This window comes from Coturnix japonica, chromosome 7 (assembly GCF_054131305.1).
Source record: "Coturnix japonica strain WE chromosome 7, WE-NBRP24, whole genome shotgun sequence".
Classification (NCBI taxonomy): domain Eukaryota; kingdom Metazoa; phylum Chordata; class Aves; order Galliformes; family Phasianidae; genus Coturnix; species Coturnix japonica.
The window spans coordinates 12009683-12150514 of NC_140669.1; the positions used below are offsets into that span (position 1 = coordinate 12009683).

The 140832-nt window shown below is 43.7% G+C and overlaps 5 protein-coding genes and 3 long non-coding RNA genes across 18 annotated transcripts; 7 read left to right on the forward strand and 1 right to left on the reverse strand.

Annotated features, from left to right (window-relative positions):
* The first annotated feature begins 444 nt into the window (after positions 1-444).
* On the forward strand, positions 445-41422 carry EPB41L5 (erythrocyte membrane protein band 4.1 like 5). 5 transcript variants are annotated; one of them, XR_014948289.1, is made up of 26 exons: positions 445-509; positions 786-970; positions 5995-6099; positions 10239-10281; positions 11375-11453; positions 13836-13880; positions 14182-14234; positions 16329-16449; positions 16860-16947; positions 17559-17647; positions 18510-18579; positions 19295-19464; positions 20069-20175; positions 20662-20689; positions 22467-22509; positions 23346-23464; positions 24479-24547; positions 27088-30230; positions 30523-30617; positions 32954-33082; positions 33700-33761; positions 34224-34322; positions 34722-34815; positions 36263-36304; positions 36716-36849; positions 37288-41422. XR_014948289.1 is itself a non-coding variant. In XM_015868631.3 (26 exons), the coding sequence occupies exons 2-26, from the start codon at positions 791-793 to the stop codon at positions 37343-37345; spliced, it is 2298 nt and encodes a 765-aa protein (XP_015724117.1). In that variant the 5' UTR covers positions 445-509; positions 786-790; the 3' UTR covers positions 37346-41422. The 5 variants fall into 5 exon arrangements, 4 of the variants coding, with proteins under 4 accessions (XP_015724117.1, XP_015724118.1, XP_015724116.1 ...); XM_015868631.3 differs by lacking the exon at positions 24479-24547 and adding an exon at positions 35718-35795 and having other exon boundaries at positions 30064-30230; XM_015868632.3 differs by lacking the exon at positions 24479-24547 and having other exon boundaries at positions 30064-30230.
* On the reverse strand, positions 36511-57321 carry LOC107316772 (kelch domain-containing protein 3-like). Of its 2 annotated transcripts, none has more exons than XM_085553230.1 (8): positions 49737-49899; positions 48796-48875; positions 47929-48007; positions 46861-46907; positions 46088-46208; positions 45001-45187; positions 43130-44662; positions 36511-40716 (listed from the first exon to the last, which is right to left on the reverse strand). In XM_085553230.1, exons 1-7 carry the CDS (start codon positions 49897-49899, stop codon positions 43990-43992), a joined length of 1350 nt encoding a protein of 449 aa, XP_085409356.1. In that variant the 3' UTR covers positions 36511-40716; positions 43130-43989. The 2 variants fall into 2 exon arrangements, with proteins under 2 accessions (XP_085409356.1, XP_085409357.1); XM_085553231.1 differs by lacking the exon at positions 46861-46907 and adding an exon at positions 57289-57321 and having other exon boundaries at positions 39568-40716; positions 49737-49983.
* On the forward strand, positions 50159-51686 carry LOC146760072 (uncharacterized). Its single transcript, XR_014948295.1, has 3 exons — positions 50159-50296; positions 51154-51244; positions 51548-51686. It is a non-coding gene; the product is annotated as an uncharacterized LOC146760072 (long non-coding RNA).
* On the forward strand, positions 52540-58044 carry LOC146760073 (uncharacterized). 3 transcript variants are annotated; one of them, XR_014948290.1, is made up of 6 exons: positions 52540-52675; positions 54015-54127; positions 54506-54600; positions 55024-55163; positions 55240-55449; positions 55543-56628. XR_014948290.1 is itself a non-coding variant. In XM_085553232.1 (3 exons), exon 3 carries the CDS (start codon positions 56922-56924, stop codon positions 57915-57917), a length of 996 nt encoding a protein of 331 aa, XP_085409358.1. In that variant the 5' UTR covers positions 54683-55163; positions 55240-55449; positions 55543-56921; the 3' UTR covers positions 57918-58044. The 3 variants fall into 3 exon arrangements, 1 of the variants encoding a protein (XP_085409358.1); XM_085553232.1 differs by lacking the exons at positions 52540-52675; positions 54015-54127; positions 54506-54600 and having other exon boundaries at positions 54683-55163; positions 55543-58044; XR_014948291.1 differs by lacking the exons at positions 52540-52675; positions 54506-54600; positions 55240-55449; positions 55543-56628 and having other exon boundaries at positions 55024-55165.
* A 1921-nt stretch (positions 58045-59965) lies between these two features.
* Positions 59966-65734, forward strand: LOC146760074 (uncharacterized). The gene is made up of 4 exons (XR_014948294.1): positions 59966-60124; positions 61991-62042; positions 62803-62865; positions 65605-65734. It is a non-coding gene; the product is annotated as an uncharacterized LOC146760074 (long non-coding RNA).
* Positions 65735-66371: 637 nt separating this feature from the next.
* RALB (RAS like proto-oncogene B) lies at positions 66372-105767 on the forward strand. Of its 4 annotated transcripts, XM_015868637.3 has the most exons (6): positions 66372-66465; positions 69750-69880; positions 98692-98848; positions 100088-100296; positions 102375-102552; positions 103906-105767. In XM_015868637.3, exons 3-6 carry the CDS (start codon positions 98735-98737, stop codon positions 104023-104025), a joined length of 621 nt encoding a protein of 206 aa, XP_015724123.1. In that variant the 5' UTR covers positions 66372-66465; positions 69750-69880; positions 98692-98734; the 3' UTR covers positions 104026-105767. The 4 variants fall into 4 exon arrangements, with proteins under 4 accessions (XP_015724123.1, XP_085409364.1, XP_015724122.1 ...); XM_085553238.1 differs by lacking the exon at positions 66372-66465 and having other exon boundaries at positions 69774-69880; positions 98689-98848; XM_015868636.2 differs by lacking the exons at positions 66372-66465; positions 69750-69880 and adding an exon at positions 86335-86447 and having other exon boundaries at positions 98689-98848.
* A 15143-nt stretch (positions 105768-120910) lies between these two features.
* LOC146760075 (uncharacterized) lies at positions 120911-121823 on the forward strand. Its single transcript, XR_014948293.1, has 2 exons — positions 120911-121148; positions 121500-121823. It is a non-coding gene; the product is annotated as an uncharacterized LOC146760075 (long non-coding RNA).
* A 1029-nt stretch (positions 121824-122852) lies between these two features.
* Positions 122853-126490, forward strand: INHBB (inhibin subunit beta B). Its single transcript, XM_015868841.3, has 2 exons — positions 122853-123259; positions 125559-126490. The coding sequence occupies exons 1-2, from the start codon at positions 122857-122859 to the stop codon at positions 126332-126334; spliced, it is 1179 nt and encodes a 392-aa protein (XP_015724327.1). The 5' UTR covers positions 122853-122856; the 3' UTR covers positions 126335-126490.
* Positions 126491-140832: the final 14342 nt, after the last annotated feature.

Below are 140832 nucleotides of genomic sequence, written 5' to 3' on the forward strand. Positions count from 1 at the left end.
GATTCAGCTTTTGTCACTGCAGCTGCTGTGTGCTTTAAGGGCATTTGTCCTCAGACAGTGACGTCCTACTGAAAACCAGCAGTTCCCAGCATCGATATGTGAGTTAACATTAACAGCTCTTATTTCAGTCTTAAGTAAAATCTCATTATGTGAAGAAAACAAACAAACACAACAAACCTGTTATACATATTTTGTGGATATATTTAATTTGATAAATATTCGTCTGGGTACAGACTTGAAAATATATATATATATAGTTTACTTGTGGATCTTAATTAATTGCAAAATAAAGATGTGCTTTAGTAATCCCACTCTCCGCCCCTTTTCTCGTCCCCGACCCACCCAGCCGCCTCTCGGCCGCTACCACCTGGCGGCTGGGGGCGGGGGCGGCCCCGGCTCCACCCCGACAAGGGGCGGTGGCCGCGTCCGTCCTCACGGCGCGTCGCTTCCCGCCGTGCTCGTCGCATCGTCGGTTCCTCGGCCCCGAGCCGCCGCCGGGAGCCCCGCAGGTGAGTGAGTGAGTGAGTGCGGAACGCGGCCGGCTCGGATGGCGTCTGCCCTGCGGAGCTACAACCGCAGCGCTCCGCCATGTTGCAGGGCCCGGGCCGCGATCAGCCGCCGCCGCCAGTGTGAGGGGTCACCTAGCACAGCTTCCTACAGCCAGCAGGGAAATCTCAGTCCTTAACGCCTCTTTATTTCCAATGCTTTCTAAGCAGTTCGAGTCACGGTAATTAAGTCTTTTTTCCCACGACAAACTAACCCGAGTCTCTTCTCGCATTTCCCAGCCGAGATGCTGAGCTTCTTCCGCCGGACTCTGGGGCGCCGCTCCATGCGCAGACATGCGGAGCGGGAGCGGCTGCGGGAGGCCCAGAGAGCGGCCACACACATCCCGGCGGCCGGAGACGCCAGGTCGGTCATCACCTGCCGGGTGGCTCTGCTGGACGGCACCGATGTCAGCGTGGACCTGCCGGTACGGCCCCGAGACCGCTGTGCTGATAACAGCGATGGGATGGGAGGGGATCGCCTCACGTTGTGACTGAGAGGTGCAGGTTTTAGGAGGCGTTTCTTCTCAGGAGGGTTAGTGAGGTGTTGGCTGCACAGGGAGATGGTGGAGTCACCGTCCCTGGAGGTGTTCAGGAGGAGCCGTGGAGATGTGGCACTGAGGATGATGGTTGGTGAGCACTGATGGTTGAATGCGATGATCATAGAGGACATATCCAACCATAATGATTCTATGATCTTAGAAGGCATTCAGTAGTTACCTTGACTGGATGTGTCTTGGTAGCCAGCCACTGTTGATACACGGCAGAGTATCAGGAATTATTTGCTGGGCTGTTTTTGTGTCTGCAGTTCTTATCTTTAGCATGGGAGGGGACAAGAAGAATTCTATTCCCTTCTCCTCCCCGGGGCAGATTGCTATGAGACAGCCCTTGCTGTATGTAGTGCTTTGTTGGGAGTGAGGTGTTAGCCGCTGGTTTGCATTTCTAAGGCTCCTTTAATGTGCACGTGCCTGTGTTTAATGATACACCTGGGTGCAGCCCACAGGACGAGCAGTAGCAACAGGAGCCTTGTGCTCAGGTTTTCCATTTCCATGTTGGTTACTTGTGCAGAGCTCAGCACAGTTAAGAAGCTGTGTGTCTGCGAGGCCTTCTGAGCAGTTCTGTAGGATTTTGGCTTTAACAGCAGTGGAGCTGGTGTTGGAAATGCTGGCTGGAAAGAGCAGCCATTCTTAACGTGATTTTTCTTTCCTTTCTCCCTTACTTCAAGCATGTTGCTAGAATTGAGAGCAAGGCAGCCTAAGGAAAGCCCAGAGGGGCGCTGAGCAGTGTTGTGGGCTCCTGCCCTATCCAAAAACCTGAGCAACACATCATGCAAGGATAGTTGGGCATCTCTGCTTGCCAAGTGGCCGTATGGACAGGCGTTTAGAGGGAAATAAAACTAATTTGTGCATCTCTGGAACAGCGCAATGGACATGTCCAGTGCTGCTTAGTGCCTAGGATGTTTGATTTGAGGCCAGGAATGCCCACAAACACTTTATAGCAAGAGTTGCACTTAAAAAGTACTCGGGTTTAAATGAGCGCTGCCACATAACCAGAACAGGAATCTTTGGGGCTGAAGTTGGCTCTGTTAGGCGCCTGTAACAACATTTCTGAGGCTTCAAGGAGTATAAATTGAGCCTAAAGAGGAGTCATGACCTCCCATCTGGGCTATAAACTAAGGTCAGGGTGTAGTGGTAACTATTCTTTTTTGCAGGAAACAGTCACTGTTTTTGCACTGTCCTTTGTAAGCCAACAGAAAGCCTTGTCCAGGAACATCTCGGTTCATGAGTAACAGTAAGCAAACAAGCTAAATCTGCATAGTCAGGTGCCGTAATTACAGCGTGTTGTCAGTGGCTGACACGCCAGTTCCTTTGGTGATTAAAATACAATAAATTAGAAGTCAGTGTTTCATTTCAGACCGTGTGTCACATTGTTCGTATTTGGGAGCAGGAGAGGGAGGAGTGGAGGGTACAAAATCTTAAAGAAATGGTATTTCTTTCTAAAATCTAAAGCTAAATGGGAAGCCCACATGTACATATGGAGGTGTTTGGGTTCTTTTTTCCCCTTTTACGAGAACTTTCTGTGAGAATAATCGGCCCCTTTGAGCTGAGGCATTTTCCAGGACTGGTTGTGTTACTTTGGCAGTAGGTTTGGTTTAGAATGGGCTCTTGTTTACTCAGGCTCCCTGGGATCTGCCAGTTCAGTCGTGCGTAGTGCTATTGTCTACCTCAGTTCTGCAAAACCATCTTACCCCAAAAAATAAATAACAGAAAGTGTTTCTTAAGACTGAATCATTCAGCAAACAAGTTAGTTCACAGCTGGAGAAGGAGCTGGCTTGGAAAGAGCCAGTGCTTCACCTTTGTTAACCCACGGTACAGAAACACTTGATGCTGGCATGGCTGGCTGCTGCCAGAAATGTTGCTTTCTGCAATGAAAGATGTTGCTTTCTATATTGCGTTTGTCCTTGTTTCCCTTGTGCCCCTTTGGCAGAACAAACGTGTGGTTCTTTAACAGCCAGGCAGTAAGTTCAGGCAAGAAAACGCTGTGAAAAATAATCAATGTGATTTTGTTCTGCTTCCAGCTGGAGCCGTTCTCCAATCTGGTTCCCCGTGTGCCTCCCCAAATGTGGTGAAGAAGCACTTAGAGACGGTGTAAGATTTATGCTGGCTTAACGTGCTCGTTAAGCTTTAGCTTTGTGAAGAATGTGCCACTGAAAGAACAGTGTTCTGGAGCTGTGGCCGTTCTTAGGGCTGACTGCATTGGTGATTGCTGAATTCCTGTTTCACTAATGTTCCCTGTGGCCTCTTGTGTAAGCCAGGCATGTTTCAGAGCCTTTTTAAGGAGCAGTGGCTGATGTTTTGGCAAATACTGACAATGAAACAGAAGGGTCGTGTTGTAAATGAAGCAGTTGAGCTTAATTTATTAAACAGAGCCAGGACTGGAGCAGTAACCCTGCTTTATGTCCGCTCATCTTATCTGTGGTGCCTGTCAAGCCCCTTCATCTGTCTGCTTTTCTATTTCTTCTGTCCTTTCTAATTACAAAGTTGCCCAACTTGAACTATTTCTCAAAGCTACAGCCCTGTGCAGTACGTAGACTGAATTCTTTGTGAAGAATTTATGCATTTCTCAGCTGTGTCGATGATTTAGGAGTCTCAGTGCTATGTGTGCTATTTCCTGTCACCTCAGTGCGTTCAGCACGGGGATGGTCCTTGTCCTTGTTATCATGAAGTATGGTTGAAACAAGGTCTTACATGAACCAGCTGCAGAGTGCGGTAGAGTGGTAGGAATTAGCCGAGCTGTTCATGGCTTTGGAGTAATACTCACAAAATAAAAGGGCTGTGCTTGTGGTGATCGTTTAAAATTAAGGAATCATAGAATCACAGAATGGCCTGGGTTGAAAAGGACCACAGTGATCACTCAGTTCCAACCCTCTGCTGTGTGCAGGGTCACCAACCACCAGACCAGGCTGCCCAGAGCTACATCCAGCTACATCTCAGTAAGCGTGAGCATGGTGCATTAAAACCCTTCTGTATGGTATTCTAATGGATTTAGGGTTATGCTGGGTGTTGAAATCAGCTCCCCTGGCTGCACTGCCTGTTAGTGGTTAGTAGTAGCTCATTGGCAACCATTAAGTGGGCTGAAAATATTTGTCCTGCGAGAGCAACCCGAGCCCTGCTGGAAGGAGGGGAGAAAAGGGAAGAGCAGAAGGTAACAGCCAGGTGAAAATGTCATTTACATTGAGAATTAGGGGAACTTCCCACCGGAGCACACAGTGGAAGTGTATCTTCGCTGCCTCTTTGAAAATGAAATAAGGAAGGAGGACTTCAATAAGCCTTGCAGAATTTGAACTTAACGCTGGAGAGCGTGTGAAACTTCTGCTGACCTACACCGAATACACGGCTGAGGGTTTCAGTCACATGCAAAGTGCTGCATAATTAATTCCGTGCTGACAACTGGGTGATTTAAGTCAGAAGGCAGCCAGCGGCCCTGGAAACCTCCCCCCGCTGCTTGGGAGCCGCTCTCCTGCATTATTCACCCCCAATGAACCTTCTGTGCACTGCTGAGACTGGCACCTTGGGGAGCTGCAGCAGGGAATCCACCTGCGTTTTGCTTGTTGCTTCCTGAGGTGATGTGTGCCCTAAGTCCGGCTCTGAGTTAAGCTGCTCCATTGCCTGTCCCCAGGAGGGATATCAGCCTCGGCATTTGGCTGGGATAAGTGGTTAACGACAGTCCTAAGGAGTGACTTAATGCAGAATTGAGAAGAATCTAAAATATTCTGCAAAATAAGGTGAAAATGTCCTTTCAGTTTTAAATCAGGTGCAGAATGCTTGGTGCAAGATTAAGCCTTCTTCTTGTTTTGCTGTTGCAAACGATGATTTAATTTTACTTCCATCTATTTATTTTGAGCTTAAGAAGAGAATATAACGTGCATGTCAATAGTCCAATACCTTGCCCTTTGCAGATGGGCATCACTGACTCAAATCATGAATGAGATGTTTGTACACACAGGTGATTTGCCTTAAGGCTGCTGTCTAGTAAATCTGCTGCTGTCCAAAAAGCACTTTATTTCACATCTAGAAAACACTTTATTTCACATCAGCAGATAAACTTGCCCTGAGTGAGCTGGATGAGGTGTACGTCTCAGCATAGTCATTGTACTTTTTTTCTCAGGGCATGGTTATGAAGGAGTTCTTAGCATGAAAAATGCACGTGGTATCAGAGCTGCATAGTGCTTATTTATGTGCTTTCTCTTTAAAAAGAATTAATTTTTGATTTTTGTAGATCATCACTTTCAAAGCGGTGTTTACTTGGGACTAGAGCTAAGGGTTTTGCATAAATTATGTATGAGCATATGCAGTGGCTTTTTGCAGCTACAAGTTGAGCTTTATGTAAATGCTTTATCTTAAGTGCTGTTTGTTGAAGTTCCTCGCCCCAGACTGTTTCCTGGCAGTCATTAGAAGCACTTGCTAATGGAATGCTATATCCTAATTCAGCCTGCTTTTCTATCCGCTTCAACACTTGGGAGTTGCCTAAACAGCAAACTGGTAGTTTCTTCAGCAACTTCTCCTACACTTCACTCTGAAAATGTCCCACTGTGTTAGGTATCGTCAGTGATACTGGTTGTGTTTCCCATTCCTTATCAATGGATAAGGAAAGCCTGAAAGGGATGGTGATTAAATGATCTAATGCTGTCAGCCTTATCGAGTCCATGTGAATACTTCCCAAAGAAGGATGTTATTCATGGCACGTGGGGATATTATGGATGCTTCTCCTGGGGTCTGCGTTTGGCATTCAGAAAAATAGGCATCACAAAATGGGAGAGAAAAATCTCTTCCAGATGATACTGTGGGAAGCTTAATTTTTGAGTCACCTTACTTTCGTGATTATGATGTAAAGCATCCTTAGATCAGAGGGTAGATTCTGCAGTAGGTATTAAATCCTTCTGTCTTTTCAGAAAAAAGCCAAAGGCCAGCTCCTGTTTGAGCAGATCATGTATCATCTGGACCTCATAGAAAGCGACTATTTTGGATTAAGGTTCATGGATTCTGCACAAGTGGCGGTGAGTAGCAGCCGATCTCAATGTTAAACTGTAATATTGACAAAAAAGCCAGAAGAGAACCAAAGCTGTGTGTTGTCTGTAGGTGGATATGGTTGTATACGTACCACATAGTTTGCACAGAGACCTCCTGGAAGCTCAAGCTTGTAAAAATGCAACTTCTTTTGACAACAGCAGCAGAACGTTGCTTGTCGTGAGCACCCACCATTCTTTCACGTGCACTTGCATAGTTTTATGTAGGTGCTTCTCATAGCTTAGCCCTGCCTACAAGGATAGCTCCTGGTGTACTTCCTTATTGTTGTTTTCTTTTGTGTGTAAGTGGAATGTTAGAACATCTTAGTGCACCTGTGTGTGTTTGTAAGCCTGATGGCTTCTCTTCAGAATTACTGGATCGAGTTTTGTGTTCAACGTGTAATTGTGTGCTGCTCTTTTGAGGGAAGCATTTGACTCTTCAGCACCCAAAGCAAACTCCATGACCAGAGGGATTGGCTGCTGCTGGGTGTCAGCCTCCCACAGAGCAGGGACGTGTAGCTCTAAGGTGGAAAAGACTGTTGTGCTGAGGAGGGGGATGTTATTGAGAACCATGCATACCTCCTGTCTACAGAAATTAGAAGGCAGTCCACTGCACACCACTTTATATTTATAAAAGTGTGTTAGCTGTATTAAGCATGCACAGTCAGAGGTGATGATAGTAGGTACTGTTAGTGAATGTCTCCACTGTGTCTATTTGTCTGCTTCAGAAAAGATGTAATTTACTTATAGATATTCTGTCTTGTGGCACTGAAGTTTTGCTGTGAGCCCCTCGGATCCTGTGGGGCTTTGCAGTGGGTTAGTTGTAACTGATGGTACAACTTGTGCGCTGAGCTGTTGGCCTGCACTGTTTTATTGTCACATAATGTCAGTTCATCCTGAAGCTGCAAACCTTGTGAAGGTTTTCTGTCCGAGGACTGGCTTATGGCTCACTTTTGTCCAGCAAATCGTTGCTTCCTGTCCAGACAGCCCCGATGAGTATCTGATAGCTCGCCCTGTACCAGGTACAAAGTGGTTTGAAGTTTTGTTTACTTTTCTTAGCTATGTATGAGGCACGGTAGGAGCTATGGTCTGTTTAAACTGAGCACGGAGGGTGCTTTCTTTGTATCAAAGCAGGAAGGATTGCTTTGTGCCAGAAGAGCTGAGCACCACCACCGGGACAACTGCTTTCTTGCAAGGAGGAGCTGGCACACTCTGGTAGAAACACGGTTGGTGCACAAAGAAAACCCCCTGGAAACAAAGGCAGGGTCTGCAGAGTGACTTGGCAGCAGTTATTTAGCAGACCTGCTAAATCAACAGCGCAAGAGTCCAGTCTCATAGTGAACAAGGTTATCCGCTAGCTCGAAAGGAAGAAATCATTTCTGCTACCCAATTTAAGTCTAATTGTATTGCTTCACTGGCTGGTTGCACATGAAGATGTAAAAAAAGAAACAACAGTAAAAACCCTGAAAAGCTCATGACAAAAAAACAATCAGAAAATTGGAGAGAAACTGCTTGTTTTGATTAGAAATGAACGTTCAGTAAATCACTTCTATACAAAGGATACCATTCTAAATACGTAGATGCTTCTTATTCTTTTGAACTGCTTCAGTGACTAGTAGTAGGTCAGTGTTCAAGTTTGTGATGTGTTGAGGAAAACAAAACCAAATGTAAGACAAACTCTTCCTGATGTTTTGTACTTGACCATTCAAATCGTTGTTGAAAGAATTTGTGAAGTGAAAGAATTGCCTTCTTCATGTGATCTCTGTGTTAATTGCTGCTCTGGTGGTTAAGGGCAGTCACAGTAAGAGGCAAAGGAGGTATTTGCAAGTTTGTTCATAGCGTGCCAGGCTTGATCTGAGCCCTGCTTGAAGCCAAGGGAACGGGCTATTGTGAATTCGAGCAGCTTTGGTTCAGGCTGACGCTGAGCAGCACAGTATGCCCAGTGATGGGACATAAAAAGGTTGGGGGTAACTTGTTGGGCTTTTGGCTTTCTCCTTAACCATATGGAAAAGAAGTTTCTTGTAAGGAAGTGCTGACTGCTGAACTTAGCAATCTACCAGCTGTTTAAGTTGCACGCATCAAAGTCTTGCTGTTCCTAATGGAGCGATAGTGCACAGCTCTGTTCCTTCAGCAGCTGTGTTGCATTCTGTAGCATTCCGTGCTGGAAATGGCTGTATGGCATTGCCCCAGGTATGCAGCCATGAGGTCCACAAACAGGGACAGGTTTTAGCCTTACCACCTTAATCAAGAACAAAACAGCAACACAAACTTATTTGCCCTACCTGCTTGAACTGCTGCCGTGGTGTATTTCTAATTATTATTTCTGAAGGAACGGACTGTTTCAGTAATGACTCCCAGTACTTTGTTCCACATGCTGCCAGTTGTTTGGGGAGCTTTATCTCTGGATTTTAGCAGGAGGCTGTTTTGAACAAACTCTCGTTGGAGTGTGAACTTGAAAAGTCTTTTCACCAGGTCCACTTGAATTCCATTTTAATCACTTGGAGTAAATCTTGTTTGCTGATGTCTGTGTGTGTCCATGCACACGGTGAGTTTTTTCCTTCCTTCCCCTCCACTGGAAAGCAGTTGTTTCCCTTCTGTCGTGCACCCCCATCCCAAGCAGGCTCTGCAGGCAGCAGAATTGGACGCTCAGTGCCTGTCTTGGGCCTCCCAGAGCCTGCGCTGGAATGTGGAGGAGATGAGAGAAAGCAGAAGGGCAATGAGGCAGGCACAGAGCTGCTCCGGTGGTCTGCAGAGGCTCTCTCAGCTCATCCTGTGTCTAAAATCACCTGCAAGCCTCAGGTGGAGAGTGTGTGTTGTTATGGGATCGTGGTTGGACTCGATGATCTTTAAGGTCTTCTCCAACCTGATTCTATGGTGGAGGGAAGGAGTCAGTTCTCTCACAGCAAGTGTGTTTGTGGAATAGGAAGAGAGATCATAGCATTTTCTTTAAAAAAAAAGCAAAACAAAACTTGGTTTTACTGGCTCTATAAGCAGAGCTGACATAAATATTTACTTCATTCCTCTTTAATGTTCCTGCTCTATTTTAGAAATTCTAGATAACGTTTTAAATAACTTTCTGTAGCTACTCTGTTTAAATGACTATTAAGGGCATTTGCAGCTGTTGTTGTTCTGATCTGCACCTGATCCATCAGTCCCTGCATCCTGGCTGCGTGACAGCCCTGCTCCGAGTGCAGGAACAGGTTTGCACTTGGCATCACAACCTGGCAGTACCGGTTCTGTCTCATAGCCCTGTTGCTTTCCTGCCCTCCTTGGGGCCCACTCTGAACTTCACAGCACAAAGCTGAACCGAAGGCATGCTGCTAGTTAAGGAGTTCGACTGTATGAGTTGTGAGGTAACACTCGGGTTGGTGTGGTGATGCAGTGTTACCTGGGCAGTGTGAGGCACTGTGGACACAGGGTGCAGGGCAGCTTGTTCAGCCCATGCCATTACATTGCATGGTGTGCTAGAATTCCTGTTGCATTGAGTCGCCTGTTAGGTGCTGCGAGCTGCCCAGGTGCTGATAGCCCACCAAAGCAGGTCTCTTCCACTAGTGGGGTGCTGGTTTCCTAACTTTTAATTTCTGGTGTAAATACTTCAGCAGTGGGAGCTTATGCAGCTATGTTAAGAAGCATGGCATATACGTGTAGGAGTTCCTCTCGGCCTGTCATCTACAGCTTACTTTTCACATGCTCTTATGTGCAGTATAAACCAAACCATTGTTTTGGCTTCGGATAGTCAGCCTTCATGTCTAGGATAGAGCTTAGAATTAGCATTAGTAAATGAGGCACTAACTTCTTTCCTCCATGTGGCAATTGCTAAAATGTCAGCTGCAAATAGACCGGAGAATCATGTGGAGCTGACCATTTTGTTCAGACTTCCACAGCTCTGCTGATCCAAACAAAGAAGGACCAAAGGAATAATAAGGTACATCAAGATGTTTCTGTTACTAACATTTGCATTATAAACTTGACTGAAAGTGACTTCAGAAGGCATTGGGAGCTGTAAAAGATTTGGATTAGACTGTTTTAATAGACTAGTTGTTATTACAACATGGTCTTCACTAAAATACAGGGTTATTTTGTTTGTTTTCTGTGAGATCTCGTTATTGATGAGCGCGTTTATTTTTCAGCACTGGTTGGACAACACAAAAAGCATCAAAAAACAAGTGAAAAGTAAGTGTCCTTCCTATCTTCTCTTTGAACCACACACTGAGCAGGAGGTACAGAGTTGAACTGTGTGAGGTGGGAAAGGGGCCGGGGGGAAAACACAGCGACAAAACCCAGTGTGTAGCTGCTCACTGCTTAATGACCTCTTCCCTCTATAGCTCATATTACTTTCATCTAATGCCCTTAATTAAACATGTTAGAGGCTCATTAATTATAGTTTAAATAGAGACAAGGCAGCTGAAGGTGCTTTAGCACCACAGATCTTTATCCTGTCTATAGGAAAGCTTGTCTTGGAGCCTCCGTCCCTTGCAGCAGCCCTGAATGCCTCAGTCTGAGTCCATCTCTCCAGTCATTACCTACTGTACAGCTCTCATTGTGGCCTGTTTGGGTAATCTGGAACATCAGCTGATTTCAGCTGATATAGTCCAGCAGCTTCCTTGCTGTCTGATGCAGGAAGTCTCTGCGGATTTGTGGTGCTCTTATTAGTAAAACAAACATTTTGGAAGCACCAGCAGAAAATTCCTACTGTCAGATACGGGGATCTACAGAGGGCTGTACGTTTTTAAAGAACTCTTAAGCCTTCCTTCTGCTGGATTAACTCTTCAGTTTCCAGAGATGATGATTCTTCCATGGAAGGGTCTGTTACATCTCCCCCTCAAATATGTCCAGAATTCATTAGAATTCACAGATCAAAGTTGTCAATAGTGTTTACTTCCTTGAGCTATGGTAATTCACTGGGGAGGCTCACAGTGTACAGTGTAGGGGTTGGATTGACCACAGAGCCAACATCCACAGATTTCTGTGCGGTGTATGGAGCCCCTAAACGTGGGGATTAACCCAGATTTTCATGTGCTTGGCAGGACACATCAGCTTAATGTGATATGACTGCTGGATTGACATGTAACACATACAGCTATTTTGTGTGTATATTTAAGTGTATTTTCACCCTGCCCTTCCCTGTCACAGAGAAATTCCTGCCTTAAGACCTTGTGGTAGGACAGGGCTGATTTCAGTCAGTGTTTGAGATGCGATTCTTTGTAGTAAGCAAAATCTCATCCAATACACATTAACTTTGTCTTGAATGAATTCTCCTTTGCAGTCGGCCCTCCATATTGTCTGCATTTTCGTGTCAAGTTTTACTCATCAGAACCCAACAATCTGCGTGAGGAGCTAACAAGGTGAGATGGGTTTTGTGGAGGGGACAGCCGTGAGCCTAAAAAAGGCCAGGAAAGTGTGGCTTGTATTTCTTTGAGCAGCTGTGCAGCGCTTGGGAGAGCTGCTTAGAGCTGATGGCTTACCTGGCTGTTGGTAAATGTATCAGTATTTGCTGTATTAGTTTATGCACCGTTTTTCATTACGCATCTCCAGCAACCAGTGTGTTTATATGGAGTGGACAGAAGTTTTTAGTGACGTGCTGTCATTTGTCTGTATTCTACTGAATGCATTTAGTTGTAGCTGCATGCAGACATCCTGAAAAGCACCAAACTGTGAGTTTGGGCTTTTCTTCGGTAGAAATAAGGTTGGTTATGTTTCATTGCATCTGTAATCTTTGCAGTGGTCACACAGAGAGAAAATGCTGTTTTACTCTGTTTTGAGGTGGGCTGACAGTACTGATACTGTCTATGGAGGATTGTACTGTCAGGTGAGCAGATAATTCTCTTGTTGAAAGCTCATTTACCTGCTCATTCACAGTGCTGCAGTTAATGTTGGACTGGGACGTGTTTGGGGTGCTGTGAAAGGGAGCACAACTTACCATCTGTCAGCTGTATAAATCTGTTGTGTTAAACATCGTTACTTCACACTGTTGTCACCACAGCTGATAATCCATTTTGGAAAGAAAACAAAGTTGTTATGTTTTCTTGACAGCTGCAGACACTTCATACCCCCAGCCATTTTTTAGAGCGTGAAGTGGGTGTGCTTGGTGTTGGTGTTTATCTCTGTGTGAATCTTCGATCTGCGCTCCAGCCAAATCCCTCGGAGTGCCACCAGGAAGATTACAGTAGCATTACCCTTTGCAGCCATATGTACACTGTGCAGCTTCTTACTCACGTCGGATGACTTCATGTTAGAATTGTTTAAATTTCTTCTTGGTAACCTGGGAGGAACATTTTACTTCCTCAGTTATGCTCCCAAATCAACAGATAGTTATCTTTACGAATCAATAGTAATAGGAAAAGTTCAGACCAGTATCTGTCTACCAGCCTGAAACATTTTCATCTGTCTTGACTGAGTTCTGCCAGTCAGACCTCGCTGTACAGGTTTTAGTGTGACAGAACTGAAACCTGACGCCTTTTAAACCCTGTCTGTCTGTGTAGCTAATCCCCCAGACCAGGAGTGCAGAGTGCCTGTCTTCTGTCTTGATTCTGTTTCACAAAGCAGCAGTGGGAAGAGGAGCTCTGCTCTGGGTTACAGGTGGCACTATGGCTTTCCAGAGGTTCCACTTTATCTTGTGATAGGACACACAGCTGGAGACTGTCGTCATGAGCTTCCACAGGTGCAGCTTGGTCACATTTTCTGCTGGTTTCCTGCCAGATGCCACCAGCCAGAGGTCACGTAACACAGCCTGAGCACGGGAAGTGTGCTTGAATTGTTTGCAAGTGTTGTGTGGCGGATAAGCACAGATTGGTCACACCCACTGCACACTGGGAGTCTGTGCTCATTCTTTGGATAACCAGGGTCACTACTAAACAAATGCATTCCTTATGTAGAGGCCAGCTTTGGATAACGAGTGCCCTGTCAAAGTAGTTGCAGATTTCCAAGGGACCTGCAGAAAAACTGCCTGCATCAATTTCACATCCATGTCTGTGGGTATGGGCAGATGTAAGACACACGTGGTCTTAGTGAATGTCACGGCTGAATCAGAAGCATCATCTTTGGCTTTGTACGAGGCTTCTGTTTAACTGCAGTGGAATTCAAGCTGGATGCCATTGCTGAAGTCATCCTTTCAGTCGGTGAGGCTGCTTCTGTTGTTAGTGTAAAGCTGTGCCGTAATACAGAAAGAAGGCTGTGGGTGCTGGATTGGCAGATGGGTGCTGCACACCGGAAGGTGTAAGTGCTTTTAATGTAATGCTTGCCCAGTTTACACAAGTAGGAGAATACTACATAAGCAGGGCAGTGATATAAAATCTACCAACACTAAATATTGCGGGAAAATCACCTCTTTTGATCATCTGGTTGTGATGTATTGAATGAACACACCCCAAAATGCAGTTTTGGCTGACAGGACACACTGCTCACTCAAGCTGAGCCTGCTGTCACCTGCATCCCCATCCTTTTCTGCTGAGCTGCCCAAGTAGGATCCTGAAGAGACTGATTTAGATGCTCCTTTTTGTTTTTCCATACAGGTGTAGATTTCAGCTTCTGACAACTTCCAGTTTGGGGTTTATGTCATTTGAAACGTGTGCCACGCTAACCCAGTTGGTGAAGCACATTTAGTGCAGTTTCTACTGTCTTGAAGAGCTATGTAGAGTAGAAAACTTAAATTTTTCAGGCTCCAACTTTCTCTTGACTGAGTGACATGTTAGAACTGTTAGTTAATGACTTCTTCTTTAATCCCGCAGGTATTTATTTGTTCTGCAGCTAAAACTGGATATTCTAAGTGGAAAGTAAGTATTCCCAGCAAACAGTCTTTTAGCCAACTATACTGTGCTTAGCATAGGATTTATTAAACTTCCTTATTTGGATAACTAGAAAGTTTTGCTAAGTAATGAATTTTGCTTTGCACACTACTTCTGTTGCATGAGTAGGGCTCATTTAGTTTAGTGCTTGTCTCATTCATTTGGTGAAAATCTACTAATCCTTTTTCACTTTCATACCGAATGTTTGTAGTTTCTCACTGTCAGGTGTATGAGTTGTCTGCTAAATATTGCCAGAAGAGGTTTTAATGAGGCATTTCTCTTCTGGCAGATTGGAATGTCCTTTTGACACAGCCGTCCAGTTGGCAGCTTATAATATGCAAGGTGAGTAGGTGTGAGGGGGGGAAGGACGAAGTTGCCTGAACAGCTTTGTATCTACTCTTATTACCTCTTTTAGTCTGCATACTTCTGGTACGCAGTGAACAGGTTCTGTGCAAAATGTTAGCAATCCAATGTGAAACAGAGCCTCTCTCGAGTGTAATTTTGCTGATAGTGTGTATAGAAAGTTACTGATTCCTTAGAAAACAGAACAAGGAGGTTCTGAACGTAAACAGCTTTATCCTCAATTTGTTTTCTAATGTCCTTTTGTGCTAACCATATTAGTGAGTTGCCTTTGACTTCTGATTCCAGCCGGGAACTCCCTAATCCATGGTTTCCCTAAGAGCTGTGGCTTGTCCTTCACCTGCTCATGTAGGGTGTACATCATTGATCTTCGTGGCTGATGTTTTGTGTTATTTGGGGATGTGATCTTAACAAACGTGTTTTCAGAGAAACCCACAAGAAAGGGGTGGCTTGAATTGCCAGTTCTATCTAGGTTATATCCTTTTTGGAGCATATAGCATATGTGGCCTCATTCAGCCCGATTTGAGTCTACAAAAACATCCCAGAATCTGTACGGAAAAGGGAATTTGGAGGTGTGCCATGTGTTTGTGCAGCATTCATCCTGCAAAGCAGCGTACTGTTGCACTTAGTGAACAGGAGTTTGGTAACAGGGCCAGGTCACTGAAATTCTTCCTCTTATGGATATTTTCCAAAACATGTTTTGCCCTCGAAGGGAGGAGCTACTAATAGCCCTGATCACGTGTAGGTGTAGAGAGCTGGTGTTAAGCTGTAAAGAAACCTGTCTTTTTCCCCTGTTCTTTTGAATGGAAGAAAAACAGTTAGAATACAATCCGTAGTTAAAGATATTAGCATTGTTAGAGCCTAAAGATACAGGTTCAGTGCGTAACTTTTTGGAAGATCTAAGTGATCTAATTGGGCCGTGTACACATTTCTTTCTGTGCTGGTCTGTTCTTTCCTCCCTCCGCAGCCAGGCCTGCAGCAGGGCTTTCATCTTGCTGTCTGACAGCTGTGCACTTTTATTTAAATCAGCTGGAACCCGAGCTGGCTTTGACAGCATTCCTTTCAACAGAGGCAGGCGTTTTAGTGGGAGTAAATGATTATAGAACTACAGACTTCCTCTGTCAGCATTTAAAAATAATAGTCAAAAAGGAAAGAAGAGAGAAGGAGGGAAGCGAAAAGGCTGTGACTATACCCACAGTGTTCAGAAATCCAAGAAGCACATCACTGTATTGTGTGTAGTTTGTGCACCTGTAAAATACTTTGTAGGTTTATTTGACTTTTTCTGTGTCTTTTCAAAAGGTTCCTTTTTTTCTTTTCTTTTTCCTGTCTAACATACATAGTTTCTTCTTGCTGACAGAACAATTACTCGCATTTACTGAAAGCTCGAGTTCCAAGTTAGAATTACTTGTGATTTTTTTTGATAGAAGTTGAATGTCAAGAAGCCACTTGGAATCAGTGGGAGGGGTGAATACATAGTGACTCTGAAAATCAGGACTTCCTTGTCAAAGTTTCTTAACTGGATGTCAGCATTTTAGACATGCATCAATCTTTCCAGCAGGACTCGTTAGCATCTATGGAAAAAGAGGGTTGCACTTTGGCATAGTGCACCCACTGACCAGTATGTTCTAAGGAGCATCACTTCTTGCCCTGCTGAGCGTGCACTAGATGAGCCAATTGGTCTTGACGTTGTGTTCCTGTATGGCGAGACCCTGACACAGAGTAACATTATAACTTGAGTCTGCTGTTGTCTCATTGGAGGCATCAGTGACAGAAAGGCTGAAGATTTTCTACAAGAAGAGTAGTTTCAAGGACGTTGATGACTTCAACTTACAAGAAGTTTTTATACTGGTTTATCAACATGTTGTAAAGTTAATGCAAGACTTTTGTGTAGACAGTAAAATCTTATTTTCTTGTGTTCCTAACTACCTTGTCAGAAAAGGTGACACTGCAATTACAGGGGGGACTGAGGAGTGCAGAAAGAAGCACAGTGTCTGAACTAGAAAAGGACACAGAAGTTCGTGTTCGTATTTTCTGTCTTTATGGTGGATGCTGTTTGACGATGCTGTTCTGTTACAGCTGAACTTGGAGACTACGATCCAGCTGAGCACGTCCCTGAGCTGGTATCTGAGTTCAGATTTGTTCCTACTCAGACCGAGGAGATGGAGCTGGCCATCTTCGACAAGTGGAAGGAATGCAGGTACAAGTTTTATCCAGTGCATGCCATCCAAGTGTTCGCACTCATTTTTCTATGAAGTGAACGTATTAAGAACACACTGCTGATGTTTTTCTTGTTCTTACAGAGAAATGTAATCCTAATGTGTTTCTGTCATATTTTATAAAAGGATGCAGTATGAAAAGTGAAGCTTTCCAAAGGTCTGAGTAAAGCAATGAGGCTGAAGAACCTTGATATGCAGCAATATTTGCTGCAATGATTTCAAGTTAAAACTTTCAAAAGTGGCCTTCATGTTGGTGAAAGTGAAGGAGAGTCAGCAGTGTTTATGTTTTTCACAGCCTCTCACTCTTCCTTCTCCTCTTTCCTCATATGCCAGTTTTTTTTCTTTCTGTGCTTCTTCAGGCATCAACCTAACGGCAAAAAATGTGTTTCAGGGGGCAAACACCAGCACAGGCTGAAACTAACTACTTAAACAAAGCTAAGTGGCTGGAAATGTATGGTGTAGACATGCACATAGTCAAGGTATGTGTAACCACAGCATGGTAACCTTTAGAAATGATAATGTTAGCTTTGTCCAGCGTTTAAACACAGGTTTTGCTCTGAGGGGGAAAAACGGAGCACAGTACTAATCTAAAGTATGTAACAAGTGATGTGACTTTCCAGCGTTCCACCTTGTATTTTGAGTTTCTAGAAGATAGAGATATTTGCTCTGTATTAAACATGTGATTGGCATGGCATCCTGGACTGTTGATTGTGTTCTGAGTGAGAGTTAAGTGCAAATCATAGTACTTAAATTAAAAATGGCCAGGGCCCAGTCAGTTACCTCTTGAAAAGATGCAAGTAAAAATCAATCTCCTGTGGAGAAGGGCTGCACAAAGGCAATCCTCATTACAAAGGCAAATCAAGAAACTTGGGTTTTCCACTTTATTTTGTCTTATTGAAGTGATGGCATCTAGTAAAATCCATCGCATAAGATCATTGAATGCAGAAACACTTTGGATATCTCTGTTGCACTAAATAACCAGATATGTGTTTAATTGTAACACTGGGCAGATAAGCTATATTAATCATGGATAACGTGGATATGTAGTCAAACACTGAGATGAGCACTATTTTTATTTTATGGCACTTAGGCAAGAGATGGCAATGATTACAGCCTGGGACTGACCCCTACAGGAGTTCTTGTCTTTGAAGGAGACACAAAGATTGGTTTGTTTTTCTGGTAAGCTTTCCAATTGTGCGCTGAGATACAAGTTATACCTTCACTCTCCCATTTCTTTTGCACTACCTAATTTTTGTTCTATTTTTCATTTTAATATAAGTGGGAATACTGGGTACCTGCAAAAATGATCAGAGGCCTGTGGAGTATTTTTATAGTATCCAAAAACAACCTTTTTTATTGTGTACAGAGAATGTGCAGGCAGGTGGTGAGTGGAATTTCATCATATGAATAGTTACTTTTAGTTTAGTCCAGTCCTATAAATTCTGCAGAGAAACACTCACTTCGTGACAGAAACACTACCTGTGTGTCTTGCCAACTCAGTGCAAGAGTCTCTTCATCATTGTGGAGGTATTTTTTTGCTGCTTGGGTAGGAAAGTGGTTACATTTATGTCGTGCTGCATTGTCTGCATTTGGATTTTTCTGAAGCAGAGGCAGCGTTGGAAATGATCTCTGATACACTCTACAGGCTGTTTGGATTTATTCAGTAAATGCATAAGAAGGTTTGGTCTGCCTTTGTGTCCTTGTGAGTTCAGTTTTGTGTGCTTGAAGACAAGGCATGCAGAGTGCAGAGGTATTTGGGGGAAGTTTGATTTCCACTCAGGTAATTATTATTTTAATTCTGATAGATCAAACTGTTTGGAAGTTGCTTTTTACTTTAGAGTTTCTACTGAAGTGTTGAATTTGAAAGTAATATATTACCGTCCATAGTATAATGAAGCTCAGCTGCCTAAACTTAAACCACCTTCAAAAAAGGGAGTGGGGAGGGAGGTACGAGCACTCAGACCGGCATGTCTAACGCAACTCTCAGTGAGCTGCTATTGAGAGAGCTGAACATAACCTGTTTTTTCTGTTCATCTTGCAGGCCAAAGATAACAAGACTTGACTTCAAGAAGAACAAACTCACTCTTGTTGTTGTTGAGGATGATGAACAGGTAGATAACGATCTGTTTAGTTACATCTCGGTCTTGATTATACAGTACTAGTTTATATGCTCCTGATCTTTAAGTTTTGAGAACTAACATGGATGTCTTTGGAGATATTTGGTTGTGACTTTTTGTGGGCAATAAAGGGAATTAAATGTGAAATACAAAAGCTAAGTCACTTTTTTTTTCTCACCCTGTTTTTAAAACCTCATTAAACTAATGAAGATCAGATAATTTGGAAATCGTGTACTGGTTTTGATGCATTGTGCAAGAAGGTTTTTTAAAAGGCCAGGTAGCACTTGTAGTGGATTGAATTATTTGGACAGATGCCAGAGTTGTTCCCATGGGAAGAAAGTGCTCAGAGCTGAGAAGATAAAAATGTGAGCATTGTTAATTCAAAGAGATCAGATTTGGAGGTGAAACCAAGTTATCCTCATAGACATGAACCTTTCTATAATAATAATAATAGTGTCTCTAATTTGTAGCTACTCAGGATTTGCTTTGTGAAATTTATGGGTGCTAACCATTCCCAGCTTAAGACATTGGAACAATTGTTCATTAAATCTTCCTAAAGGGTTAATTTTTCTGCCTTAAATATTTTTCTTTCACCACAAATTTTAGTATCTATTAAAAAAAAAAAGTATTTTACTTGACCTGCATGCAATTGTATCTTCAGTTTGTCCAAGCCTCTTACAAATCACAAGCATACTTTGTGTGTTCTAAGGGGAAGGAGCAGGAGCATACTTTTGTCTTCAGACTGGATCACCCCAAGGCTTGCAAACACTTATGGAAATGTGCAGTGGAGCATCACGCCTTCTTCCGGCTCCGAGGTCCTGTCCAAAAAAGCTCGAGCAGATCAGGCTTCATTCGGCTGGGGTCCCGGTTCCGCTACAGGTCTGTTGGGGCCATCAGTTTTCACTGTGAACTTGGTGGGTGATGTGAGGCCAGCAAGAATAATGAAGTAACTGCAACTAGCAATCAACCTGCTAACACATACTGCAGGGAAATAACAAAGCCAGACCCTTTTCTTACAGAAGCCTGAGGAAATCAATGTACTGAAAATGCTTATGGAAAATAATCCTTGAGGAAAGAATGAGAATTAGAATACCTGGATGTGATCATTTTAGCTTTGTTACCATCTTTCTCTGTGAACTTTGGCAAGCTGCCTTAAGTTTTATTTTCTCCTAGAATTTTCATCCTCTGTGTGTGTACTATCACCGAGAAATGAGCAAAGGAAAATGTGCTTTCTCAGCAGCTTCATTTTTAAGGAGTCTTTCCTTCAGCTTTTTTGGGGGGAAAATGGTTGAAGGGTAGGATGTAGTAAACTTCCTTTTTTTGTGACTTTCTGAAGTGTTAAATTGGGGACTTTTAAAATAGAACAGAGATCTGATTATTAAAGTATGAATTTAAATTAGAAATGTCATGTTTTTGTGAACAGCGTCTCTTTTCTATCATAAAAAGTGATTGAACATATTGATTTTTTACTTGGTGCTGTTAGTGGGAAAACAGAATACCAAACCACCAAGACCAACAAAGCCAGGAGATCAGCATCCTTTGAAAGGAGGCCCAGCAAAAGATACTCAAGACGGACACTACAAATGAAAGGTAAACTAGTGACGTTTCTTTTTGAGATGTACAATCCGCTGCCATGACCTCCTCTGGGGATGACCATATCCTTAAAAGGCTCCATGGAGGTATTTTCTTGTAGCTTCCCTTGAATTATCAGGGTTAGGTTTCTTTTTACTTATTCAGGAAGTTAAGGTCCATTTGTCTGGAAAAGTTTGTGTCCAAAGTGCAACGTGCTGCCTGGCAGCGTGTGGTGCTCACCTTGTCTCTTATTCTGCCCCTCTTGCAAAGTGACTTCTGGGCAGATCTTTGCTTAAATCCACATCTTTGGTTTACTCCTGAGATTGTTTATTTTTGCAATTCAAAACTTTGCTTTTCACACGTTTTACATGGGATACACGCAACACCTGGTCTTTAGTTTTCTACTTTTAGTCAGTGTTTGACTACGTTAATAATATGCTTCAGTATTTAACTGACAGGCTAATTACAAATTCTTTAATTAACACTTTATGTCTACTTTTGCAGCACATGTTGCTAAACTAGAAGAAACAAGGTAAGATGCATTCTAAGCCTTTCTCTTTGATGTTGTCAGCTATATTTGAATGCATGTCTGCAGGTAGTTATAAGATTAATTCAATGTAAATAGCATTAACCTCTTAACTGTAGTTTTGCTGTGGATTTTCTGTTTGTTTGCTTTAAACAAAGCCTACTATTTGAAGCAGAGCTGCTGTATTGCTGTCGCATTGAAGATTTTGCTTACTGGAGGGCAACGCTTTGTTTATGACTAGCTATGATTATAAGCTGCTGATAACTTGCTGGTTATAAGTAGTTCCTTGTGCTGCCATGTAAAAAGACCAGGTGAAAACATGAGGTTCTTGCTGAGATCTGCCCATTCTGGCTATGTGGTTAAGACATGTAAGTGTTTGAAGTGTTTTTATCTTCTGTGCTGTACTTACATTTATTTGCTCATTCTTTGCGAACGTTCTTATATACTGATGGTTATGTATTAGTCGTAACCAGCACTGAGAAGCCTTTAGGTGCTTCCATTTCTATGCCTGGAGTCTTTCTGAATGTGGAAGTTCATACTATAGTTGCAATATAAAATGAAACCAATGCTGCAGTTGCTTTATAGTGGAGGTCTCTTTGACTTTGGGACCTCACCAGCAGGTCCCCTTGTTTGCTGGCTTTCCTTTTCATTACATTGGAAAGACCTCTTTAACACTGGTTATCATTAGAGTGCTGGAATATACTCTACACAAAACGTGTGACAGCCTGATTAATTAGTGCTCTCGTCATGCTGTTGTTGTTATGCCCTCCCATGAGTTTCATGCTGCTTAGGTCATTGTGAGAGTGGGAGGAGAAACTCCGTATGCAGTTTTGCTTCTGATAAGAGCAGCCTTCTGATCTTCATGTAGGTGTGGCATTGTTATGTCGGTCTCCAGAGGAATCAATGCCATTGCTGAAACTCTACACTCCAGTGTTGCTAATTGAAATGCATCATGAAAGATGTATGTTGTTTCAGTCTTTGGCATTACCTCAGCACTGGGGAATGTGCTGCCCAGAAGGCATTCTTAAATATTTCTGCTAAAGGTGCTCTATTCTGTGCTAACTTCCACCTTCTCTCAGCATAGAAGGTGCGAAGTTGGGAAGCAGGCAAGGAATAGGTTAGGCAGGGATCTATTTAAATTGTCAGTTTGCCAGGTTGGTTTGCTGTTGTCCAGATCATCGATCCAAAGAACAATTTAGTGGTAAGATCCTGGAACCATTAAGGGAAAAAAAATGGCCTCAGATCTTTTTTTTGAACACGTCGGTTTGCATAAGATTTACACACAGAGTTATTGTACAGGATGTTGGTGCTCTTAAATCACTCAAAAACATGGACATTTGAATACGTAGAAAAACAAAAAGCATAAAATTGTTGATGCTTTGCTGAGCTTTTGTGCATATAACTTTGAATAGCTGCTTTTAAGGCTTAAGTATTAATTCAGTCTATTAGGGCCTGTATACAGAAGAAGCTCATGCCCCACCTCAGTGCTGAATCAGAAGGGCTTGAAAGAGTCAGGAAGGGAAGAGGAAATAACAAAACAAAGATGAATTACAGATGAAACAAAAACAACAAACCAAAGGAAACTCCCACCAATGTGGTACCCTTACTCTTCTAAAATGAGGCAGCTGACCCAGAACATAAGATTTCAAACTTTGGTTGAGAATGTTTAAGTCGTGTTGGAAGATCTTCATTAAATCTTGTTTCTTCTTGAGAATTCTTATTGCCTGGCTTCAAGAAGAATTTGTTGTTCTGATTCTCATGTAAATTCTTTTTTATCTTTCAGTTTTCCAAACAACGCTGTTATTACCCAAACCAATGGATCACAAGTAAGGCCTATCTCATTCATTCTTCTAAAGACAGTTTTCATGCATTTCAGTAGATCTGAGGATGTCATTATTTCCTTCTCTGACCAGCTGTACCAGAAGTTACATGCAGTTAAATAAACTGCATGCGAAGAAGTAGTTACTTAATTAAAGCAAGATATCTGGTAAACTTATCTAGAGTGAGGAGGATATACCTTATCTCTGTGCTCTATAAATTAATCTACTTATAGATGCAGGTTTTCATAGGTACAGAAGGTACTTCTGTGTACAACATTTTAGTATCTAAAGCACATTATTCCCGCGTGCTAAGTAATACAAAAGGTAGGGAATAATCCATCAGTACCAGTGTTGATTCCTGGTTACAGTACCTCTCCTTAGCATAGAAGGCCTTGTTTCACTGAAATCAGCCAGGTGACTCTCATTCCTGGTACCAAAAAGTAGGACTTGGAGTTTGGAAAGACCCTGTCATGCCTTCTTGAAATGGAGCATTTCAGTCACTGCGGGGTCACAGATTGGTGGGAATTAGAAATCCGGTTTATTTGAATGTTGAACACAGTCTCAGCTGGAAGCAAACAGATAATTGGTGCTCTGCCCAGCTTTTGCTTTTATGCAAACTGAGCTTTTTGAGCAGCCTTCAATCCAGTGGAATCCTGGTGTTTTGTGTACTGCTGGAGAAGATTGGGCATAGGCGTCCAGTGCTGCGGAAGTAATGCAAGAAAACATCCTTGTTTTAGCTTTGTGCTTAAGGAAAAATGGTCTTGTGTTTTCTTATGTAAAACATATCATTGCCTAATTGAAGTGTGTATAGCAACTTACTTGTTTACGTTCTGTCTCCAAAGAGTTGGAATGTGAAGCCAAACCTACCTGTCCTAACAGCAGCAGTTCCTTCTGCTCCAGTCCTGGTGGAAATAGAGAACCTCCCAAGGAGCCCAGGATCCAGCCAGCAGGACAAGAAGTGGTATGTCCAGCTTTGCTGGGAACTGAGTTTTGCTTGCTTAGGAACAATCCAAGTGCCCGTTTCTTTATCAGTGCTTAAGTGAATTGCCTATTTTGTATCTTTACCATAATTTGAGGGTCACACTAGTGGCGATGCAGCTGATTTGTTGCTGTGAGTGTAGTCTGGGGAGCTGAAGGCAACGTGCATAATCATTGCCAACCAAAAGACTGTTTCTCCAGGGCTCCAATGACTGCATCCAGAGCAGCATTTTCAAGTCACGGAAAGAGCTGGACTCTTCTGTTTTGTCCTAATATTTCTTTTAATGCTTCGCTTGTTATTAAGGACTTTTCAATGTCCTTAATAAAATGCAGAATCTTGTAAATCGTTACCTTTGTTGAATCTCTTAGAAAAACCTTATTAAATGGACAAAATGATTTTTTCTTTGTCTTGGGGAGAATGGGAGCTTGAGGAAAATGACACAAGCTAAAGATAAGCGCTTTGATTTTATGTAACCTGAGCATCTGTTTAAAGGAATTGATGCATCTCAAAACCAGCTTGATTTTGTTTGAAGGTGAACTCCTGTATCATTCATTATTTTAAAAGAAATTTTATACTGCAGTGGTATTTCAAAACCAAAACTGATGTGTGCTGATGCACACTGCTGACCTCCTTCAGCCCATTGCGGCTGATCCTAGAAGGGTGGTTCTGATTTCTGTGAGGCTTCTGAGGAGCAGCTGTGGTGGAGTGGATGGACATAAAGCTCTTATCCTAAGCTGTTCCTGCCTCAAGAGAAAAGATCCTTCTCCCATTGTCTGGCGTATGAATCTGATTTGCTTCAGCACCTCTTAGGAATAAATCATGCAGTGACAAATGTGCTTGAGTTCTGCAATCATACTGGTGGAAGACTTTCAGTACGATGGATTTTGTATTATATGAGGGAGGATAATTTTGCTTTATCTGTTGCATTATATTGACGATTCAATGAGAATACATGATCAATGCTGTTTTTCTTTCTTTTGCCCTTGATTTATCTAGTAGCTGAAATCTGTGCTTGTGCAGAGATCCTGTTGATCACTCGATTCCCTCCGTGGTGGTGGGTGAAAGGTGGTGGTTTCTTTGTTCTTCGGCCTTCTCAAAATGTTTTTTTAATATCATTTGTTGGTCCGACTGCAAGCTGTGTGCTACAGCCAGTATTTCTGTGGGTGAAAATGTTTGACTCCTGCTCCAAACGACTCTTCCTGGGTATCTGATTCAGCTTCAGCTTCTCTTTGAGATCCTGCTGCTTTTGTTCAGAAGCAGAGAGGACTCCAGCCAGTCTGCTTCAGATTTGGTCTTGGTATGCCCTTTCTAGGATTTAGAACCCGAGTTTGTCACTCTTTAATGCTGTCTAAGGATCTCAACTTCTGTCCCAGCTGCTGCACTGCGTAGCCTTTCTGTGGAAGAGTACAAACTGTATCTGCGTGCAACCGAAAGCAATATGCCATAAAGAAAAGATGCTGCCTGGCAATTAACGTGTTTTAATTGGGAGTATAATACTGTACTGTGTGCGTGTTAGGTTTCTAAGAGCCATAGCACGATTATTGGAGGCAGTTCTGCCTGTAATGAAGGACAAATCCAGCTGTGAGAAGAAGAGAACAGTTTGGAGCTGAGTCAGCAGATGAGCTACATGCTGGTTTCATGGCTGGGCAGTGGGGTTAGGTTTGCAGTGTCTGGAGCGTAGCTACCTGGTGTGGGGGCTGCAGCTTGTGTACTGCCTTCAAGCCTTGCTGTCTGCTACTAACGAGTTCTCTTGTCAGCTGCCCGCTGTCTTTAATTGGCCTGTTTCTGCACGGATTATCTTTGCTTCCTGTCAGAAAAATAGTCTTCTTTTAGAGAGAGCTTGCCAACGACTGGTGAGAGCACTGAAATATTTCGGACTGGGGATTTTGTTGATGGGTGGATTGAAGGGGTTTAGAAGTGAGGTCTCGACCCTGTGCATTTCCGTACTTTTCTTGGCAGATGCCCACGCTGGCTGCGTTGCAGATTAGATCCCTTCCTAATGGCAACGTTTCCTTTAATTTAGAATGTTAATGCTGCAGCTGCCAACAGCACTTGTGCCAGATTAGAGAAAGTACTCAGCCAGACAGGAAAGATTCTGATGTTTTTATTTCCTTTGCTCCATTCATATAAAATTGTCAGTACAGGAAAATGATGCTGGTCTGAATTGCCTTAAGATGGCCTGAAATGTTGGCTGTGAGGCTGCAAAGCCTAAAGCATAATTTGTATCTTTCCAACTTTGAATCAAGAATCTATCTTGGAGGTAGGACAGAAGACAAGTGGTTACTGACTGCTTATGTATGGTGAATACACCAGGGATTTTTTCCTTCCTAGTGGATGGAGTTTTCTGGTAACTGCATAAGCTGGAGAAAGTGGGAGATAATTGAATGAGCTGTTGAGGAGTGGTGGGTTTGATGGTCATGGGTCATTTCTTCAGAATGTTTTACAAAAACTGAAACTCTTGAGTTTTCCCCATGGCTGAGCTTTACCCAAATCCTCTCTCTTTTCAAAAGGAGGACTATTGCTGCACGTTAATCATTTATCGCTTGTGAATCCCACATGCTTTTCTGCTTCCCTGCCTTAGTACATGTGATCTCCCAACACGTGCACTGGCTGCTTGGCTGGGCTGGCAGGGCTGGGAACAGAAGGTGGAATCTGAAACAAGGGCTGTGTTGGATGCCCTCGAAATGAACAGCAGCAAAGTTTGGGTCGCTAAATAGAGAATTCTACATAAAAATGAAGGAGAAACATTTGTTTCAGGAATTTCTTGAGTAGTTTGAGAGCTCACTTTTTTCCGAGCTCTTTTTTGGTATCTGATCGTAACCCTCAGCAGCGTGTTTTGAAACACTGCAATGAATCCTACTACAAGACAGACACTGCTTAGCAGATCTGTTCTTTAAAACGTTCTGAAATTCAACAGTTTGAGTAAATTCTTTATCCCTGCTGCTTTGGAAATGCTTGTGCCCAAAGCCTTATTGCTCCTATCTATTGGCACCTGCATAATATATATAGCATTCAAAGCGCTGAGCGTTCTCTCCTGCTCCTCTAACCAGCTTTTGCACCAACTGGAGCAGGCATGGCGCTGCTGTGGGTTTGATTTTATGAATCCAGCATTTAACATTTCTGTACCATTGTGATTTCACGTGCAAAGCTGGAAAGCAGAGTCTCGGTGCTGGTCTCTGCCGTGCAGTGAGAGCTGCCACCTGAGCCCTGTCAGCTCCTGAAGTGCACTGTGCTGTACGCCCAGGAGGCCTCTGTCACATCTGCAGTGCTTGGTTCTTGCTCAGCTTTGTGAAGTGCTGTTAAATATGAAGTTCTTTTCCTTCTACTAAGCGTAGGCAGAACATACAGGAGGTAGCTTAACTTCTCGCTTCAGGCTTCTGCAAAAACACGCATGATGCTGAGCAGTAAAAGGCTTTATTTGACACTGCCTTAATACGCACATATTCTTGCATGCCTTTGTCCTTCAGTATTTACCTTGCAGCAATACCATTTTTCTTTGGCTTTTTCTGTCAGCCTCCTTCGCTTTACTCCTGCTGTGCTCTGTTCCCCCCTTCCCCTCCATACCCAGTGACTAATTGTGCCCCTCCCGCTCCCCAACGATCCAGGCCCTTTGACGCTGCCGACCGCTGCCAACGTGGTGGAAGCCTGTGGGACACGCGGGCCCCGCCGAGGACCCACCCTGTGGATGGACAGTACTCTGCTTTTGTTCATGAGCACAATGTGAAGAATGCAGGAATGCATAGCAGTGCTGTCACCTATGCTGTCCAAGCCACCATGACCAGTCTGTGAGATGTCGGCCCTTCAAGAGCTTGAGGCTGCTTGGTAGCGGAGGCTGGAAGGTTGCATTCAGAGCTGTCTGTGATACAAGGACACCGGTCCCAAAGATGGCTAGGAAAGGAAAAAAGCATTTTCTGACGAAGGCTCTGCATATTGGGCTGTTGGTGTTTATTCTTTACAGAAAAATAACACGTAGGCTGCAGGTCGCCCATCACTCTTACATCAATTAGAGAATATGTATCTCTTTAATTGTGCTAAGGTTTTTCTTAACGATAGAAAGAATTGGAGCTGTTTTTAACCCCAGGGAGCTGCACACATTGGTAATACCTGCAAGTGCGACCAGTGGCTTTTAATGTGGTTTCAAACATCTTGAAGTAATTGTTGCGACTGCCCCTTCGTTTGTACCCTGACTACTTAAACGTATCTACGATGGGTGGCTGCTCTGAAAACTAACTGGGTTTTTTTTCTAAACAAGTCCATGTCTGAAACACATTGTTTGAAAACGGCATCGGATTAATTGATTATTTTAAGGTTTTAAGAATAAAATGCGCAGAACTCCTGAAAAGGCAAAGAGTGATGTGTCTGGGGAGGGGTTCCCCTTTAGGGAATGTCTTTATTGCTTTCCAGGAAACGTTCTGTCATTCTTGCTGCTGTGCTGTGCTTAAAGAAAACACAACTGTTTCCTGCCACGCACACCAGCAATGCTGGGTGCTTCATTGGCTTTGTTGGGAAGTCAGAGACTCCACTCTGCTCTTGTGGCTCTTTAACAGCACGGGCTTCTTTACCCTTGAACTCCCTGTGTTCTCATCTGTCTTCTGAAATTGCTCTTAAATTGCAGTGAAAATTATGTTGAAGGGCTTTTCAAATCCACTTCTGTTGGTCTTTTAGGATGAAGAAGGTGTTCGAATAAGTTTTAAATTGCCTGTTGTTCAGAGTCCCCGCTTGCATGGAGTTCGTAGGAGCTTCTGTATACATTGTTCTTTTAACCCATCGTGTCCTCAGCACCTCTGAGTCTGCTGCTGGCAAAATCTGAGCACCCTATGCTGGTTTTCCTATAGAACATGTGGGTGACTATTTACAAAGATCTGTCAGAAAACGGGAAGATACGTGTTAGAAAACATTCTCGCTTCCAGGTGTAGGTATGCTCTCTGATGGTGAAGTGCAGGGTTTGGTCTTGCTTCCTTTGCTGCCCTAATTGGAAGAACATCTACTCCTGCCTTTTAGCTCAGTTCTAATAAGTTCCTTCTATCTGTCATTCTACCCTTGGAAAACAACTTTGCTTCTTCCCATCAGTGGTGCACATAGAGGCTGTACATTTTCCTGTCCAAATGGATGCTTTCCTACTGTGTCCTTTGCTAGCAGCTTTTCATTCCAGTGCTCAGGGAATCAAGCAAGTGACCTCATTTTGCCTTGCAGCGATTAATTGCCTTAAGGTGATTCAGGCATATTGAGCACCAAAATGGTGGTATCCTACAATCTGTTCCAGAGGTGTGTGATTAACACTGGGGGGATTCCTTTGGGTGCTGAAGGGGAGTTTTTTTTTCCTGGAGCCTCTAGTAACAGCACTGGGCTGCTTCCAGATTCCAGGGGCTGGAGGGAGGAAAGGGGCATAAACCCATTAGCAAGAAGCTGATCTGAGCAGTCCTATAGGAGTGTGTGTCCCTGCTCATGGTAAGTTCTGTGGTGGGTACTTGCCTGGTTTCATTATTCTCCTCTTTGGAGCTGCTCCATCAAAAATGATCCATTTTCTTATATCATCCTTAGAGCCGCGTTGTTTGTAAGTGTGATTGTTGGCTGAAAGGACTGACAATCAAACTGCTGTTGTATCCACAGGTTGTCTGGTTAACTATTACATTCTGCAGCAGCTGCTGTGTCTGTATGTGTCAGTTTGCTGTTAAAATAGATTTCCTCAACTTCCAAGAGATGGATGGGATTCCTGGCTGTTGGCACAGCATAAGCATCAAAACACAGTTTCTGTTCTTTTTGGTGGGGTTTTTTGTTTGTTTTGGACTTTGCTGTTTGCACTGTAAATACAGATGGTAGGACAAAATGAAAAGGAGCCATTTCCTTTAGAAAGCAGAGGAGGTGGAAGCCAGCAAGAGTGCTGTGGTTCCCTTTGGTTCCCTTACATAGGTTGACTGCTGAGGTTTCATTCATGTCTCTGCTGAAATCAGTGAAACTGAAGCTAGCTCTAGGTGTGTGTGACCGTAGCACAGCGGTGGTGCAGCCCTGTGCAGTGGACCCTTCTGCCCTCAGTCCTTTCTACGACTGTTGGAGGAAGCACTGCTCCAAGAAACAGCTTGTTGTGAAGAATATCAGCTGTCTTCCACTGCAGTTTCCTTCTACTTGTATAAAAATACTAAAATACGCTTTGAGTCTGCTAGAAAATCTGCAGATACTTGTTTCAAACATTTACTAGGTAAGAACTTCCCTGTTTCTTATAACAACTGGAGTCACTTGCAGTAGGAGAACTGACATGGTATGTTGTGGTGCATCTTTGCCTCCGGAAGGAGTGAGTATATGCTCTGGGTAGGGCTCAGCCCAGTCTGCTGGGCGATTCGCTTTCTCACAATTAATTGCTGTGTTTATACATTGTGGAGAGGTTTTCACTGCAGCTTCTTCATTTAAAATCCCCACAGAGCTGCTATGTTTACTTCAGACACTTTTATTTCTGGCATGTGTCTGGTTTTCCAAAAGGATCAAGGAGAAAAAAAGAACTGCATGTTAAAGCCTTTTGTTTTTTTAACATAGAAAGAGTGGTAATGGAATTGTGCCCATCTCTGCCCACCTTTGTGCCTTCGCAGCCTGCCCCTTGTTGATCTCCTCGACAGTGTGGATTTGCCAGAGACCTGTGTGGATGATGCTGTAGGCCGCCCAGTTGTTGCCCTGTTGACAGGAGACTCGGGAGAGGCTGTTGGTTGCCCTCATCCTGGCACTAAGGAAGCTGCTGCTGAAAAAGCAGACTCTGACCGTAAGCAAACTTAAGAGATTTCTTCCTATTGTTGTGCAGTGCGGGGTCACAGTTAACTGCTGAAATACTCACGAGGCTGTTTCCTTACAAGAACCCAGAGCTGCCCTAGAGAGCTCTCTCAGATCACAGGCACAAGGACAGCTTTGCCCACCAGTGGAATGCAGCCCCCCTACAATATGGAGCAGTGCATTTAGGAGTTGAGCTGAAGTCCTGTAACAAACGTTAAACCTTACAATGAGTGCGAGTTAGCTCCACAGTGACATTAATAAAGCTGTTCATTTCTCTTTTTCAGCTTTTGAAGATGCATTATTAAAACTGAAGCAGCTGGAGGCGGAGTGCAGCAGCCCTACGCCTGCTGAGCGTCCCAACATCAACATAAACGTGCAGGTAGGTGGGCACTGTGCCTCGTGGCAGAGCTGCTCTGTTCTGTTCAGATAATGCTGTGCAGCACGGTCTGCTTGCAAGATGTTCTTAAGAATAGGCACGAGTGGTATGTGGGAATAGGAAAGCAGATAGAAATATCTTATGTTTAAACCTGTGCTTGGTAGGAAGCGAGGTACATATGGTGGGGCAGAGGTGAAGCTGTGTGTATTCACACTGCAGCCTACTGGAGTTTTCTGCTGTCTGCAGGAGCATAAAGTTTAAACACTTGCAGTGTTCCTCTGTTGCCTTTATCTCTATGTTGCCAGCTGTGCAGCGTTGTGTCGTTCACTCTCTTGTTCGGAGGTGAGCTTTTCCCTTAGCATTTTCCAGTCACATTCCATAACCCTCCCAGCAGTTTGTTTGGACGTTCTGGTGATCGGTCCCTCCTGTCAGTAACTGGTTCTCACCAGCTCTGTGGGCCTGGTGGGAGCAGAGGTTTCCATGTGTGTTTACACAGAGGGGAGAGGTGGAGTTTGATTTATTTAGTACTTTGCTCTTTTGGAACAAGTCAGGCTGCATTTCTGCAGGCAGCTGAGCTGAAGCAATAGCTTCAGTGCCCTGACCAGGGAGAAGGCTCTCATCTCTCTTGCTCCTTGTTGCTTTTCCTACTCTGATCTCCCTCATTCATCTGTCACCTCCAGCTACTGTTGGATGGTGCAGTCAACCAATGTATTCTACCAAGTGACAAAAAGCAAAACTTCCTAAACCTTTTCCAGTTTTAAACTTTTTTACTAGTACTTTTGTGTGGACGAGTGAGGTAAATAGGCTCATGAGGGGATCACAGGAATGCAAGAGCCGTAGTGAAAACAAGTGGTATTACAAGCAATGTAAAATAATCTGCAGCATTCGAACTGTTGGCGCTGCCCTGCGCTGTGGGGAGGCCCCAAAGGCCTTTGTGCTGCTCAGTGAAGCTGGTCAGATTCTCTTGCAGGGAGGCTGCTGTGTGTGTGTGCTGCTGCTCTGTGCTCTTGTTGCTGCAGGCTGCTGTGCTCTGTCCCCTTTAAGGGCTGTTGCAGGGATGCCTTGTGTACCTTTCTGCTGGGTGACTGCATTACAAAGATTAGCGAGCCTTTAAGAAGATTAGCCTGTAGCCTGTGGGTCTTGTTATGCCGAAATGCTGCCTCTGCATAAACTAAAGGAAAGAATACAGCTTCATGCAGAATACTTTTGCCTGTTGAGCTCTGTGTTAGTTCAAACAGAGAGGAAAGACCATCTGGTTGGTTAAATCGAGAGAACAGAGCAAAACTGTATTAGTGCTTCTTAAATCATGACTGACATATAGTAAGGAAGATAAGGTTCCTGTGACAGGCTGATCTTACAGATACCAGTATAGGACAGCCACAGCTCTCCAGTTGTGTGAGTTGCTGAGGGGTTGGGTAATCCCAATGTGGGGGGGGGGGGGGATATATGGTCCTGAGGAGAACACATAAAGTAGCTACAAGCACTTCACGTATTCCAATAGCTTCCATAAAATAAAAATACTCGCGTTCAGTAAAGGATTGTTCTGATGGTCTTAGTGAATGAGGTGAATGTGCAGCCTTTAATATTTGCTAGCAGGAGTGGTTTTTAATGCAGTTCGTGCAGGTCAGAGTGCAGCAGGGTTGTTGCTGCTCCACTGAGCGTTGCAGGAGCATGGCGCTGTGTGGCATATGGGGGAAGGCCGGGCTCTGTCTCCCCCTGCTGAGTCCTACCCTGAGAATAGAGGTCACCAGGTTTAGTTTCCACTCAGTTAATTAACTTCTGTCACTAATGAAATAGCAGTCAGTAGCTGGAATAGTTAATGAATTAATGTTTTATAATTAAGAATTAGGCAGTTCACAGAATGAAGTATACTGTGTTGAAAAGGTGTTTTTAATTGTCCCCATCAAGTATCTGGCTGCCAGTTTCTTCTGATATAATTAGTGATGAGAGTGGGAGAGGAAATACATTAAACTTATATTTATAAGCATTTTTAGGGCAAAGATCTTCCCATGTTAGTTTTGGGTGTGAACTTTTAACTTACACACTGTATTAATACTATATGATAGTTGCTGTGTTAATCTCATATCAGTAAGCTCAACTACATATATAGAGTCCACTGCTGTTTATGTCTTGCACACTGCTTTCAGCACAGCTCTTTGCTTCTCTACTTTTAAGCTTTGTGCTTTTTTTCTGTATTATTATTAACTTCTGTGATTTTAGAACCGAGTTCCAAAGCGAAGAGATTGCTTTCTCTTTTTGCAAAGCTTTGTTGCTCTTTGGAAATGTGAATAGATCTCATTGTGTGGGAACTGCTTCTGATGAGAACTTTTCATGTCTAGGATGAAGTGGTGAAGCTCACGGATAAATGTCTTAACAATGCAATTGAGAGCCCAATAGCAGCAGCAGGGTGGCTTCCAGCAGACATGAAAAGCAATATCCTGAAGGCCCAGGCAGAAGCAGGGCACAAGGTAAATATTCAGTTGATGAGGACTGCAGTGTTCTCAGATGGCTTTTTAGAACCCACCTTCAGGTGTCCTTATTCCCTATTTGACTCTGTAATTGTGTGCTGTTGGAGAAGGGGCTCTGGAAATAGGGGTACTTCAGGAGCTGAGATCCAAAGAGTGGCAGAATAAGGAAGCCTGCAGCCTTTCACTGTCACAGGGGTGCAGTTTGCCCCGGGGGGGGGAATTGTCATCCCTTTTTGGTGCTGGAGAAAGCCCTGAACAATCTAATGACCTCTGCGCTTGGCCATGATTTGAGTGGTGATTGAATCAGGTAACCCCCAAAGGGTCCCTACTAACCAAATATTTGTTCCACAGTTCTGTCACCGAGGCCACATTTCTAGCATGTTCTGCTAAATTCTGTAGCAAATAAGGGTATCTTATCTGGCTACGTTAGCAAGTTATTTGCACTGAAATTTTCACACGGGGTTTGGTGGTTGAAGGCCTTGAGCAGTAAATGGGCGGCTCAGTTCCATGCTGGGAGGGAGATGCTCAGCTTTTCCGTCAATCTCTGAACTGATACAAAAGGGAAACAGAAATCAGACGTGCGTGTTTTTCTTGTTTGTTTATTCGTTTTCTCACAGGTTGTAAGAGAAGACAGCCTGACAGGTGGCAAGAATTCCAACGTTCAGGATGCTGCTGCCAGGTACTGTCTTGATTTGGAAGAAAAGCACGATGTATCTTCCTAAGTACAGCACTGAGAACTTGGAGTTCTGGGGTCCCAGTGCTCCATGTCAGTGATCGTTGCATTTTACCTTGTAGTAGTGTTGTTTAACATGGTAAGCAAGATGTGTTTGTAGAATGAAAAACACTAAAAACTCTGTTTACTTTCTATGTATCAAAACTTTGTAATTCAGATACTGTTTCTCCCATACTGGCAGCTGATTGATGTCCTGTGAGTTACTGAATCTCATGTAAGTGTTAAATCTGAGTTCTGGGCACTGGCAAAGCTACAATTACGTGTTTTAACTGTTTGGTATTTTGAAGGAGATGAGCACGTGGTAAAATATGGAACAAAAAGTATATGGAGCCATTTGAGAAACATGCTGGAACAGGTGGTTTGTGGGGAGCTTTCAGTGTTTGCTTTTGTTTTGTTGTCATTGCACAGGAACATTCTCCCATCGGGGAAAACCCCGAGCAGTCCCTCTGCAAGCAGTCCAGTGTTACAGAACAACCTGAAAGCAACCTCTGCCTCCAACTTCATTCCGTAAGTGGTTCAGGAGAAAAGTGTTTCTGGGATAATAGAGCCAGGCAGAGATTACCATGAAACCAACTTGAAAAGATGAGGGAGAATTGCTGGGCAGTTAGGCTGTGTCTAACTAAACAGGTTCACGGATGCTTCTTTAATTAGCATTGCAATGGTTAATCAGTGTAGCCCATGCCTCAGGGTGAGTATCTTATCAAGTAGTAAGTAAATCTCTCTCATCTTTTGAACTGACTGAAGTATTTGACATCCTGCTGCCCCTGGCCCTGCCTGGGGAGATCAGAAGTTTGCAGGGAAGACTTCAGTTCTGGGTTAGAAATAAGTGCTGAAAATGCTGCTGATTCTGTCGGGTCTTTTTGGACAGTGGCTGTATCCACTGATGAGAATGTTTTCTCCTTCCAGTAATTCATTAAATGAGGATAATGCTGCCTCTAACCGCGAAGAGTTGCTGATTCCAGCTAATCTGGCTCCAGCTGAGGAGGCTGCTGTTTCAAAGGTATCACCACCACCTGTCAGACTGGAAGGTTTCTGTGTCACACTACCGATGCCTTCAGGCAACCACAGCAGACCACAGACCTTACTGCGTGCCTGTCATAACGCTGTGGATGCCACAGGCTGCTTTCTGGAGCAGAGGCCTGTTTCATGCACCGCTCTTGAAGCACATTTCTGACTCTGCTGTCAGGGTCTGTGCCTGACGCTTATTTTTCTAAACCGGTTGGTCATTTTTCACACGTTAAAGATGGTGTAAAGATGAAATTCTGACACGTGCAGTTTCCATCAAAGTAATGACAGAGGAAGAAGTTCGAATGATAATGTTTAATTGTTGTATTTTGGTTGCCTGAAGGTTAAGGTAGTTTTTTTATTGGACTCTGTGAGATGCACAAAGCTGCCTTTGTGAAGCACTCGGGGGTCACTTTTCCTTTGTCCCTCTCCGAAACAAAACTCGAGTCCAATGTTGTACTTGGCTGTTGTTTCAGCAGGCTGAGGGGTTAAGCTGGATTACTAAAGCAACACGCCCTTTATCTGTCATCCCTCTAAACCAGTATTAAATAGTTCATTCCACTGAATAATTATCACCTCCATCTTCTGAGTTCAGACACTCAGCTTGCAGACCTTGCTGACCTTCTTGTCATATGGTGCAATACCTCAGCTTTGCACTGGAGAACAGGGCAGTTCTGCTGTTACGTGGCAATGACATTCTTTCCAGTTTGCTACTGGGAAACGGTGGAATGAAAAGGCTGTTGTAAAAGACGATATGAAAAGATTTGAGAAAACAGGCCTAATGTATGGCGGTGTTTGTCATGGACACTGGTCTGTAATGTGGGCAGCCACTCTGGTGTTCAGCAAATCTGTCTGTTTACTATTGGGAATTCAATTCAAAACTGATTTATTCCATAGAGCGCTCCAGATGACCAGGACGTTTCCCTAACATCATTGACAGAGAATCTAATTGACTTTACAGAAGCTACACCTCGGGTAAATGTATTTCAAAACCAAACTTCTTCCTTCCCAAGTACAATGGTTTTTACTCACAAACTCTGCTCTGGCTTCGGTATCCATCCACCATGCTTGGATCTGCTGCAGCGGAGTGAACTGGTGGTACATCTGGGGCACCTTGAAACTACTCACAGCAGAGTACGCTCAGTTAACCTCGTCTGCAAGGCAGAAGATAGCTGTGGGTTTGGGCACCTTTTGGAGGGGAAAGCTATGCTGAAACTGTTGCCATTGAGTTTCTGTGAGTGAGCATGTGTGAGCTGTGAGTTACCTGCTTGTGTGAAGTCGCTTCATCTGTAGCTGTTCACTGCTGTGGTTCAAAGGCTTCTTATATTGTGAGGCAGATTCTGAGTAGCAGATACCTGGTATTGTTTGAGGCGGGCAGTATTATGTCAGATCTGTTTGTTTCTTCCAACCGTTTCTAATCAGCTTTTCTTTGCTTTTTGTAGGTGTCTTCCCAGCCCACAATAACACCGAGGTGGTTAGTGCCAGTGAGTTACTGAACCATTACTTAGCAGTTTGTGATGGAGTGTGTAAAAGGCAACTTCAGGGGAGAAAAGGGGTGCAGGGGGAGGAGGAAGAGAGCTTTGGTCATGATTAACAAACAAGAACATGAGTAAAAGATAATAATTTATATTCACTTGAAAGCACATAGAGCAGTGCATCAGACCAAAACTAAATTCAAGCTGAGATAAACTAGAGGTGGTATATTAAAATATTTATTTGAATCTCTTTCTTTTGCTGTGGTGCATTGCAGGTAAATGCTGTGAAGTTTGGGAACTTACATTTAGTTCAAACTTGAAGGATCTTAATTCCCTGTTGTAAATAACCACATTATTATTAGTGTGTCTAGTACTGGCAGGTTTCTATTTCAGTTTCCTTTTTCTTTCTCCCCAATTCAGAGCAGACTAATGTCCAACGGGCCTTTGGGAAATGATGTTGCCTTATCTCTGAAAGCAGTGAAAGGCAGCACAGAGGCTCTGTTGTCATCAGCTGGATTGCCACCGTGCCAGCAGACAGCTGAAGTCCTTGCAAGGTAAATTCTTGGTACACATTCCATATGGGATGGAGAGGAAGCGTGTGCCCTCTTCCTCCTTCTCTTTTTCTTCCAAGCTTTATGGGAATCAGAGTTGGTAGCAGTTTCCTCTTGCTATTCCATTCTGCTGTACTGGTGAGGCACAATTTGCTGCCGTGACCAGTTCTGTTATTGAACCTCTTAAGAAAAGGAAAGCAGAAAGTGGGTGGCAGTGATGTGTTATTGGAAGTTAGTTCTGTTTGCCCTTCTGCAGGTTGTCCACTGGAAAGGTTTGTTCCTGGGGCTTGTTAGATTGAAGCAGCAGCTATTGCTACTCTTGGGAATGATACTTAATTCTTAGTTTGCTCCCATCAACACCTCTCACTTTATAAGTCCCTCATGGCAGATCTATCTGTTTGTAGAAGTGCATTCACGGGGCGTTACTTTTTCCCCTTCCAGCCCAGTCGCTGAGGATGCTGCAGTGAAAACGAAATGTTTACTCACCACTGAACTCTAGAAGATGGAGCTTCTGTACTTCACACCCAGTAAAAACTCAAATCTTCCGACATCTACAAGGGATCCTTCTGAAAGACTTTTGCATGGGATGAAACTCTTGCTGAATGGGAGCAAAACAGCCAGCTGGTTTGCTAGAATCCGGGAAGAGACTTTCACATGAATTGCAATCTAACTGGAATTACAGTCTGAGCCGAAATGTAAAAACCATGTGAAAGTTTGATCTTCTCCCTCAAGAGAAATGAAGTATCACACTGGAGGAACAAAATGTAGTTGTGTTCCACTCACACTTGGTTTAGTCTTACGTACCCTGTGCTGCCTCTCCAATGTTACGGGAGGGTGATCACTGAGATGTTAGCTCTGTTTGAACACCGTATCCCTGTGCTTTGTAAAGAAATAGTGGGAAGATTAGGAGAACTTGTAGGGCCACCTTGTGGCCGCGCTGTGTGTGGTGGCTCACAGTAGCGATGACTGTTTCACGTGGCCAAGATCATTTTCTTCTGTGTCGTTAGTCACCCTGGGTTTCCTTTGTTGTACTGCCACACATGCTCCTTTTGGCCTTAAAGCTCTTGGTAATCTTTGCACCTCTTCTTACAGGACAAACTACTTTGACTGGATCTGAGCTGTTCATTGCCACCAGGAAAAGGAAAGTTAACCTGCCAAACTTCTTTTAGCGTTAGCAGATTGCAGCAGAGGTCTCACGTTTCAACACCGGTTCTTTCATTTCCTCTGTGACTCAAATACAGTTGTGTATTTAGGCTACAGATGTATGTTTTTTGTTTTCAGCATTGAAGTAGTGAAGTTGTGAGCGTAACTTACTTCAGGAACTGCTTTTTGGTTATTTCTGTAGTCATTCAGGGCTAGGAAGGACAAGATTTCCCTTGTTTCTGGTCATGTTGTTGCTAGGTATTGGTTTGAGGTCCTGTGCTTTGGAGAATACTTCACACGCAGGATAAGGTGTGAGGGTACAACTAGGTCAGTTCTTAACACCACCTTGAACCCTGTTCTGCTGTTCTGGTTGTGTATGGGACAAAATACAGAGTAAGATGAGAATGGGGGAGAGAGATGAAACATTCCCAAGAGCAGTTTGCCTGCTTCTACAAGAAAGGTAGGAGCACTTGCAAGAGTGTGCTCCACAGTGCTGGAAAAGGCCTTTTGGTGCTCAGGTGAAATACAGGATAACACACACAGAGTGAAGCCTGTCCTGGGCTTCAGGATCCCTGTGTAGAGGTAGAATGTGGAGCCTGGGAATATATCCTGTGAAAATACCAGTGCAGAGTCAGAGGAAGGAGAAGTGTGGAAGGCCGGGGATGAATTCCACATCTCTAAACAGGGAAGCACAGTTGAAGCAACTGGGATCCTTCTCAGGAAGAGGTTTGTACATATGACTGGGTTTGGAGGATGTTTTCTGCACAGTGCTGCTCTTTATAACTGTTTATATACACGGGGTTCTTAGGAACGATTTTAAATGTGAAAGTGAGTTAGAAACCTGTATGCACAACTTTCTTTGTGCGTGCCTGCTGCATGAACGTAACTGTGTGGGCAAACAGTTGGACCAAAGCACTGTGCGCTGTGCAGGTAAGCTGGTGTCCTGCTGGGCTGCTGCTTGCAGATTAGGGGATGTCGTGGGTGTTCTTATGGCTCTTCTCATGAATTTATCCAAGATGCTGATTGAGAGTCAGCATTTACACAGCCCAATGCCACTCCTCAAAACCTCAGAGGCCTTAATAGAAAACCATAAGGACCATTGGGAGCAATTGTGGCTGACATACGTTACAGGGAGTGATGAGCAGCCTTTGCCTGTGTAACCTAGAGTCAGAATTGATGGCAGGAGCTTCAGGCACACTTCCCCACTCACAGCACTGCCAGCTAAAGGGGAGCTGCTCTTTGGGTCCAAGTGCTGTGCTTCTGGTAGCCAGTGCTTACCTCCTATCATTGCTTCCAGCAGAGTACTGGCTTTTCATATTTGAACCCTGAGCCTTATTACATATTAAAACATAAAAGATGCCCGATTCAAATATCAAATGTCTTAGTGTGGATTAACGGAGTTGCCAGAAAAGTTCCTGCAGCAAAAAAGGGAAGCTATGGCTGCGACAGTCTGCTGCCTGCACAAAGCCAGCACTGTGTGGGGAAACTTGGCACTCACTATCGATCTGTTTGCTCAGCAGCTGAGCTGGCATTCACCAACTACATGTGTTGGTTTTGTAAATAGACAGAACGCAGAAGCATTTTCTTTAAGGCATGTTTGATATTTGACTCTTCCCATTGGGTTCAGGAGCTCTGTGAACTGTTAGCTTGAATTTCTCCCAGAAGTATAATAACAGAAGTTTACAGTTTTAAAGTACTGAGTGCTAAATACCGTCATTAGTTTCCTTCTGGGCAATCACATATAGCAAAAAAAGAACCCAAAGCCTAAAAACCAAGTAAGTAACGCACGGTTAATGTGGCCTCCTAAGTCCCCATTGTTACACTGTCAGCGTGGCTGGAGTGATGGTGATGGAGGGAATGTTGAATTTAAATTCCCACATGGGACAATTTCATCGAGGCAAGGTTTTCCTCCACTTCCAATAGCCAAATACTTGACGTTTTACTTAAAAATTCAACATTTTCAGCTTTTAAGTTCAAGAGCTGCAATTTCCAGTAGAATTGAGGCTGCAAACCCAGCTCTTCCCAGCAGTGTCCTGGTAGCTGAAGGAAATAGGCAGATCTGTTTAACTCAATGTAGCTTATTTAGCCATTCCATTTGTTTGTATGGGGAGCCTGAAGAGACTGAGACACCACAGCTGTGTGATCTGAACAGGCACGTAATATCTGAACGTCCTGTAGCTTAGCATCACTTGTTTTGTTTTAAAGCTACAGGCCTCGTGTTGTGACTGACCATCAGGTAACGTAGCATCACTTACCACTTGTACTTAATCAAATGGGAGTGGACAAGAGGTTCCTGCAGCTAATGCTATAGAGTGTCAGTGAGTCCCAGTGTGCTACTGAGGAGTTTTCCTACCATGGCTATTTATTGGTTGATGGGCTGGAAGGTTCAGTCACCCCCAGAAAGCTTATTTTATCTGTATATGTTTAAAGAGACTGATACATGAAACCTCAGTGTTAATCTGATGCTGGGATGCTGGCAGGCCTGCTGACCACTTAAAAGCTTTGAGGGCTGGAAGGAATGAAGAAATACAGCTACGTGCTGCGCTGTGGTCATTTGGAAAAAGCCAGATCCCTTAAAAAGTTATATATATGTTCCTATATATATATCTACAGATATCATTTTTCTAAGGACTTTATGAGCTGCTGACTGACCTCCAGCCTGTACTCACCAACTTGTACCCTTGTGCTGTGCCTGTAGTGCAGGTGAGAGATGGATGCATAGGAACTCTGTTAAAAAAGCAATCAGAAAACAAAAGAGGGGTGATTCACCGTAAAAGATAGTTAGAAAGCAGCAGTAAAACCATGTAGCTAATTAGATGCATTAATGTCACGGCTAGACAGACAATCGTAGCTTTGATACCAAAAACCAGAACTCCGTGCTAATGGCCTTCTGTGATGCAGGTGTCATCCACGTGTGTTTGGTCCGAGTGTCAGCACCACAGAAGGAACGGGCTGTGCCCATGTGCTGGGATGAGGGGTGGGCACTGCTGTGTGTGCTGTGTCACAGCAGGGAGCCACGGGGCTTCTGCTGAGTGCACCTCCTTAGTGTTGTTGGGCTTGAGCACTTTGCTTCCTAAACACACACCCACCCCCCTCCCTGTAACTGGAGAAACCTATTTTTGAAGTACGTGAGAGTATTTTTTTAGCTAGATTTTGTTAAAGCCACACTAACTGCTGTATTTGTACCTTTTTATATGTAAAGCTCGGCGGCAGCTCTCGGTGTATAATTTATTTGGATTTTTTTTTTATAAAACAAAGTGCACCCTCTTGCTCCTGTTTCACAGTGGTGATGTATGACCGGCTTTGGGCGCTGCACTGCCATCCGTGTAGAAACTGTACACGGGAACGAGAAACTGTGATCTGTGTAGTCCACAACCCGACCTGGAAATGTTTGTGCTGTAGTTGTGTCTGAAATACACCACGTCCCTGCGAATGTCTGGGGGAGTCGTTCTTAAGCACTTCTGTGCTGCGCTGTGGCAGGTAGAGGTGGCTGAGACCTGGGTCAGTGGGGCTGGCAGTGCTGCTCCCTGAGCTCACAGCCCACAGGTACGTGGCTGACAGATGCTTTGCCACTGAGCCTGCCAGTTAAAGTGTAAGATTCTCAGTTTCTCAGTGGCGTATCACAAGGAAGTGATTTCACACAGGGTGGAACATGTTGCCCAAGGAGGCTGTGGATGCCCCATCCCTGCAGGCATTTAAGGCCAGGCTGGATGTGGCTCTGGGCAGCCCGGTCTGGTGGCTGGTGACCCTGCACACAGCAGGGGGTTGAAACCAGGTGATCATTGTGGTTCCTTTCAACCCAGGCCATTCTGAGATTCCATTGAGTGCAGTAGTTCCAGCTTAATAGCGGAGCTCCTATAAAGTCATTTCCCTTGTGGCATGTTTTCTGTGTAGGTCAAACTAAGATCCCACTGGTGAGTGCCTCAATTGTTCTTCTAATGCATTTATAAGAAAATATATTGAAAATAGATTGGCTTTTCTTTCTTTTTCTTTTTTTTTTTTTTTAAAGCCACCCTCTGTGTGAAGTGTCTGTATTTTAAAAAAAAAATCCTCCTACTATTCAGGCATTTTGACATTCAGAAAGCAAGTAGTAATTAAAGACAGTGAGTTGGAGATGCTTAAGGCTGATAGCTTTGTTCTCATGATATGTGATTTATGATCCAATAGTACATCTCACATCTTACATGAGATTACAGAACGTTGCAGCCTTTTGCTTTTATTCTATGGATCGAATCAGGCTGTGGGCTTAGCGAATAAATGCAAACTTCCCTTTTTCAGAGACACTTTAAATCATCACTTCAGTGACAGCCCTTCTGCTCCGTGTCCAGCCAAAAAGCAGTGCTGGTTTGTTACTAAGTAGCTGCCATCAGCTGGACTAATTCCATTCATTATTTCACACAGGCTGCCTCAGAGCATTCAGATGGCTGCAGCTTTTAGTCACTGGCTTGGGCCCAGGATGAATTCTCACGAACTGCTGCAGGCATGGAGAAATAACAGAAGCACATTGACAGAGCTTCTGCTGTTCCTCTATATCAGATAACAAATGTACTGCTCCAGGAAAGCAGGAGCGGAACTACCTGGGTATAGTTGGTGGCACCGACTTCTGAAGCAGGACAGCTCAGGGAGTATCAGACCATGGTATGAGCAAGGATTACACGTGTAGGTCTTGGATATCAGAAGTGTTAATGCAGCCCCAGCTCAGCTCACCTTCTGGGAGGGGAGGACGTGGAGGAGATGGGCACGTCCTGCAAGCTGCTTTTTGCTCCCTATGCCAGGCCTTCTCCTTAGAGCTGGCTCGTGTCCTGCCTGCACTGGCTCCAAGTAAATGCTGCGCCCTCTGTGGGGCTGCCAAAGGGAAGGGAGGCTGGGGGAGCACAAAAGGAATGGCAGAGGCTGGATGGCATTTTCCTGGGCTGCTGGGCATCCCCAGGATACACGGATATGCCAGGAGACCTTCTCATTCCTTGGCAAATCACTGCTTTATTGTTAAGCTTTCCAGATAAATTTTATTCCCTCATCAATCCTAGATAAAAGTCTGTATATTACAGCAGCTCTCGGGATAATGCCAGAACAGACATGACAGCCAGAGAAAGAAATGCTTGCTGCTGAGTTAAGGCTGCAGCGCCCTGCATGTGCTCACCTGGTTGCTGTAAGAAGCTCTAAACGTGTCTCCTCCATGTGGGCAATTCATGATCCTGGAGAAGGAATCCAAAGCCTGAGCAGCAATAAGGCCTGCAGGATTGCTGTGAGTTGGCTGGTGCTTGCGGGAGTGCTCTCTTTGTTCCTAAAGGTAAGATCTTTGTTGTTTGGAAAATGGAAATGTGTTTTTTAAGCTCGTGAAACCTGAAATGCTGGACAATGTTCTCTCTCCAGAAAACCCCTTTCTTGGTGAATCATGAAGTTTTACACAAAGGAAAACAAACCTGACAAAGGCTCAGGATTTCCCTGGTGCAGAGGGGAAATGTGTAACACACTTGGTGCTGTGCACTCAATGCACGTGCTCTCTGCTGTTGCAGACACACTATGCAAGGAAGGTTCTTTGAAGAAAAAGCCATTAGGATTCATCAGCTCCCTCACAGCCAAACGTGACAGTAACATTCCCAAACTGCATTACACTGCAGTCGTAGAGGTGTGTGTCTTCTGGCACACTGCAAGATGAGCAAACACTTGAAATGGCAGTTCTGGAGCCAGTAGGGGGTGCTGCAGATCTGATTTTCAATGCAGCATCAGCCACAGCAACTTAAGGCTGTAAGGTGATCAGAAGGGAAAAGTAACAATGGCAGCAGAGCTCCAACAAGCTCCTCCCGGGAACTGTAATTTTTATGTCAGTTGTGGCTTACACATATAGAGAGGTTTTTGTTCATGTAAAAAGAAAAACCTGTGCATAGCATGTGTGAGAAGGGTTTGTTCTTTTCACAGCAAACTGACAGAAAACTGAAAACACTGTTTGGTTCATTGCCTCCCAGCAGGTTGGTGGGGATTTGTCCTCTTGCTTTGCGTTCAAAGGGATGAGAAGCTATCAAAGCCCATTTGCCAGAATGAGATTTCAGAGAAGCTGGACAAAGGTTTGCCTCCAATGACCAGCAGCACATTGGCATCGCTGCTGACTTCATCTCCTGCAGCTGCAGGCTGACAGCTGGTTCCCTCTTGTTCCACAAGTGCAGTAGCAGCAAAAGTCTCCTTTTCTGAAGAGATAAACAAAGGGGCAGACCCGTCCTTCACCAAAACTCTTGTTGCTCTCTTTGGGTCTTGTTCCACATCTGAAGTGGTTTGAAATGCACAGAAGCCCACTGGCTCCAGAGGGAAGCTAAAGGTTTTCATTTCAATGGCACCACTGTCCTGGTTGCTGAACGCTCGGTATGCGAGCTGCTGGCGGAAGTAGCTGCAGAAGTGGGAGTGCTGGTGGTGCTTCTTATTCTTCCAGGGACTGGGGATTGTATTAGTGAAATCTGAGGTAGTTTGAAAGCCAGCGCCAATTCCCAGCATGCAGTGATACGTTTTAGGAGAAAAGCTTGCCTTTGTAATGCCACTCAGCTTCTTCCATGTCTGTGTATGGAAATGGTACTTCCAGAGGTCTTCGTTAGGACTGGAGTTGGAAATCCCTCCACCAAGAACCAGCATTGAGTCTTTGAAGACTACTGAAGCATGACCTACGGCTGGAGGAGGTCCTTGGCTAAATACAAGAGAAAACAGCAATTGCAGGGACACCAACAAAAGAATCTAACAATGATTTTAGCCTCTGTTTTTCTTCTGACTCAAGAGAATGACCACTGAACAGCTGCATTGTGGCATCAAAATGATATTGCTGACACCTGCACCAATGTGTTACCAACAGCCCTCCCTAGCAAAGCCAAGTGGAGCCTCAGGGATGGCAGTGGTACCAGGTCTTAATCTGAGTAATTCCTTTCAAGGAAGATAGGAATCTATTTTCCCTCTGCTTGCATGCAGTATCGTATGGTAAGAACCATTCTCTTTCTCTGTCAATGCAGATTAACAAACAATATTCTGTACCTCGTTCTGATGTTATGCCAGCTGCTGTTTCCAAAGTCCCACTTCCATAAATCTTTCTGTTCATTCAGCCCCACCAGTCCTCCAAAGAGGTACATGGCTGCACGATAAACCACTGCTGAATGACCATGGCGAGGTCCTGGGCCGGTGCTGTGAGGTGGGGTGGAAACATACAACCATGTTCTTGTATCTGAAAGGAGAGTATTGATTCATAAATTTACCAAATTTATCTTATTATTTGAAAATGGATTTATTTCAATAACAAAGTAACCACTTTATTGGAAAACAGGGACGTTCTGCTCTAACCTTACTATGGTAGAAGTTAACAGTTTAATTTCTGACGCTGAAGAAGTGCAAAAACGTAGAATGAAAATATCAGATGCTGCACGGCAGATGCTATGGAGATTTTATTTACAGAGCAGTTTTTCCTGTGGCTTAGGTAATTCATCGGCTCTGTCATGGAAAGATAATTTCCCAGGTAGAAGAGGGAAATCAGTCAACAAAAACATCCTTTCATTAATGTCGGTGTTCATTCTTCCTGAGAGGGAATGAAGGATGAGATAAACCATCATGCATTTCAACACAGCTCCCAAATGGCCACCAGATAACAAAAGCTTTCCATTTTAGAAAGTCTCTGGGAATCATCGGGTTTGCAGCCACAAGACTGATGTTGAATATGCCAACGAAACCATCTCCTGCCAGGTTTATATCCCTGTGTTCTGTTCTAGATTGGAGATTCTGGAGATGGCGTCAGCAGGCTGAACTCATGGAAGGTCTCTGCTGCAACTGGAAGATTTTGGTAAACCCTGAAGAATTCAGTGAACAGAACCAGGCTCCCTGATTTCTCAGCTCCAAAACTGGCAAATATTGCAGAACTTCTTCCAGTGTAATTCAGTCCAACCGATTTCAGCTGGGGATTAGTTTAATTGACAGAATTCGTAATTAAATGCTGCTGAACAGAAGCCAAATCTAACTTGTAACATTACTGCCAATAGGAATTTTCTTCACACAGTGAACCACGCTATTCCACAGCAGCCATAATTTCCCACTGATTGTACTGCATCAAAATGTAACGAACTTTTAAACTTACCAAAATGGAAAGTCCAGAATTCCTGTGAAATGCCTCTGATGCCAACGTATCCCCCATAGATGTACATGCTGGCGTGGTGAACTACTGCACTGTGGCCTTTTCTGTTAGTAGGTGCCAAACTCTGAAACAGTTTAGTAATAAAGCAAAAAGAAATGTTAACAGACCAAGTCATATCAATCCGGCTTGGCAATATTTCCAAGTAACAAAAGCCATTCCTTTGGGTTGTGCTAAAATTCTTTGAAACTACAGGATAAAGCCACAACTGAAGCAACCCCGCGAGTCATTCTTTACATGCAGTGATACAAAACCAATCCATTAGACCATTGCCTCAGTGCTTAATGTAAGGTTTCATTTAAAAGCGGCAGTATCTCTATGTGCTCAGACTACAGAAATACAAAATGCTGCAGCACTTTGCATTTTAAAATGTATTAATGGGGCTGCCCATCCGTACTCAGAGCCCCGTTTTAAAAGCATTGGTGGTTGCAATGAATCATCTAAAATTGGTTTTCTTTATAAGGATTTTAGAAAAAACAGAAAAAGTAGTAAGAAGAGAGAGGGCTTAAAATTTCAGTGCTATATAGAAAGTTAAGAGCAGCAATTTTAAAGAAGGAAAAAGCCTTAATTATTGCAAGTGCAAAGAAATAAAGTGTGGCCACATGTCTCCGAAGAGATTAGTTTGGAACTGTTTGGCGGAACATATTTCAAAGCAATCTGTTTAATCAACAAAGCAACAGGCATTTGATTCACACATTCGCCACTTCCTGGCTCCTTACCTCCATCTCTGCTGGTACGTGGCGGCCCTCTGTCCATCCTGCAGAATCTGGGGGGTTATTTTAATAAAGCGCAGTTTATATCCCGGACCACAAGAGGACACTCCTCCGACATCAGTGCTTCAACTTACAAATCCAGTTCTCCAGTAAATCTCATCTTGGTGTTTTCTACTGACAAGGATGCAGAAATCTGCTTCCCCTAACGCAGCAGCACCGGGGAGCTGACAGTTTGATAGTTTTCCTGTATCCTTATCTGCTATCAAAGCACTGAGATGCCATATTGGATTTTCTGTTTCCTAAAGCTAAATTCTCACTGTAAAAAATAACCTGTGGCTTTCTGGACTTGAAGAATCAACATCTTTCCAGTGCAGGTACGGCTCCTGTTATTTATTATGTAACCCTTACAACCACAGCCTCATTTTTCTCATTCCTTTTCACAGATTGCTTAAGACCAGTCCTTGGGTAACAGTCAAAAACCACTGATCTGAAGGACCAGAGGTACCAGATACTCAGCAGCTGGTAAGAATAAGGAAGAATTACAAGTCCGTGTTATTAAAAGCTACACTTGCAAGGAAAATACTGAAATAATGACCACGAATAAAAGGCACAGAACTTCCGAATAACTCGTTCACAATTTTCACTGGTAAGTACCGTGAGTGACCTTCTCCTATTACGTGTATGGTACACAGAAGCTTCTATCTGAGAATCTCTGCTGTAGCAGCAGGTATTTCCATGTTGGGAAATAAAGGCTAAAACAAACCCGCTGACTTGGGGTTACGCAGTGAAGTAGCAAAGAGGCCATAATGTGGCCGAGCAGAAAATGTGGGGCAGGGAGGAGGAAAGCAAAAAGAGACATGAAAGTGCATTAAGCTTTCCTAAGTAATAATAATAATAACACTAATAACCTTGCAATTAAAGGAAGAGCTGATTCCTTTGAAAGCTTTAACAGCCTAATTTTAGAGGAAAATCGTGTCCTCAGTTTTGCACACATTTCTTCTTGGAAAGCAGGTTGGTTCTTACTGCTTCTTAGTACCTATGGCCATGGAATGTCCTGGCTATTGTGTATCATACCTGTGTCATACATCCAGAGAGGGGTTTTTGCTTGTGTGAAAGCAGAATCCACCATTCCACCAAAAATATACAGGGTGCCCTGCAAAATGGAATGATATTTACCATGTACAGGTAGGCACGTAGCATGTAAATAATTGCAAAAATAACTGTGTGAATAAAAGGCTGACAGCATCACAATATAATTAACAATAATGCAAGCGATAACCTGGTAAGAATTCTTGAGGTGTTGCAAGCCACCAACTTTTAATTGTGTTTTTATCCTCCCCAGCAGGAAGCCCCGCTGAACATTGTGCTGTTTGAACAGGGACGGCATCCCAGAAGCACACACTTCATCACTGTGTGGGAAAACGTGAGGGATGCACACCTGGAGCTCTCTGAGACATTGCTCAGGTAGTAATATTAGGTTACGTGTGACTGTAGGAGGATTGCATTGCACTGCAGCTCCTGATATCCTAAATTCTGATTCCCCTTCACAAGTGAAGCTGTAATTCTTATTTGTCTTCACTCCCCCGTTCCTTTTCTATGCAAGTTCCTAAATGAATGTTTTCATGCTGTTGCTTATCATGCAAATGAATTCAGAGCAACTGTTACAACTGTACAGCTAAGTCAAAGAATGTGCTGCCAAGGTCTGTATTTTGTATTACTATTATGTACTGAGTGTTAAGTGAGGAAATCAGGGAGCTGCACACGGCTGCTAAACTGAAATGCTGGGACTTGATATGGAAACATGCTAGGACCCTGTGCAGCTACACTCAGAATGGCACTGACACAGAGGCCTTAGTACATAATAACAGATAGAGTTTTATTTTACTGCACATTAGGAAAATAGGTGTTAGGATACAGACAACGTAAATTTTCCTTTACTACCTTATAAGCCACCATTGAATGTTCTTCCAGTTCTCCTGGGCCATCTCCCGAGCAGTCCAGCATTTCCCATTCATTCCTCGCTAGAAGCCAAAGCTCAAGTTAAGTTAAGACAGCAGTGAACTCAACATAAAGACAAAAAGAAAAAGGATCAGCTTTGGATGTGGCTGCACACCCAGAGTCAATGAGGCACGAAGGTTAACAAACACTTCTTCATTTACCTTCTTCTACTATTGAGGAGAGTGAAAAAATGCCACTCTGATGCAGGCAATCTTAAAATAAATCTGCCTTGGGTCATCTTGCCTCTGTTAGTTCAGAAGACTGAGGCACCTCCCCCACAATTCCACAATTAAGTGCATTTTTCTATATAGCAAACGTATGTGGAATGGCAGTTTGGTTTTTACTTTAATGCTATATGGTTAGCTACACCAAAACCCAGCTATTCCATGAGCACAGTTCTGAGTTTTATCTACTAACAACAATTGAACAGGAAACACTATACATTAAATCTCAGAAAATGTCATATTTGATGGTGCATTACTAATGCAGTCTTACAAGGTATTGTATTCATGCGCTCCTTTTGTGCGCTCTTCCATGAATAAACTATTCCCATGTTAAAGATTCAATAAATCTCTGTCACATCCTTAGCTAGAAATAGGATGTTGTAAATGAATCAGTATTTTTGGCCAAACAAAGGATCTCAAAGCTCAGCCTTCTGGGACACCTACGATGGGAACAATCCCACCATTTGCCCAATGATCATAATGTAGTTCGTGCATCCTTTGATCTCTGAAAGCGTTTATGAAGCTTAGGTAGCTGCTTGAAGTAGAAGATTATTTTGATGGAGGAACCAGAGCTGTTAGCTCTGGGGTGTCCCCAGTTTCACGATGACTGGATGCATTTTCCTCTTTTCTATTGACCAGTAAGTGAAGGGGCAAACTTACCTATATTGTACCGCCAAAAGTCTCTGAGACTGGTGGTGTTCCGCCCTCCGTAGAGATAAACAAACCCCCTGCAGATAACACAGGCGTGTTTGTATCGGTCGCAGGGAGAGGGCTGCCTCTGGGCTGCAGATTTCCAGTCGCGGTGTGCAGCTTTTCCTTTCATGCTGACAATTAGGATCCTATCCAAGTATCAAATGCCAGGGGAGGGTCCCACAGCATCACAGACAGGGCTTAGACACTCCTTGGTCTGTAAAAAGACAAAAAAAAGTTTAAAAAACAACCCCACTAGATTTAAAAATAAACAAAACAAAAAAGCTTCTGCTTTACGATAAAAGATTCCAATGTTTTCTTTTCATTCCCATCAATCACAACCTGACCATTTTTGCTGTCTGTGATAACCAGAGAAAAGCACGTACAGTGCTGATTCAGAGCCCGGGACAGGTGTGTTCTTGGAGCTGTTTTTCAAAGCATGTTGGTGAGCTGAAGCCACAAACTACAACGTCCTGCACCTGCAGTAGGATAGAAACCAAGGGCCCGCCTGCTTTCTCTGTGAGTTCCAGGTAAGCAGCACTTGAAACAGAACTGGGAAAGAGCAAATACCAGGATAAGAGCAATTCATCAGCGCTTGTCCAGAATTTTCTTAGACTTTCATCCCCAAAACAGCTGAAATTAGGATCTATCTGGCAAAAAAAAAAAAAGGCACTATCCCTTAGTTTGCCACAAGATGTCACTGTGCTCTGTGGAGATGGGAACACTGGGATTCTACGCTTATCTCTCAGCCCCTTCAAAATACACCATGCCCAATGTTTTAAAATACATCTTATGAAGCATTACAAATCAACACTAGGTCAAATTCAGGGGTTTGAGTCGGTGCCATCATCGAATGAGATGACAAAGACTCCTGATTTCAAGACTGTGTCAGTGAGAGCTGGATTCCCCTTCAGGATCCAGGACTGGAAAGGGACAGATCCGGTTCTGTTGGTACAGACACACCCTGTGCACAGCATCCTCCTGCATAAATTCTGAGCTCAGTGCGGTGCTCAAAGGCTCTCCCTTTGTGGGGAGAGGCCTTGAATTAAAGCTCGTTTCCCAGGTTAATTCAACAGGAAATGGCAAAAAAAAGCAGCAATGCATCTTGTCCGATCACAAACCACACCCAGGTACAGCTTCCTGCAAACAGTAACTCCAACTTTCTTTTGGCCTTCTACCTCCCGCTCCCTCAGAGGAATCTGTAGCAAGTTGAAGCTGTTTGTATTTTATTAAGCCTTTGTCCGAACTGTCACAGTGACTCCTGAAACCACAATGCCAAAATGAGACAGTGTGCTACAACGAGAAGCTTCAGCTATTAACTATTCCATTCGCAAAAGCTGTATTTTCACTGCTGATGAAATCTGCACTTAACAATTCTTATTCTCAGTGTCAATGACAGGAAGGTGCTCAGGAACTGCTTACAGCACAGATCCCTGCAGGCCGGGCCGTATGGAAGCAGAGGAAAAACAAAGATTACGGTAAGACAAGCCATAGAAAATAGCTACAGCATATTAATAAGGAACGCATCCAATCCTGTCTAATTTGGTTTTGTTTATTATAAAGATTATCTCTAGGATTTACTGTTTGTAAGACTGGGATAGACTTGGTGACAAAAGCACTGCAAGACAATCCGTTGCAGCCCTTCTGTTAAGGCGAGCTCTTCAAGTTGGGCTTAATTCATTTTATGACTTTGTTTTTATTCTTCCTTTTAGCATTTTGTCTGAAAGAAGATGACATTGGCAGCATTTACAATAGTGTGTGGCTCTACCTTTTTTCCCCAGGCAAATTAGCAGTTGTGAACCATTGATGCGTTATATGTGCCCAAGTCCATAATGCTTTATGGCACGCCACGGAGAAGGGAAAAGGCTGCAGCCATAAAATACAGCTCCTCTCTGACTCTACCAAACCTGGGCAGCCACACTCAGCTCATCTGTTTTTCAGCTACTTCCACAGAGAAATGGGGACAGAGACACCTCAGAGGTAAAGCACTGTCAGTTTGCTGATGTGGTGCTGCGTGAGGGCTCAAAGCTGTTACTGCTACCGCTGATATATAGCTTAATGGGAAAGAAAAAGATGATAGGTCTCTGCTGTTAATACTTAACAACAGTAAAAAGGGCTTGTCCCCTTCACTTTTATTTGTTCCCGGTTAAAACTGGTTATTCTTCTTTCTAAATATTTCTCATTATTGTTCTTCCTACACAATCCTTGACTCCCCTCATATAAGCATCCACAAAAGATGCTCCTGGTTTTGTGCAGCAGATCAGCAACAAAATGCAATCCGTGTGTTTGCCTACCCTGGCTGAACTCCGTGTAGGGCATGTGAGCAGGATGCAGGACAGGAGGCCAGCCTGGGCTTCCGGGTCTCCTCCCATTCGTACCTGCTGAGCATCAGCACGTGGAGGTAGACCTGCAGTCACCCAACACATCAGTTAATACATTGCTTCCTTCCACCATTTGGATAAGTTAACCAGCTCGAATCTTATCCTTCATCAATGGTGTCTTTAATTATAAATTTAACTCCTAGATTGCCTTTGTAAAGAGCCAGACTCAAAGAGTTCACCAACTGCCTCCCTTGCAAGTCCTGCTTCCACAGAAAATCTGCTGTTCTTTTGAAACTGATGCCACTGAGCTGCACCCTCTGCTTCAGCTCTGTAAAAGCAAGATTAATTATCCAATAGGAAGCTCTAATTTCAGCAGGATTAAAAAAAAAACAAACCACCAAACCAAACAACCCAAAAAGACAACTCGGGACATTTGTGTGCAACTTCTCCCCAGCCAGCTGTAATGTACAAGAAATGGCTGCTGCTCTCCAAACTCTTCTGCCGTTTCCTCCTAAAAATAAACCCCGTGCAATCAATCCCGATTGTTTGACGGCGCAGACGAGGACGTCGAGAGCTGCAATTAGCACAGTAAGTACAGCACAGAGCGCTCATCAATTAATGGTGCCACATTACTGCTTCATAATGAAAATAATTCAGGAAATGTGGAAAGACAGAAAATGACTCCAGGAAATGTAGTTTATACGCTCATTAGATAATTATTTATATTTCTATTAGATGTGGTTTCTCAGACGAATGATTTAGTGAAGTATTTCTTAAATACACGCTCATTAAAGCTTTTCTTCTACCTGGGTCCCCCGGTTCATTTCCATCTGTTTTCAATAGATGGAAAAGTTTCAGATTTAAGAGGATTGAGCCTTTTGGAACGCAATGAGAAATGGAATCACTTGCTGTGGGAAAAAAGGAATTCCTGCTCTTGTTAATGGCTCAGCCCTCAGCACCTTTCTGTGCAGAGTACTTCATTTTCTTCTGGATGCCTCAGTGCTCTTAAAGAGTCATTACATTTGAACAGGTCTTCCTGGATCCTACCTATCGTCCACCCCTCGCTTTAGTCCTGGCTTTATTCTAACAGCTGCTCCGACATGACTGCACGAATAAGAAAAAACTTGGAGCAGAAACCTGTAAGAAAGTTATGATGGCCTGATTTGAACAAAAGCACTTGTTTTATTTGTTTGGGATAGTTTAGAATGAAGGGTCTGTGTTTTTTTTTCAGCGTCTCACGCATACTGCCATTGCCTTAACATGTGTCTTAGTACCTCGAGGTTCACTGTTTCGTTATTTCCTAAATTCAAGTCGTTAGGAACTGTCTCCAGGTTAAAAATAAAACAAAAATAATACAGAAACTACTTGGCAGCGACGCTTAGCTTCAGGATTTCAACTTTTCAACAAGCGCAGGGTGGCTGTGGCAATACAGAATAACAGTAACGTTCCCGTGTTAGTTAGAATTCTGAGCCGAAACGAGGGCCTTGCTTTGTGCTGTAAATGTGCAGTTCCTGCGTGACTGAGCAAGCAGCTGGAGGAGCCGGGGTGCAGGGAAGGAGATGGAAGCCGGCGGCTGAAGGATGGGGGCAACGCAAGACACACAGTGGGTCTGCTGTGATGCAGAGGCTGGGAGGAAGGCCGGCACTTTGGGGTAGAACAGTAACATCCCTGTTCTCCTCATAAAGCTGACTGCACGGATCTGAAAATTTAGAGAACATCCGAAGGGCTTTCATGTTAAACAGCTCTTATTTGAATTTTTACAAGAAGTGAATTCAGGGTGGCATTCTTAAATGTTATCAATGTCACGTTTCAGTGCTCTTGAATGTGTTCTGCAGTGAAGAGGTATTCTGAATGAAGCGACTACTCCAAAGCAGCCACGTGTAATTAGCAATTCTATATGACATATCTTCTGTTCTCTGGCACGTAGCTACCATTCCCGGAGTGTACCTGGAGCACCGAGGGCAATGCACCCTTACTGCAAAGCAGATGAGATTGAAGTATCCGTCCCTGTGAACAGCAGCTGCTTCTGGAGCACTGCGGGTAAGCCATTGTCTTCCTTAACTCAGATCACAGTCATGTTAAAGCTCTGCACTGAAGATTTATTATTATTATTATTATTGTTATTATTATTGTGGTGTTTTTCTTTTGTTAACTGACCTTTTTGTTATCTTCTCCCTGTGCTCTTTTCCAGAAGTAATCTGTTGTCCTCATTAGCATGTAGCACTATTGCCTGTTATAAAGCAAGTCCTTAAGTAGTAACAAATATAATAACGTAAAACAAAGAAGTATAAATATATTTATAATAAATTCTAAATATATAAATGCATTTTCTGCAAGCTAGGTATATTGCTTGCTTTTAATTAAACAATCACAAGTGGGTTTGGGATAATGCAGTAAATGTTTCACCTCTTTCCCAAGCGCTGTGGAGGGAGAGCTGTCTGGAAACAAGAATTCACTGAATCTTCGTATGTCGAAGAAATCGCCTTCTTCACTCCACCAAAATAAGTCTTATGGTACAGATGAAACATATGTTTATTTCTCCTTATTTTCTGTTTATTTTCCTTAGTAAATTAGAATCTGTGTTGTTGCCTTTTTTTTTTTTTTTTTTAATAATTGGAAAAAATAATAGAAGATGTAACTTTGAGCAGTAGATCTCCCCAGGTGTAAGCTGTTAAATCTGTTTCCCCACAACTGCAATTAACCACTTGACAGCAATCCAATTTTTGAGTTAAGTTTCTGGGAAGGAGCTTCCAGAAATAGGTATCAGTAGGTGACGCAGGTTCAGCACTTAATGGAAATATAAATGCAATGCCCCAACCATCCCCGATCAAAAGTTTATGCTGGTAATGGATGTGAGTACATGTGGGTTGTATTTACTTCTGGACCTAAACAGGATGCTAACTTTAGAAGTCTGATCTTTTTGGTTTTCATTTAAGGTGACGCTGGTGACTCCATCCGCAGGGATGGCAAGTGCTCGTTCTCTCTTGTGGTCTAACTGTGTATCCAGGATACCTGGCCTGGTTATAAAGTGTCACACCAGCAAGATGGTCCTTTGAACATCGGCTGAGACAAACAGGTAATTCATGTTCTAGACATGGCACAGGAAGAAAATGCAATTTCTGGTTCTCATGCAGTTCCTTTCATCCACACAGATGAAACTCTCACCACATTCTAAGGGCAGTCTAATATGGACTTGGCCTTTTACCCTTTCCTTGGAAGCAACTTGCACTCTCACCAGAGGAAATAGGCCATTCCAGTGCACAGGTCATCACCCCTGCCACTCAGAAACAGCAGTTTTCAACATTCCTAGAAAGCGTCTTTTGGGGATTTTACAATAACTTTACTAGCTGGATTCCTTCAAGGTAGATTTCTGGAGGTTCAATATAATACATCTGTATTCAGGTGTAACTGAATCATCTTGATAACTCGTGAACTGCCATTAAAACAACTTCCAGGTAATTAATCTCCTACGGGCGACTCTACTTGTACTGAACAAGTTTCCAGGTTAGGAAGAAAGGATGCAGTTGAGATGAGTCAGTGGCTGCCCTGTCTGCTTACCATCCTCAGGTATGAATTACAGTATTATGGTATTTAATGCACAGCTGAGAGTACATCAGTTAATACTGTTTAACTTTAGTAATACAATGTATGCTCGTAATTTTACTTGCTTATTGTTTATAGTCTCTGATGGAAGAAAAGAAACATCTACGGTTACACTTGATTATGAACTCAGCGTACCACCACACTTTATGGAAGACAGACAATGTACTTTTCCTATCCCAGAAACATTTTGCCCTTAAGACAAGCACAGAACAATGGGGTAGGGACAGTATACAAGGCTGCAAGAACTGCAGAAGCTGTAGCTCGAGGAAAGCAGAAAGAGAGTGTATTTGACAATGAGAATAATAAAATATTCCAGCTGGTAAATATTAAAACATTCAGATATGATGGTAAAATTGCAATGAATTTAGATGATACACTGTAGTAGGATTTATAAAAGACATCATGACTTCTTTGTTGAAAAAGAATCAGATGGCACAACTGGAAAGACTGTCAGTACAAAAAGGATCTTTTATAGAGAAAATGATTTTAAGCACTCACATGAAAGATGGTTGCATAAAAACAAGATATGATTGCATAGCTGGAATAGATCACATACAAAGGAGTAGTCAGCTTGTAGTTTGGCAAGGAAAGAAAAGGTGTCAGGCATGCAAAGTCAAAATAGCTGTGCTGCCTCACAATAACCTCGATGCCAACAGCTACTGGGCTGCACCAGGAAATGGAAGAAATACAAACCCACATAACTTCAATACATAAAGAAGACAGAAAGCATATAAGTAACTTTACACATGCACGTTGTCGGTCCAAATTCAAATAGAATTACTCATGTGAATAAAACCAGTGATAGGCGTGAGCTTGCACAATGTAGCCTAGATACCAAAGCAAAAGAAAGACCAACTCTTTTGTTACAAAGCCTGGAAAAATGTTTTGCAAGCTGTTTTCATATTCAGGCTCAGAATGACAGGGTTCATTTTTGCCTGGCTCCTGGCTTTCTGAGAAATCCCCACTCCCAGCTACTGTAGTCCAGCATTCATCCCAGGCCAGACATACTCTGGCTTGGGATTTGGATGGGTGCATTTCTTTGTCTTTTGCTGGATGGAAGGCATTCTGTCACTTTACGCTCTTTGAGCATGGAAAAGGGAATGGGCAAAATGAGGGATGTACGGGGAATGTCCCCGAGTGGAGCACAGCGCCGGCCCCACTGCTGGCCTCATGTGCTGGAATCCGCTTCCTTCCTCACACACTCAACCTTTCGTTTCATACCTTCTGGGTGATGGCTGTGTGCACTGAGGTGTCTGCTGAGCATTGCTGCCCTTGCCGCCAGGCCTGTGCCTGCAGCCCCTCTGGGCACTGCCCCTCACCATGTCGTCTGGATTTGGGCACAAAACAAAAACAAAACCCCAGCATAACCACCCTGCTTTGGCTCCAGAGCGAATCTTGCCCGGCTGGCCCTGGGTCACCCGTCCCTCAGCCCCCCGGCCCAGCTGCCACACGTCGCCCCTGGCGCAGCATCAGGAGGGGAGCGCTGGGTCGGGCCCGCCCGCAGCTGGAAGGGCTCCGCGCAGCCGCCCAGCCCCGTCCCACCCGGCCGCGAGCCCCCTGCCACCACCACCCCCTTCCTCACCCCACCTCCTTCTCACCTCCCGAACTGCGGCCCGGCCCGGCCCGAGCCTGCGTGGATGCGGCCGGGGCGGTGCGGAGCGGAGCGGGTGGCTCGGCCCGACGGGCGCGGCCTGGTGGTGGCTCGGGGCGGGCGGTGAGGGGTTGTGGCCGGAGCGCAGCGGGGAGCTCAGTTCTTGGGTGGGAAGGGGGAAGAGTGGAGAGCGGCTGCTTTGTTCTGTTCTCAGCTCACTGCCCTTTAAGGCAGCGTTTATCTCAGAGCCTCTGCACGAGCTTCAGACTGCAGTTCTGCTGCTCGCTTGGGCTCCCGCCCTTGGCTTTCTATCTATGTGCTGTAGCCTCTGTAGTATCTTTTTTGTTCTCTCTCCACTTCTCCTTCACAGCTACACGAGGTTTCATAACACCACCAGCAGTGAAACTCCCCACCCACACGGCTTCTCCTTGCCGTGTTGACGTGTTTTCCTGCCCTGGGGTGGAGGTCGCTGCTGCTTTGTTTGTATGGTGCCTGGAAAGTAGAAGTGTAATTGCTTTTTCGAGTTATGGTAAGTGGACACCAATAGGGACACCCAGCTCAGAGCGATGCAAAGCGTACGGTCTGGACTGGGTGAATAATACAAGCATCTTCAACTACAATTTCATAGAATCATAAAAGCGTTTGAATTGGAAGGAACATTTGAAGGGCATCCAGTCCAGCTCCTCTGAACTGAACAGGATACCTACAGCTGAGTCAGGGTGCTCAGAGCCCATGTATGGCAGTGTTGGAGTATTATGCTTCTCAGCTTTTCATGCTAGAGGGCTGTAGGAGCTGTGGAGAGGCTGATCCGGGGCTTCAGTACGTAACTTTCCCCGTAGCCTCTTAATTGCCTCCTGCTAGGGACTAAGAACAAGAAAAAAAGAAAGAAAAAAACAAAAAAACCAACAAAAACAAACTCCAAAACATACCCACACATCTTTCATAAAAAGAAGCCTGAGATCATTAGCTAACATTTGGAAGTCCCTCAAATTAACATGCGTGAAGGACTGTGGCCAAACTCCCACTGGCTCTCATAAAAGCAGCAATCAGTCCTTCAAGCAAGATTCTCTACAGAATAACACCCAGAAGCCCCTGCAGAAGGGATTTGCCAATCTCACCATCTGACTAGATTAAAAACAGCAGTAACAATGTGATAATTGACAGGAGAAACTTCCCTGACAAGGAATGAATCAGTGTTTATTTTTAGCCCTTTCCCCCAATGCTTTATTTAAACTAAAGATTAACTAATTATTTCCGTCATTATAGCGTCCTCACTAGCAACAGAAGGTGGCGGATCCTTCTGTGTCTGCTGGTTTGCTGTAGTTCTGTTACTTCACATGGGCTCATCCCTTGAGGTCTGCACGAACCCGGAATGATGCTCTTGTGCCAGCATTGAGTTTTCGCTCGGCTTTGCCCCTAGATGTAGTGCCCCCACAGTCACCGGTTCTGTTTCCTAAACAGTAAGTTTCAAAAAGGGTGTCTGAAAAAGGAAGCTGATCTTCCGTATCTCCCACCTTTGCTCCTAAGCTTTTCATGAAAAGCGAGTCAGTGCTAATCCTGTCACCGCATCTGCCCACTGCAGCCTTTTGCAACAGCAGAGCACTCCCATCCCAAACAGATGAAGTGCACAGGAGCCAGCTGTAAAACCTTATCTAAGGGAGGGCAGCTCACCTGAGAAAAGAGCAGCAAGAGATTTGTCATAGGATAAATACAGGGAAGCTGGTCACGCTACCAGTGACACCGCCTTGTGCCTGGTTCTGCTCAGAGGCTTTTAGCTCCTGCTTTGTTTCAAAGCCGTGGGCTTGATGTATTTCTCTTAAAAGTTAAATTGCCCATATTGGATTCACTATCAGAAAATGAATCGCGTTTTGAATATAGCTGAGGGTTATCTCGCTTTTATCTGTTGTGGAACAAAGAAATGTAAGTGGCACTATTTAGTTTTTCTGCATATCTGTAGTGTGAGGATCACATCAAAAACATTTATGTTTTACTGGTCTCTCTCAGTCCCAGAGCAATTGCACTACACTAAATTCTTAGATAAACTTGGATCAGTTTTAAACCTAAAGGATGAATATGATTGTCAGCATTCAAGTGCTTGTTCTCCAGTGGGAACTGATCACAGATATTAGTGCAAGAGATGCTTCAGGATGGATCCATACTCAGAAGTAAAATATCTTTCCTCTTATTTTTGCATCTCCTGAGAAGGCCGTTGTAGAAATGGCTGCTTGTTGGGATGAGCTCTCTGTCTTGCAGGTATTACTTGCAATGGTGACCACAGATCCCCACATAATGTAATTTCTGTTTAGAGGCAAGATGAATGCAGAAGACCAACAGGAACACACAATGATTTAATCTGTGGGCCATCAGGCCAATCAAATCTATGAATCATTCACAATCTTTCATTTGCATCTGCATTGCAAGAAATACAACTAACTATACAGGGAAACATTGCAGATGGGGTTAGATGAGATGGGCAATAAGGTAGGTCAGTAAAATCTGCATCAAATGCATGTTTGTTAAACCAGAATTTATTTTACTGGCTACAGGCCAAGCCCATAAAGTAAGGGTTCAGGGCAGAACTTGAGCTCCTAAATCTAAACCAGAGATGGTGGAAAAACCCAGTGAGCTGAGCTTGACCTTGCACCAGGCCTCAATTCCCAAGCCAGCTGACATTTTTTTTTCAGGTAAACTATTCAGCCAGAGGGAGCCTCTCTGCAAGTGCCCGGATCTGCTCTGGTTCAGCAGGGCCAGGCAGCTTGGCACTGACGTGGATCTCAATTCAATCAGGAACTAAAAGGATGTGTCACTCCGCGCAGGTCCCCAGAGCAGCTCAGTTCAAGAAGGTAATCTTCAAACCGCTCTACTGTATGCCAGTGGGACCAGGTATTCACAAAGGCAGCTGTGCCTGTTTCCTCTAGAAAGAGTTTTTCTGTGACATAGTACAGTGGATGAAGCATTTATCTGGGAGGTGGAAGGTCTGAGTTCAGGGCCCCTTCTTTGCAGATCAGAAATCTGTTGTCACATTCATGTCTGGGTGCATAAGTATTCGCCTGAAACCAGCTTCAAAGCTCCATCACTCTCATTTGTGATCCTACAGCGGTGGTGAGGCTCTGTACAAGAATGCTCACATTAGCACTGTTCACAACAGGGTAATGCCATGCCTTCAGAGAGGGCTGACAAGCAGCAGGTTATTGGCTGCAGTCAGCACGCGTTGCGATGGTGGCGGTACCTCTGAGCCCAGCAGCTCACCTTCAGCACGTTCCTGCTTTGAAGCAGGGAACTCTCCATGAAGTTACTAATTTTTAACAGAGGTGCTCATCACAGGCCAGCAATACTACTCGGCAGTTGGGATGAGCAGCCATCAGAGCAGTACGTACAACCCATACTAGTCGCTTGTCTACTCACTGAGGATTTCACCTATGCATACACATGTAGGAATATCCGCTGGATGGCACTCTTGCGCCATCGAGTACGTAAGCACTTGTGATTTTATTTGGCTGCAAATACAGACGTCTTTCAAAGACAAAGAACCGAGTTCAGTTCTGTATGCTGTCATAAATTTGGAGTGACTTCACGTGAAGCATTCAGTTTAATTTAGAATTGCAGCGTAGCTGAGGGAAGAATCCGAACCAGATGTTGAGAGGCAGTATTGTGGTTATTGGTTCTGCCAGTAAAGTTTTGAACAATTTATGAAACTTAAATTCAAAGAGCAGGCAAAGAGGCTGTGGTCAGAAAAGACCAAGGGCACACAGCTTCAGTTCTTCTGTGCTGCTGGAGGCTGCACTGAATTCTAATAATTGACCCGGACGGCTTTACGTGCCAGTGGTTTTTACTCTTAAATCTGCTGTATCATACATACCATTCCATAAAGATAGAAGAAAGATCTTTTATGGCTGGCTGTAAAACAAGAAGCTATCTTAATTCCAGAAGTCAACATTTGAAGTCGTTGTTTAAACAGTTGCCAGTTTCTGTTTGGAGAATGTTTCAGTATTTTCTAACCCTAAATACTAGGGCTTTATTTTGAAACATTTTTAAAAGATCTATTTTCACATGATTTTTATTTATTTTTTTAAAAATAAATTCTAGTTTTATAAAAAGTATTCATATTTTGGATTAAATCTGCATTTTTTAGATGCTGTGATTATCGCAGAGCTCTGGTGAAATAGATTCACATCCACAAGAACCCTTTAACAAGGATAGCGCATTTGGCTTAGCTTACTGTACATGTGTTGTGTATGAATGCAGGGCGTGGAAGAATACCAGGCATTTTGATGATCAGCGAAATGTCTTCATGAAATTTGTGCTTCTGCTTCCTCTCTTTCCCCTGTAAAGATCTCTGGTTCTCCCAGATCCGAATCTGTGCACCACTCTGAATACCAGGGATTCTGCTAAGTTCAAGTGCGCTTTCAAGTGCACTTTCTCTACATCCGCTTCCTCTAGAACCAGTGAAAGAGTAGTACTTAGCATAAGTTGAACAGCTTTCTATTTTGGAACCGGTAACATATCTCTGGTTTTGGTAAGGGAAGGAAGTACCAGGGAGGTGGTTGAGTCACCATCCCTGAACATGTTTAAAAACCGTTTGGATGCGGTGCTCGGGGACATGATTTAGCGGAAGGTTGTTAGAGTTAGGGTAGCACGGTTAGGTTGTGGTTAGACTCGATGATCTTGAAGGTCTTTTCCAACCTGAGCAATTCTGTGATTCTTGGCAGATTTCCCTTACCCGTGCTGAGTGTACTCAGAGGCGAATATGACAGGATTCAGGTAAGCATGTTGAAGGACACCTATCCTGCCCTCCCTAGTTTTGGCTTGTTCTGGGAGTCTCCATGGCCTTAGCAGAATTTGGTCAGGCTGGGAAGATACTATGAATTAAGGAATGGCTCTTACGGCTGAACAACTCAGCAACTTGAATCTGTTCAGAGAACATGATGGAAACTTCCCACACTTCTGCCCCTCCATCTCTCCACTTAATGCTGGGACTTGCAGCATCCACAGTTGATAGGGTGATCTGCAGTTACCCCATAAAGAATGTGCATCTCCCCTCTGCACTAGATATCGTGCAGCTGGTAGCTGAGAGAGATTCTCTGTCACAGAGAGCTTACAAGCTCCAGGTAGCACAAGTGGAGGACTGGGGGCCAGAGAAATCAAGTGGTTTGCCCAAGGTCACATGCTAAATCCGTGGCAGCGTTAATCTACCCAATCTGATTATCTAATGCATGTAGGCACCAAGGCATGTTCTGGTGTATGTGTGAACCACAGGAATGCTAAAACTGGGGAAGTTCATTTCAGGTTAAAAAAAAAACAACAACAACAAAAACAAAACAAAGAGAGAATTACAAAGAAATAAGGGATAAAAGTGGGATGCTTGGCACTACTGGAAGAATAGCAAGAAATTTTCACTTTTCCATTCTTTGAATGCTTTGGAAATGCATAAACTCATGGGATCTGCATTTTAAAATGTTGTTGCAAACTGGAATAACATCTGTTAAATGCAGCCAAGAAACATCTGGTTTTCCCTTCCCAGAACCCTATGCCGAGGCAGCCGTTTTCCTGTCAGCTATGACGAGGAGTGAAATCAGTTCAACAGGTCAGTTCTCTCTATTGCTGAGTGCTACGTTTCCTAATAAAACAGTGGCCAATAATGAGAGTAGTAAGGGGGAAAAAAGATTCTCTGTAATGTACATGTTAGTCTAAAAACCAAACTACAAATAAACCAAAATAATGTTTTGCTTCAGACCAAGTTAAATAACTGGTAAGAGCAGAGCTATCGAGAATTAGAAAGAGCACCAAGGACTGTATGGAACTGTAAGGTTTATTAATCCACGAATGGTCTATCATCCATCAGTGGGAATAACAGTTCCACTCAAAACAGTGTGAAAATCTCACATTGGTGGTCACTGGGCTTTGGGTTTGTCTATCTCTGAAACGGTGGCCTAGAGGAAGCTGGTGACTTTCTGCTATGAGCATTTTGGTGAGGCAAAATGGCAATGCTTTTGGTCACTGGAGCCATATTTCTTATAACGTGTTAAAACTCACTTGCCTGAAGAGCAAAACTAGTTGGGAGTAGAATTTCTTCTTTTTCTCAGTTGTGACCTTTTTCCTTCATTGTCTCTGAAATTATAACACTAAGGAAATGAGTCCTAATCTGAGTTTCCAAAATGGAATTAGAGATGCGGTCCTTTCTGTGGCAGGGCCTTGCAAAGTGCTGATGGTGTGAATTAGCTCCTGGGGTCAGGCTTGTGTGCACAGAGGAAACTTGCTAAAGGCTGATAGAGTGCAGGAAGGGAAAAGGGAGTTGTACAGCCTGTGGGCAGTTGCTAGCAGCTTCCTGACACTATTTACTCGGTAAAACCTTTTGTTTCCTTTAGTGCATTGTTTGTCTTTGCTCTCTCCATCACCAGGGTTGAGTGTCTGCATTGTTCTTGTGTCTGTTGTACATTGCCCTACGCTCTGATTCAGACTGATACTGAAGTGACTGTTCCCCAGCCAGTCTGTTGTTATCTAAAACCACATAGTGATATGGCCCACTCATACCCCAACTGAACTACAGCCAAATGCATTCTTTAATTAAATTAAAATCTGGTCTGACTGCCAAGATTGTGCTGTTTTACTTCATGAATAGCAAGAAAAGGCTACAATACATGCATACGGAAAATGCTGTTGACAATGAATAGTTGGAATGTACCAGTTTACTCCGTGATCCATGGGTTTGTAGCCTATTTTGCTCAATGTTGTCTCCATCTGTTCTCTTCAGCCTCACCTGACTTTTGTATTTTGTATTCAGCATAGATGAATGTATCTAACCACAGTGCTCGGAACTGCTGTGTTTTATAGAATCGTGCTCAACGGTTTTTGAAGAACCAGCATTAATTACAGAAGAAATCTCACATGCTGTGAATGTTTCTGCACAGCTTGTGCTCCAACTTAGTCACTGGTTAATTTTGGATTTTCTCCTATCTGCAGCTTTATGTAGGAACGAGGGACATCTAGTGGCTCCATGGAATATAGCAAATGTAGATAAGCTCATGAAGGTGTGTTGTCAAAGCAGTCAGTACAGTGAATATCAAAGATCTTCCCACTGCTTGAGTGCAATTTGAATATATTAAATGACTTTATCTTCGATGACAATACTATAGGATTTGTTTTATTTTTGTGTTTCTGCCTGCTTGTGAAAAGGTGAGCAGATTCTGAAATGTATGTAGGTTAAAATGTATTTGCCACCTATTTTGAGGAGGACATACTTTCATTCACTAGAAGAAGCTGGGTAATGGGATGGATGGACAACAAAGAACAACTTAATCATTTTATGCACAGTAATTCAGGATGTGATTAATGAGACCAGGTGATAACTGATTGCTTACAATGACTAAGAATAACTGCAAAAAAAGACTAGCTAAATGGATTATTTCTCTTCTTCTGAAATGATTTGCCTGTTTTATCTGTCTCACCTGAAATGCTGATAAAACCTGGAAGCCATAGGAGTGTGATCAGACTAAAAAAACCAAAACTAATCACTTGCTATTTTGCAAAGATGTGTAACTTGAGGTTTTTTCTAAGGACACAAATTGATGACTAAGAAAGTCTGTTGCTAAACAAGTGTTTTTTGTTTTTTTCCTCTCTTTTTGCTCTGAACAGGCAAGGTAGAAGCTTGTAGGCCATGGTAAAACTAAGAAAATCAGCATGAAGCAAGCAGAGAGTTCTCCCACTCTGATACATCAGTAGCCCACATCTTACAGTGAGGTTCAGAGGATTCCCAACCCATCTATATGTCTTTAAAATGATACAGGAGCATTTATTGAAGCAGTGCTCAGGATTGTGTCAGGACTTGGGGACTCAGAGACAAATCCAGTGGTTCAGGCTAATGTGGAGCAGGGTTGAGTTTATGGAGTTCGTTGGTTCATCAAGACTCACTGGAAGTGAGGACTTTATACAGTTTTTGGGATTAACAAGTAGTGAACACATCAAGAAACTGATAGCTCCTGCGTTATTAAGATTAATGAAGGCTTTTCTTTGGTCAGAGAAGCAAGCAGCCTTTATAATTGTGATACAAATCCCAGTGTAAACTCCCGAGGCATTATGCACTAGAATGTGCAAGGTTATATTGCTGGGGTCCCACTTGTCTCCAAATTTTTCAACCATACTTAATTGTGCAGGGACACTACAATGAAAAGAGCTTCCAGAAAGATTTTACTGTTTGGGCCTTTAGCAACAGCTGTATTTTGGATGTGAGTATAGCTATAGCAAAACCCATCTGTTGACAATATTCAGACTACACTTAGCAGTACTAGGGAAAAATTGACCAAATAATCCAGTCTTTCTTCTCCAGACATTTCTGGGAAAGAATGGCAACACTGACGTATTCCTGACCCTGTGAAATACCTGATGCAAGTGGGATCTACTACCGGAGTCAAGAAAAAGAAGTGGGCTGGCATTTTAATGAATGTTTGTTGAATGGGAAGGTAACAGCTTCTTAAATCTCTACTTATCTTTGCCACTGCAAGGTTGTGGTTACAATCTTACCGCTTTGTAGATTGATAGGGCACTACAAAAGAAATGAATCTGAAGTTACATCAGATTCTGCCTGGGTAGAAGAGATCTAGGAAAGTTTAACGATCCTGTACTGGCCCAAGCATGGGTGAAAAGAGAGTGTACTTTCAGGAAAGGTTGGAGTCCTTGCATGGACTGTGAGTGAAAATGGTAGATGGGAGAGCTGAGATCCAAGACCTGACGTCCCTCAGGCATAAGGTCTCTTACTGTGCTGGAAATCAGCCTGGAATTCCTTTGCTTTTGCTTCTGCTTTTGTTAGAGTGCCAACAGCAAAAAAGCTGTGACTGCTAAACTCAGAAGACACACAGGATTTCCCCTCCTGCTGCCCTACTGCTTTGACTTAGGCAGTGATGGGTACATATTTCTAACTAGTGCAGACAGATACAAATTTCCTTTAACTAATCTTCCTCTGGCAAGGTGAGTCATCATATAGAAAAAGTTGTTTCTGCTTGTTCTGTGTTCAGATCGTGGTCCAGTCCAAGCTCCAAAAAAGACCAAGCCAGTAGCATTAACAACTCTGACCCTCGTAGTTCTTTCATAGTACCTGAGGGAAAGCTGGAGAGATGTCTGTAGCTGCAAGCTTTCTGCAGGGAATGATCTTCCTTGGAAAATACTTTGAAAGAAGCTGGCAAGAATCCTGGTAAGAACTTAGCCTTTTCTGTCCATGTTTCCTCATCTGTCAAAACACGGCATAAGCTTTCCCTCATTCACAACGTTATTGTGAGGATTCATCAGTTAACATGTTTACATCACTGAATAGGATTTCCTATTCTAAATCACCTAGACTTTAGTGCCTAGGAACACAAATGCATCTCAGCATTCCTAAAGACCTTTTCCCTCTTTTCTCGTACCCAAATTCTTTTTTGCTTTCTGCTACTGCAAAATGCAGTTGATGCTAGAGTTGAACTCAGACACCTGAAAGCAATTTCTACAGTCAGACTGAATTTTCCTGAGCAATGAAGTAATAAGCAAAGGAAAAGTAATTCTTCGGTTTCTGATTTTCCTTTTCATTTCTGTTAGAAATGATTTACTCATCGTTGTGCTTGTGACTAAAATTTCTCAGGACTTCTCTGACTGCTCAGTGTTATCATGAGAAACAATCTTAATGTATGCAATGAAGAACAATCTTATCATACACTAATGAAACACCTTTTGTTTGAGAGATCTCTGAGAGGATTAATTGTGACCTAAAGTGGAGTTATCTATGAATATAGCTCCAGTTCAAGTACCAAGTGTGTGTTTTGTATGCTACTGGAGTTGTACCACTTGCCACAGTAAGGCAACTTTCTCTGGAACAGAAAATAGCAGAAGACCAAAATGTTTCCAGTACCTCAGACACAAAGTGAACTATTCAACTGAAATCGCATATGCTACCTAAGAAAGCAAAATGATGTGCAAGCACCTTTAATCAACTTCATGACATAGCTATCAAGATATTTTTGGTAAATTTATTTGGGGATGTGAGCCACCCAAACCTGGAGGTGATGACCACAGTTGTAGTCTTGCTGCTTTCTGATCACCAGAGTTATCTTCCCACACACATCCTACCCTCGCCTGTGAAACATGCCATTATTTTCTCTTTCCCTGCCATGATCCCTCTGCATCTTTCTTGCTCTCTCACTGCCTTCTGTAAAACTACACTCCTGGATTTTTTTCCTCATTTCCACACATTGTAGTTTATTCCCATCTTTTCCCCCAAACTCTGAGCTACTTCTCCACCCAACTGTCAAGTACTGTATGCTAACAAAGGGGAAAATTCACAGCCTTACACTGGCAAAGAGGAACATGAATTACACTTTGTATGCACTTCACAGAGAAAGTGCTCAAACCCTTCAACAAGGTGCCCAGTGAAACTGGAAGTTTCTGCCTTAGAGAGATTCACATGCAGACTGAACAAGGCCCTGAGCAACCTGACCTAACTCTGAAGTTAGCCCCGTCCCAATTGGGAAATGAATAGATGATCTGCAAAGGTTCCTTCTCATCAAAATTAATTTCTGATTCCATAATTCTAACTAGAAGGAAAATAGGGAAAAGAAGTAAGAATTTAAGAGAAAGATGGATTTCTGGCAAGAGAAAAAAGGAACACCACAAAACAAAGCAGAGCCATGCAGAGCTGGTCTGCTTTTCATCTTCCTTGCTCTGGAGTAATTCAGGATGAAGTCAGATGAATGTTAAAATTAGCAGAGAACTGAGAAGAGAATCAATACCAACATACCTGCGGTTACTTTAGGTTTGCTTTATCTGCCTGAACCATGGTAGCAGAGCAGGGAACTTCTCAAACTCTGCAGAAGTAAATGTGTTTATTAGTGATTTTAATCCTCATTCCTCAGTCTCCTAAACAAGTCGTTATGACTGCAATTTTTGATGTAACCCTCTTCACTGCACAGGACAACAAAGGATGAGTAAACCCTAAATCAGAACTAGCACTAATTAGAAAATTTCCTCGAGTCTTGATGAAGAAAACAGTTTTGTGTTCCAGTTTATTTCCCTATTACTGTTTTTAAAAGGTTTATTTAAGAGACGCATCGCTACTGGATAAACTAACATTGATATTAACATCATCTGTTTAATAAATGTCATCATATAAAGTATTGTTCTCCCACTATCCTCTTAGACAGAACAAGCTCCTGACATTGGAAGTCCACTAAGAAAATGCACAAATAGAACAAGAAATCTGGCAGCAAAATATTTCTGTTCCAATGTAATACAATACAGCTGAAAGGGCAACACCCTGGTGTGCAGCTCCATAAAAGTGTTCACCCAACAAACACTGAAACACAGAACCCCCAAAGGTAGGCTGTTAAACCAAAAGTCAGTGCAGGAGCTTGAAAATGACAGTGACCTACGATGGATGATCTTAATGCTGAACTTGGAATTAACTGCATGAAAATATCACAGGATTTTTTTTAACACAAAAATGGAAATCTGAAAGGCAATTGCAACGGCCTAACAGAGTATTTAGCAATTCCAAATATGACGTAAAAATGTCGTGTGCTTGAAGAATGCAGTAAGTTTACCCCTCATAGTGTTTTGTGAGGCTGTAACAGAAACAAAAGTACCCTGGCAACCTGAGAAAATATTCTGTATTAGTCACTTGATAAAACCGGACAAAACCAATAAGCTTTCAGGCATGTGGGTGCTTCTTCAGATCTGAAATAGAAACTGCTGATTTCAAAGATAAATTCAGGTTAAGAACAATAGTGTCAAGGTAGGACATCTGCTTTGCTTTGAGTGTTTACTAATTTCTTTTCTTTAGGCTTGGGAAGTAAATGATGACCTGGGAAATAAATTAATAGCAATACAGCCCAGTAGATGGGTAATTATTTCTGAAGTAAGCTTGCAATTAGAAGGGGACCAAGGAGTAAAACTTATCCCAACACAAAATCACATTCACTTCCCATGAGATTTGCAAGCCTTTTTGCTTACATTCCCTTAGAAAATGTTAAATGGAGTCCTAAGTCACTTGGGTGTTTTAGGTGATATTACTTTCACTGGAAAAGACAATATAGAAGTCAGGGAAATGCCAAGGAGTGGATGCTCTTGAGTTTATGCTGGTTATGCACTCCCGGCAGTGGCTGTGGGAGCTGACAGTGTGCAAATCTGTGTTTAGCAAGGTCAAGGCTTGAGATGTCACATACACACAGACCATAGAGGGAACAGAGCAGCGCTCCAAGGTGGCTCATTTGTAATACATCTCTCAGGCTACTCCTAGCAATGAGGTAAATATTGTTTTCTAAATTTGTCATTTCTATTCATTGAAACTGTTTTGAGAGAGGGTTGGGAAGGCAAAGCAGGAATGTCATTCTCTGTTATTGGCCATTCAGGAGTTTTGAAGCTGTTACTTCTTCATTCACCTACAGCAGTTTCTTTGTTTTCACAATGAGCACATGATATCATATCCTGAGCCCTTCCCTTTTTGCACAGCTCTGCAAAGCAAGAGGAGGAGTCCGGCCCTGGCCAGCGTTACCCTGCTCAGAACACTGGATCTGCTCCTGCCATCCCCTGCCTGCTGCTCCCTGGGGAACCACGGCTCTGGGACAGGCTCCTTTGGCACGGTGAGTATCAGCTATGAAAGAAGATGGTCTAAATAGCTTGTGAGGTGGTGCTGGAGAAGGATCAGCTCTGTGTTTGTGTATGTGTGCAGTCAGTGACACAAACACACGTGAAACGAGAACTCGCATTTTCCAACACTGAGGTGAGAAGCACAAGCTGTTTCCTGGCCCAGCTGGAGTGAGAAAAGGAGAGCAGCAATGGGGAGGGCTCTTGGGGTACACGGACTGGCTCACAATAGGGGCAAGGTGCAGGAATAGGACAAGGTGCATGCACCCTGTGAGCCTACCTGCTGTGGGTAAGACAGGAAAAAACAGATGCTGAAATTTATGCAGAAGAAGCTTCAGAGTGAGCACGTGGCATTGTGTTAAGGCTGGATGACAAGCACCTCTTGTTTATTCTTAGTCTGGTTTGCCTTAATGAATGCAGTAGAGCTAGCTAGTAATAAGCAATATACGAAGAGAATAAAAGAACCAGTCTTCTATGCTGGTTCCCACTCATCCTTGGGGCATACAGGCCAAGTAAACACATGAATAGTGAGTCATTGATTTCTTTTAATAAAACTTCATAACCTTTGCTCTGCAATGCAGAGAGAATGGAGGATTTAATGGAAAGGTTCTGCCACTCCCGGTGGAGGGACCAAAGTTTTGTCTGGATGTCTCTGCCATGCTGAGTAGAGATGTATTAGCTATATTAAATATATATTTATGATCAATTAGTGTACGAGTAGGTTAGTATGTTCTGGAATTTACATTGTAGAAATGTTACAATAAAAGTAAATGATCCACTTACATTCCTATTTACCAAATTATGTCATAGAATTTATTTCTTAATCTGAAAGGTTGCTTTTAAAAGAATGGAAACCCCAGGGGGCACTTGTCCATACTAAAGTAACAAACCACATCATATCAGAGCTTGGTGAGAGGTTTAAGATACTGGTTTACCTACTGGCCTCACTCTGTTTTGAGTGGAACCTACAGAAAGCAGCAGTGATGTTTAGGAATATAAAAATAACAACAACTGGCTTTAGGAAAAGGCAAATAAACTGCATCCTTTCCCCAAACAGTGTTTGGTACAAGCAGCATTACAAGAAACATGTAACTTGTGAATATGTCGTTGATTGCTCTATACTATCCATTTCTCTTTGCACATTGTGGTTTTGATTGTTTCATTTCTGGGGTCACAGAACAACAGCAGTAGAAACTGTTGCCTTATATCACCTCAGCTGCATTCTCATAAGAGAAAAAGCCACCTTTGTCTTTAATTGAAGAGAGAATCATATATTTTTCTTATTAGTTGCAGTTTAGTCAGTGTCTAGTTTGTTTGTATGCTTTTTATTTTCAATTTATAAACTCTTCTCAAGGGCTCCACCCACAGTTTTTCCTGTTGTTAATTGTTTTGTTGTCATGCCTAAAAAATTCAGAGATGAAAGAAAAGTGAGCTTCCTTTATAGAAACCACCCAGCTCTGCTCCTGTATCCTGTTTATAAGTGTGTTTAATAATAAATTTTCCACCACTTTACATCCAAGAACTTTTAGGTATGCAGCAAACATTTAATTAATCTCAGAAAGAATGTGTGAGGTTGGTTCCCTCATTTTACAGGTGAGATGGAGAGTGAGGCAGTTAAATTAAGTGACTTGACTAATATCACACTTTGAGTCAGTGCTAATGCTGAAAATAGAATTTATGTCTTCAGGTTCCCTGCCCCGTGCTTTAATCATCATACCAGACCTGACTCTAAACTTGAGCAAATTCCTTGAATGATTGAAATAAATATTCTCAGTTGCACGTTGTATTATTATGTCTGGGGAGACCTCATTGTGGCCTTCCAATACTTGAAGGGAGCATATAAACAGGAGGGGGGACAGCTGTTTACGAGGGTGTACAGTGACATGACATGGGGAAATGGTTTAAAACTGAGACAGGAGATGTTTAGGTTACATATTAGGAGAAGGTTTTTCACCCAGAGGGTGGTGACGCACTGGAACAGGTTGCCCAAGGAGTTTGTGGATGTCCCAACCCTAGAGGCATTCAAGGCCAGGCTGGATGTGGCTCTGGGCAGCCTGGTCTGGTGTTTGGAGACCCTGCACATAGCATGGGGGGTGGAACTGGATGATCACTGTGGTCCTTTTCAATCCAGGCCATTCTGTGATTCTATCTTACTATGATTTTCCAAAGTCTTCCATGCTTAGGACTCTTTTAGTCTTTTTTTGTTCAGATGTAGCTTCAGATATCAGCTGCGTATATTTTGCCTATAGTAATCCTGAACTTTAAAAATATACTCAGAGATCTCTGAAAAAGAAAAAGGATAAGGAATGCACTTAGAACACACAGCAGTCTCACTGATGGGAATGCAGCAATGCTGTTGTTCATACTTTCAACAGCATTTCCACTTAATAATATCTATAGCTTCAGTAAATGGAGCATTGTAAAGGTACTGCCCCACAGAAAGAAGAGCGACTGCTAGTTATGTTGTCACGAGAGAATGAAAATGTAGCCTGAAGCACAAAAGAGCAACTGCATCTACAGAAAAACCTGCTTAGACATGCAATTCTGAACTGTATCCTCTCTGAATAAACTGGTGCATAAAGATGTACAATCCTTGAAAACCTGTTTAAACAAATAGTACCAATGTTCGGGCTAATCTCATGTCCAACAACTTTATAGCTTTTTGAGCATAGTCCTTTCTTCACAGAATCACAGAATTACCCGGGTTGGAAGGGACCTCAAGGATCATGTAGTTCCAACCCCCCTGCCTAGCAGGGCCACCAAACATACACATTTACTAGATCAGGTTGCCCAGGGCCCTGTCCAACCTGGTCTTGAACACCTCCAAGGACGGGGCATCCACAACCTCACTGGGCAGCCTGTTCCAGGACCTAACCACCCTTCTAGTAAAGAACTTTCCCCTAACATCCAACCTAACCTTTCTTCTGTTTGTGTTGATGGGACATAAAATATTTTTTTCCAGATCTCAGCTGTCTTACCCATTTGATAGTATTGTTCAGTACAGGGAAGAATAAACAGCCCAGGAATATGTACCTGGGCATATGGCAGAGGCGCAGGAGAGGTAACAGAGCAATACTGTCACCGTCCCTTGTTCCCTATTAAACCTGGCTATGGACACAGCTGTCTGTTACACAGACTTAGACAACGCTTTGCATCATGTAGTACTTTCGCTATATGTGAGACAAGCAGCACAAGGCTGTGGCCATCTCCTAGATTTCTGTAAGGACATTTGCTGCATGTAACAAGTGGGGCATTGCTGGGCAAAGAGCCTTCCATCTTAATTGCAGTTTAACAACAAAGTACCTTAAAAATTCAACCACTTAATTTTTGGATGCAAATCACACTCCTAGGTGTTAAATCAGCTTTGTCATGCTGTGTTTATAGAAACAACTCCAAAGTAGTGTGATGTATTGTAAAGAAGTGAGAGTCACTTCCTGACTACTTAGATGGAGTTAAGCAGAAGGTTCCAGGTAACAAGCCATGGGGATATGTTCCAGAAGGCCACCCTGTCTCCTCCCCAGGGTCATGTAAACCCCTTTGGGTTTACTCTCTCTTGTCATCTGGGCTCTGATAACAGTGGCCAGCTGTCACTAGTCAGTGTTGCTTCAGTTTTGCCTTCTGTTTCTGTTCGAAAAAATAAGGTGTTTTAATTGTAGACTATGTAAAACATCCTGATGCCAAGGGATGAGCAGTCTGTGAAAGTACTGTGCCCATCTACCAGGTCCCAGAGATGGTACCTTTCCATGGGGCTGTTGAAAACTAGGCATGGATTGCCTGAATTGTCTGGTAGAAGGTGGACAGGAGAAGAGATCTCTGACTTGGACAGAGTTTATCACCAATATCAAAATAATGGCAATAATGTCTGAGGAACTGCAAATGAAGCATTAGCTAATATTTAGGGAAAATGAGGCTTGCAGTTGCACCGTGCCTAGGTGTTCTCTTCCAGGTTGGGAATAGAAATAAGTCTTTGTGGTCTGTATGTCTGAGCACAACAAAACCAGCTGAAATTAAATACACGCTCATACAGTTCATGGGCAAAGAATAATTTTCTGTGGCAGCCAATGGGAGGGAAGGATGAGTCAGCTTGTGGCCAGTCTGAATGAGAATGGAGGGTGTGTACATATACTCCTTTGAGAAGATGGCAAAACACAGACCTTGAATTTTGCACAGGGAGTCACTGCTGAAGGCTTTAGACAACAAGGCAGCCTGTATGACTGAGTGGACACCCTGGCATTTTGCATGTTATGTTCATGAATCTGCTTTCAGAGAAAACCTTCATGTACCCTCCCTATCTCCGTCATCTCATCCCTGCTCTTTCATAGGCCCATCAGCCTCCTTATGCTAGAACAGAAAGGAATCACGTTCGTTCTTTGCAGTGGTGGGGATTATACACATGGCAACAGCCAATGTTTATGAAAAGTACATAACTTCTTTCTTCACTGCCCATAAGGCAGAGAGAAAGAAACTGAGGTACAGCCACATAGCTACTCTGAAGAGTTAATACCATAAATATATTACGTACACTTGCAGAACTGAGAAAGTGTTTGTGGCAGTATGATTCTTACACATTAGAACCAGCAAATGGCACTGAAAAGAAAGTGAAAAGAAATGTGTACTGAGGGAGTCAACCCATCTAATTGCATTATAGAAGTAGGATGAATGGTACAAGGCTAAAGAATGCCACAAGTGACGGAAAAAAATCCAGTATCAGTTATCTTAATTGGAATAATTATAAAAGGTGGAGTTAGCAATGCAGGCAAGGTACATTTTTCCAACATTCCTTACAATGTGTTAATCACGGCACTGTAAAGATCCAAATATCTTGGATCATGCAGCTTGCTAAATACCACTTGCATGTTTCTTGCTGGAGCTCAGTGCAGCGAGGCAAGTACAAGCTGAAACAGTACAAATGGGGAAGGAGTTCCTTCTTTGTTAAAATGAACAGTTTCTGCTGGAACTAGTATTGCTTGAGGACCAGCTTGTGGTTCCAAGTGTCTTTCAGTGCTGACAGCTGAAGACGGTAGCTCTGGGCCAGGAGTTAATGTTCACTCCTTGCTCTAATGGGCGGATGTGTTTAATTAACCTTTGTTTCTGCAGAAGCAGACTTTCTGGCAAGCTGTAGGAATGCTAAAGGAGGGAAATCTAAACAGCAGCAAACCCAGGCACATTCTATACATCTAGCGCTAGGTAAGGAATACTAATGCAGACAAGTACTTACTGTTTCCTAGGAGATAGGTTTGTACAAGCAATTTCTGCAAAATAAACTTAATATGGTGTTTCCTTTGGGACTTGCTTCTATTACATTCACAAGACCTGGCTATGGTGCAGTGCCTGTGGGACTTTTGTCTCCAGTGTCTGGTTAAAGACTGGGCACAGTTCTCCAACTGGGGGAGGAGGGGGTGTCACAAAAGCCTGTACTCAAGGAGGAAATATTCAGCTTAGTATCTTTTCCTGAGAGCACAGCTGCACAGCTTGTGCCATGTCCAGTGGTGACTTCTACTACAGCTCAAACATATCCTTCCCACAGTTTCCAGCAAAGTACACTTCTTTAGGTTTATAGCTAATTTTTCAGGAGATGTACGGTAAGTCTAATGCAAAGCAAGTACGCTTTGCATAAAGTTGCTGGAGGCACTGCTTTTCATTTGTAGAACTAAAACTACCACACTCCCTGGCCACAACATCCCTTGGCCCAACTCTTTGTTTTCCTAAAAATCCCCAACTTCGTTTGTTTTGCAACTGGGCAAAATAGAGCTTATCTTCTCTGACCTTCACTAGCACCACTGCCACAATAGCATCATTGTTTCCTACCTCCTCCCCTTCATAAGCAGTACCCTCCATTCTTCTCACTTCCTTTCTGGCCCAAAGCTTTCCCTCTGAGTGACTTTTTAAAGCTCTGCTTTGTCATCTATTCTTGTTACTACTGTGATCTAAATTCCAGCCTCCTTCAGTCCTGCTTGTCTCTGTGTCAGCAGCCAAGACTCTAGCTGGTTTTTCTCAAAAAGTGAAGTTGAATGATGGACATACTCTCCATTCTTGTGGACTTACAAACAAAGTACATATCCAGTTGACATAAATGTTTGGAAGACAGTATTTTTCTCACTAAAACTGAACTGTAGCATCACATTATCATTACAATCATGAAAGTTCTGCCTTCATTCCTTGCTCGTCATGGGAGGAGTAGGGAAGAAGAGCCAGTGGAGCTTCTCTCAAACTAAGCTTCCCCCAGGCTCCCACAAGGCCTATGAGTATAGATGTGTGCTTGGTGGGAGGGATAGAATTGTAGTCTTGAGCTGTTATTGTCATCTCAGTGGCCTGTCCTATCACTGGGATCTGACTCATGCAGCCTGTGGGGCTCAGCTGCCCCTACTAATATACTTTGCACTGCAAAGTATTAGAAGGTAGCACTCACTGAGATGGAATGTATGACAATACATGCCTTTGTATTTTTTGTATTTTATTTGTATTTTTCTTTTCTTTGGTCATCTGTGTGTGATGCGCGTACTCAACTTTTCTGTACAACAGCAGGAATTATAAGTTACTTGTAATTAAGGAAATAGTAACAGTAAGTGTGAATTCTGTATACATACACACTACAGGATCTGTGGATTCATCCTGCAGGCTTTTTATTCAAGTTAACGTACATATCCAACAGGTTCTGGGTCCTGTTTTCCTTCAGTGGAGGAGGCACAGAGATGAAGGGAGTTGCTGACCTTGGAGCTGATAGCAAAGCTCCTTCACTAGTGGGAACAGGCACCATTCTGAGATAATCTAAAGAATAAAAGCCAGTGGGAAGAATTATAAATCAGTTCAGTTTTAACATGACCAAAGTAGGAATTACAAAAACTAAAGCACTTAAATACAAGTTGAAACAGTTTGTCTTCAGGAAAATTCTCTAAGGAAGGGACAGGGATGTAGATCCCACCTTGAGGAAATTTCTGCTTGAGGAAAAGCACTACTGGATGTGTCCATGGCTCAGTTTCAGCACATGCAGCTGGTTAAGGTGCAGTGGAAAGGTACATTAACTTCAAGTCGTGCTAAACAGTTACCTCTCCTAATTTTGATGGATAGCAGTTAATTACATTTTTCCTCTTTGGAAGAAGTATGCATTTCTTTCTTTTGTTAACATGTCTGATAATGGCAGGGGATTTTTCCGAGGGTAGTTTTGCAACAAAACAGTAGCTTCAGGCACTCTGTAAGAAGCCAAATACAAGGGAAGGGTGGAGTGAAGTTGCCATTTGATAATGGGAATAATCTACCAGAAAGTTTCCTTATCTGTCCTGAGTACTTGTTTTTCTGAAAGTAACTGTGATGAAAAGGCAGGAGCTATTCTTCTCTCCTGTAAATTCTTTTCTGATAAGACTTCTGGATGAAATCACAATGCTATCTTCATTTAAATCCTTCGTAAGATGCATTTTTTCCATAAAGTGTTTCTATGCTAATCCACTAGGCGTTGCTATTTACAACTTTAAAAGAAACAAAGTACTTAACCTGAATTGATTGTAGATTAAGAACTACTGAGTGCATGTCACATAGAAAAGCATAGTCTATGGAAAAAAATCTGTTTCCTCCTGGCAGTCATTCTTTATACTGTGTTTTAATTTCCTACTGTTGATTATAATCTCTACAGGAAAGGGGCGGTTGTTTTTATGCACCTTTAAGGCATCGTATATGTCTAATTTTATGTAAATCAGTGAAAATCAAGAAGGAAACGAGAGCTAATTTTATAATACAAATTAGCCTTGCTTTGAATAGCAGTCAAACTGTACTGTCATTGCAGTGTAAGTCCAGATTTGATGCTGAAGTCACTGGAATGGAGTGTGATCATGGCTCTTCGTGCAAAGAAACAGCTAAAGCTGAAGGAGGTCAGTAATGTTGCCTCTAACAGATTAATTCCTCTTATCTTAGAACAAGCACATCTTAGAATATGCTGAGGTTAAATAACCCAGATCTTGTATTCAGGACATGCTGTAATAATATTATTCAGAAATACAGGTATGCTCTTTAACAGCATATAAAGCAGTGAAAGCCAAATCAGGCACTACTATAACTAGTGAGGACATGGCAAATTCAAACAGGGTCCCAAGTCAAATAGGATCCATTCTTACCATGTATTTATGTCAGTAATTGGGGTTGCATTAAATTCTTGCTTTACCATCTCTGCAATTTTCTGCTGTGAGAAATTTGGGGAACTACTGTTCTGTCAAAGACTGGGTGGGTGGAGACTCTATTTCCTCTGAGTCATCAGAGGGAAAAGTCCATTGCTGCAGGAGTGAAACTTGTGAACATGACAGCTAGAACTGAAAAAGTCCTCACAACTCAGAACACATTCAGTCTGTTGATACAACCTATTTCAAGTCCAAAGGTGTTAGCACCGCTGCCTTTCAAATTCGTAATTCATCTATATTCCCAAAATATCATGTTGCTGTAATAATTCTTATAACAAAACTATTTATACAGTACTCCACTGTAAGTAGAATACTCGCTGCTAGGTAACCTGGCAGTTATTTATGCATGATATACAACAGATTAGAAGAAAGGAATAAGATGATTACCTCAATCAGGAATGACTGGACCAACTTTTATTATTATTTTTAGCAGAGCATGCAGGAATCTGGCAAGGAAGCCCTGTCTGCACAGGCAGGGGATGTTGCAGAGGCAGCAAGCTGGGAGCAGGGAAGGAAGGTAGTGCTTCCTGCTGCCTGTTAGCAAGCTTGGAGGAAGGAAATCATCCTGCCTCATCATGCTAAATCAGCTAGAGAATCCCTCAAACACAGTAAATCCGTTGCTGTACCTTATTTAGGCAGATAGACGTTCAAGTCTGTCTAGGAAAGAGAAGCTATGATTTTGTATGTAGGTGTGCAAAGCACTCCCTGAACTTCACTCCTCTGAGCTGCAAGTTGCTCATCTGCTCAGGGATGCTCTAAAAGTAAAAACCCAAGGATTTACCTGTCTTTGTTTTGTTTCCCTTTATCAAGCACTCTTTATCTGTTTTCATCTCTGTATGCTACGTAAGTATTTTTATCACATCCCAGTAAAATCCCCCAGCCAAAAATTATTTTCTTTTCAGCTGAATGACTGCTATGTTCCACTTGTTAATTGGTGAAATTCAACTACATCCTAGCATAGTGATCACCCTATATAGCAGAGTTTAAACAATGGCCTGTCTTCTTACACAGAATCACCATATCCCCTAAGCTAAAGCAATTCACTGAGCTGGATGGGAACGTCCCAGTTCATTCATTTGCATCTTGTCCAGAAGCTGTCAGTTCCACAGACAGTTTTTCAAATATCAGTATTTTCAAGAACCAACCACTTCTAACCAGAGTCTGTTGTTTTAACCGCTTAGTAGTAGATTATGTTGTCTTACAGCATTTAGACAAATTGACACAAATGATGGCTTAAACAGATTTAAAGTTGTCATCCCCATGGGGCAGCTCTACGCACAAGTTATTAGCAGCAATCTTAAATTACAAAAACACTTGTAAAAGTTTTGTTAAATAATATTATGTTGGAATTTGCTGAAACCAATGTATGTAATGAAGTCATACAGACTAGAGTAAATTAAAACAACAACAAAACAAAACTTTAGAAAGGAAAAACATACAAAAAAGATTGCTGATGTTAGGCTGAACTCTCAGCCTGTTTCAGTACTAATATTGTTACCATTCATCGAGGACTTTCCAGACAGCTTTCTCTCTCTTTTGTGTTTATAACTCCAACCATTACGTTCTTAATTCTCATATTCTTTGCTAAAATTTTCCCTCTTAAAACTTTCTTAGGCCATGCTATTTCTGCTCAGATTTGAGTCAGCAAAGCAGAACATTTCCTGTCCTTGGAGGGATGAATCTATACTGGATATTAGGAGCCTGTCAACACTAACAGGATGCAGACCAGGAAGCTATGGACAGCTAGAACAAGAGTGGTGATGTTTTGGCAGAATTGAAATGAGATGTTTGTACATGGGACAGAATAAATACTGGAACTAAAATATTCTCCACATAGCTAAAATAAGGCTGCCAGCAAACTAGTTTGGTAGATTTGGAAATAATCAGAAGCTTAGGAGATTAAGAACTGAGAATACAAAGAGTTACATCCCGCAGTAGCACACCATTGGCACTCTACAGGTAAATCAATGGTAAAAAGTCTGGAATCTAGCAAAAATGGAGCTAGAATTAATATCGGTCAATTAGAATACAAATGGACTTGAACTCCTACTGGAATGCAAAGCATTATTCTCAGGGAGCTAACAGTGCATAATGACCAAAATACAAGTAGGAACTCCCTGTAGTGTGGATCTAAATATGACCAAAAGTAGTCACAAACGTGGTGTCATCTAATGTATGGTGGCTCTGAAAGATGTTCACCATAATATTCACTAAACCAGAGAGGGTATAAGCAAGAATGATTTAATCTTATCTAATGATTAGAGCACACACTGAATAGTTCCTGCTCTCATAAAAATGTTGCTATTTATACTGACTGCACTGCTGGCATCTGCACCTGCACAGTTCTAGTTCAAATGGGCAGGTTGCTGTTGCATTGCTCATCTTCAGTTAACTTACAGTGACCCATATAAGATTCTAAGCTCAAAACTTGTAGACTTAAACCTTCTATTGATCTGTAGAAAGGAAAAGACATTATTTTCCCCCCTATGCATATGTATACACAATGCATACATAATTACCATTGGTTACCTGCAGAAACCAGTTCTCAAAGGGAGCTTACTTCATTTTTTTTTTTGTTGTTTTTCAAATCAGTGACAATGATCACAATGATTCAATATGAAATTGATTTTTATACTGGAGAAACTGTCCTGAGACCAACAATCTGACCATTTCCATAGCAGTTTATATCTGAATCAAGTACCATTTGGCATTTCTCAGGTGTTTTCACAGAAATGAATTGCTATGGATGAAAAAAAAAGTATTGGGAAAAGCAGGCTTTGTATGTTTTATGACCTGGCTATAATTCCATTTCAAATATTAGAGACCATTGCATAGAAAGAGGAAATCCTTATAAAGGAACAAGGGTTATAAGGGGAATAAATGTAGTGATGTGAGTTTGATCAAATCATTTTCTTTTGCTGAGAGTCTAATTGGGTGAAAAAATGAAACTAAAGGTCTACTGTTGCCCTTCAAGAAATTCATCTTGAGGTTGAAATTCATGCCTGAATGCAGAGAAGCAATTTTGAAAAGTCAGATGTTTGATTTATTGTTCTGTGAAAGGTTGCGTAAAGCTTTTTGCTGAAGATATCAAAGTTATACCGAAGCGTTCTGTATGATTAAGGGCAATCATGATTCTCAAAGCCTCTTAGAAGATGTAGATGCTGTTTGGGCTTGTTCCTTATTTACTGTAAATTTCATTTTTTTTTTCAGTCTGAGTAGACGGAACTTCTTAAAAGAATTTGTTCAAGATTTGCATTACAGATTCACACAGTCTGTACAGCTGTAGCACTGATGCAGATTTGCAGTATATGATATACGTGGATTGCGCTGTCATCTATGATAATGTCAAATCAAGCAAACAAGATTTGAGAATGCCAAAATACAACACTGTTCAATAAACTGTAACTGATAAAAAAAAAGAAAAAACAGCCAAAAAGAGCCACTCGTTCACCATTCTGCTCTAGGGCAGAAAGCTTGTAACACAGCTTGTAAAGTCTTAAAACAGCCCTGTGATGTGAAAAAAAACACACAACAACAACAAGAGAACAACAAAAAAACAAGTTTGAGCAAATGTTCGCTGCTTTACAGCAGTAAATATCAGATGAATGAAGGATTCCAGTCATTTATTTCAAGACTAGGTTATGCAGAAGGGTGGGTGGATTTGCTTGTGAATTCATGATGCAGTTCTCTGTGCTGTAAATCACTGCAGCTCCAATGACATTTGGGAAAAGCAGGATTTCTGGCCACAAACGTGACTTTAGATGTGTGATCACAGTGGCTTCAACTTTTAAAATTATATATATATTTCTACCCAAAAGTTCTTTGCCCCTTATATTGTGCCCTTCCTTGCTCATGTTATCTACAGCATCAGATGTTTTACATCAGAACTTCCAGGCTCTTGCTAATTATTTCAGTTTCCGATTTAATGTGATGCTTTTGTTTTATTTTCATGGCTTTCCAGAGATAAATCAAAATGCAATCACAAACCCTGGGGACTGAAGAAATGCTTGGGCTGTGGGCTTACAGTGCCTAATGTAGTCCCATGTTTATACACTGGCCAAGGAGCATTTCTATGGCAGACTCAGGGCCCCAAAAACCACTACAGCTACTCCCAAGTTTTTTCAAAAGATTATGAGGCTTAACACAAATGGCAACAGAAGAAGACATCAATAATGTATTACTTGCAATATATTCATTTTTGATTCACAATGTACATATCAATTAGATAGAAGTCTGTATATCAATTGAACCATGAATTAGTTGAACAGTAAATTGTTACTACCGACTTAATTAGCTTTCGGCAAATAGTCTTTTCTTAAAAAGTTAGTATCTGATTCCTTTCACAGATCCTAAATATGCAGCAATGTTGACTGAAAAGATAAAAGACAATACAGAAGCCAGAAGGTTATCTAGATGAGATACGGGGTGTGCTTATTTAGAAATTACTTTCCTTAATCTTCTAATGTAAAGCACACAGTACTCTGATCAAAAATTAGATGGGAGAGGAAAAAAGGAGAGGCTGTTTGTAGACTGTATTAGATTATAAGCCACAAGGAATTTATCTTTCCTAGAAGAGAGGAATGCGGTGTAAAATAATACACAAACATTCAGCTTAACAGTGAGAACTCTATTCGCTGTAGCAGTATTATCGCATTACTGTGTTATGTTCTTAGCAAGCCATACAATTGAGAACCAAGTAATGAACAGCAATACGATACTTACACTATCACATTTGTAAGACACAAAAATGTCCTCAGAATCTCTGTGGACTGAACGAATTCATGCAGGTTTCAACCACTGCATCTGCTTTTTGGAGACTTTTACCTCTGGATATAAATACAAAAGCTAATGAGCAATGCAAGGTTATAATGTGTATTTTTATGAATAAAGACTGTAGTAGATTTGAAGGCAAAATCTGTAGCCATTTATTCCACCATCAAAACTATTTCATACAGTACTTGGATTTCCTAAAGAGATTTCCCATTCAAGTTCCCATTCAGACCTTCTTTAACTTGACAAAGCTATGCTGTAGGTGTGAGAAAGTTGGTCACACTTGGTTAATTCCATAAAGGATAGCACTGATGCATGGATAAAATGCCATGATAACAATAACTATATTAAAAATTCAGGTCTCATACATTGCAAGTGGTTTGGGAAACAAAAATTCTAGTGTCACTTCAGTGGAAAGGTGGCACTGAGACTCCTGAGTACTTACAAGTAAACACAGAAAGGAGAAGGCTGCATTAGTAAGAACAAAGATAGTAGATTAATTATTAAAGGCCTTTATTGCATAAAAACAAGTTTTAATTCACAGAAGAACATTTTAACCTCATTCCAAGTCTGGTAAATCAAATTAGAGGCTGCAGATGGAAGCAAGTACTTAAGAAAAAAACCCAACCTTTTTCATTGACAGTGTTTTCTGAAGTATTGATCCCACCCTGGCAAAATGTTGGTTGCTACCAAAGCCAGTAATTTGCATTATTCATTTGATATATTTGTCAATAATTTGATGTGGAAAATTTGATTAAAGAAGAAGTGACAAGACATCTGTTAACTTGATTTTCTTTTTCATGAATGCTGAAATCACCCTCCAAAAGCAGTTACTCAATTAGGTAGCAGTGCTAAACTCAGCAAAATTCTCAGTGTTAGTTGCCTTATTATACTGGCCAGCCTTGCTTTCTTCCAGAATAATTCCAGTTTTTACACAGTTGGCTTTAGCATGATCATCACATCCAACTTTATCAGTAAAACACTAAAGTATGTGTTCTATCCCACGCAGAACTGGTGAAGCCTTAGTTAATGCATCTGCTTCAGCAGTGCACTCAAGGAAATGTGGGCTAGCTGGAGAGAGGCCAAAGAAGGAGAGTGCCTGGCAATTAGGAAACATTGGAAACATACAGGGAATGACTGAAAAAATAGGTGTTATTTTGCAGGAAAAAAAAAAAAAAAAGAATTTGAGGAGTGAAAAAATAATGATTTTTCTTGCAAGAGGAAAAGAAAAATCTGTCCAGTATGCAATTAATTAACAGGCTTTAACAGTAATGAGTGACATTCAGAGTAATTTAAGGTAAATATTGTTAAAATGTTTCTTCTAATAAAGCAATCCAATATTCAAAAGAATACTGCAGTATACTACAATACTTGAATCTTTAATACATTAAACAAATATGAGCCCAAAATGATATATATGCATAGCTGATCTTGCCTTGGGCCATGGAGAAGGAGTACCTGAGCTCCTATGACTCTCTCCTTTTCTCTTTCTTTGAGGTTATCAATATTTACAATAAAGTTTGTTCCTTCTATAAAGGCTCCAAAGTCAGGCCCTAAATCTGTCACGCTGATGATAATCACGATGATAGAAACATAACACCTGTAATGCTGGAATGTGAAATTCCTTACCTCACAAGATTTCAGTAAGAATCTCCTTAAAATGACCTTGTGCTTTGATCCTGACGATAACTCAGCTGCACCTGAAGCTGCAAAGTGATCTTGTAGTGAGCGGCAGCGTGGTGACTTTCTCCTGTTTGCAACAAAAATAAAGTGCACGCTGCAATCAAAACGCCATCAACGCCAACAAGGCCAAAACCACAGTCATATTTCATTCGTTGTCATTTATTTCAGCTACATTTGGGTTTATTACTTTATGGTTTTTGAATGCAGAACTTGATAAATTGTGCTGAGGTCACTTTCGTTCTCCTAAGTATACAAATAACCTGTATAATGTAGTCCTTGTTAGATGATCCATGCCCGAAGAGAAAATGGTCTTCGGCTAAATTCTTTTTATTTAAGTACAAGCTCCGAGTGCACACTATGCACATGTATCACTCCTGACAATTTATCTAAGCCAAGATTAACTCCGGCAGCCAAACTCTCACATACAAAAAATGTGGTCTTTTGAGAACAAAAAGGACATGGCAGCATTCTAACTAATGCAGTTGTTTTTTTTTCCTGTTCTTTCTAATTAATTTTCTTTTGTTCTTCCCAGTTTTATGCTAGCATTCATTTTGATTGAAGAGTGGTCCCATGAGTAGGATAAATATAATATGGTAGCTTTGGAATTAATAAGTCAAGAAGACTTATGGGTCTAGTTACCTTTGCTGAGCTACTGCTTTGTGCTGCATAGGGCTACAAGGCACTGGTCGTGTAAAACTAAGAGTTCCCTCAGAGAGGGAATTTAAAGCATTAGGTCAGGAAGAAGCAACAGCCAGAGATACATTTTTCCTTCTCTGCTGAAATCTTACTTGTTTAGAGAGTGAACATTTATTGTCTGCAAAGCACTTAGAATAAAATAAATGCAATGTGAATGATAATGAAAAAGGAATTTTGTTCCCTAAATTGTTCCATAGAAATTTTCTTCTTAAGTACTGAAGCAAAAATATATCTGTAACACCTATGGTTACCATGGAGATTATACCAGGCAATATGCATAATGCTTTCAAATGTGGCCTCAGACAAACGTTCTTTGTCATGACGGGATTACTACAAAGCAGTAGATTTTCCCTAAACAATTTGCAGAAGTAGGATAAAGGTGGTTTGTTTCTCAAGCCTCTTCTTTCCAGTGAAGCAAGGGGAAGTGTCAGCACTGTGGTGTGGGCAGCAGACATACTGCGGTCTGTGTGACAAGATCCGGCTTCTCAGGTGCTTGGTATTTGCAGCTCATAGGTAGGGTTTCACCCCAAATTAATCTCTTTCGAGTGCTCACATCAAAGCAACTGGTCCCACCATACTGCCTGCATGGTGTCTGCCATTAGCAGACAGCGGTGGAAGGTCAGTCCATCTTTCTCCTCTGTCACAGGCTGCATGGAAGCCCAAGGAGAACACAGGGGTTAGTTACCACAGTGGCTCACACTGTTACTTCTTCCACCTTTGCTCCTAGAGGATCTATGCCCGTGGAGGTCAGTGGAAGGAAGGAAGGCTCCATCACCACACAGACTGCTGATCTGGAGGAGGAAGACTTGTACCTGAGAGTCACTATTGCTTCAGTGTGTGGAAATTAAACATGGCAAATCCTCCTAACGTTTAAATTAAGAAGAATGTACCTGAATCAAAGACAAGCAGAAAAGGCCGCGTTTTTTCACTCGTGACTGACAGTGCTGCTTGATAAGGTTACACACGAGCAGACATAACGTGGATTAGCGATGTGACACAAGCTTCGAAGGCAGCAGAGCACCAACTACCCCAGCAGCTCAGCCCTCCCCTCAGCCGCAGCTCCCCACCCCGCTCCACACGTAGCACCGCCCCCTCAGCGGCGCGCCCACGAGGGCGGAAGTGTGCGGCGGGAGCGCGCGGGCGGCGGCGGCGCCCCAATGAGAGCGCGGGGGGCGGCGGCGGCCGTGGTTAAAGCGCAGCCGGGCGGCGGGTGGGAGCCGCAGCGTGGAGCTGGGTCGTAGACCTTGAGGTGAGAGCGGGGGGTCGGTTGTATCGCTCCACTTTTCGTACTCGGGAGGGAGGGGGCGGTCACCGCGTCCCTGGGGCCTGCGCGGGGCTGGGGCGGGGGGCGCCGGCACGGAGCGGGGCTGCGGTGTAAAGGATGCGGGAGCTGGGCTGTGTGCTGTGCTGTGCTCTCTGTGCTGCCCGGCTCAGCGCTGCCTTAAACCTTCGGCCCCGTCCGGGCGGGTCCCGCGGGAGGAGGGTGGCGGTGCCGGCCGTGACCTTCCCGGATCAGGGCAGGGAACAGCCCCACCGCCCTTCCGTGCTGTGCTGCGGCCTCACCGGGCTCACACTGGGTCTGTGCCCCGCCTTGTGGGGCTTGTGTTGGGCTCTCTAGGGGTACTTTGGGGTTGGCCGTGCCCGGTCGAAGCTGAGTTCTATGGTCTGCGCAGCCTTCTGTCCGCTGTGCAGTCGAACCTTGGCATGGCTCCTCAGCAGTCCTTCCTATGCGAACTTGTCACCCGTGCTGTATTTCTCCAAGTCTGACTGCCTGTTCATGCAGGCAGCTTGTTTGGTGGTTAGAAGTAACTTCCTTATTACAGGAAAAGGAGTACCAGTGACTTGAGTTCACTTGGTAATAGTGTCTTTGCAGCTTGTTTGCTTACAGTGACTTGTTAGCACACCTTTTATCTGCTGCTCTAACTACCCCTTTGCCCTCTGAATGTAACATTTTTGTTCACGATTAAATAATATCAGCTTCCCAATAGTGAAGGTTTTGTGCATCCACTTAGAGTATTAAATGGCTTTTATTTATGGAGAATGGTCTGGAAGCTTTTTCCACTCCTTAAACAAGTTTCCTTTATTGGGTTGTATCAGTAGTGTATTGTTTGTTATATGCCCTTCTTGAGAGGGCAGATTCTGTTTTGCGTGCATAGCGGAAGGTGAAGCTGACCTCTTTTCACTGGGTTATATGTATGCTGCAGGGAAGCGTGTAGTTTTAAGACTTAGTTGGAATGCTTTATAAAAACTCTTGCCTGAAAGCTTAATTTGACCAGACAGCGCCCTTTCTTAGGCTCTGAAACTCCTAAGCTTGTCTCTAATTGTCAGTGCAGTGGTGCTGGATGTCTGGGGAGAAGATGAGTTGAGGCATTTTGATGAAACGAAGGCAGTAATGATGGGATGATGCCCACACAACTCTGGTACTTATGCTGACTTCCTGGGTGATGTAAAGATTCTGCAGCCTAATATCTCTTCTGCACTTCAAACTCTTCAGTGATGTCCTTCCTAAGTGCAACTGTTATGACTGAGTGCTGTATAAAGCAGCTCATTTCACTGTGAAGTGTCAGTGTCCAGGCCTCACCAGCAGCTTTATGAGCAGAGCCAAGGTGATATAGCAGAGCAGCCTTTGTGTCATACTCAAGAACCTGGTTTGTAGTTTGATCTTGTCCTTTTGGTTTGTAAACTCTGTTTGCTTTCCCCTTAGTGGATACTTGATAACTTTGTACTAGATAGTGATAACTAGGTTCAGACTCCATGCAGCTGGCTGGTTCAATTATGTTCTGTTACACAGTGAGTTCATCTGAATGGCCTCTCCTAACAGAGGTACTGAAGGAGCCTTTTTCTCAAGCCAACTGTGCAGGCACTAAGTGTTCAGGGAGTGCAAGTACGTAGTGGTATGAAAACAAATAACTGGCCCTGTAGGTCAGCAGGTGTCTTGTGCCTGGAGCGCTCAGCTGAGGCTGAAGGTCTGTGGGAGTTGGACTGACCTCCTGTGTTTGGAGGAGTTGCCATTGAAATGGATGAGCACTGCTGCAGTGCTTGCCTCCTGCACCCTGTGTGCATTGCTTCCCCTAACCTTTGCGTGTTTGATTTCTGAAAGGTGCTGATCCCACTTGTAAGCCAGGTTTGAGAGCACAGCTGCCATCTAACTCCTCCTGTCTCGATATAACTATTCCTCCGTTTTAAAAGAAACTGTTTTTCAGGCCTTATGTTCTTTCCACTTTCTTGGTCTTCAGAAACTTCTCTGCCACCATCACTGGTGTGTGATAAGGTTCCCATGCTTCTTATCTGCTGCTGCATGGAGTGGGAGTGTCAGCATACAGCCTTGGCTCTTTCTTTGGTAATCATCAATTTTATGGCCTTTATTCTATGATAAAACAGATACACAGCTCTCCCAGAGGCCAGGGAGTAGATGTTTAAGTAGTACTTGTTAATTGTTTTCAGAGCGATCACTTTATCAGCATCTCCTTGTAGCCCACTGGACAGGACTAAGCAATTTCCATCACTGCCTGCCCCAGAAATATCATGTCTTGTTAGTTAGGCAAGTTAAACTCATGGAACTTCTGCTTCTTCTGTGTTTTTCTGAATACTGCTTCAATAATGTTAATAGAAGGTCTGTTCTGTCTGGTTTTTGAGATGTGAACATGTTTCTTTAAGACCTGTCAAAATGAAAACTGTAAGTTACATAATGTGAGAATGCTGTTTAGGTGCTGTGCTAGTAGGTTTTTAAATCGCTTTATCGCTTTTTTACCTACAACTCTCTTGTATGAGGACCTTGAGCCAGCAGCCTTTCTGCTGCACCCAGAAAGGTGCAAATAATAGTTGACTGCTGAAGTGCAAGACTAAATAGAAACACAATAGCTGCTAAAAGCTTTGCTCAAATGGAATCGCAAATCAAAGACTGAAAAAATCAGTTTGGGGATTATAAGCATTTGTTAAAGCTTTAAGCCTGTCAGCTGTTACTTCTTGAATTAGTGTTACTGTCAGTTGATGTGATTAGTATGAAATACTTCAGGCTGCTAAGTGTATTGGTGAAGCTGGAGCCTTAATATATTCTTCTTAAATTAGAAAACATGACAGAGTGCTTAAAGAAAGATTGTGGGAGCTACCTGAGCTTTGGACTCCATATTGCAGAGCATTGGCTAAATAGGGCGGATTTCTTAAGGTTAGTGCCACTGCTCCATCCTGTCCTGTGTATGTTTGGAGCTGGTGCAGTTCCTCATTCTGTTTTCATTTTCAAAGTGGTTTAAGAACCAATCTGTTTTCTAACAATTCTGCATTCTCAGTGGGAGTTTTTCTTCTTTATGAGGCCGCCTGAAATCTAAGTAGGCTTTATGGGCTGAAGCTGGGAAGGAAGGAACCTTACTTAATTAAAATGATATTAGGTGTAGGCTGGTGGGGATGCTGTACATCTCCCTTTGTTTTGTCTGTAGAACAGGGTCGAGCAGTGGTTTAGTCCAGCTGTGCTCTTGGAGTGTTCCCAAATGTCTTCTGATAGTAACTATCTGGTGAGCATGCTTGTTCTCACCTCTTGTGAAGAAAAATCATTCAAGGTTCTGAATTCAGTGTTAGTTGAGAAGGAGTTGCTGTCATATTTTTTTTTTTTTAGCTCTGCTGTGGTTTTGCTAGTTATGAAATAGATGTTCCTCTTGAAGAGGCTTCCCAGAGACAAAGTGTGTGGGAAGTGTATTGCAGGAGCACAGGCTCAGGTTGTCACTGGAAGGCTGGAAGAAGCTCCAGGAGACTTTTTGTCCAGTCCTCTGCTGTCTGTACTAATCTTGACTCCAGAGCTTTCTACTAGCCTAGCGTCCACCCGTAGTTGTTCCTGCTGCCCTGATGGGGCAGCTCTTCTCACTTGCCTTCTAGGCAGAGCTGTAGCCACCCACGGCTGTACTCCTGTTATGAGATCCCAGCTCATCTCTGTGCTCCTGGCAGGACTGCAGGCCCTGTGGCTACACATGGACTTCCCCCAGCATCTCCTGCTTGTTTCTCACCCTGGTTGCTTTGGTGTATAGAAGCAGCCTGTTGCACTGATTTCCAAGGAAAGACGTGATGGCTACGAGGTGAGCTGGCATCTATCGGGACAATAGCTTTCTGCTCTGAGAAGAGAGGGAACGTCCCAAAGAGCAGGCGAGGATAAGTGTATGGCTTATATATTGTGGTTTTCATGTGACCTGTCACTTGTTAGGTCTTAAAAGGAAGTGTTCTGAACACTATATGTGAAGTTCTGTGTTGAAATCAGCTGGTTCCCAGTCAAGCTGGGAAGAAATTGCATGTGGCCGTATTCTGTTGTGACAGTCCAGTTCCCATTTAAAGATGAGTAGAAATACTGCTGTTGGCTTTGAGGCCAAGCATGTGAGCACCATATGCTGCAGGGCCACGTGGGTGTGCACACACCTGAGATGTCAGTAGAAAGGTAGCTTCTGGGGGTGAAATTTGCTGTTCCTGCTCAGGGAAATGTGGTATTTCTGCCTCAGGTGAGGCTTAAAACAGTGTCTGAATTGAAGATAAGTACTAATTGTCTGAAGTAACCAATGTGTGATGGAAATATGTTGATTGAAAGATAGGCAAGTTTAGGTGCTTGGAGTAGAAGCACAGTGTGCCTGATGAAGGGAGAGCTCTGTGTATCCGTGAGCCCTTCAGTGGTTCAAGTAGTGTGGATGCTTTCAGAGGCTATGGGGAGATGGTTCTCCTCCCCCCCCACCCCCCCAAGGAGGGGGTCCTCAATATTAGAGTGAGGAGTTATTACCTACATCCATTTATGTGAGTAGGTACTGAAGTATTTCTGCCTCCCCAGACTGAGTTGTAAGTGCTGCTTTCTAATGTCAGTTCAGGAGCAAGGAATGCTTGGCACTCAGGTGCGTGGGTAGGACCAGTTGCTGCTGGTGGTGGTACTTAAGCTAAGGAAAGTGATGTTCAGGCTTCTGCATTGCCCTGGGTTCCCAGTACACTGGGGAACCTGGAGGTAGTTCATATGGTCTGGCCGCATCCATCCTCTGAGCGAGCAGCTTGCTGACTGCTGTGCTGTGTTTAGAAGACATCTGGGCTGGCTTGGACAGGAAACTTGGGTTGGTAACACTTCCTGTGGCTGAAGAAGTCAATCCTGTGACTCTGTAGCAACCTCATGACTGTGTTTTTACAGTGGTTTAGTACATCTGTTTCCTTCTCAATTACACTGCTGTGAGTTATCCATTGATATCATGCCTGAAAGCATACTGTAATCTCATCCTGACATAGGTTTTGTTATAGATTTTTTTTTTTGAAATTTCATGAGCAATTTAAGATATACCCCAGTCAAATTTGCAGCTTGTGGGGTTTGCTATGTTTCCAGAGGTCTGATTTAAAGTCAGTATTAGATTAACATTTGAAACATGGCAGACCTGTGTGTGCTGTGTATCACAGCGCTCCTACACTGAGAAGATTCAGTAGTGAAGCTGAAATACTCCTTGCAAGTCAGTGCAGGAGTGGAGGCTGTTGTACAGTTCTGCAGTGTCATTTATCAGGTATGAGCCTTGTTGACTCATGTGAGAGATACTGTCCTTAATTCACTGTAGGTAATTAGGCAACCAGACAGTTACCTCTACAGTGGCAGACTTTGCGTATCAATACTGACTAATGGTATTAGCTCAGTCTTTTTGCTTGCTGGAGATTTGTATCAGTGTCCTTGTTAGGGTAAAGGCAGTGAAGTGAATCAGTCTCTTCTATAGCCTGTCTAAAGTGTCTTCTGGGCACTGTTGCTAGACCTGTTGGCATCCTGAAAGCACATGGAGAAGACTGGCTGGGTACCTCCCTGCTACATTTTCCCTGGCTGTAATGGCAGTAATGCCTTCAGGTTCGTACTTCAGGTAGTGCTTTACCTTTTAAAAACAAAGAATATCTTGCTGGTTACTCAGCACAGCAATGAAGAAAACAAGATAGTGGCCTCTAGTTTTTTGGAACTTCTGTGGTGTCATCTGTGAAACAGACAATCTCAAGTATTAATGAAGGCCTTGCACTGCCAGTAGGGATGTAATTCCAAGGGTTTTATGATAGACCTTAGGTGTTCTTATAAACCAGAACCTTTCCCGTTGGGAGTCCCCTTTCAGGACCAGCCTCACTCCAGGATGATGTTGTATGTCCCCATTGGGGTGTATGCAATCCTGTTGTCTCTTCTGGGGAAAAATAATACCACTTGTTAAGAAGGGGAAGCAATATATTCCATGCTTATCTCCTTACTTGTTGACCTGGGACAGATGCCATGTGGCAGGCTGGTGCAGTTGCAGGCAGGTTGCACCATGTGAAGCAATAAGATAGAAAGCAGTTACTAGAATCTAGAAGGGTAAGTATAAGCTGAAACAGCAATTCTTCTGTTTTCTTAAAACAGAAGGTGCATGCCAATGGGAGAAGAGCAATGCTGAAAGCCTCACCACTAGAATGTACAAGAAGCTTACCAGGTGTGGCTCCGGTTGCTGTGAGGAGGACACTTTCCATTTGATTAGATAGGAATACAACAGTGAATGGACTAACTTGGCTGTAGTAGACAGATTATTCTATAATGATTATATATAATGTTTTCTATGATTGTACTTAACCTCCAGTGTTGTGGGATCCAAACAGCTCGTGCACCAGTCAGGACTGAGACTCCAGGTCTTTCTGTCTTGTTGCTGTAGTCTCCTTGTATTTCAGTGCCTGGAGCACTGCAGCCAGGGTAGAAGTTGCAGCTTCCAGATAGTGATGATCCCTCATAGACATGGGGTCATGTTAGGACTGTGCTGCTTGTGGGAGTCAGGAGCTGCTCTTACATACTCTGAAGGAGTACATATAGGAACTGAGCAGTGCTGCTGTTGGCTTGCTGACAGTTTTTGGTGCTGTTCCCTGGGAAACTGATGCATGCTGGAGTTCTGGCCGGCTTCCATCATGACATTGTTTGTTTTATTCAGACCCCCATCAAGAGCTGTGGGGAATGCTGTAGAGGAAACTGTCAGATTATGTGCTTCCTTTATGAGGAAGTCTGGGTAGAGATGACTCATCTAAATGGTGGCTTTTGTCTGCACAGATCCACTTGGGTGACTGAGATGAGCTGTATACTTAGAGCAGGAATGAACCTGGTCTCATAGCTAGTCCTAGCTTGGTGCTGAGTAGGAAGTGACCTGTATATCTCTGTCCTCAGTGCCTTTTCATGCTCCCTTAACCGATCCCTCTTCATTGGCTGAATGGTTTTTGTATTTATAAAGACTGATTGAGGGTGGGAAGCAGGTACTGCTTTATTAAGCTGGAAAATGGAGATGCCTACCTCTAGTCTGTGACCAAAAAGAGTGGTTGCATTAGAGATTTTTGTACAGATCTGTGTAAAGACACTCTCAGACCAAAATGAAGCAGTAAACTAAGGTTTGCTTTCCAGTGTTTGTATTCAATCTCTAATTAAAGCGATTTGCTGTGCTTTATGAACGTGTGACGTAGAATAACACTGTTAAAATGACTACATGCAGTGATAGTATGCTATCAGGCTGTTAGGAGCATTAACTTCATATCTTGACCTTTGCAGCCTTATTTAGCTTATCACTGATATGAGCAGTTCTCTAGATGGACAACAGCTTAGAGTCACTACTTAAGGGCAGTCTTTTTTTTTCCACTTAGCTGAGTAACTTGTCCCTAGCCAATACCTATTTTGTTTTTAAGTCCATTGAAGGGATTTCTTGTTCAAATTATATCACCTTAGGTACAAAGATATCTGTGCATTTCTTGTTCTAGTACAGTGTAAGATCTGATTAAAGTTACCTTAAACTGTTGTCCTTTTGCCAGTCTGTTCGAATACATTGCACTGCTGCAGGATGGAATGCTTAGGTAGGATTTTGAGTTCATTTGAGTTTCCTTCAGACACTGGAGCTGCTCTAAGCGACTCTATCCTTAAGTTACTGCTGAAATGCAAAGGCATTGCCTATTTCTTACTAATAAGTTATCTAGAAGAGTCATCTGTTGAGTGTATGAGAGGACTTCAGTATGGAAACAGCACTTACTATATAGCTTTGTAAGCTGTGGTGGTGCATCTTTCTTCAGAAAACTTGTGGGCGAAGCTGGGCTGTGCTTGACAGGGATGATGGGAGCAATGTGCTGAGTGCACAGAAAATAGTGATCTGTTTTAATCTGAGTACCTGGTGACCCAGATCTGAGGACAGCCTTAGAAGGTGGCATTGCCCGAGCCTGGCTGGAACTTAGTGCAGAGAGCAGGGGGCTGGACTTGTAGTTTGCTCATGTCATGGTCAGGTAAAACAGCAATGAGTGGGAGATGCCCAGCTACAAGTTCTTCAGGTGTATATACTTGAGGGAAAAATACAGTCCTTGTATAGCAGATTGACTCTATAAGATCACTTTCTGAAATCATTTTAACTTCAGTGCAAAATTGAGGTTTTCTGCATGCAAATATGTTTAGTGTAGAGCACAGTTAGATTTAAATGCTGGCTATTACAGCCACTCAAACTAATTATGTAAGTATTTCTGAATCCTGGCTGTAATAAATGATGTATTTTGATTAACTACTGTAACAAGCTTGTAGCTTTCAGTGCAACAAGTAATTCATAGTTGTTTCTCCAACTCTTAAGCATTGTTTCTAATTCTTCCAGTGATGATCCAGTCTGTATAAACTCTCCTTTGGAGGAACTCCCAGGGTGTGAGACTACCTTACTTTTCCTTTGGTTCTTAAGTATTTTTTCTAAATCTGTTCTTCTTGTTTGGTATCATTAACTGAGCAATGACAGAACTGCCAATAGATCTTGGACAGATAAGGAAATGCCTAATTACTACAAGTAGGTCTCAGGCTATAGGGTTTCACTCTAGTGCTCAGCACCAGCACTGCAGCAGGGTGTTGGTTGCATCAGCACACCTAAAGGGAGCGTGGAGTGGACAGGATTGGGAATTTTCCCCACTTCTTCATTGGTGTGTAACTTTCTGACTACTATGTTTGGCTTTACTTCTACAAATGTGGTGTTCTCCATCACATCAGCACTGGTAGTGAAGTGTGAGGTCTTGCTGATGGCTGTGCAGGAGGTGGGCTTGTACAGCTGGTGCAGGGAGATGGAATGGGGAGAGAGGCAGGATGGTATAAATGGAAACTGTGGAACTGCTGCCCCAGCCTTCTCTGCAAGACATGTCAAGCCTAAAGAGATCCTTGATAAAAAAAACATGGCCTGGAAAATCCACAGCCTTGACTAAAGGTAGGAGCACCCAGCAGTAAGTGGGGAGGGATACAGGGATTTCCTGAGAAGGGATTTGTGCTGAACACTTAACAATCTTTTTAGTATGAAAAGCAATAACTGGAAACATTCCAAGAGGTAAGATATTAGCACAGGAAAAAAAAAAAAAAAAAGAAAGAAAGCAGCATTTTTATTTTTAGCATGCATAGCCTAAAATTCTTAGTAGCATTAAATACGCCGCTTGAGATTAAGTGAACTTGTTTTTATAGTTGAATTACCAGTTGGAGCATTTACAGTCCATTGAAAGCTAATGGAATTTCAGTGCTTAAAGATTTTCTGGATAACCTCAGAACAGCTGAGGAGCTCTTACAGTTCATAGCTCAGTGAGATTGTTAATTAGTTTTGTGATCCAGGGAATTTCCATGGCTGCATTCTTGCAGGCGTATTGCAGAACCAAACGCCCCAAAGTCTCTTATTCGCATTCTGATAAATGAGGATCACTAAAACACTGTTGTGAAACTTTGTCCTTTCTGTGCTTGCTGTGGATGACATCATATTTAAGTCTTTTTAATAGGGTGAATACCCAGATTTTCCTTTAAAACTAGGTGTCTGAAGGGTTTAACAAAGCTCTTCTGTCAAGCTATTGGGCAAGTCTTTCTAGAATCCCACTTTGAAATCCAAAGAATGGCTGCTTTCAGTGGCGGGTAGCAGTGAAAAGAAGTGTCCAAGGATATCAGCTGCATTGCAGAACAAGGGCTGGTCTCAGCAACTCTGTGCTTACAGCTCTGTTTCAGTTTTTAAACCACAAGCTGTGTTGGAATAACTAGAAGTGATTCTAATTAACACCTCAGTATGGCTGTAGAATTTCTTACTGTAGTAACAGAATATCTCCTGGAAAGAGACTGAGCTTATTGCGGTTTCTCATGTTTTTCCTTCTATGTGTTTGGGTGTACAGTAGTAAAATGGATTCTTTTCTTGTTAAGTGATGAGTGCTGTTTCCTTTAAGTGACTGCAACTGTGAAGGCTTAGTGCAGGTGGAGGCTGAAACCATTCAAGTTATCCATGCCATTATGGCGTAGAGTAAACCAGTCTGGTATGTTAATAGTGTTCTGGAGCGCAGTAACTGCTTAGCTGAGGAGAGGAATAGAAAAACTAGGGATGCTATGCTTGCATTTGGACTTCATGAAGATGTGGATGAATGCTTGCTGTGAAGTACTCTGGTTTCTAGACCCCAGCCAAGAATGAAGTAACACTGTGTAGGTTCCTCCATGGTTGGAGACTTCAGTTAACCTGGAGCAATTACAATCTAAACAGGTAAGACTAGGGAAGGCTGAAATAGTTGGTGGGCTTAAGGCTACATTTTGAAGGTAGCAGGGTTTGATTGCAAAAGCTTAGGGCAGGGTTAGGTCTGTGGTGCAGAAGGGATCTTCAGAAGTCGGAATAAAATCAGCTTCTTAGTAACTATTGTGGCTTGATTTGCAACTCTTGCTGTGTTTATGTGGCCATCCTGTCTGATAGAGCCTTCATTTGTCGGTCTAAAGATCCACTTTCAATAGCACCACAAAACTTCTGCTGTGTGTATAGTTTTGTTTTCCGTTACTGAAACCCCAGTTATGAAGTCAATGACTCAGTCCTCTTTTAAAGCAGATGAAGCAGGTAATTGCTTCTAATTTCTTTAAAGGCTGCCTGTGAAAGTTTGTGCTCTGGTGTAAGTTCTGCCTGAGGAAACTCAAAGGTCCTTCCAAAGGTTTTATTCTTACAGCTCATGCATTTTTCCACACAAAGTTCAGTATGGCTTGTACCACCTGAGGGTAGATAACAGGAATGTAAGTTCAGCCACTGACTGGATCATTCTTCCAGAAGAAGGTAAGCTGCTTCTTGAGCTGTAGAGGTGGAAACAGTTGGAAATGCTTGGGGCCAACTGCTTTAGAGAGAGGAGTTTGAGCTGAACAGTATTCAGTGGTCCTTCCCAGCCTATGTAATCCTAGAATGTTTGGTGCTTGGAAAGTTGTCAGTCCCTGGTTAGTTTTGTTTAGAACTGCTGCTTATGTGAAAACCTGTTCCAATGTAGTGCTTATATAAATGCTGTTGTAGGCATTACCGTTGTCTGGTAGAATTTGATGGCATCAGAATTTGATGGTGGAGTATCTTCATGGGCTGATCACAGTTCAGGCTACCTTGAGATTTCTGGTAGGCCTGTTCATGCTTATCATTCTGTGTTGATGGAACTATTATAAATCAGGGCTGTTACAGCTGCTTTCTGTTCTCTGCATGATCTGCTGTCCTTCCTACAGCACTCAGCCAGAATAGGAATAGCTGGGGCCTTCAGCTGTCCTGCTGTGAGGACAGAGGTGCATCCTTGCATCTCCCATATAGTGTTTGTCTGTAGCACACCTTTTATTCTCCTCACTCTGGGAATCATGTCTGGTGACAACGTTTGTTCAGTTGCTTTATCTTTTGCTCCCTGTTTCCCAGTGTGCTGTTCTTAAAGCTGCTGCTCTGTGCTAATCGGGGTCTGGCACTGCTACATCCAGCTGCTGCTAAGTGCTGGAGACCTCTTAAACCGACGAAAAGCAATAAAAAACACTTAAGTACTTAGTTTGCATGACACAAAACAAAGGCTTGTTAAAAAGCACTCATTGAATGTATTCTTTCCAGGTTTGTAACATCAGGAGAGGAGCTGGTACTGAGAATTCTTTGCAGTAAGGCAGGATGTTTTCAAAAGCAAATTGTAGCATCAAAGGCAAGAATATCAAAATAAATGCTAATGCCATGTCATAAGACTTTCTGCTGGAAGATTTTGCCGTTTGTTCCTGCCAGAATTTATTGAGAATCTCTGCTTTTCTTATTAGCCTACATAGTGAAAAGATCAAAAGTCATTCTTATAAGCAGATCTAAGGTATAGCTATGTTAGTAAATTGAAACTAAGCTGTACCAACATTAAAGAAATATTTTAGAAAGGTGTAAAGCCTTACAATGAGAGACATGAAATCGAACTTCCTGCTAGTACAAGTGTAGTTTCCTTTAGGAGCTTCTCTAGGTGGCAGTCACATAGGATGGGTTTACAAATGAAAGCAGTCTGTTCCATTAGTACATGGCTGTGAGAAACCTTTGACCCTACTGTTGTCTCAGAGAAGGCATTTGTCATGATACCAGGTTCCTACTTCTGTTCTAGATGTTGATGGCTTGACTTCATTTCAGATGCATTTCAGGGTTGCTGGATAGGGTTTTAGTCTTGTCTTTCCATAACAGCGAGATGCTTCACCTGCATGGTACCACTGTGCCACTGATGTCATGGTGACTGTTTTGTTTTTCTGTCAGCAGGTCTGATTGGTTGTCTGGTACTTCATCAGTGGCAAACAGGACAATGGCTGCAAGCAAGGGCAAGAACCAGAGTTCCTTAGCACTCCATAAAGTGATCATGGTTGGTAGTGGAGGTGTAGGCAAATCTGCACTCACTCTCCAGTTCATGTATGATGAGGTAAGTAGCTTTGGTTTAGTTTCTCTTAAGTCAGAATGGGTACAACTTACTAAATCCTTGTGGTGGGGGCAAAGGGACTAAATGTAGGGGTCTAGTGACTGGCTGAAGAATAACAGGAATCTGTGAGGGATGCTCTATAGGAGCACTTCTGACTGAGAGTGATGGGGTTGGTGCTTTCTGGTGAAAGAACAGCTTCAAAATGTGTCAGTGATAGTCTGTGTGTGCAGAGCTTGTTAAAATTGAAAATAATTTGGTTTCTATTCGTTTTAGGCCAGGTAAGGTTGAAGTCGGAAGTAAGTGCTCTGTCTTGCTCTGAACCAGGTGGAGCAGTAAGCTTGAAGTTTTTCCATACTGATATATGGGAAGCTAGATCAGGGAGTCCAGATTAACAAAATTGAACACATGATCTTGTAATTTAGAAGTCAACAATTATTTTCAGTTTGTCCAAACATACTGCAGTGATGCATCTCAACAGGCCCCATTGCTGGGCGGAAATGGGATAGGTACTGTTGTGGTACCTATGCTGAGATAGCTCTGTATCAGCTGGCTTGAATTTGGCATAAGGAAATCAGTGGTTATGCCAGCTTGAAAGCATGAGCTTCCTGCTACGTGTCATCTAGCATGGCTGATAGAAGACTTCAGTCAGCTTAATCAGGGTCATGGTGTGACCTGTTAGTCTTTAAGACTGAGAGAAGAGATAGGTAAGGAGCCTATGCTGGGTGTGTGCTGTAAGTACAGAACTGCAAGTGAAATTGTCAGTGACTTTGTCTGGTCAGTACTAAATGTGTTCAGCTACATGGCTGTATAATTGTGGAGCAGCTTTTTATGTTCAATGACTGGCTGCTGTCATCTGGGCTTGTTGGAATTATGGATAGTTGTGACTGAAGTACACTCAGAAGTGCTTCCATCTTGAGGTGGGAGATGTAGATAATGCAACCAGTTCATGAGCTGGTTGCTTACACTGTCTTTGTCCCTTAAATTGTGCTGAAATTGCTGAGCGGTATTTTATTTAGGAAGACAGTTTCATTTGACTAGGCAGATTGGCTCTTTGATGTATTAAGTACTTAAATAACTTGCTTTTTATAGTAAAAATAGAAAAGGTGGTAGAACTTAGTAACTGACTGAATTATGATGAGGCTTTCAGGAATTTAAGTGTCATTGAAGTGAAAGAGAATGGATGTAAGCAAATACTGAGGCCTTTTGACAGTATTTCTAAGCATTAATTTCTGTCTTCTTCAGTTTGTAGAAGACTATGAACCTACCAAGGCTGATAGCTACAGAAAGAAGGTAGTCCTAGATGGTGAAGAAGTTCAAATAGACATTCTGGACACAGCAGGGCAAGAAGATTACGCAGCAATCAGAGATAACTATTTCCGCAGTGGGGAAGGATTTCTTCTAGTCTTCTCAATAACAGAGCACGAATCATTCACAGCTACAGCAGAATTTCGGTAAGCGTTCTTCTCCCAAGCAGGGGGAAATGTTTGGTCCCTGTTCTACTCTGATAATTCTCAAATGCTACAGATCTGTCTCCTTTATCCATTATCGTTTGGTCAATGAAAGTGGCAATACAACTGTTTTGTTCTTGGTAACTAAAACCACTGTACTGTGCCTCTGGCTGTAGTTGTCTTCGTCTTCAGCTTGTGAGGACATTACGCCGTCAGCAACTTCAGGAAAAGAACAGATTCTTGGACTCTTAAACTTATGTATTCTAGCCAATTTTCAGTCTTCTTGGATGTGGAGTTTAATTATCTGAGAGCAGTACTTCTGGAATTAAGTGCCTCTTGGCCAGGTTTCAGACACTGTTGCTTACTGCTAGAAGCAGGTGCTCTAAGGGAGGGAAGGATTAGCCTCCACACTCAGGTATGGATTGGTGCCAAGCAGGGGTTGGCAGCTAGGCAGTACTATTGTAGGCAGACATGTTCCTAGAAAGACACTCAGTGATGGTAAATGCTTCTGTTTTTTGTTCTCAGGATTTGTAATTCTAATGTTAAAACCTGTACCAGGCTGAGCACAGAAACTACTTTGGTACTGTAAAAGCAAAGAGTTTTAACCAACTGTCCAGGTCCCAGAGCTTCTGTATTCAGGTTCTTCAGGACAGTTGTTTTGGCTTCTTTTGGCTAATGGTTGTTACTTCAGTGTAGAAGACAATCCAAAGATTCCTTATGAGTTCTGTTTGCTCTTTATCAGTCTGATTTGTTTTCACTTTGCTTTAGTGAAACAAGATTAACAGACGATCAGCGCTTAAATTTCTGCTTACCAAGTGAGGTAGGCACTTTCTTGCAGGATATTATAATACCTATGACATTTCCTTCACACTCCAGGACTTTTGTCAAAGTTCTTAATGTATCATACCATTCCAACAGTAACAGGGGACTGCATAGTTATTTAAGAGTTTGTCGTGGGGACACAATGGGAGCTGTTTTGTTTGGTATGCTCTGCTTAGAGCATTCAAGGAATGAAACAGCTCAAGTGGTGCTGGGCTGAAAGTGAGTGTAAAGACTTCTCATAATAGAAGATGGAGGGGAGAAGGCCAATACCAATCAAGCAGGTACAAAACTGGGTACTTCACAGAAGAACCCTCACCTGACTCCAGTAAGACACCAGTAAGAACTGTTGGTTTGAAAAAAAAAGAAATAAAACACCAAAAACTTTTAGGAAGAAGCAAGAATGGGTAGCCTAAAAATAGCTGCATACTGTTACAGCCCTTCCAGAATTGTAGATGGGCAGCAACATGTGTCAGTCTGGTTTCAACCTGTTTTATTCCTGTGATAGCACAGGCTTTGAGACTTGCATATGGCCTTGTGCTCATGATAGGCCCTTGAATGAGAAAAGGATAGCAAGGTTTCATAGTTTCATAGTTTCGTGCAGGTTGGAAGGGACCTTAGAGATCATCAAGTCCAACCCCCTGGGATTCGAGCCTCTGTGTAGCAGAGCGGCACTTCTACCACTTGCACCACAGGGGATTCGAACCCAGGGCCTCTGGTTATACTGGTTAATACTGATCAATTAATTTTTGTTCCTTTGAAGGCTTTGGTGTACTGTTGAGCTAGTAACTAACAACTGATGTAGCCATTAAAAATAACCTTTGCCAGCAGCTTCTCCTGTTCTTAACCTGCTACTTCAGCAGTGCCTTGATGCTGCCTGGACCTATATTGAGACAGGGTGCTAAATTGAAATTGAGGGTGGTAACTGAACACAGGGCTGAAATCTGGCAAACACAGTACTGGTGCTTTTTGGCATTCAGATGTGAACTCATATTAAGTTGTTCTTCTGCTACTTTACTTTTCTTCTGGATCCAGGGTTGCAACACTTCTACCAAGTAGTGAAACGGCCTTCCTGAAAATGTGAGCTTTTACTCAGTGTGTTATACTTGGAAACACTTCAACTTTATTTGGCTGTTGGGGGACTGACTTAAGTGGTGTTACAAACACTAGTAGTGTGCAGACTGCTTGATCTATTCATCTTAAGAGTATGGGTTTTGTTAATGCCACTAACATGTGCATATTTTTAATACCTGATGCATTAGGGAACAGATCCTGCGTGTGAAAGCTGAAGAAGATAAAATACCTTTACTGGTAGTAGGAAACAAATCTGACTTGGAAGAACGCCGACAAGTGCCTGTAGAAGAGGCTAGAAATAAAGCAGAAGAGTGGGGTGTGCAGTATGTAGAGACCTCTGCCAAAACTAGAGCAAATGTAGATAAGGTAAGATGAATAACTTGCTTCTACTGCAGTGAAACTGGTACTGTTTGCTTAATAGCTGAGTGAATTTTTGACTCTTTCTGGAACAAAAGCAAATCCATGTTTGGATTTCCAAAAGCGTAGGTTATCAAATGAACTAATGTAGTGGAATGTGTACACTGGAGTAAATACATAGCTTGGGCAAGCCTAGAGACCACTACAAGGTAACAGTATTGTTTTAGCTGTTTGTACCTGAACCAGCTTTTCAATAAAGCCTATTAGCTCTAGATGTTGAGCTGTTTCCATCTGTCCTTGCAAAGCTGTGTAATGTGGTTAATGTTAAAAGCTTGACTCTTGCATTTTTGTCAAGATCGTTCTGAACTGGCAAAAACTCTTCTTGTGGCGTCTGAGCTGTTTTGATTTGCACGTGCTGGTCTAGGACTATCCTTCTTAGTGTTTCTGCCATTTTGTCTAAACATTGATGGGATATTCCTAGTGAGAAATTCACCCTACAGGAGAAATCAACAGTCTCAAACCTCCCTTTTGATATGTGTAGTTAAGCGTTTTATTGAAGAGAGTACCCTTTTACCTCCATATTCTTCAGAAGATTTCCCCAGGCTTAGTATTGGTCCCTCTTAAGGTCAACGGAGATGTAGTTGAGTGAAATGTGCATTTGTTCTCAGGTTACAAATTCTAAGCTGCTTTCTCCTTGGTCAAAGAATGCTTGTAGCTTGATCGTAACATGTATGAGGGAAAACAGTTCTTGTTTTATAGTTCTGACTTCTTTTCTTAGTAATGCTCAGTTAAGCTGCTATTTCATCTTTTGGTATCTAGCATAGGTAAAGTAATCTATGATTTTTGGGTGGACATATCAGAGTGATGACTTCTGAGAGTCTTCTATGCAGCAGGACTTCCTGTGCCTGATACTGCCACTCTGAATGCTGCAGCTCTTTTAATTATGAAACAGGCAGAATATTATACAGCAGGGTATGTGCTTGTAACCACTTAGGAAGGACTGAACTAAATACTGGATGCTTGAGTTAGCAAGTATTTCCCAGCAAATAACTTATTAAGCACAGAGCAATATTATCTTGAGCTCTGAATGCTACTTTTGTGCAAGAGCAATATTCAACAAAAAGCTCTTGAAACAGAGCTGCTGAGTGACTTAAGTTACGATAGAGTCATGGAACAGTCTTGCTTCTTGCTACTGCTTCAGGTACCATAATTCTAATGTTGAATTTATAGCTGGGATGTGTCCAGATTTGATTCTGCTGCTAGGTACCTTGTTGTACTGTGTCACTTATGTGCCTAATAAAGTAGCCTGGATCTGTTTTTAGGTGGCAGAACTTGTTTAATCTTTTTTTTTTTCCCCTCTAGGTATTCTTTGATTTAATGAGAGAAATCAGAGCAAAGAAAATGTCTGAAAACAAAGACAAGAATGGCAAGAAAAGTGGAAAGAACAAGAAAAGCTTTAAAGAAAGATGTTGCTTACTGTGATGCTTGGGAACTGTGTATATCTATCTACAAATGGCATGGATAAGATACCACTAAGGATATAGGGCTGGATTCATGAAAGGAAGTCTGTATTGACTCCCTTATCTCTTGCTTTGCATATCATACCTTGAAAATGTGAAAACAACTTTGAAACCATTTCTGGTATCCAACAAAACCTATGCCTACTTAAACTGAATTGTCTCTGTCTTCCCAGTGTCTTTCAAAACTAGAAACTATTGAGGTTTTAGAACTACAATCACTCTATTTGGTTATACGAAGTTCTTTCATATTAACTTCCTGGTTTAATGTCTCAGAATATGTTTCTTGAACCTCTACTGGCCTTAACAAGCACAGCTGTTCAGGTTCAAACAGTTCTTTCACTGGTGCCCTTCTTAATGTTGTAAACTGCAGACAAGCTGGATGACAACCTGTCAGTTTGTCTCTGTTTTCTGCTAGTGGTTACTGAGTTGTTACGCTGAAATTTGCTGGTTTCCTTCCTACCCTCCACTTAAATAGCAACTGACACTTGAGTCAACCCAAAACAAACTTTCTTCCCTGTTCTGTTTAGTCAATATGGCATTCATGAATCAAGCCTATGGACTCAATTTGGACTTAATTAGGAAATACAATATTGGCTTTCCCTGATGTTCTGTCTTCTCATCCTTAAATTAGAGTTAGGGGGTGAGAAAATGACTAAGCTTTTCATCAGAAGGAATAGTGTTGCCACGGTCTCCTAGAAGTGCAATCCTGGATTTCTTCCATGTATTGTGGCTATTACACTCATTCTGCATTGGTCATTCATCGCCTTCCTGGTACTGGAACAGTGAAAAATCAGTGTTCATCAGTTTTGTTTATATTGGAAAATGTGTGATATGTTGGGAAAGTGGGATCATCTGTTTCCTGCTGGAATTGAAAGCTGAGTAAGGGTGGCTCACATCACAATCATGACTTGGACTAGGTGAGGCGTACACGCTACCTCTCTGATTAATTGGCTAGTGAGTCGTGTGGTTGCAAAAAGTGAATGAAGTGAAACAGTTGCCATGTCTGTTACTCACTGTTAATTTTATATGTACTGTTTCTGACGCATAGCAACCTAGCACATGGAGATGCACGTTGGTTTTGCTGTCAGTTATGCAATGGTGGTCATGTTTTAATCAGCAAAAGCCCGCTTAGAAATGGAAGAGAAGTCAGTACTTAGCAGGTCTTGTCAGCTGACTGAACTGTGATTTCTGATGCAGTTTAAACTAAGTGCAGTTGCCAAAAAATACTTCTGTTGCTGTTGTAGAATGTAACCGTCTCTTCTGTTTGTGGAGTCTCTCAATGAATTATGGATATTTTCTATTTCAAAGGAGTAGACAGACTTGAAGTAGTGACTGTACCTTGCTTTTTAACCAGATGCTTAAAGCACTGTTGGTGGAAAGGTGATGCTGTGTGGTTGTTCAATGAAGCTCACTGCAGCACTAAATTAACAAATACTGTTTCTTGAGGTGAAGGAGTAGCAAATACTGTTCAGTACTTAGTATTGTAATTTGAGGATGAAAAACATTTTTAACATGTACTAGATTGCTGTTGTGCATTCCACCTCCGAACTTTGGGGAGAAAAAGATGTTAGATATCGGAACCTCTGTTGGTCTGAGGTTTTTACAGGGATTTATCACACTCATTGTCTTCCGTAACTAGTTTAACTTGTCAGGCAACTCATTGGACTGGGGAAACTGTACTAAATAAAAGGTGCTGTAATCTTCCTTCATGTGAAGTTTAATTCATTTTCTGTTAATGTTCTGTGCACAGGAAGAATGCTTCATGAAGTTTGGAAATTATTCTTTGAATAATATAATTGGTATAACAAAGCGAACTGAATATAGTTCTTGAGGCAGAGGCTGGGAGCTTGATGGCTTACAGAATTGTATGAGCTGTACCACCTGTGTCCAAAGCCTAAACACCCAGTGGGACACACAAAGCTGTCTAAAGCTTCTAAAAAGACTTCCTCTTGAACTTAAATTGACTCTATTTTTGTGTGCATGCTGTATCTACAGCATGTGAATGTCCACTTCTAGAGGCAGACCACTTGCTTAGGTTTGGCTTTAGTTGAGACCTAAAGGTTAAGTCCTTAATTAACCTAAAGGATAAACAATGGCTGAGTTCACATTACAAGCTTACCTAGGTCAAGCCCCTCTCAGGCGGATTGTAGAATGTGGCTAACAAAACTGAATAAGCTTTCCTTGCTATATGAATAATGAACTCAACAAAGCTTACAATGAATACCTCAGCTGTTAGCTCATTGACTTCCATGTGTTGTCCTTTGACCTCTCTAATTATAACATACCTGATAATATTTGGTAGAACAGATGAACTGTTCAGAACAGCCGGTCTCCCACCGGTGCTTTTACTTGGTGTGCTGGTTTCATTCAGATAGCTTTTTCCCAACAGATAAAGCTCTAGCACTGGGGTGGACTTGCTTGGAAGAAGCTGCTTGGTTCTGCATTTCTTCAGTGCTCTGTTCTTGTCACCCTTACCAGAAATGTTATGCCTAGAGGCTAAATTCAGCAGTTCTTCAGTATCCTTTTCTGTACTTCTGAAAAGCTTCAGTTTAACTTCAATTTAACAGATACAGCTGAAAACATGGTAAGCAATGCAGCTACTCTGACTGCTTTGCAGCAGTGGGCAACAAGCTTTGACTTGCACCAGGAAGTCAATTAAACTTCCCTTGAACTGGGATCCTAATGCCTCTGTCGTGTATGGTGGATGTGCCTGGATGCATATTCTTATAGAAGTGCGTTGCACCAGTGTGGATTCCTGAATTACTTCCAAGTGTGTTTCAGTGGACATCAGTATGAAGTGGGTTGACTGGGATGAATGAGGAGTGGCACAGAAATGCTTCCTTTCGATTTGGGGGTTTTTCTGTGAACAGTACGAAGGTATTTTCTGGCTTCGAATCTAAATGAATTCTTACAGCTCAGGTATATGGAACAAGGAGGACTTTGGCAAGGGATGTATGTGTAGGTGCCTGCTAGCCTTGCTGCTGCCTGGCTGTGACAATCAAAGCCACTAAAGCTGATGCATTCTAGTAGCCTTTGCACGTGAGGCAGTTAAAGGCTGAGTTTTCACTTCATCAGTGTAATCTGCCCTTGAATCTTCCTAGAAACATGGCTGTAGGCAAGTAACTGGATATTTAAGGCTGGAGGTCATGCAAGACTTGCTTGCCTGAGTGCAAGCGCAGAGCCAAGTGTGTTTCTTGAATAATAGCTTGACATTAAAGTCAGGGCACTGTTTACTGTGGTGTGTAATCTCTTGTATTTGATGTAGCTGTGGGTGTTGAATTGTTCTAGTCTTCAGATATGGGTAAGCACGTATGGGACAAACCCCCTGCACTGGAACAGGGGCTAAGTCACTGAGAAGTGCAACTTCAAAAAGCAGGTTAAAATCATGAGTGTGGAAACTGACTTTTCCTGACTAGAGGGGCTGTCCCTAGGTAAGACAGACCATGAAGAACATCCACGGTGATATCATACCATGTGTTATATACAAGCCAGTGCTCCTTCCCTGCAATTTCTAGATAAGCCTTTGGCTTGGTGAGGGAAGATGTGCATATATTTACTGGGTTTTTAAGTTCAGCAAGCCTTCAGTACTTCTCTGAAGTTCCTGCTGAAATCTGTCTGGCTAATACTTGAGGTCTAAGGCACAAAGCTGCTGTTTGGAATGTAGTGGGGGAGGAATGCATTGAAGTAAATGCTCACCATGAGTATTTTTGAACTTTCCAAAGTGTTAATCCCGTGCTTGGGGCTGACAGGTCTATCAATTTTTCTTCAAAAAGATGATCCTGTTTATCAATTCATCTCACTTAAAGCAAAGCTTATGTAGGCAGAAGCTTTCTTTTAATTGCTATAAGCATATGTTGTTATATTCACCTCCTGTTAACTTTATAGGTGGGAGAAAGAAGGAAGAACAACAGAACTGATTTTCACTGTGGTCTCCACATTTCATGGGAATGGCAGGTGTTTCTCTTGGGAGGGGAAGGTGTTATCTCTAACACCAAGAGAGAGGTTTAGCAAAGAGGAAGTGATTGCGGTGGCAAGATTTAATAAGAGTGCCTTGAAACCATATATGTTATACTATACATTGCCAACTCTTTTTCTTAAGTAGCTTCAAAGCATTGTCTCTAATGCGCACAAACATTTCTAATGTCTATAAAAGAGGACACTTCATTATCATGCTAATACAACTGATTTCTATTACTACTTCTAATAAAAAAAAAGAAAAATAGGTACCACATTTGTTTGTTATTGATTTTTACAGTATTTATAAGTCTAATTCTGAAATCCTTGAACTGAACAACCACTGACTCTTGGTTTTTGGAACTAACACTTTTTGAATCAAAGCTGTAGTGTGGCTGTATTACAGGCTGTGAGGAAGGAGGGAAGAAGTGACTGAAGACTCTCACATCAGTGTTGGTGAAATAGCTTATGTATGTTTCAGAATGCAACTGCTGCAGTTGTTTGTTCACCTTCATAGCTCCTTTTCTGCAACCTAACTGGATCAGACAGCTTGTGCATCAACTGTGTCAACAGTTTTTTTGCCTTCCTTGATCAATCTTGATGAGCGATTAACAAAATAAGCAGTGTTGTGCATAAGAGTTGGTACCTGGTCTGAGTGTGTTATGCTGTTGTGTTGGTTTGTAATGAACAAACGTAAGCAGAGAAGCTGAGATGTCTCACAGGCTGAATGGTCTGGGACTGACTCACTGTGCTGTTGTGCCACTTAATGCTGAAGGGGTTTTACAGTAAATCTGCTGATGGGTGCAAGTTGCCTGTTCCCTGCCTTAATCAGAACAGTTAACCAGTGTGGTTTCTTCTGTGTGCTAAGTGCTCCACCAGCTCGGGGGTGGCACAGGCACCTCTTCCTGAGAACTGCTGGCTCCATCTTGTGGCTCTCAGAGTTAGCAGCTCTACCATGGAGAGGGCTGTTCAGCATACTCAGATGAGTGTACGCATAGCTGCTATTGATCTGCTACCTTAGTTATACATATCCCTGTGAACTAGAATCTAATTTGCTCTGCCATTTTTCTCTTGAGCAGTAGGAGGCCGTGCTCCAAGTGAAAACTGTCTTTTAGCATGCAAGTGGGAAGAGCAGCTCTTGCCTAAGCATTCTAGTGTGCAACAGAACATCCAGCTTCTCACAAAGATAGTGGCTTTGTGATTTCTATAGCATTAAACTTCTTTGAATTGCAAGTGTTAGTGTGTTCTGCTCGCTGAGTAGTGATTTGTATGCCAGAGAAGAATGGTTGTTGTTCCAGGGAACTGTGCAGCACTTAACAAAACACTCTGTGTCTATGGTCAACAGAGGATGACATTTTTTTCCCTCCCTCAATATAGACCCTTAATTTGGAGGTGGGAATATTGGGTTTAAAAAAACTTATTCTCGTGTCCCCCAGTTTCCCCTCCCAACTTCAAACTCAGTGTCTGCTGTGGGAATGGGCTGTATGGGGGAAATACCAGCAGCTCCCTAAGCCTTGTATTTCTAAAGGGACTGGAGGTAAAATGCAGTGGTATGACTGAGACTATGTGCTCTGCAGTTGCCTTCTAAATAATGTTGATTAATTTTCAGAGTTTACAGCAAGTTCCCTTCAATGCACTTTGTTATTTGGCTTTGAGGCAGGATCGTGTTTTTGATATAATTAGGGTTTATAGGGTTTGTTTTTAAGGTCTAGTGTTCAGGCTATCGGAGGCTTTATGCATGCTGGCTTCATAGGCTAAATACCCAAATTTAAGGACAAACTTGTATGTACATGCAGCACTGAGAGATGAGGAAAGTAATTCCCTACTGCTTAATAGTGCTGTTTTTTATTTGAAAGGAAAACACATACAACAAACTGAACTTGCTGTTTAGGTGACTGTTTCTCAACCTGTGGTCTCGGAGTGCTCTGTAACATGATTACCTTTCCCACAAAATGATGCCATTACATTGCTATATATGTAAACAAGGAAAACAACTGTGGACTGGGGGAAGGAGTAATTATCTTAAAAATAACCAAATTCTTGCTTATTAATGAAAACCATCATGGTAACATTGTCTAAGACAGCCTGTGCTTTCACTCCTAAAAATTTGGCTGCTCCTGAGATAAATGATTGAAGACAGATGCAAACGTGACAAAAGGATCCTTGTCCAGAATGAAAGCATTCTGAACTGTGCTTCATGCTTTGGAGGTGGAACTATGAAAACCAAGACCTGCTCAGTTGCTGAACAGATGCCTGCAGGTTGGAATAAGCGGTTTTAAATGAGGCAGTTCTTCCAGCTAGCACCCTAGGCAGGGCTGTGGGGGAAAACCTATTCCATTCCTGGGCCTCAGATTTTCTTTCTTTATAGAGATGCTTATTCTTTGCCCATGGGAGTTCATCTTTTAGGGTTTCAAATCTTCCTGGCTCTGCTCGAGTTGAGGTAGCTTAACTAGAGTTGAGCCCTTCTTTTCTTTCGCTGCTGGTGGCTGTGCTACAACTAGGTGCTAAGCAGTGCCACCAAATAATGGGTGCTTGTTTCCTAAGCACTGCCAGATGCCCAGTTCCAGCTCTCTGCAGTACAATGAGGAAGAACTACCAACAGAAGGATTGCTAGTGCTGTGAGAGCCGAACACCTCAGATCTCACTAATCAGATCTGAGGAGCAGTAGCAGAGCAGGTGATCTGCCTATTTGTGAGGCCAAGTTACAGCTTTATGAGATACCTTGAGTAAATCCGAGTGAGTGATGATGATAGTGCAGCAAACACTTGTGGAGAAGAGAGCAGTACCGTGCCTGGTGGAGCTGTTTTGCTTTTGTAGTTTTCTCCTCTCCTGAGCAGCATGGATTGAGGAGGGCAGGCAGAGCTTCTGTGTGGGAATGAAGGCCACACTTGCAGCTTTGCCTCGGGAGCTTGAAAATGGTAAGTCAAGCCTCCAAAACTACACTCGGTTGAAAAATAATGAGATGCTTTAGAAAATGAACTTGGAGTTCTCTTTCATGGTCTTTTGTTTCCAAGCCTTTTGAATGCACTTGCTTCACGTCTGCAAGCTTGCTTTCTGCAAGCAGCGATGGTAGAAGTATTTTTTTTTTTCTCCAATGCAAACAAAGATGTTCTTATGCTTGCTGATTCCAGCACCTGGGGCATAAATCTTCCAAATATTGTGGCATTTGGAGAGGACTGGAGGAGGCAGGACGCACAGTGTTTAACTTTAAGCCCTGTTTCCGCTGGGTCATCATCCTCAGCGTTTGGGAGCTGAAGGCTTGAGAAAGGTGAAGCATAAGGACCCCCTGTTGGTGGTCCCAGTGCCTGCCCTGGCAGCATGCCAGGAGCCCAAGGGATGCACTTAATTTTCTTTATTCATTAGCATATTTTTAATCAAACGCATCAAACCACAATGTTTCCACATGTCTCTCCCATGGCAGATGAACAAAAATAGGTCAGTGCTCGAATATACCTTTTATAACGTGCTGCAGTTCTGCAGTTCCCAAACCTTCTGCAGCTGTGACTGGAGGACAGCGGATGATGTGCTCTCTGCACCTTGAGGTAGCTGGTGGTGAGTAGGATTCCATTTGCATCCCTGCTGAAGGAGGAGTGTGATACGTGTCCATGACCCTTCTTTCCAGCCTCACTCTAGTCAGAGAGCAGGGTGAGGTGCATCTGAATCCTCTCCAACTTAGCTTCAACTTCACAGCACTTGTTTAATGTTAATTTTCAGAGAACAAATCAAGCAGGTGCAATGTCCAGGGCTGAGTTCCCTGGCCCTAATGAAGCTTTAGGACTGCTTACACCTAGCTTAATAACAGGCTTTTTACATTCTTGTCACCTGTAACCTACCTTCATTTACCTCATGCTGCCAACCCCATCTCTAGCCAGGCAAGGAAAATGTTGCAGCGTTGAGATCATGTTCACACTTGCAGCTGAGACGTGTCTTGCCTTGTTTCTTATCTCTGAATTGTTCATAACAAGAGCTAAGTAAAAAATTACTCTTCATGTTTTTTACATGAGCTTTCAAAGTTGGTTACACTGTTCTGGGTGGGGTGAATATTGCATCAACACCAAGTTAAAACTTATCTTTTGTTCTTTTTTGGAAGGAAAAAGGGAAATGGGCTCCAGAGGGAATAGTTTTCAGCGTGAGACACAAATCCTGTGGAGCACAAGGTATTAAATAGGCTGGGAGCATTTGAAAAGTGGGTCTGTTATGAAGGGATGCGTGTTTTACTTTCTGTTCTAACTCTTTTTAGGAAGTCTGACTAGGACTTTGTGTTAAACACATCTGTGAGAACCTATCCTGAACTTAGATCTCTGATGGAGTTGTCCTTGTTGTGTACCAGGTTGACTTGTTCTTCACGCTGCTTCTGTGGGCTGCATGAGGTTGATATGAAGGGACATGGTTCAGTGTACTGATGGTAGGTGGGTGGCTTCCAACCTTGGTAATTGTGAGAAGCCAAAGCATGTATCTTGCAGTTGGTCACCAGGCCTCTGCTCTGTTATATGATTTGTTTGTTTGTTTTAATCCAGGGTTGGCTGTGAGGATTGAAAGCTCTGAGCAGTGCTTTTTTTCCAAAGGTTGAGGCACTGTCATAAGGAACATTCTCCAGTTTCTAGGGCAGTTCTGAGCTGTGTCAGGTGCCTGAGAGGTCTGAGCTTGGAGGCCTGCAGGAGGAGGTGACAGCTTTGCTCTGGGACTGTGGCTGGTGTGGAAACCTTCCCTACCCTTTCAAAGAGCAGGAAAGATAAGAACCTGCTTATTCTTTCCTTGTTCTATGCTGGTTCGTAGCTGCTGTGTCGCTACAAGCAAATAGTCTGCTTCTACCCATCTTCTATTCAGCTGTTCTACTTTTACTGCAAGAATGATCGTCTAAACTATCAGTCACTTCTTTACTATCAATCATTAATGCATAGTTGTGAGGTTGGATTTAGAGCATACATTCACCTGTATTTTTTAATAGCTATTGTAAAACTGAACAAATTCAGCCCTATAACTTATCTAGTTAACGGGTGAGACTAATTTGGCTACAGTAAAAATCCTGCTGATTGCTGCCCTGTTAGAGATGGGGAAGCCCACCACCTACCAACCTGTAGTCCTTGTGCTGGTGATTCCTGGTCTGCTGTAATGCCTACTCTGGGTCAGCTCTACCTGCTCTTGTTTTGGGGGCTGCTAGCATGACAACTGCAGTGATGGTTTGGTGTGAGGGAACACACTGTCTTGCAGTGTTAAGGAGGTGAACTTAATGGGTGTGGGAGCCTGCAAGGTACTGCAATGCCTATTAACAGCCACCACAAATGCTAAACCTTTACCTTTTGCGGTGGAGCTGTCTGTGCCTTGCACCCCCTCAAAATGGCAGCCATGGTACCCACTGAGGCAGCCTTGCTGCTGGAGCAAGCACTGGGGAAATGTAGCTTCTTAAACCTGCCTTGCTGGAGAGTTGAGTATCCCTTGGGCATCACAATTTCAGCTCCTGGCTTTCCTCCAGGAACAGAGCGTGGATCCGTTCTTGTCAGAGAAAAGCAAGGAGGTTGGCAACACTGCTCTGTTCTGTATACATCATGCTTCTTGTTCAAGAGGCGAGGGCCGAACACAGGGGATTTCACATGGCTCCATTCCCTGCTCCTGTGGGAGTCAGGTACATCTCCCAGCAATGTGCTCACCAGGGAGTGGCCTGCTTCCCTTCCTCTGAAGATGATGTACTGGCAGATGTTTTGTCTGGTGGGGTGGAAAACCTGAGGCCTGGCCTCGTGCCTCTTGGAGCAGCCTGCCTGGAGCACTGCTGGCGGCATTGCATGCCCTTGGTGCCTGCACTGACGCAGCAGGGGGTTCTGAGCACCCTGCCCTCATGGCCTGCTCCTTTCTAGACTCCTGTCAGGCAGAGGACTAAACTCCCCCTCTGTGAACTGTTGGACTCCTGACTAAATGAAGGGATGATCAAAAATAGCCTGCTGCTGTACTTTCCGCCCACCTTGAGCTCTTTTAGAAAAAAAGGGAAGAAAAAATCATATTTACTGCTGTGCTTTTGGACACCTGATCTGGAAGGTGGGCAGGCTGAAAGCACCTGCTGTGTTGAGTCCATCAGGGAAACGAGTCAGAGCTGCTCGTTCAGTCATGACAAGATGCTTAAAGCCTGCAAGCATCCATCCTGGGCTCCTGAGACTCAGAGGCTGCAGGTCTGCTGCTGAAGCATGGGACAGGCACCTCAGCATCCCAGGTGCTTGATGTTCCTTCATCTTTTGCTGAAACATCCCTGTTTTTGACCTATAAATTCAATTAACTGTTACTGAATACCTCCTCCCATTTTAGAGCACAGATTTTTACAGGTGTTGAATGTGGGCGAAGCATTTCTGTTTTCTGTTTTCCTGACCTGTGTGCACGATGTGGTTTGTACTGGGAGTGTCAGGGAGTGGACATTCAACAAACACTTCCCTGAAGTGCAAACAGTGTGCAGCCGCCTCATTTCTCGTGACATTTGTCCAAGTCATGCAGCAGTCTCAGGTCCACTTAATTTGCTGCCATCCAGGGGATGTGTTCATGCTGGTGCTATTGAATAAAACAGTGCTTGCCATGATGGCTGCACGCCGCTGGCATCTTCCACATCCAGTTTGTGGTAGAGGAAGCGCTTTGATTCAGGAACACCTCAAAAGTGAAGGAGAGCCCTTAGAAATGAGGCTGGAGCTGTCCTACCTCCTCTTTCCTTTTAATGCCTGTTTAAGGAGACCTCTTTTCTCCTAAGTATATTTGCCAAAACAAGTGACCAGCTGAGGAAGCCGTGGCTGCGTAGGGTACCACCCAGTGTTAGCACCTCTTATTGGGTACGTAAAGACCCCTGAACTCTACCCCATGACTGCTTTCCTATTTCCCCCAGAAGACTGCAGCAAATGAGGTCTTCTTAGAGCAGTCCAGCTGTGTGATAGCAGCTGCTGCTTTATGCTTTTTCACAGGGGAGCAGGGTCTGTTCTGGCCTGCAGCAGTGACCTGTGAGCTGTATGCCTTGCATGTGCTGTCTCAGTGCCCTCTGCTGCTCCTGGAGCTGTGGGCCTGCAGGTGAGGGCGCTGGAGGACGTGCAGCAGCCAAATGCATCTCTGCTGAGGAGGAATTAAGTGACTCAGAGCTGCTACCACTTGTCTCTAGTGAAGAGGAGTGGTGAGGAATGAACTGACTAATTGGGTCCATGTTGGGATGCTGTGGTACCCTCAGTGAGACCCAGCCTAGGAAATGAAGCTCGCACCTTTCCCCATTACTCACAAAGAAGGCAGTGGTTTCAAGGGATCTTCCATGACCAGCAGTGGGGTGAGGAGCTGTTACGCACAACATCCAAACCTGACTGCATCTGGCTCTGGTGGGGGATTGGTTTGGTTTTTTGTTTAATATTCCATTTTCAGCTGGAAATTACTGATGTGACCAAAGTCCGATTTCCTTCAGCAGTTTTTCCCTTCCTTCCCCCCCCACCTTTTCGCACTCCCCGAGGTCTGACCATCTGGAAATCCTCCTCCACCTCTTCATCATGTGTGAATTTCCACCTAGGGCTGAAAGTGTCACTGTACTAAAGTGTGATGCATTAACACATTGAGGCAGAAAGCAGAGGGGAGTTGGGGATTATAACACTTCATGACCCACTCTGCAGTCGCTCTATGATTTAATCATCTTTATCAGCTTGTATCCTTTCCTTTGCATCCCTGTATCCTTTATTAAAATATTCCCATAATTAAAACAAACAAAAAACCAACACGCAAACAAACTGTGGTACCTTGTTGTCAGCCTGCAATTGGCTGAGAGGAGACCTGTCTCAAGGAGAACATGCCTTGATCACCAGAGCAAGCTGGAGAGCCTGGGCCACTCTTTTGGGGGTAAGGTACTGAATGATCTCCATATCTAATGTTACAGATTGCAAACTTGGGCCTCTCTCCTGCTAACCCTCATGCACATGATCTGAGCAATTGCAGCGCATTTATATACATTATGTTTTATACATATGTATTTAAATAGCAGTAATAATGCTACCCTGCACAGGAGAGAAACCAAGCCCTGCAAAATATGTATGGGGTTGGTTTATTCTTTCTGCAAAGCAGAATGCAAAGTTGTCTAGTTTGGAAGTCAGTTAGTTGCCTAGCTTTCTCCCGACTAAATATTGAGGCTTATTATGCTTCAAATAAATAAATATATATATATTTCTTTTGTGGCTTGGTTGCTGTAATCATCTTGGTTGTAATAATGTTACTAGCCTCAGGGCTATATTTATTAAGATTTTAATTTAAAATCTTTCTGTCCTTCAGCATTTAAACAGAGGAAAACCCCACCTGGAGTAGCCAAAAAAAAAAAAAAAAAGAAGAGGCTCATCCTTTTCTATGCATTCCCCTCCCCTAGGCCCTCTCTCTCATCTTTTAAGCAGAGAAAACACTAAAACAAGACACCTTCCTGTTGCTTCTTTGCACCCCCCCCCCCCCCAATGTCTCAGTATCTGTGTCTCTTGCAGGCCCAGCTTCTGCTTAATGTGAGCTGCATGCTTTTGTTCTTGCAGTCTTCAGAGCAGCGCTTTGTCGTCTTACCCTTGTATAGTGTATTTCATAGCAGTATTTCAACATAGTGTGTTTTATACTTAATAACGCTGCATTCAGGACCAAAACCACAGCAATAAACGTTGCTCAGAAATGGCTGTGGAGAAGTGTGTTGCATGAGGTGATAGGGCTGAGGGAGGCAGCAGAACAAAACCTGTTTGTGAATGGTGGGGTTGGAAAGCTCCCGTGTTCTTACATCATCTTTGAGGAACATCTCAGTGGTCTGAGAGTGACAGCCTGAGCCACGGTGTTTGATTTTGAGGCGTTCTGGAAGAATTACAGAAACTGTAGGCTGGCAAAGACCTTCAAAATGATTGAGTCCAACCATCAGCCTGACCTCCTGAGCCCCATCCCTAAGCCATGCCACTCAGCACCACGAAAGGGCAAATGCTGCAGAATCATAGACTTGCGAAGGTTGGAAAAGACCACCTAGTGCAACCAGCAGCCCGTCCCCACTGTGCCCACTGAATAGCCACGCTGTATGGGTATTTGGGGGTTTGGTTTAGCAAAAAAAGCACACAGAAAACAAACTCTGGCAATGTGTGAATAGACTGAAAATGACTTTTGACAGGCGGTACCTCAGCTGTGCTGTGAGCGTCACTCTGAATAGGATGAATTCTTGTACACTGCTTTTACCTGCTTGGTTTTAAAGCTACTTATAAAGGTTGAATGCTATTATCTTCAGTGTAGGGCTTGTGAAAATGGGGTATAGAGAAGAAAATCAGCCTGAGCACAGGGCTTCTGGCTACCTTCAAATTGTGCTTGGTGCTCTCCAGGTGCCACTGATGGTCCACCAGGAAGCTGAGCTGCTGTACCCCACCTCCCACAGCATTGCAAAGTGCCAAGGAACTTTTGCTTCTGAGCTCTATTTACAATTGCTGTGAAGCCTCTCCATCCCATCCCCGTTCCCTGCTTTTCTCAGCACAGCTGATGTTAGTACTGCTCTTTCCTTACATCCCTCATCTGCTCCATGTACCACAGCTGGGTGCATGGATGAAATAATGCCGGTTGCCTTTGAACTGCATTGCCTCGGTGTGCAGTGCTCACATTATGAGAAGTTTTAACTGTTTTGTTTACCACTTAAATGCAGATCTTATTTTCACCGTCTTTGCTCCTTTGCAAGGCTTCTGGTGTGAACTTAAACATGAAAATCGTGTTCTTTAACAATATGTTAAAAGTGCTTATATGTTAAAAGCGCTCACCACAAAGCAGACACTTCTTTGTTGGGCAACCAGTATGGCTTTTTCATCTCGTCTGTTGTGTCCTCACCCGCCCCAACCTATTTAGGTCAATACAAGCAACTTCAGAGGAAGTCACTGCTTGGCTATAAGAGTACGGCCCAGGACAAAGCGCATGAGGAAAACAGGAGTGCTCTTGGGCCATCCTATAGCAGTGGATACACTCTGAATGCCATAGGCGGTATCCACCTGATGGTGTTTGGACACTGAAGCCATCCTTTTGCTGAAAGGAGCTGCCCTGTGCTTTGGGACACACTGCACTCTGTGTCCTGGGGCAGCAGTGTGAATCCAAACCTTCTTGAGGGGTGGAGAAGAGGCCAGGACTCTGCCCTATGGCACTACAGGTAATGGGGCCAGACATTGGGATGGCATGTGGCTATTGGGTCCCCCTGGAGTCCTGTCTTCCCTCTGGCCTCCATGCCCCCTTCTTGCCTGACATATGGGCTGGGCTGCATTGGTTGCTCTTCCAGACATGTTTGTTCTTAAAAGGAGTGCAGGGAACCCAGCAAATCTTTTGCTGTTTTTTTTTCCTCATGAGATGGGTCTGCCTTTGCCAGTTTGCCAGATCAGATCCTGATCCTTTCAGAATGGCACTTACCTATTTGATTTCCACTAGGACTTTTCCTTCTACAAACCTAAGGTGCTTCTGAAACTTCCGATGTTTTTCTGCAGTTGTTTTAAAACATTTGGTGATTGGGGTTAAACCCAGCTGGTGACTGGTCACTACTGGTGCTCCCCAGGGGCCAGTACAGGGGTCAGTCACCATCCCCGGAGGTGTTCAAGAACTGTGTAGATGTGGAACTAAGGGACGTAGTTAGTGGGCATAGTGAGGGTGAGCTGATGGTTGGACTGGGTGATCTTGGTGGTGCTTTCCAACCTTAATGATTCCCTGATTCGTTTATGGGTAGTGAGGAATCGCTTTCTTATGAAGCAAAAGATGGGTGTGAATAGAAATCTCAGAGCGCTGCCCTTACAGCCCTGTAACCACATCTCTCTACAATTAAAGCAGAGAGACAGAGCTCTTCCACATGTGGGGCAGCAGTGCATGTTCCAAGGTCTACCCTTGGAACTCCTGCAGGATAGCAGTGCTGTTCTGAAGTGCCATTTCAAACAGATTGCGCTTCACTACGTGCAACCTCCCCCGTGTAGATGCAGCTATAAGAGCAGAAAAAAAGAGCTTTTGCCAGTATTGCCTATGTTATTTGAGGAAATGCTTGCAGAAAAAGATGCCTGTGGTAGTAGAACTTGTGTCTGCTGCTATCAAAGGGGAAGTGTTCATAGTGCAAACCAGGCCTCTTATATATGAAGCTTTAGGCAGTTCAGCCATCGGTAAAGAAAATCCCTCCTCAGAGGGATTAGGAAGGTTACCTAACAGATATTGCTGCTGGTTTAAGAGCACAAAAGGTGCTGGAGCAATCATAGTGGGGGTCAGCACCTTGGCCATGCTAATTCTTACAGCCCCACTGATGGTATTGTGAAGATACAGCCCAGGGGGAGCTGCCCTGAGCCATGGGCACATCCTTTGCTTCAGAGCATCCTTCTGGTCTGGGGGTCGCAGAGCTGCCCCCAGAGCAGCATTTGCACAGTCTGCCCTGGGAAGACAGCAAAGGGGAGAACTGGAGCAGTGTGGTGCATTGGAGCGCACTGCTTTGCACAGGATGAGACAGGGCATGCATCCCCATGTCATTACACCAGCAGCTTTAATGAGCATCAGACTTCAGCCAGGAGATTTGGACATCTCTGCAGGAAGCGCCCTCAGTGCTGCACCTCAAACAGCAGCATCCTGGCTGAGTGGTGCTGCCCACCCAGCACACATCCTGGCCCTTCCTTTCCTTGTTTCCCCTCCATTTAATGTATGGAGATGCATGACCCTGAGTCAGATGGTGAGCAGCCGGTTAGAGAGGTGTGTGTGAACACAGAGCCTCACGCAGATGAGCTCAGAGCAAACAGAGGATGGGGGGGAGGCGGGGGGTGCAAAGCTACCACCTCCATGCTGCTCCTTCAGCTGCGGCGTGCCAGCAACAGGTCTGTGCCCAGGGGAGAGAACTGAGAGCTGAGGAGGGCTGAAAAAGAACAGAGCGCTACGGCTCCATCACTGAGCTGTGATCTCCGAGTGAAGCACAGAACCAACCCTGATGCCTTCATTGCTCTGGGAGGGAGCCTCAGAGCAAGCCCTGGATGCACTGTCAATAAGGAAAGGTTAATCAGTGCATTCGTTTGTTGGCAGCTGCTGGAGAAGATGCATCTTCCCAAAGTCTCAATAAGCAAAATGCCCATAGTTTGTTGAAAGAGGAGGAAAAAAGGCAAAGCAGCAGGCAGCAGGGATGGACCAAAATGGCCATGTTTACCCTCAGCTTTGGTGTGACAGTGACCTCTATGCACCACTCACTGCTGCTCTGCTGTTGTTTTCTTGTTAGCTCTTTGCTGTCAAATTAATTACTGTGAAGCACTAAGCCTGCCGCCTTCACGTGCTCTTATTAGCTTACAGGATGTCCGAGTGATTGGATTTTTAGCATTATTTCTTTTTTTACATTCCGGGCTTTCCATTCACAACCTGTTAGCAGGAGGCACGAAACGCAGCCGCTAATTCTGAGCCCCTTACCGCGGTGTAAGGTGCGTTACACTGCCCTGACATTAATCGCTGTGATCAGAGCGGGACCGCGACGCGATGGTGCACTTGTGTCTATACAGAGACAGAGAAAAGCTCGGCGGTGGTACGGGGATAGCACGTCTGTCTTTAGCTGATCCCTCACTGACCCTCTTTATGCCCCGGGTGGCTTCTATTAGTGACAGCTGACAGCAGCCCGCGCAGCGCACACACACACACACACACACACGGCCCAAGTTTTATTTTCCTTCTAAAAACAGCGGCGTCTCCTTGAAAACGCGCTGCTGCCCTCTGTAATGCTGGGCTCCACGGCGGGGACGATGGCTCCGCACTGCCCCCCATCACCCCAGCTCCCCGCTGCCCCCCTCCCCGCCGCTTCCCAGCGCGGCCCCGCGGGGGCGCCGTCGGCCCGGCCATGCCCGCGGCGGTGCGGGACCGCGCGGCCCCGGGGTGCGCCCGCAGCTCGGCGGGGCGGAGGCTGCGTGCACCTGGCCGGCTCACCCCGGCCGCTGGGGGCCCGCCCGCCCTCGGGCTTGGCTGCGAGGCTGCCGGATGGGAAGCGGAGCCTTTACCTCGCCCTCGAGGCTTACCCGCAAAGGGAAACCCGGTCGCAGAGATCGGGGTCCCGTTATGTCCCCTTCCCCTCCCCGCACCGCGCTGCCCCGCGGCGAAGCGAGCCCCCGCCCCGCCGAGCCAAACGCACGCTCACACCCGCCCCGTCGCAAAAGCAACCCGACGGTAAACTTTCTAATGCCTTCTCCTTTCAAGTGCTTAAAAGGCAAAGGAACAACCCGGGGAAGGGGGGTGGGGGAGCACCCAGCTCCCGGCCGGGGTCGACCCGTGCGGCGCGATGCGGTGCGGTGGGTGTGTGCGGGAACCGGGAGGGACGGGGGGAGTTAAAGGAACAGCGCAGTTAATAGCTCCGCATAAGGAAGTTACTGTAATAGCCCGGGGGGGCAAAAGACTTAACTTAATCTCCCAAATAGTGAGGAACCCACGGCGGCTCTGTTATAGGTTGGAGTTCCCACGTGGTTTTAACTCCTGTATAAAAGTTTCAGTAGAAAGTGCCACAATGTCGTGATTTTGCAGGGTGGGGGGGAAATGAGCAGGAGGAGACGCGCGGCCGATGAGCGAGGAGCGAGCCGCTTCCCCGAGCCCTTCCACTGCGGAGCCGCGAGGGAACATCAGACGCGTTAAAAAAAAGCCCCAACCAAACCAAAACAAAACGCGGCGTTGGAGCCGGCGCACGGTGAGCGGAGATCAAACAGACGCGGAGAGAGAGAGAGAGAAGGAGGGAGAGAGGGAGAGACAGATTAACTGGAGCAGCGGCGGCGGCAACAACAACAACAACAACAAAAAATCATACTTATAATAATAATAATAATAATAATAAAAACCCAAACCACCAACAAAGGAGATATTGTTTAAAAAGAGCGAGCGAGGCAGCGAGCCGCAGCGCCGGGCTGACCGAGTGGATCCGCGCAGCACTCCCGGGACCGCCGGCACCGCGCTGAGTCCCCGCGCAGCGCTGCGGAACCGAGCGGGGATCGCCGCCGCCGCCGCCGCATCCTCCGGAGCCTCCGAGCGGATCTCCCGATCCCGCCGTCGCGGGGAGACGCCTCGGCACCGTGGAGCCGTCGGCCGCTCACCCGCCGCCCGCGGCCCCCGCCCCGGCGGTGCTCCGCGTCAACTTTGGCGGCGCGTCGGGAAGCGGCGGGCGCTGAAGGAAGGAGCGAGCGGAGCGAGCGGAGCGGCACAGAGACCCGCACCCACGGCCTGTGGATTGTTGTCTTGCGGGGGCGGAGTGGGCGGGGGGGTACAAGTGGCATCTCTCCCCCCCACCCCCCCTCCTCCTTCCAGGCTATAAATTGGATTGTATATAAATCTGCTTCGGTTATCTCCCTGACCCCCCTCAATGACGCCGGACTAAAGAGCTCTCTCCGCGGCCCGCCCGGACCCTGCCGAAGCGAGCGATGGACCACGAGCGGCGGCGCCCGGGGATGCCCCTCTGAAGCGCCGCGGGGCCCCGGGGCAGCGCGGCGCCGCCTCCCCCAGCTCCCCGGCTCCCCTCGCACCTCCGGCCCCGCTCCCCCTCCCTCCTTCCCCGGGCTGCGCGGCCACCCCCTCACCTGCTGCCGTCCCCCTCCCCCGCGGAGCCGGGCGCTCGGTGCGCTCAGCCCCGCCGCCCCCCCCTCCCCCCCTTTTCTCTCCCTCCCTCCCCAACTTCGGTTGCCTGCGCGGGCGGCCTCCCCCCCTCCGCCTCCCCGGCGGCACACGCCGCTTCCCCGGGCCCCCCTCCCTCCCTCCCCGCGCGGAGCGGTTGCGGCCCCCGGCTTGGCTGCCGCCGCCCCCTCCGCGCCGCGGAGCGCTCGGAGCGGCGCTGCCTGCAGACGGGCTCCCTGCGGCGCTCCGGGCCGGCCCCAGCTCGGCCCCCCGCTCCTCCGCCATGGACGGGGCGGCTCGCCGGGGGGTGCTGGCCGCGCTGCTGGCCTGCGGGCTGCTGCTGCTGGGAGCCGCCGCCACCCCGACCCCGCCGGCTCCCGCCGGGGGCTCCCCGCAGGACACATGCACCTCCTGCGGCTTCCGGCGGCCCGAGGAGCCGGGCAAGGTGGACGGGGATTTCCTGGAGGCGGTGAAGAGGCACATCCTGAGCCGGCTGCAGATGCGGGACCGGCCGAACATCACGCACGCCGTGCCCAAGGCGGCCATGGTCACGGCGCTGCGCAAGCTGCACGCCGGCAAGGTGCGGGAGGACGGCCGCGTCGAGATCCCCAGCCTGGACGGGCAGGCGAGCGCCGGGCCTCCGGCCCACGACCCCGTCTCCGAGATCATCAGCTTCGCCGAGACAGGTGGGCGCCGCCCGGCCCCGAGCCGCTGCCCTCTGCCCTGCCTGCCCCGAGTCCCGCAGCCCCGCTGCCTGTCCCCTGCCTGTCCCCTGCCTGCTCCTGCTGCCCGTCCCTTGCCCGCTGTGGGCCCTTGGCTGCTGGGCTCATCATCCCGTCCTTAGCCTCTCCTCGTTCCGCCCCGGCCCGCAGCCCCTCGCTGTCCCGCACCCCTGTGCCCGGCTGTGCCCCGTCAGCCCCCTTGCCGTGTCCCCCCTGCGGGTTTCCGTGCAGCGCTCCTTCCAGCCGCTCGCCTCTGTCCCCTGCATCCCTCTGTTCCTCCTCCGCCTGTCCCACTCCGTTCCTTGCATCCCTCACCGCAGCTGATGCCCTTCTAATTCCTCTGCTCCGCAGCGTGCATCCCTCTGTTGAGGTCTGCTTGCCCTCCCTGTCCGTTCGTTCCCTACGTATTTAGCCTTCATTCACGGCGTTGGCCTTGTCTGCCTCCTGCCGCTGCTGTTTGTCTCCCCTCTGTCCATCTGTCCCTGTGCTGATTGTGCCATCCATCCCCACCGTCCCGGCCGCCTCAATCCCGCGCATCCCCTGCGGTTGCATGGCACTGAGTCCCTTTGCGGAGCTTCCCAGCAGTTCACCCGGGCGGCCGCTGTGCCGGTGAACTTTGCACATCTGCAGCGCTCTGTGCACTGCTGCCTGCTGTCTATCTGCCCATCTCTCCTTGCCCTCATCGCTCTTTCACTCGGTTCTTTTCTCTGCCTCTCTATCACTCTGTGGCATCTATAGATCATTTGTCCACAAAATAAATCTCTTTCTAGCCTGGATGCTGCCTACTCATCTTCTTTATCTACCCTCCCACTTAGCAAAGCATATACATTTACAGTATCTATGGGATCTGTTGCATTATACATATGCTTGTTATATTCACATACAAAATTGATGGGCGCACACAATCTCGTGCAACACAAGTGATGGGGATCGGTGCAGCAATGCCGCCCTGTTCTTTTTCTGTCGCTGTCACCACAGTTCATGAAGAAGTTGTGTATTTATTAGTGTGCAGAAGGTGTTTTCACAGCATACAGCATTGGCGTTATTTGTTGGTGGGCTGTTGGTGGGAGGTGTGGGGTGGGCTTCTTCCACTTGCTTTTCAATGAACACTTTGAATATCGCCTCAATGTAAGACATACAGAAATGCAGTGACAATTCCTTGTCCCTCAAATATTGCAGGGTGAGGAATGGGCCCTGCAGGTGCATTAGGAGGGAAGGCATCTAAGGGTAACAATTGGAGACACTGACTGTGCAAAAAATCATTGACAAAAACTGCAGGGATTCGTAGGAAAACAGAAGGAAGAGAAATCTTCGCTGGGCTGTGTGCAGAAAGAAGTCAAGCAGATAAGGACAGATGAGAAAATGCCTCTCCGGCAGTAATTTAAATAGCGACTGCGAGGCTGTGATTTGAGCACCAGCATTACTGTCCCCGCTGCAAAGGCACATTCATCACCTACGCCCGATTTGGTTGGGACTTAACAGCGCAGAACGGCAGCGGGGACACCGGTGTTGCTGCAGCAATGCATGCAGCAGCGCCTGTGTTTACAAATAAGGGGTTATGTCAGACATTTGGTGACATTTGGTTTCCTGGGATAATGTCACTGCTGTAATTCTGATGTTATCGAGGAGAGCAGTCGGTGCAGGGAGAGCGACTGCTTCGTTTGGTCGCATCTATGCGAGTTATTGCTGCGAAGGGAAAGGCAGAGGTTGGGATGGTGAATGGCAGATATTGTACCAGGATAGGAGGGCTTCGCTTCATCTGTAGGACACATAGGGACGTTATTGAAATATTTTTCCCCCTATCTCATGGATCTTCTCTGCTAAATGGCTCTGAGAGTATGTGAAAATAGAAACAAAATCCCTGGTTTGGCATTGACGTTTCAGTGGTTGCTGAAAGGACTCGCTGTGGGAATCGGCCGAGAGCTGAAAGTTAAAACTATTCTTAAACCAGCAAGATAGGGCAGTGCGAGCACTGGTCCTTTCAAGGTGCTGTTGTGGTGTCTGTGCAGCTCTCCGGCTGCCAAAAAACCCAGTGTTGTTGGGAGAGCCCCGGCTGGCGGCCGCATCCGACCCATTCGGCTGCAGCCCGGCAGTTTGTTTCGATTGCAGTTTGGACTCTCAGATTCAGTGCATGCCTTCTGGCTGATGCAGCCCCATCGCCCTTTCGGTCAGCTGTCTTCCGGTGTTGCCGCTGAACCCAGAACAGCACAAAAGATACGTTTTCTTTTTGACTTAATCTTGCTGATCTCTCCTTATCTTGCAGACGATCTGGCCTCATCTAGAGTCCGCCTCTATTTCTTCATCTCGAATGAAGGGAACCAGAACTTGTTTGTCGTTCAAGCCAGCCTGTGGCTTTACTTGAAGCTGCTTCCATATGTCTTAGAGAAAGGCAGCAGGCGAAAAGTAAGAGTCAAAGTCTATTTCCAAGACCCGGACACTAGCAACAAGTGGAATGTGGTTGAAAAGAAAGTCGATCTCAAAAGAAGTGGTTGGCACACTTTTCCCATGACAGAGGCGATCCAGGCTCTGTTTGAGAGAGGAGAAAGGAGACTGAACTTGGATGTTCAATGTGAGGGCTGTGAAGAGTATTCAGTGCTGCCAATTTATGTGGACCCCGGGGAGGAATCCCACCGGCCTTTTTTAGTGGTGCAAGCCCGCCTCGCTGATAACAAACACAGGATCCGGAAAAGAGGCCTGGAGTGCGATGGCAGGACCAATCTATGTTGCAGGCAACAGTTTTACATTGACTTTAGACTCATTGGGTGGAATGACTGGATCATAGCACCATCAGGTTACTATGGGAATTACTGTGAAGGGAGCTGCCCGGCCTACTTGGCTGGCGTCCCGGGGTCGGCTTCCTCCTTTCACACCGCCGTCGTGAATCAGTACCGAATGCGGGGGCTGAACCCGGGCACCGTGAACTCCTGTTGCATTCCAACCAAACTTAGCACAATGTCAATGCTGTACTTTGATGATGAATACAACATTGTGAAAAGGGACGTTCCCAATATGATTGTGGAAGAATGTGGTTGTGCTTGATTTGAGGTGTGTTTTTTTTTGGGGGGGAGAGAAAGAGAGAGAACATTCCCGTACGAGATGGTGTTGGAGGAAGTTTCACTGTGTATCCAGGCATCAGTGTTGAAAAGTCACTGTGGAAAAGTTTGATGAAAAAAAAAAAAAAAAGAAAAAAAAGAAGTAATTTCACTTTGGTGTCAGGACAGTGGCAGTTTGTGGATCTTGGACACTTATATATCCTACCACTTATAAGTTAATGCTATGAGATATCTTAAAGACACACACACACACACGCACACACACACACCGTGCGCACACACAACCACGCGCTCGTGCACACACAGACACACAACACAGACACGAGGCAGCTTGGGAAAGGGACATGAGCACGGGAAGGCAGTGACCAGTGACGATGTACCTACATGCCTGCCAGTACAAGTGGACGGCTGCGCAGCTGTATCCCCACCTGCCAGCAAAGCCAGACCGAAATGAGCTCCCTTTGCTCAGGCAAAAGCACAGACTGCGAGAGCACAACGTATTCTTGCACGCAGGTGTCGAAATGACCAAACTTAGAGAGAAAAGAAAAAAAAAAAAAAAAAGAAAAAAAAAAAAAGAAAGAAAAAAAAGTCGACTGTCACCTCTTAGGTCTAGTGGGAAGCTGCAGGACACCTGCCTTTGTAGGTGATCACTTCCTCTTAATTTAAAGTTATCTAAATATAAGCATCACAGAAACCCATATCTTCCTACAGCACTTCCAGTAAGCACTTCTACTTCGGTAACATCTGAGAGAGAGAAGACAGACACGTACGCAGCTGCTGTTTCTGACGTCGGACTGTTGTGGGGTCTGATGCTGTAACTGACCGCTAGCAACCTGCGGATGGCTGTACCTGTTTGTGTCTTCAAGAAGGGGGTCTGACACCGTATCTGGACTGTGTTGACCGTGAGCATCTCTCACTGTTCCGGGAGCAAAGAGTCAGAGCTGCAATCTCTGTTCTTCGGCAGGGGACTCGGTGAGGAGCTGTCGTGTGGGGAGCGAGCAAACAAGCAGCCACTACCACGGCTAAACCAATGAACCCTGCAGAGGAGCGACAGCGGTGGAGATGGTGGAGACGTTCTGAAAAATGCAGTGCATTTAGTAACAGGCGAGGAACACTTTAACAAGTCTTGGAAAGGAGGAGAGAGGAGAGTGCTTTCAATTTCCTTACCGGGAGGTGTCAAGAATGGCCATAAAGATCAGAAAATAATGATACAGCATAGCACTTGCAAACTGCTTGAATGCACGTATAATAGCACTTGCAAATTTCAATGCCTTGAAAAGTGGTACTTGATAGTGCACTTATCTTTGCTCACTATCTAGGTAAACAGGTGCCGCATGAGCTATGCAATTTAAAGTGTTGACCCATACTAGACAAAACTGGACTTATGATATGACTTTTTTATATTTTTTTATACTTGAAATTAAATCTTTTGCTTCTTTTTTAAAGCGAATGATTGCTTTTAATGTTTGCACTGATTTAGTTGCATGATTAGTCAAAAAACTGCCATTTGAAAAAAAAAATGTTATTTTTATAGCAGCAAAAAATGAATACAGTTAAATGTATTATACATAAAATTTTGGAACCAAAGAGGCCAACATATTAGTTATAATTTTTATGAGATGGCAAAGCCATCATATATCATGTAGTCATGCTGAGCAATCCCTCACGAGGCCTACCAATTGTTTCAGGGTACAAAATGGATTCTGTTTGTTCTATTCAGTGTCTTTTCTATACCATACGCACATGGAACGTAGAGTGAAAAAAAAAAAATTACTATTGTAGAATACATTACAAGATGTGCATCCTTTAAATCCAATTTTTATGTTTATTTAATAAAGTTCCTTTTAGGTTCTGTTCCATAATAATTTAAACCAAACAATTTTCACTTAGATTTGCTGTTGAAGTATTTTACATTTGTGTACAGTTTAAATAAATAAAAAAGATGGAAAACTGGATATGCTTTTTTTTTGTATATATATTATTGTTTAATTTTGGTGCAACATCTGGAGAAACGCAGTCGCTTTTGGGGCTGAGTGCAGGCGGTGAACTATCACATCAGGATGTGCATGTATTAGGCACTGCAGAAAGCTGTGTCTGAGAGCTCAGCTTCCATCCTGAAGTGCCATGCTCTTGTTTCATGGCCATCTGTACCTGCAAGCATCCACTCCTTGCTGCATGCACCGATGTGGGTCCGTGGGGTGCGGGCAGGGCCGCGTTCCGCATACCTGCCGGGTGCTGGGAGTGAGTTCCTGGTTCACCTGCTGTGTAGGAATGTGACTTCTTGCCTGGGTCACTCCCCAGCACGGCACTTACCAGAAGTGAGAAATAAGGGGAAAAGCACTTCTAGGAAAAAACAGGCCAATGCTAACGCTGATCAACTTTTGTTTCTCAAATTCACTGCCAGCCAGGAGATGTTTTTGGAGTAAAACACGTCCTATTTACTAACTTAAACAAAAAATGTTGACAGACACTCACAGGAATCCATGTCAGCTGCACATATATTCAGATATTGATTTCGCTGATCTCCACAGACAGCCCCTTCCTGCCGGAGGCCTGACCAAACGCCAGCTAATGCTGACAGAAGGACTTCTGTTGACTTAGCAAATGTTAGCTCTGACCCCGAGACCTGGGAAGTGTCGAAGAAGCAAGTTTGTGTGTCTAATGACAGGTTCTGGTTACAATTCCAATTCAAGCACAACTCTGCCCATCCCCTCCCCAAGCCAGGCTTGGGGGCTAGGCCACTTTGCTTTGGAAGACCTTTATAAGCAACTTGCTGTGGCCATACCGACAACTTGCTGCACAAAACTTTGTCCTCGGGCCCAATTTTTTCAACATTTCCTTGCTTTTTTTTGCCACTGCTCCCTGCACACGTCTTGTCAGAGCCATTTCTCCTGCTCCGTTTTGTGGCAGTGGGGCGACGTGGCTCTATGGCAAATTCCCCGTGAAATCAGTTGGATGTACACATGCCTACAGTCTGAAGGCATGTTTAACCTCAAATGACACAGTCTTGGTAAATCAGAGTGGGCAGCGCTGGTAGAAATGGGATATATTAAGAAATGTCTTCAGTCAAAGTGCAGGGCCCTGCAGGCAGGGCTTGCTGAGACCTCATTCCCAATGGAAGGTGGTTGGTTTCTGGGCTGAACCCAGGCCCTGTGCCGGGCACAGGGACTCATGTGCTCTGTCACGAGAAGAGCAGGTTGTCTTGGGGTGAGACGGGGACCTGCTGCCCTGGGGAGCTTTGGGCAGCCCAAATGGCAGCAAAATGGGGCTGGCTGGGGTGGGGATGGGGTGCGGGCTGTGCTCTGCATCCCACAGAAAAACCACAGCCAAGCCTGGGATCCTGAACAGTCTCACAGAAGCTGTCAAACAAAACCCCTTTGCTTGGTAAAAAGAATCACAGCGCTCTTCCCTTGATGTCCCCGCATCTCTGTTTGAAGCTATGGATCTGCCATTCATGGGGCAGAAATGGAAATACAAAGATCACAAATAATTATGGTGTCAGAGGTATCACCTTGCCAGGAAAGAGTTTTTTCCAAGTTCTCAAATACTTTTGTTTTATGTGTAACATAAAATAGATCTGGATGGAACATGCTCTGGGTTTGGAGAGGTGTGGAGTTACCCACGGCTTTGAGCACAGAGCAGGAGCAAGGTGCTTCCAGCACAAAGATTTGTAAGGCTAAAATGGAATAAAATTGTAAAACTCTTAATTTGAAGGAGGGGAAGGCAGCAATCTGGGACAGTTTGGGCTTTCTTTCTCGTGAATGTGACAAGGCTCTCCTTAGTGTTTTGCAGGGCTGCAGGTACTGCACTTTTTGCAGCTGCCTTTCTGAATTTAGGCAGGCTGAAAAAGGAGATGCCCAAACAGATTTTTTTGAAATCTGGGGTTTCTATTTTCCTGCCTCTTGTTCTTAGCTTTGTAAAACTGAGCATCCAGATTCCTTGCCTTATGCTGCATGAGGTACTGTACCTAAAATGACCCGTTTGGGTCAGGTCCAGAGTCATCCCAATAAGCCGAATTGCTTGTCTCTTACAGGCTTTGAGTTTGACCCATAAATGCTAAGTCACCTCACTCCTTTGTGCAGTGGAATCAACCTCTGGAGATGGAAAATCTCCACCCTTTAAAGTATTCTAGCACAGGCAAACCGCCTGTGCTGCTGCCTGGAACTCCCACTGGTGTTACTGAGGGTTGTGTGAACGGGGGTGACTGTCACGACGTGGTGCAACAGATCACTCAGCAGATTAACTCTGCATACATCACAGACACCTGCTGCAAAATTGCCAGGTCTCACATCCTTTGCTTCGCTACTTATGAGAGATGCAGCCAGCAGATGAAGTTAATTGTTGCATTCCCCCCTGCCACGGGAAAAGGGGGAAACCCCTCACTGAATGAATCCTTCTTAATAAGGATTTTAGTTTGGAGTGGTTTCTACTGTGAGGCGTTGAAAAGCGTTATGCAAAGTGGATTGGGAATATAAATTTTTGTCTAAGAGGAAAGCCTGTTTCTGTTAGTACTGATGCCAGTCTGCTCGAACTCCCTTAATGTCTGCAGATTTAATTCAGGCTAGCAACAATGTATCTAAGGACACACTGCAACCTGGTTTTCTTGAAATCCTACTCAGGTCCAGCTCATTCTCTGTTATTTCTAAGCAAATCCCTGCTTGCTTTAGAATTAGAAGCTAAAAGATTTAGCAAAAGCCACTGATACAACTCACCTGGTCATAAGCTCAGAGAGACTCTCCCTGCACACGCTGGAATTTGGCCAGGAATTAGCAATCTGCTTCGGTACGGAATATCCCAATAGCTTTCATTTGCTTGCACAGCCTGCACCCCTGAACCAAAAGCGGAATTTACCTGGCTTCTTATGATGTGAGGGGCCAGTTTTATTTGAGCAACTTCATTGATTTCAGGAGAATTGTTTCTGATTTGTACTAGAATAAGTGGGAGCAGATTTAAGTTCTTTAATGTTCTTCCAGTTTAGCTCTTGGAATAACTTATATTTCATTATTATGTGTTTATGTAATTAGTGCAATTATATCAAATTATATAATTGGTACAATTACTTGGACTCATGTAACCACTGCATATAGCATTCCATGCTGTAAAATCTTTTAGGAAAAAAAAAAAATAAATAAAGTCAATATTGCATGGGAATCTTAATTTGTTTTTAAATTCCAGTATCAAATTTAGGGCCTGACCACATGCAAGGAACTTCTGGTTCACATCAGTGGATCTTCTCTGAGCAGGCAGCGTGCAGCCTTCATCATAGATATTGGGTTTTTAATCTGATTTGGCCAATACTATTCAACAGAGGCCCTCCTTGGATGTGTGCAGCCCTAACCAGTCTTCCTTGTACAGAGCAGAAAAGCCAAGTTTCTACACACATGCCGTATAACCTGAGAGATCTGTGAACCATCAGAGATGTATGCAGAGAGGAGTACAGCTTCCTTATACTTGGTCAGGTTTACTCTGCTTGTGAGAACTTTAAGTTGCTACTTGCATTACATTCATAGAATCCCTCTTTTCGGTGACGAGTTTTTCTCCTACACTGCAGTTAGTTTCCATGATATATTTATATAAAGAACGGAAATAGAGGAATTAAAGCCTGATTCTAAACTTGACACTGAAGGAAACTTTTGTGGGTACAGTCAAAGTAGAGATATCCAACAAAACAACACAAGGAAACAAGAAGAAAACTCAAGAAGTGGAAAAATGCACTGATTTCTTTAGGCCACACTTGTCACAGAGGAAGAAATGGAATGAAAACTGGGTTGCTGGGCATCTGGTAGGCCTCTCCTAAGGAAGGGATGAGCCCTCCCAGGTACTGAGCACTCCATGCTCTTACTTTGGCCCACATACAGTTACTGAACCCAGCTGCAAAGCACCCAGGCTCACACCTGAACCACATCTCTACTTAATGAGATCTCCTCAGAGTCAGGGCAGGTCCAGCTGATCCTGGTCACTACATGATTGTGGAGAGACTTCATTTCCTCGTGTGTTCTCCTGCAGACTGGTTCTTTGCAGTTAGGCTGGAAGATGCAGCTGCATCCCTAAAATGGCTGTACTGTGGAAGACTGCAGCTTGTACTGCCTTTCCCCAGCTGGTAAGTGTGCTTGTTGCCTGTTATTTTTATCTTGAGCTTTTGTTTTGTTTTTGAGGATAATTGCACATTATTGCTGCAATATGTTATAATAAATGCTATGAAGATGACTATTGTATCCAAGAGGAAGGGAGATGTGGCTGGGGAGTGAACTTAAACCTACGTGTCAGCAAAACAAACATGCAGTGTTTGGGCTGTATCAGTCAAGTGGCACCAAAGTGGCATTTAAGTTCTGCCCAAGCTGAGTCTGCAGGGCTGATCCCATCCCTCTGTGCTTTGCTGGATGGAGCTGTTTATTTTTGTCCTACAGAAAAGTTTGTTATGGGCTATAGGAGTACAGCAGTGCTTGTGCTCTCCTGTTGCTGAAGCTTAGGCCCTGTGGGTGAAGGGGGAGCTGATTCTGGCCTTTGCAGCAGGTGTAAGGTAGGAAAGGTAGACCCTGATGCTCCTATTTATCCAAGGACAAAGGGGTGTAAATGCTGCCTGGAAACTGTTGGCTTGTGCCTCTGTGAGCTGGAGCAGGCTGTGGTCTCTTGAATTCAGGGCCCCTGTCTTGTCTTCTGTTCACTATATTTGCCATGATTGAGATTTGAGAGACTAAATTCATTCTTAGGTTCAGTTTTTAAACTTGCCCACAGCTGTGGGACTGCAAGCTTTTCTTGAAGAAATAAAGTAAAACATCAGCATCTTTGTAAATTAAGGTCTTAAGCTCCTGTGGAAGGAAACAAACAGTCCTTATCTGTCTTAATGAGAGTTGTAGATGTATATTTTGCATCCAATTGTGCAAATTATCTTCAGCAGTGATACTTGTAAGGCTGTGTAATTTATGAGGTGGTTATTGGTGACTCATAAGTATTTATTTATGTCTTATGTATTGTGTATGCTTTTCTTGATTGGGGCGGCATGTTTGCATGGATGCGTATTTTCTGTATAAACACATGCACAAGAAATGTAAGGCTTTCTTTAAGTGACTCACCTTTTACTGTGCTGATGTCTCTCTAATACAGATGTATTTGGGCGATCAGAAGTAAAGCAGTGTAGGTACTCAGAGCAAATTCCTTGACTTCTGAGTGCTGTAACCTACGTATGTTTTCTTGCATTATGTGTGTGATACGTGTGTACCCTTGTGATAGCTGAAGAGAAGGCAGTCTGTGCTCAGATGTGGCTGTGCTCCAGGCAGCTCCACAAATTGCTTTTGCTCAATGCATGTTTTGAAATTGTTCAGAAGCTGGTTTGGTCTTTAGCACAGTTTAGAGCAACCTTGAGGCTGCTGAGATCTGTAGTACTGCTGTCAAAGCTGAGAAATAGCCAGAATATCGCAGCACCCCAGTTGTGCATTCTGCACTGTGCTGCCTGCACCAGGAGCTCTGGGTAGCACTTGGGCCATGTAGATCCTATCCAAGACTTTGTGCTAGGTGTTTCTTATTTACCATGAGGTAAGCACAGAGACTTAGGATTTAAACTGACTCTGTTTATGTTAGGTACGCACAGCAGTGGTCAAATCACAAAGTTAACTGTAGGACAACAAACTGAGCCCCGCGTTTCATTTTATAGGCGGCTTCTCCTTTTACATTGTTCTCATTCCACTCCCAAACTGACAATTGAAGCCATGTGGAGCGTGGAGAACATTGCTTTTCCTGCTTGATGCTTTTCAAGGAGATATGGCCTGGATGCAAAGCTATGTTTAAGTTTTACACCAAATGAAAGCTTTTTCTATGACACGTGCCACAAATAGACTTTAATTTATGGGAAGTACATACTCTAAGCGTACTTTGGGATTTTATTCTATGCTCTGCCTGTTGGTCTCGTGAGTGTGCCAGCTCTGACAGTTTTCCTTCAGCATCCCCAGCTGCAGTCCACAATTACCAGATATAACAACCAAAAGAGTGGTAAACCAGTCCACGTGCTGATGGCTGCCTGTTTTCTGTCTCTGGCAAACTTTCTCATGACAGTGCTGGATGTTACAACCCTTCAGATGTGCTCTGTTTTTTGCTAGGCTTAAAATAGTGTTAATGTAGGGCCAGGGTCGGTTATTCACACCTGCATAAAGCGGATTCAAAATCCTCCCAAATTGGAATCCCCCTGTTGATTACAGTCATAAACAGGCTGCAAGACTGCACAGAGCAAAGCTCGTAGGACTTTTGGTTCAGTATCAGAGCCTCACTGAGGATGCTGCAATGCCATTAGATTCACATTGGTTGCACCTGTTTGTACCAGATGTGAATTTATCCTGCTGGCTTTCAGAGAAAGATGTTGCTGTAGATCAGCCAGCTTGGTATTATGCCCTCTGTATCTCTGTAGGTGGTGATAACAGCTGTTGTTCTTTCTCGCAATGCGTTCATGGTATCAGGCGTTGTGAGTCACGTCACGATACCGTTGTGAGCCATTTGTTTAATAATACAACATCCTTATTGTGTCATTCTAGCAATGATCTTAATTCTTTCTATTATTAACTTCTGTTTTGAAGTGTTCATAGTTGTAATTTTGCTTTTCAAGTTCTCCCTGGGTGTAAGCTGGCGTAAGAGGAAAAAGTTTGTAAATGCACCTGGAAGACTGTGACAAATCGCTTGTTGGCCGTGTCTGATCAGAACAGTGAGCAGAAGTGCATTTGCACAGGGTCTTTTTTTGTTTACCAGTAAGTGGTAGTACAGGCTTCTTCAACACCTGGAAATGGAATGAAATGCTGACGCTTCCTTTTCTTCACCTTACTCTTGTAGGACTAGTTAGATTCATACATCAATGATATAATTTGCTTTGACAAAACAGGATGCTGGAAAATGGTAGCTTGTCTTTTCTCCTGACAACCAATTTAGTAATTTGTTAAGGCAGTTGTTCTTCTAGGCAGGGGTGTGTCTACCTCCAGTCTAGAGGTCTTTGAAGTTATCTGTATGTCTTGGGCATCGCTGAGAAAATGAAGAACTTCCTTGGGTCTTGCTTTCTGTCTGCTGGCTGAAGGTGGGATCCAGTAAATCCTTGGGCAGCAGGTTCTTTATCAAAGCTGTTGGACTAAGATTCCTTAATCTATAAACAATTTGGGTCAGGGAACTTCTGAAAAGGTTTTTTGTTGTTGTTGCTGTTGCTTTGACAGTGGTGGCTTCTCATTTCCCCTCCCTCCCCCTGCCCCCCTCCCCCACCTTCTTTGTCTGATCAAATTGGCTTCCGGCAATGCAATGTTGTGACAAACTGGAGGTATCTTTCTGTAAAATCAGAAGGGTTTTGGAGCAAATGTAGCCTTGTTCTATTGTACTGGAATGTCTGCAGTGACCCTCTATTGGGGCTCCAAGTAAATCTTACCATAATTGATAGAAACAGCTTTAAAAGAAAAGCAAAACAGATCATGAAGGAAAGAAAGAGCTGATAAAGCTCCCAGCATCAAGAGTGTGCATGTTGAAACACTCTCTAATTATATATTTATCCAATCCAGTTAATACTACAGAGCTTGCAAAAAAAAAAAAAAAAAAGCCCCATAATTAGGGGTTATGAAAATGTCTACATAGCAGTAATATGGCACCTAAATATAGCATCTTTCCTCCTGAAGCACTTTACATCATTTGAGAACCATGACTTGATTCACAGCTGGCATTCACAGGTGCAACCTTATTGATTTTGATGGAATAGTGCCATTTTTATAAGGGATGAATTATGTCATCAGTTGAAGTTTTGTCTATCTTCTGAGCCCGTAGGGCTGCCTATGACAGTAGTATCAGCAGGTCTTTCACATCAAATCAGCTGGTGACAGCAAAACCTCTAGCACCCTTTATAGAATCTTTAAAACATTTTCCTTCTCATGCTGAGGAAATCCTTGCTCACACCAAGTTGACTCGTACTGTACCTTTTGGGGACAGGGGCTCATATGTATATTCAGCAGAAGCTGAATTATGTTTTAGTCGTGTTACTTGTAGCTGATGGGGTGAAAGAGTTGCACTGCACATAACTTATAAAATAATTTAAGGTTTGTTCTTTTAAAAATGAATTGGACTTGGTCCAAAATGGAACTTAGCCAGGTCAGTGTGAGGTGAAGTCTCAACTTCAGAAAGTACCACTAGACTGCACGGCATCAGAAAGGGCTCTGGAGAATTTGGTCTCCTTCTCTGCTACCTCACAGATGAGTTCTAAAGCTAAAGACAAGACCTTTAGCTACTTTGTACTGCCTGTTATATGGGAAAGATAGCGTTTCTTGAGTGTGAAATGAAAGGGTCGTAATGGGAGCTCAGAAAGAAAGGAAGGAGTGATAGTGGTATGTATGGCTGGAGAACAAAACTATCTTGAATATCGTGAGCTATTCTGGACTGCTCATCTCAAACATGGTAAGACTTGGAACAGCAGACAAAAATGTTAGTAAGAATATCTTCACATGAGGAATGATCAAGTAGACTGAGACTCCTTGGCCTGAAGAAGAGGTGATTTTGGTGGGATTGGACTAAACTCTACAAGCACTGGTGAAAGGATGGGTAGGATTTGTTTTGTTTTCTGTGACAGCATGTTATTTAAGGTCATTAAGTGAACTAGAAGAAACCAGACTTGCTGTGGAGGCTAAAAGCTTGTGATGGTTCAGGGGATGGCTGGACAAGTCTGTGTAAAGAAATGCATGGAAGATTACTTAGTAGTTAGAAACTGGCATAAGAAATCTCTTGATCTGAAACCAGCTGAGGGCTAGCAGAAACTTGAGGGAAATAGTATAAGCATTTGCCCTGTTTCTACTGCTTTCTGGTGTCTGAACACTCTGCATCTGAGACTTGGAACTGGGGTGGATGGAGCAGTACTGTTCTTTTGCTTGTGCTCCACACGGCAGTGCTGCTGTGCTGAGTGCTGCAGCAGGTGGACATGAGGTATCACCCTAGAAGTGTCATGCATACCAGTTCTCCTCTGCTTTCAACTGGGGACTTGGTCTCCTGTTGCCTGTGAAGGTCTGGATTCATATCCTCTATGAGAAGCATCTGAATGTGGGTGTGTGTGGTGTTGGTTTTGGTTTTTTTTGGAGCTGGAATACAGCTTAATGTGAATGGAGAGGGGAGACTGCATAATGCTGAAAGTCAGCCCTCTTTCCTGTAATAACTGGTTTTCCTTTGAGGCCTTTTCTCCAAAAGCTTTACTAGACAGACCTTGCATAGCTTTGAGCTCTGAAAGGATCGAGGAGCTGTAAAGACTAATAGTGAGAGAGAATAAACTATATTGAGCAACTCCTACACACGCTTACAGGAAAAAAGAATTTCACCTCCTCCCATAATATCAGATTGTTGATATTCCTTGTATAGAACTGTAGGGAATAAACAAATGTGTTCATTAACGTTTACCCAGTAAGGTGAACTGAGGACAGAATATCAGTCCAGATATCCAGGCTTATCCTTGAATTTCCTGGATTTTATGGGGCTTAAGTCTGACTCTGAACAGGTCTTAAGGGCATTTTCTTGGTGGATTAGAAGGGTCTGTGTTTGGACAGTCCCATCTATAGTACCTATGGGACTGTAAAAAAAAAAACATCCCAGTTTTACTATTTGTATCTGTTTTAAAATCCTGCTATTCATTTGTCTGAGTTAGGCAGCTTTTAAACTGGAATTAGTGTTGGGTACATAGCATGAGGAGAGTACACATCTGGAAGGAACTCAGAAGATGCAACCAATGTTTCACAAAAAGTGTTGGAAAACAAACAATAACCCCTCTAAAAATATGGTCTGCAGATGGATCTTCCTATTCCCTTCTCCCATTACTTTAATAGGGAGAATTCATCTTTAGCAGACACTTGGCACAGTAACAGCAGGAAAGTGACTCGATGAGAGTAATTTCCTGGGACATCTTTCTGCCTGGGTCAGAGCACAACTTCTTCTGTGCTGAAAGACGCTGTTCTTCATGTGGCTGTGGTGTCAGAAATGCCATTGCCTTCACTGATATCGTCAGCTGAGACAGCACATGATGAAGCTTTAAATTTACTAGGGGTATTTCTCTTGTAATGATTGCCTGTAAGGGGCTCGGCTCTCCTGTGGGCTTGTCCAATTCATTACAGAAAGTGTCGTGTGGCTTGGGTGGCCAATCCCGGCTCCAAAGATGGGAGTGCTTGTTGCAAGCTCATGCCAAGCCATCTGTAAGATTTGTCAGATAAATGTGACTAGCGAAGTGGCACTCGTGAGCAGATGAAGGGAAATTCCCTAGGGGATTCTTTATTCGCTCGTCATTAGCAGGAGAGGCAGTGGGAAAATTCATTGTTCAGCTGTTCAAAACACTGGTGAATGCTTGACACTGAATAATCTTTAAATGAAGAGGGATGTCTAACATGTCTTGGGCAGCCCAGACACTGTGCCGGAGGCAGAATATCATGTTTTGCACATGGTGCTTACCTTGGTGAAGGATAAGGATATTTGATTTCCGAGTCGTGTATTTAGCCTCAAACACCTCCTCTCCCTGGGGTAGCCTTATGCATTTATCCCTGATTTTTTTTAAATGGGGAAATAAAATCTGCCCCTGTTGTGAGAAGGTGCTGACAGCTCACCGTGTGTATCCAGTTTGTGGGCTCTTCTGTGGCAGATTGGCAGTGAGGACTGTGTTCTAGTCATGAGGCTGGCTTAGCTATGATGACTTGTAGAGCAAACTTGCTGAGTCTCTATCCGCAGAGAAGTGTGGGAGCTCTGACCTTGGGCGATTGCATGTGTGAGACCACATGAGCCCATAGTCTGTGCTGGTGAGGAACAGCTTGTCCTCCAGTCTTCTTGCTTTCCACAGAACACCTTTGGTGCAATTCGCTTTGAACCAAAGGGAGCTTTTAGTCCTGAAAATGAATAATTCAAGTTCCTGTGAGTACCTTATCCAGGCAAGATGCTTTAAGGAAAGCCCTTGGTTCTTTTAGTTTTGTGGTGAGACATGGAGGTTTTATGGCATTTCCTTTTACATGATGACAAGGGCATGTGCGGGTATCTGCAGGCAGAGGATATCCTGCTGCTGTTTCTACCTGGCCTATTACTCATTAAAGTTTCCCTCATGCTTAGATTTAAACTGGAGCTTGGAGATGAATGGAGACATCTTCTTGAAAACAAATGTGTTCTAGTTGCTCTAGCTTTTATTTTATTCTTTGTCCCAGGGAGGATTAAGTTGAAGGAACTGGGCTGACATTTGGGGAAGTGGAGTGAGGGCAATTTACTGTATTCTGAATTCTCCAGACTCCATGATGGGCTCAAGACCAACACGGGTCCCAGTTTTCAGCAAAGCCGATGCAGGGAACAGATTTTTCTCTCACTGACTCCGGTGAGACTGTGCATCCAAAGGGATTCCTGGTGTAGGATACTGTGGGGGGAAAAAAAAAATCAGATTTCTCTCCCATCACTTGCTCAAGTGGATCAAGATCAAACCAGCAAATTCAGGAAACCACTGTCCTAAATCCGCATTTAAGTTTCAGTAAGTTGGCAGACTTCAAAAGCTGAGCTCCTCTACAGCCCCACTAAATTTGAGGGAGATGTGAAGCAATATCTGATTTTGGATGGAAGTACGTGAAATGCTCACTGAAAGATTCATTAATATAGTTTACAGGTCACTTGCTAGATGCAGCAGCTTTTGTCAGTGGAAAAGTATTTCAAATTTGAGTTGAAAGCACTGTATAGCTGGAATTAAGGGTATTCCAACAGCTTGCTCCAAAACTTGCTTCAGCTTTCATGTAAATAGATGAACTTCTGTTGACTCCAATACAGTATTGCTAGTTCACATGAGACCAGTCCTTTTTGTACATGGAAAAAGTCATGTCACAAGAGACCTTTGATGCTTTAATGTGCCCTGGCATATCGATGGATACATCCAGTGGAGAAGAACAATCTGGGACGCTTGGTCTGCATTTGTGCTTTGCTGGAGATTTGCTATGTAACCTCGAGCAAATCTATTAATCTCCCAGTACCTCAATTCCCCAAATGCAAAATGGAGATAATAAAACATAACTCCCTTAGCAGGGTAAACACATTTAAAAAATGCACTTAAAAGCAGTTGGGTACTAGATTAATGGAAACCTATATCTTGTGGGGAAGATTTGTTGTATTATAAATAATACATCTTCACAATTATTCCATTTAGTCTGCCTTGAAGCCTTCAAAGACATACCACGCAAATGTTTACTGGCAGCGTGTTTCCCCCCTTTTATTGGCCAACTGCATGTTTAGACCAGACTTTGCTGTGGCAAAGTATTTCAGCACATTACACATGGCAAATGACTCTTTTACTGCAAAAGTAGGGTGTTTTGTGTGTGTGTGTGTGTGTTAAGAGAACACCCCAAATAATGCTGTACTCAGCAAAAACCTGTGCACCTGGAATAGCTGTCTCTGAGCAGATTTTCTTTGCACAGTGTTCAGTATGCTTCAGCCTGGAGCTTTGAAAGAAATGAAGGATAGAGGAAACCTGGTGGGCATCAAGGACAA

Coding starts and splice junctions, on each gene's coding strand:
- EPB41L5 (XM_015868630.3), top strand. CDS start 791: ATGCTGAGCTTCTTCCGCCGGACTCTGGGGCGCCGCTCCATGCGCAGA. Junction 16,450..16,859: donor GACAAGTGGAAGGAATGCAG/GTACAAGTTTTA, acceptor AATGTGTTTCAG/GGGGCAAACACCAGCACAGG. Junction 34,323..34,721: donor TCTGCCTCCAACTTCATTCC/GTAAGTGGTTCA, acceptor TTCTCCTTCCAG/TAATTCATTAAATGAGGATA.
- LOC107316772 (XM_085553230.1), bottom strand. CDS start 49,899: ATGAAAGGAAAAGCTGCACACCGCGACTGGAAATCTGCAGCCCAGAGG. Junction 48,008..48,795: donor ATTCAATGGTGGCTTATAAG/GTAGTAAAGGAA, acceptor TCCATTTTGCAG/GGCACCCTGTATATTTTTGG. Junction 46,908..47,928: donor TCTCTGGATGTATGACACAG/GTATGATACACA, acceptor ATAACCCCCCAG/ATTCTGCAGGATGGACAGAG.
- LOC146760073 (XM_085553232.1), top strand. CDS start 56,922: ATGGCTGTGTGCACTGAGGTGTCTGCTGAGCATTGCTGCCCTTGCCGC.
- RALB (XM_015868637.3), top strand. CDS start 98,735: ATGGCTGCAAGCAAGGGCAAGAACCAGAGTTCCTTAGCACTCCATAAA. Junction 98,849..100,087: donor TCCAGTTCATGTATGATGAG/GTAAGTAGCTTT, acceptor TGTCTTCTTCAG/TTTGTAGAAGACTATGAACC. Junction 102,553..103,905: donor CTAGAGCAAATGTAGATAAG/GTAAGATGAATA, acceptor TTTCCCCTCTAG/GTATTCTTTGATTTAATGAG.
- INHBB (XM_015868841.3), top strand. CDS start 122,857: ATGGACGGGGCGGCTCGCCGGGGGGTGCTGGCCGCGCTGCTGGCCTGC. Junction 123,260..125,558: donor CATCAGCTTCGCCGAGACAG/GTGGGCGCCGCC, acceptor CTTATCTTGCAG/ACGATCTGGCCTCATCTAGA.